We start from the raw sequence: 144,179 nt of genomic DNA, 5'->3' as shown, positions 1-144,179 counted from the left end.
GACTTATTTACAAGATGCCCTTCCTGCAACACACGACTCACAAATCAATATAAGTTTACGAACTATACAGATTGAGAACACATCATCTTGAGATTAAAGGACCACTCGTCCACACAAGGTACGACAGTTCTAAGGCTACAACTACAACGTAGACGAAGTGACTTAAATTACCTGCGGATTGGCATTTTGAACGCCAGACTTGACCTAGTGGCTTCACTGAAACGGTAAGATTAATAACGGTCGACAGGAAAGCATTTGATACCTAGTCCACTGGCTTTATTGTGTTTCTGACAAGTTTACGGGCAAACAGGACGGCGAGGACACAGACGTGCAAATCACATGACTATGTAACACTCGTAAAACAAAATGCTTTCGAGTGTAGGATGGCTGACCTGAAGATGAGTGGCAGGTGTCCAGTTGAAATATCTTGGAGTGAAGATTACGACGACCAGCTGCAATCCCGAAAACTCTTCGAACCTTTAATCCACTGGGAAAATTTTAAATTTCACAAAATGCTCTTCGTATTTTCTGAGGATCATTGTGAAAATCAACATCAGTCCCCAAACATCCGAGACTACTAGCAAGCGGGTGCTTTCACTGTACAGTTGTCGGTAAGGAACGAGCAGGCCGCAACCACCAGGTAGCTCTTAACGACCAAAGTTCGAAACTTAATGAGAGACATCAAACCTATCACCAGCTGACATGGGGTTCTTTCTGGGATCCACATTCTAAGCACAAGTAACGGTTCAATAGCCAAGTCAGACCAAGTTTTCCAGCAGGCGATATTCACTGCTCAAATTGCAATAACCGACCCGTCCGAACAACAGGGACTCGTGTTTGACGCGTGACTGCTTCTCAAGTATCTAGGGGTAGCGACCCCAAACACGCTGCTCTTACTCGCAGCTCACTACATGTCCGGTACTTGCTGAGAGAGCTCTCCCCCGCGACAGCACTTAATTCCAGCGTCACAACATGCGACCTTCCCTCGCCCCTCTGCTGGTGGGTCCTCCGATCGTTTCACTACAACAACCAGCAGCGCTGCCAACCTGACCCACCTAGCGATATCGTGCGACAGAAAAGACAGCCTGAACGACACACAACAAAAAGTTGAAGTAATGGTTGTTTCTTATTGCCCAGAACATACACACACACACACACACACAGGCACAAAACAACGCGAGCGCGCGCGTACGATACGCTGAAATATCTAACTGCCTCAGTTTTTACAACTTCACGCTTAGCAAAAGCAATACAGCACCGTGTTGGAAATATGAGCAATGTGCAGGTGTAAAACTGACTGCGTGTTAACGTTTCAAAAAGTTTCATGTAATATTAAGCTATGTTGGTGGTCAGTTATGAAGATAATTCAGTGCATCAAAATGTTAATGTAAGTCCCTCACAAATTGCCGGGTACTTTAGCATCCAAATCGTGTTAATGACGTACAATGAAACTGTTTGAAAGGGGTGGAAGGACTGAAGTACAAAATCAAAAATCACCTGCTAGAAGCAATAATAGATATGAAACAGAAGGGGTGGACAAAAGTATAGAAACACCAAAAAGGCAACAAATTACAACGCATAATTCGGCGCAGAAAAAATTTTGGAAATCAAAACGGCTTCCAGTCTTTACAGACGAATGGAAAAACTGGTAGAAGCCGACCTCGGGGAAGATCAGTTTGGATTCCATAGAATAGTTGGAACACGTGAGGGAATACTGACTCTATGACTTATCTTAGAAAATAGATTAAGGAATGACAAACCTACGTTTCTAGCATTTGTAGACTTAGAGAAAGCATTTGAAAATGTTGAGTGGAACACTCCATTTCAAATTCTGAAGGTGGCAGGGTAAAATACAAGGAGCGGAAAGCTATTTACAATTTGTTCAAAAACCAAATGGCAGTTATAAGAGTCGAGGGGCATGAAAGGGCAGCAGTGGTTAGGAAGGGAGTGAGACAGGGTTGTAGACTCTCCCCGATGTTATTCAATCTGTATATTGAGCAAGCAGTAAAGGAAACAAAAGAAAAATTCGGAGTAGCTATTAAAATCGATGGAGAAGAAATAAAAATTTTGAAGTTCGCCGATGTCACTGTAATTCTGTCAGAGACAGCAAACGACTTGGAAGAGCAGTTGAACGGAATGGGCAGTGTCTTGAAAGGAGAGTATAAGATGAACACCAACAAAAGCAAAACAAGAATAATGGAATGTAGTCGAATTAAATCGGGTGAAGCTGCCGGAATTATATAAGGAAATGAGAAGCTTAAAGTAGTAAAGGGCTTCTGCTATTTGGGGAGCAAAATAACTGATGATGGTCGAAGTAGAGAGAATATAAAATGTAGACTGGCAATAGCAAGGAAAGCGTTTCTGAAGAAGAGTAATTTGTTAACATCGAGTATATACTTAAATGTTAGGAAGTCGTTTCGGAAAGTATTTGTGTGGAGTGTAGCCACGTATGGAAGTGAAACGTAGACGATAAATAGTTTAGACGAGAGGAGAATAGAAGGTTTCAAAATGTGGCGCTACAGAAGAATGCTGAAGATTAGATGGGTAGATCACATAACTAATGAGGAGGCATTGAATAGAATTGGAGAGAAGCCCGCATCTCATGGTCGTACGGTAGCGTTCTCGCTTCCCACGCCCGGGTTCCCGGGTTCGATTCCCGGCGCGGTCACGGATTTTCTCTGCCTCGTGATGGCTGGGTGTTGTGTGCTGTCCTTAGGTTAGTTAGGTTTAAGTAGTTCTAAGTTCTAGGGGACTGATGACCATAGATGTTAAGTCCTATAGTGCTCAGAGCCATTTGAACCATTTTTAGAGAAGAGAAATTTGTGGCACAACTTGACTAGAAGAAGGGATCGGTTGGTAGGGCATATTCTGAGGCATCAAGGGATCACCAATAGAGTGTTGGAGGGCAGCGTGAAGGGTAAAAATCGTTGAGGGAGACCAAGATATGAATACACTAAACAGATTCAGAAGGATATAGGTTGTAGTAGGTACTGGGAGATGAAGAAGCTGGCACAGGATAGAATAGCATGGAGAGCTGCATCAAATCAGTCTCTGGACTACAGACCACAACAACAACAAATGGTTTCTAAGGTGATATTATACCATTTTTTCTGCAAAATAAATGGCTATGAGCACTATGAGACTTAACTTCTGAGGTCATCAGTCCCCCAGAATTTAGAACTACTTAAACCTAAGTAACCTAAGGACATGACACACATCCATGCCCGAGGCAGGATTCGAACCTGCGACCGTAGTGGTCGCGCGGTCCCAGACTGAAGCGCCTAGAACCGCTCGGCCACTCGGGCCGGCACTGCAAAATAGTGCCGAGTTCAGGTGACAATGCCAAATGCAGATAGCGGTCACGCACGCCTGTCACCAAAGTAGACCACAAAAACTCAATAAAATTGAGATCTGGTGACGGTAATGGTTAGGAGAGATGTGAAAACTTATCATCGTGCCCACAATACCAGTCCTGGACGATGCAAGCTCTGTGAACAAGGGTCCTATTGTCTTGGAACACAGCATTATCATTGGGGAACAAACGCTGTACCATGGGATGGACAAGAGTAGCCGAAATTGTCACATAGCCCTCGGCAATTACCCGGCCTTGCAGAGTACCCACGGAGGACCATTGAATACCCCGACGGAGCCGACGAAATTATCACCAAATCGCCACCACGCATCATTCTTGAGACGTAAGCTCGCCCAGAAGTAGGAAGCAGTGTACAAAAGACTTATCCAAAGAAATGACTTTCTTCCATTCCTCTATAGTCCAGGTTTTACAGCTTCAGCACCACTTTTCTTGTGACGGGCACCCAAATCACTGATATGTGGTTGGGAATTCCAGCTACCCCTAAAGTTTCCTGCTTTTTGGAGCGTCCTTCCTGTTCTTTTGGTGATGACAGAGTGCGCGAATGCGATATTCACTTTAGTCACGAATTTTGCAGCTGTGATTTTCACAGTAATCTTCAACGATCTGTCGCGATCACACACCTCACTCTTTCGTACGCATTCTGGCTAAGCAGTTGATGTTTTTCCGCTTGTCCAAAATAATGTAGAATTCTTCGACACTTTGTCTTACTAAACAACACACACTTCGGCTACCTTTCACGCAATGTACGAGCACCAAAAATTTGCACACGTTCCACTTCACTTTGCTCCAACGTAATGCACTCATAACTTCACAAAACTCTGTTCTGACCACGATTGACAGCTGCATAGAATTGATGACATGGCTGTTCGTAGTCCAATGCAACAGCGCAACCTGTAAGCTTGGCTAGCATCTTCATTTATGTTCAAGCATCCATTTCTCCCTGTATTTCCATGTTTTCGTCCAACGACTGCATATGAGACTACTCCGTTTCATCAGAATATTACGAAAAGGGATTCTGGTTATGACTAGGCAACGTTAAGCAATAGTTATCGATGTTTCATTTATTAATAATAATTAAAACTGGCCTTTTTAAATAAAACTGTTATCAGAATGCAGATCCTTGATCTCGTTCTTTGACTGACATATCAAGTGCTTCAAAACAATTTCTTTTAAAAAAAGTGTCAAAGTTATAATTAGCAGTACTCTGATACCAGGCTTTGCAGGATTAGTTGGTGAACACTATCCGCCACAAAATGCGCTACGTTCCTGGAATAACAAGTGGCTCTGACTTCCAATACATGATACTAAAGAAGAGTACCTTTGCTAAAAGAGAAATCAAATACGAAAACATTACCCGCACGAAGAGATGTCGGGTGTCCCAGAAGAAATAGTCAATATTCAGGGATATTACAGGAATGATCATTCGTACCAAAGATGTCTATTAAACATGGGGCTTAAAACGCATACCTCAAGAACAGTGAGCATTTCTTCATCTTCGATACAATGAAACAAATACCTTTGCTTTCCATATTATGAGAAGTGGTAGTATGGACGACAACCAAGAAAACATATGCAGTAAACATGGGCTCTAGAGTGCATACCTTAAGAGCTATGAGCAGTTGTTCATCTTTGCAACTGTGAAATGAATCTCTTGTGCTTGAACAGGGACACATTTTCTTAAGTTATGCGTTTCAGAGCACAGGTTTAGTAAACACTTTTTTCTTGTTTTGGTCCGTACTACCTCCTCCAAAAATATAGAAAACAAAGGGCTTACAGTAGAACAGATTTATCTCGCAGTAGTGAAGATAAATAAGTGCTCATGGCTCTTAAGGTATGTGTTTTCGAACCCTTTTGGACTAAACGTTTTTGCTTCTAATGATCTTCCCTGCCGTAACTCCGAATATTACCTATTCCTCAAGGTGCGCTCTGTACACGTACCAAGATTGATGTGGAAAGTGACGATAACTTCAAAAAATCTTAGTAGTGACTGAAATTCTCTACAATCTTACATCAGACGAAATACACTACTGGCCATTAAAACTGCTACATCAAGAAGAAATGCAGATGATAAACGGGTATTCAGTGGAAAAACATATTATACTAGAACTGACATGCGATTACATTTTCTCGCAATTTGGGTGCATAGATCCTGAGAAATCAGTTCCCAGAACAAACACCTCTGGCCGTAATAACGGTCTTGATACGCCTGGGCATTAGGTCAAACAGAGCTTGGATGGCGTGTACAGATACAGCTGCCCATGCAGCTTCAACACCATACCACAGTTCATCAAGAGTAGTGACTGGCGTATTGTGACGAGCCAGTTTCTCGGCTATCATTGACCAGACGTTTTCAATTGGGGAGAGATCTGGAGAATGTGCTGGTCAGGGCTGCAGTCGAACAGTTTTGTATCCGGAAAGGCACGTACAGGACCTGCAACATGCCATCGTCCATAATCCTGCTGAAATGTAGGGTTTCGCAGGGATAGAATGAAGGGTAGAGCCACGGGTCGTAACACATCTGAAATGTAACGTCCACTGTTGAAAGTGGCGTCAATGCGAACAAGAGGTGACCGAGACCTTTACCAATGGCACCCCATACCATCACGCCGGGTAATACGCCAGTATGGTGATGACGAATACAAGCTTCCCATGTGCATTCACTAAACACAGATGCGATCATCATTATGCTGTAAATAGAACCTGGATTCATCCGACAAAAAGGCCTTTTTGCCATTCGTGCACCCAGGTTCGTCGTTGAGCACACCATCGCAGGCGCTCCTGTCTGTGATGCAGCGTCAAGGGGAACCGCAGCCATGGTCTCCGAGCTGATAGTCCATGCTGCTGCAAACGTCGTCTAACTGTTCGTGCAGATGGTTGTTGTCTTGCAAACGTCCCCATCTGTTGACTCAGGGATCCAGTCGTGGCTGCACGATCCGTTACAGCCATGCGGATAAGATGCCTGTCATCTCGACTGCCAGTGATACGAGGCCATTGGGATCCACCATGGCGTTCCGTATTACACTCCTGAACCCACCGATTCCATATTCTGCTAACAGTCATTGGATCTCGACCAACGCGAGCAGAAATGTCGCGATACGATACTACGCAATCGCGATAGGCTACAATCCGACCTTTATCAAAATCGGAAACGTGATGGTACGCATTTCTCCTCCTTACACGAGAGATCACAACAACGTTTCACCAGGCAACGCCGGTCAACTGCTGTTTGGATAGTAGAAATCGGTTGGAAACTTTCCTCGTGTCAGCACGTTGTAGGTGTCGCCCTCGGTGCCAACCTTGTGTGAATGCTCTGAAAAGCTAATCATTTGCATATCACAGCATCTTCTTGCGGTCGGTTAAGTTTCGCGTCTGTAGCACGTCATCTTCGTGGTGTAGCAATTTTAATGGCCAGTAGTGTATTATTACTTAAAATTGTAGGTTAAAGTTTACAAAGCGCTTTTTAATGAGGCCATGAGTTTGAAATAGGCTGTGCGGTAGCAGTCAATCTGGGATATATGAAAAAGCAGCGGGTTCGGTAAAAATATATCGCAAAATATTACACTAGAAAGATTCTATATAAATGAACAAATTTGATGGGAATTGAGTGAGCCTGAATGCTGACTGACAGAAGGTAATTTGATGGTACGCCGAATTCATTTTGAACCGTCTGTGTTTTGCTACACATTAGGGCACGTCAAACACGGGGAGGCTGCAGGAGATTGGCGGAATTCTGGACTGCTCTGCTGCATCGCTGACGGAGCGCGCCGACTGAGCAAATAGTATGCCCTCATTCAGTCGTCCGCAAACTCGGCCTCTTTAACCTTTTACGTGCGATTTCAGCCAACCACCGTCCGAGTGCTACAGCATAGGTACGGTAGTCACTACATCACGCGCTGAATAAATGAGTCTGAAAGGTTGCCGTTACGTCATGCCGACAGGCGGGGTATTGGGTGATGGCAGATGGAGAGGAGGAGGTGTTGGCAAAGTTTCTGACAAAATTCCGAAATTCTAAGGAATGCTGAAAATACTTGGATAGGTTTCTGAGTCATCAGTCTTCTGACTGGTTTGATGCGGTGAGCCACGAAATTCTCTCGTGCGCCAACCTCTTCATATCAGTGGCCGAGCGGTTAAAGGCGCTGCAGTCTGGAACCGCACGACCGCTACGGTCGCAGGTTCGAATCCTGCCTCGGGCATGGATGTGTTTGATGTCCTTAGGTTAGTTAGGTTTAAGTAGTTCTAAGTTCTAGGAGACTTATGACCACAGCAGTTGAGTCCCATAGTGCTCAGAGCCATTTGAACCTCTTCATTTCAGAGTATTACTTGCAATCTACGTCCTAAAATATTTGCTGGATATATTCCAATCTCTGTCTTCCGCTACAGTTTTTACCCTGTACAGCTCACTCTAGTACCACTGAGCGTATTCTCTGATGTCTTGAAAGATATCCTATCAACCTGTCCCTTCTCTTTGTCAGTGTTTTCCATATACTCCTTTCCTCTCGAATTATGCTTGGACCCTCCTCATTCCGTAACTTATCAGTCCACCCGATTTTCAACATAAGTCTATGGAATATCTCAAAAGCTTCGATTCTCTTACTTCTCGTTTTCTCAGTTCATGTTTCCCTAGCATACAATGAGGGGCTCCAAACGTACATTTTCAGAAAATTCTGCCTCAAATGAAGGCTTATGTTTGATAGTACTAAATTTCGCTTGGCCAGAAATGCACTTATCTCCAGTACTAGCCCGCTTTTGATATCCTCCTTGCTCAGTCCGTCATGGGTTATTTTTCTGCCTAGGTAAAAGAATTCTTTAACTTCATCTACCTCGTGATCATCAATCCTGAACTTAAGGATCTCGCTATTCTGGTTTCTGCTACTTATTACTTTAGTCTTTCATCGATTTGGTCTCAATCCATATTATGTACTCATTAGACATTTCATTCCATTCAGCAGATCCTGTATTCCTTGTTCACTAACACTGAGATTAGCAGTGTCATCCGCGAATCTTTTCATTGGAATCCTTTCACCTTGAATTTTGATTCTACGCTTGAATCTTTCTTTTATTTCTATCATTACTTCTCAATGTAAAGACTGAACAGAATTAGCGAAAACTACACCCCTTATTTCATACCCTTTTCAATCCGAGTACCTCCTTCTTCGTCTTCCTTTCATATTCTTACCATGTACGTATTTTTCTTGTACGTATCGTATACATGCACCTATTTTTCTCTGAATTTCGAATATATTGCACTGTTAGACGTTGGTGAACATTTTTCGAGGTCAATAAATCACGTGAACGTTTCTTGATTTTTCTCTAGTCTTGCTTCCATTATCACTTGCAAACTCAGAACCGCTTCTCTGGTGCCTTAACCTTTCCTGAAGCCAAACTAATCGTCGTATAACAGATCCTCAATTTTCTTTTCCATTCTTCTAAAATGGTTCAAATGGCTCTGAGCACTATGGGACATAACATCTGAGGTCATCAGTCCCCTAGAACTTAGAACTAGTTAAACCTAACTAACCTAAGGACATCACACACATCCATGCCCGAGCCAGGATTCGAAACAGCGACCGTAACAGCAGCACGGTTCCGGACTGAAGCGGCTAGAACCGCATTGGCCCCACGGCCGGCTCCATTCTTCTGTATAGCATTATTGTGCGGTAGCTCTCGCACTTGCTATCTTCGGAACTGTGTGGACGTTGTTTTTGAGGAATTCTGACAGTATATCGCCTGTCTCATGCATTCTACACACCAGCGCGAATAATCTTTTTGTGGGTACTTCCCCCCAATAATTTTAGAAATTGTGGTGGAAGGTTATCTATTTCTTCTACCTTATTCATGAGTCCAATACTGGACCCCCTATCTCTTCTATATCTACTTCTGTTTCTTCTTCTGTCACGTCATTCTTCCCCCTCAACAAGGGACTTCAGAGCACTCTTTCCACCTATCTGCTCTCTCCTTTGCATTTAAACATGAAATTCCCATTTCATTCTTAGTGTTACCACCCTTGATTTTCATTTCACCGAAGGTTGTTTTAACTTTTTCATAAGCTAAGTGAATTCTTTCGACAGTCATTTCTTTTTCGGTTTACTCACATTTTTCATGCAGCCACTTCGTCTTAGCTTCCCTGCTCTTCCTATTATTTCATTCCAAAGGAAGTTGTATTTCTGTATTCCCGTAACATTTTGGAATGTCACGGAACGTTTTGGTACATCCGTATTCATCGATTAACGAAAGTATTTCTTCTGTTACCGATGGTTTTCCCGAAGTTACCTCCCTTGTACCTACACATTCCTTTACAAATTCCTTTTTTAGAGATGTCCATTCGTCTTTCACTGAACTACCTACTGATTTATTCCTTATCGCAATGTCTATAGCTTCAGAGAGCCTCAAGCGTATCTCTTCATTCCGCAGTAGTTTCGTATCCCTCTTGATTGGGCATAAATTCTTCATGACTAGTGTCTCAAACTTCAGCATACTTTTCATCACTCCCAAACTGTGATGTGATCCTGGGTACGGTTTACAGTACAATATATGTTTCAGAAGCTCTGCTTGACCGTGACGTAATCTGGATCCTCCCTTAGTTCCCGGCCTTTTCCAAATATGCCTCCTCCTCTTGTGATTCTTGAACAGAGAATTTGCTACTACCACTTGAAATTTATTGCAAAACACAATTAGTCTTCCTCCTCTATTCCAAATACCAGACCCATATTCTCCTGTAACCCTTTCTTCCACTCCTTCCTCTACAACTGCATTCCAGTCCGCGATGACTTACATTTTCATCTCACTTCGTGTTCTTAATTACCCGTTCAGTGTCCTCATGTAATTTCTCTATCTCTCCATCTTCTGCTTGCAACGTCGGCTGTATACCTGAACTATCATTGTCGATATTGGTTTGCTTTCGATTCTAATGGAAACAACCCAATCACTTAACTGTTCACAGTGACACAGTCTCTGCCCTACCATCCTGTTCATAAGAAGTTCTACTCCCGTTACACCATTTTCTGCTGCTGTTGATACTACCGTATAGTCATCTGACCAGAAATCTTTGTCTTCTTTCCATTTCGCTTCACTGATGCACACTGTATCTAGTGCGAGCCTTTGTGTTTCTCTTTTCGGAGTTTATTGCTTTTTATCACGTTCAAACTTCTGTCATTCCATATCCCGACTCGTAGAACGCTTTACTTTCGATTATCATTCAGTATTTTTCTCATGGTCACCTCCCCATTGCCAGATTTTAATGGGGGAGGGGGGGGGAGGCAATGGAGAGATCATCACGACGGTTTCCCTTACCTTCTTCATACTCACGTCTTTGATCACTGGTGATTCTTCGGTCTTCAGCGGCAGTTTCCTACCCGGGGCAAGAGAGCGCCCTGAACCCCTGTCCGCTCCTCCGCCATCTTAGACAAGGCCGCTGGCATAATGAAGGTGACTTCTTATTATGCAAGTCTTTTGTCGCCAATGCTGGTAACTTTTATTAAAAATTAAAGTGGTGGCTGAGTTCTAACCCGAAACGCGGACTTTTGTTTAATATTCAAATACGCTAAGCTGAGACAATAGTTGAAATGATTTGTTTGTTAATAGACCAAAGTCATTATGGGATGCACGAGTACATACCAAATTCTAAGTTAATATTCGCAGTTTCCTGGTACGTGATAGACCCTACCACCACTTATAGACACACTTTGAGGCAATGGGAGTCGGACAACGCGTGGTCTGAAACGTAAACTTTGGGCAACACTACGCCATACGGTCGAGCACTCTCGTGTGTAAAATGTACCAGAAGATAATTAGATTTGCAGTGATTCAGATTATATCAAGTTCTGTAAGAATGGTCACAGTTCTAATAATTGACAGAACGTCATCAACTAAAACGTAAGTAATATCTGGCATTCTCCAAGGACAATCTGAGCAGACCTCTTAGATTATTGGCAGATGATGATGTCAATTACCATCGTGTAATGTCATCAGATGACCAATTTGAATTGCAAACTGGCATAGACATGATATCCGTATAGTGAAAAAAGTGGCAGTTGACTATAAATAATGAAAAGTGTGAAATAATCCACATGAACACTAAAAATAATCCACTAAATTTCTGTTTCACGATAAGCCGCAAAAATCTAAAGGCCGTAAACTCAACTAAATATTTAAGGATTACAGTTACGAATAACTTCAATTGGAACAGTCACATTGATAATGTTGCGGCTAAAGCAAACTAAAGACTGCGATTTATTGGAAGAACATTCAGAAAATGTAATAGGTTCACTAAGAGACTGCTTTAATGTTCTGGAATATTGCTGTGGTGTATGGGACCGCATCAGATAAGATTGACGGAGGACATCGAAAAAATTCAAAGAACTGCACCTCGTTTTGCATCATCGCGAAGTAGGGGACAAAGTGCCACAGATATGACACAGGAATTTGTGTGGCAATTATTGAAACAAAGGCGTTTCTCGCTGCGGTAGTACCTTCTCATGAAATTTCAATCACCAATTTACTCCTCAGAGTGAGAAAAAATTTTGTTGGCGCCCCGTACATAGAAATAAATAATGATCATAATAACACAAGAGAAAGCAGAGCTCACACGGGAAGATTTAAGTGCTCGTTTTACCAGCGTGCTTGCAAAAGTGGAATGAAAGAGAAGTAGCTTAAAGGTGGTTCGATGAAACCTCTGCCAGGCTCTTAATTGTGAATTGCAGAGTAATCATGCAGATGTACATGCAGAAGTGGAGTATTTTAATTAATTCACAGGCATAAGTTTATAATTTTGATTGGTTTATTTGAATCGCCAAACAGTTATTTTTACAGCAGTATCCGAAACCAAATTGCACCTGACGAACTGACATCTGAGTTAGTAGCAAACCTCGTAATCTGCCATAGAAAATTTTTGTCCTCAGTTGTTTACAATCAAGTCGTCATTACCAACTGAAAGAAAACAATGTCAATTGCTCAACATTATTTGAATAAATTCATTCAGCTGTTATTGTTAGTTACTCTATTGTCACTTCTACCATCATAAATACGGCCTTGATCACTAACCAGATGTAAACGCTGTAATGCTTCTCTGTCTCTTAAGCTGCCTCAATTGTTCCACCAGCACTTCGCTTGCTGATACCCTCAGTTCACCGCGTGTTTGTATATAAATAATTATTTAATGAATTACCCCTCCCCCCCCCCCCCCCCCGTTTGATAATAATGTTTTTAGACGCTCGCCTCAGTGATGAGCCAAAAAACTTGTATGTTAACTATAATTTTGCGATAACAACTACTGTCTGAAATCATTAAGTACAAATTTACAATAATATGACACTTAGACATCACAAAGAAAAGGCAGAATAACGTTATAATGAATTAATACTGCACGTTGAAGCTCCCCAGTCAACTCTTGCTGTTCTCAATTATGAGAAATTTAGAAAACAATAAAACTACAATTTCGGGAATACGCTTTAAACATTGAAGAGAACAGTATTACAGTATTGTGTTCTAGAACTGCCATAAGATCACCTCATATTGTGATTTATTGGTGTGGTAATGTATAAACAATCTGTTTAACTAGTCGTAAGAAGCAAATTTAATCTTCTGTGTATTTACATATGATAAGTGTTGATCTAAAATGAAAGTATGCCTCAATGTTGTATGTTGTTTGGGCATGACTGCGTGAGCGTCACTCTAAAACTAAAGATAGTCTGTTTATCTAGATTGATTTTTTTTCCTTGGTTATCGCTTTCTAAATATCTGACGTAGCTCTCCACAAGTTTACCTATGCCTTCTGCACACTCAGTTGCTGCCACGTTTTTAAACTAGTCACTAACGTCTTATTTGCGTTAATACTAGTTTCCGCAGTGCTTTCCGCACAAAAGATCCTTGATTTAGGGTTAAAGATGGTAATGACTCGGTGCCAAGGCGGTTGTTCAGAAACTTCCCAGCTGTTGAACCAAATCTTTTGTCAACGCAACAGAATATTGGTGAGTGTTGTCTTGAAGCACAAAGCACCTAGAGAACGGTTCATGCTTTTCGTTTGGAACGGCGCGGCACAGTCGGTAAAGAGTTCGACACTGGGCCGTTGGATATATGGTCTCTCCTCTAGACATAAAGTCCATAACTAAGGCGCCCTTTCGACACCAAAACACTGTGTCCACAACGTTTATGGTGCTCATAACTTGTTTGTCTTGGATCATGTCGGCGTCGTACATTCCGACCTGCTACGTAAAAGGCCAACTCCGCGAAATAACGCCTGCGCGACTCCCATGTTTGCTAAATTCAGCGTTCCTCACGGGTAGATAGGTAAGCGGCAAAAATCCCTGCTCCGCTTGGCATGTCTTATCTTAGTCGAGGCAGGAACTTTGGCTGGCGCGGGCAGATCAGAGGGCTGGCCGCCAAATTCAGTAGTAACGATATGCTCTGAGTGGATGAACTTATACGCTTCCTACTTGTTGCTGCTTCGGTGTAGTTTAGACATTCTGGACGATGACGGTGGTGCTTCGAGGCTTGGGTGATACTGCTGCTTGGTTTAGATGTTTGACGTGCCAATGATTCCTATCAGTTCGTCATTCTCGTGGTTCAAAAGTTTATTTCGAACACTGTTCATTCAAAGTGATTTCTACGTGTTTGGCCATTTGCTACAGGATTTTGTTATGTCTTTGTGAGCTAAAATAGTCCACGTGCACAGGTGGATGGTGATATCCAGTTACAGATTTTTCATACGTGAGTAGAAATGGCTTATGATATCTTTCTCTCTCTCTCTCTCTCTCTCTCTATCTCTGTCTCTCTCTCTCTCTGTCATTGGAGACAAATTTTAGCCTACATTATTGACGTCATCGGTTGATTAAATGATTAGTTATCTTGTTCGTAACTGTATCAGTTTAAAAAAGTATGAAAAATTGGTTTTGGAAATGTCATCGGCCATTAAATATTATTAAAATACCATTAAAACAATCTGGACCGCAAAAAACATTATATTAAAAAAAGGTGACCGTTACCACCAATATCTGATCGTCCTCCGACACATATGATCATCCCCTGACCATTAAATACTATGTAAATGGAGTAACATGAAAGCTATTAGAGGACACAAGAAGATAGAACGTAACAGTAAAAATATTTTTTTTTTAAATGGAAGAGATACCCTTTCTGAATGCTGGAGCTGTCGGCATGGAGCACTAACTGCTGTAGGCTGGTGTGTAGGGCAACTGCTGCATGATATGCAACTGCCGTCGCATAAATAGCGAGAAATCCTTCCACTGACTCTAGCATTATGTCAGTGACGGCCAATGGCGCCAAATTCGAAGAACACCAGTAAAATTTCATTTGCAGTATGAAATATTTGGATCACCGCCATAGTTACGTAATTATAAAAATAGGCTTGCGTATAGTACAATAAAAAACAAGTAAAAGACACGTAATAAAGGAATAAACCACTAACATTCGAATTATACCCAAAATTCCTTCTACGGGGATATGTGCGTAACCTTTGTTGTGCAGAGATTATTTACAAGTACGCCCCTAGTAACCATACTGACGGTATGAACGTCCATATGTTCCGATTTCCAGTCAAAGATACACAAGTGTGATTTACAGTTTTTGACTCGGAAAGTAATCATCATTATCTACCAATGAGGTAATAAGTACATTACATACAATAGTAACAGTGCCAATGACTCTAAAACTGTAAAGAAGTATGAAAAACAATAAAGCAATAATTAAGTTCCGAGTGAAAAATTGTAATCCGCAGTTCTGCCTCGTTGACTAGAAATCGAAACAAATCGAATGTTCATGCTGTTAGTATGGTTACTTGTGGTATCCTTGTAAGTAATCTTTGCCAAACATATTTCACACATAATTCCCCATAGAGGGCAACTGAGGCTAGTTCGATATTAATGGTTTATTTCGTAATTATGCTTCTTTGGCGTCTACTTTTATTAGTGATCAAAATATTTCATATCACTCTTGTATTTGTACTGATTTTATTCGTATTTATTTCTAAAAGCGTTTGATTAAGTGGCGAAAAACGATTATTCACCTTGATGTGTACAATTAATGAGACGGGCGATATAGCGTCAGACTTCTGGAAGAACATCATCCTCACGGTTTCTAAGATTGTAACAGTTGAAATGTGCGAAAATTATAGCACAATCAGATGGACAGCTGATACATCTAATTTTCTGACAAAAATTATGTACAGAAGAATGGAAAAGCAAATTGGGGATGTGTTAGACGGCGACTACTTTGGCCTTAGGAAAGGTAAAGGCACCAGCGAGGCAGCTCTGATGATGGAGTCAGCAAGACTAAAGAAAAATCTAGACGCGTTCACATGATTTGGACCTGCAAAAAGCATTGTAGAATATCAAATGGTGCAAGATGTTTGAAATTCTGAGAAAAGCAGGGTACGCTCTAGGGAAAGACGGGTAATATACAATATGCACAAGAACCAAGAGGTAACAATAAAAGAGCAAGACGAAGAACGAGGTGCTCGGATTAAAAAGGATGTGAAACTGGGATATAGTTTTCGCCAATATTGTTCAGTCTATACATCGAAAAAGCAATGACAGAAATAAAAGAAAGATTCAGGAGTAGAACCAAAATTCAAGGCGAAAGGATATCAATGATAAGATTCGCTGATGGGATCGCCAATCTGAATGAAAGTGAAGAAGTATTACAGAATCTGTTAAATGAAATGAACTGTCTGTTGAGAACATAATATGGATTGGGAGTAAATCGAAGAAAGACGATAATAATGAGAAATAGCAGAGGATCTTAATTAACAGCGAGGATCTTAATTAAGTAGGTCGGATTGCCGCCTGCTTGCTGAGGCTTTGGAAAAGTACAGTATCTGCAATAAATTAATCCTCATTTTATTATGAAGAAGTATTATTGTGACATTAATTAAGCAGGTCGGATAGGAGCCTGCTTGCTAAAGCTTTGGAAAAGTAAAGTATCTGATATAAATTAATCCCCATTTTATTACCAAGAAGTATTATTGTGATATTAATATCAAGACTGGTGATCACGAAGGAGATGAAGTTAACGAATTCTGTGACCTCGGCAGCAAAATAATCAATGACGGACGGCGCAAGGAGACTAGCACTGTCAAACAGAGGACTGCTAGTCGAGAGATGCCTGTTAGTATCAAACATAGGCCTTAATCTGAGGATGAAATTTCTGAGATTGTACGTTTGGAGCACGACGTTGTGCGGTAATGAAAAATGGACTGGGGGAGTGCCGGAAAACAAGAAAATCAAAGCAATTGAGATGTGTTGCTATAGAAGAGCGTTGAAAATTAGGTAGGCTCATAAGGTAAGGAAGAGGAGGTTCTCCGCAGAATCGTCGAGGGAAAGAATACATGGAAAACACTGACAAGAAGAAGGGACCGGATGATAGGACATCTGTTAAGACATCACGGAATAAGTTGATCAGACGTGTTATTTAGACAGTAACCAGTATGCTGTGTATAGCTGGCAACATGAAAACCAGTTTAAGTGTTTTCCCTTTGTCATTCAATCGACACGGATTTCTGGTCTTCATGTAGCAACCTGCAACAATATTGTAGCATCACCCACGACAACTTACTCATCAGGTTTTCAGAGTTCAAGTTACTCAACGTAATGGATAAATTTTGGAGCAATTAGTGCAAGACAATTCGTCAAACAATAAATGGACTTTGTAATGTGGGAATCAAAGAATACACTGATTTATATCTGATGGAAATCCATCACCGAATGAAGAAGCCTGAAGATGATGATCACACATTAATAACCTTCTTGTTAAACTATCATCCACATCTAAAACTGAATAAAGGTATGTGACTGATGTACTACAGTTGTTTTAGTCATAGTAGTTGTAACAGATTCCACATAGAATTGTGGTAAAAAGTTCGATTTATATCGTAGCTAAGATTCAAACATTAATTTCCTCCCATCACACATTCTCGTAACTGCAATACATCCATCACAAAGTTTTATCTCTAAGTTACCTACTCTGTATAGTAAAAATGAGATATATACACTGCTGATAAGTAGTGATTGCAGTTAGTGATGTTCAATTAGTAGTCAACATGAAATACTAGTGTCCACCTAGCAGTCGACATCTTGTAAGCTAGAGATTTTAGAAAGAGACGAATCACTCAGAGACACGTTAGGCCTGTAACATAATCTCCTGAATTATTCTCAAAGGCTACAAAAGAAGAAAAAAGAAGAAGATTGAGTGTGATGTTGGTGATTTCATTAAATATTAATGATAGAATATATGGAGTAAACAAGAAAAAACCATATATGCTGGGTACTTAACAAAGAATGCAATTTAGATAGATTGCAGAGAATTAAATATAACACTTGGTTTCTTTAACCTAATATTCTTCAAAAATAAGAAACCTAGGCAACTATTCACCAAAAGATATAGAAAATTATGGTGGGAGAGATATTATGTATGACGGACCTATATAAGAAAGCCAATGGAGTACAAGCAAATGTCTCAACCGTTAGAAATACAAAAACAATATTATGCCTGTCTTAACAGATATACTTGACAGTGGATTTATCGACATTCAGAACAAGGAAATTAACAGATGTCTCCAATTCATGTATTGTGAATATCCTAATGAAATCTCTGAGTGATTACAGCTGTTCACAGCGTTGGCTGCAGCTGGGAATACCGCACATTTGAAAGAAATCATTCCAGTATTCTCAGAACTTAAAGAAAGATGCATCATCAAACGATGATGGAGACAGTTTTACAGGAGCTCCAAAAAACAGCATGCAGTACATTCCCAAATATACGAATTTTAATTTGAGGTTTTCATGAATAATGGCAGGTGGACCTTTCAGATATAAGGCGATATTCATGGGAGAATAAAGTTTTCAAACACATTTTATTAGTTGGTAAACACTAGAAATTTGCATGTGGCTTGCCTGTGTGCACAAAGACGGAAAACGTAGTTCCACAGGTGGCTGAACTAGTTCTGCAAAAAAGGAACCAACCTAATTCCAGATAATCCTCAATGGGATCACAGTGGTGTTATATAACGGTTATTTTTAGATGGTACTGGAATGGGGTGGAATACGTCACTTCTCTACTATCTCAGATGAAGGCATGTACCGTGGATCATTTGAAATGAAAGATAAACGTGTGAATGTTGATTCATTTTAGACTTCGCCCAACTTATAAATGCGATGATATCCTCCCACAAAACACTGGAATGAAGCGCCAGAGAAACTGGTATATCCATGCGTATTGAAATACAGACATGTAAACAGGAAGAATACGGCGCTGCGGTCGGCAACGCCTATGTAAGACAACAAGTGTCTCGCGCAGTTCTTAGATCGGTTACTGCTGCTACAATGGCAGGTTATCAAGATTTAAGTGAGTTTTTACGTGGCATAGTCGGCTCAAGAGCGATGCCACACAGCTTCTCCGAGATAGCGATGAAGTGAGTATCTTCCCGTACGACCATTCCATAAGTGTACCATGAATATCAGGAATCCGGTAAAACATCAAATCTCCGACGTCGCTGCGGCCTAAAAAAGATCCTGCAAGATCGGCACCTGTAACGACTGAAGAGAATCGTTCAACGTGACAGAAGTGCAACCCTGCATCAAGTTACTGCAGATTTCAGTATTGAGCCATTAGTAAGTGTCAGCGTGCTAATCATTCAACGAAACATCATCTTTATGGGCTTTCGGAGCCAAAGGCCCACTCGTGTACCCTTGATAACTGCACGACACAAAGCTTTACGCCTCGCCTGGGCCAGTAAACGCTGACATTGGACTGTTGATGACTGGAAACATATTGCCTGGTCGGACGTGTCTCGTTTCACATTGTATCGAGTGGTAGGACGTGTACTGGTATGGAGACAGTCTCATGAATTCAAGGTCCCTGCATGTAAGCAGGGGACTGTTCAAGCTAGTGGAGGCTCTGTGATGGTTCAGGGCTTGCGCAAGTAGGGGTTATATAGAACCCTTGGTACGTCTAGATACGTCTCTGCCAGGTGACACGTATGTAAGCATCCTGTCTGATCACCTGCCGCCATTCATGTTCATTATGCATTCCGACTGACTTCAGCAATTCCAGCAGAACAACGCGACACCCCACACGTCCAGAATTGCTACAGAGTGTCTCCAGGAACAGTCTTTTGAATTTAAACACTTCCGCCGGCTACCAAACTCCCCAGACATGAACATTATTGAGCATATCGGGGATACCTTACAATGTGCTGCTCGGAAGAACTCTCCACCCCGTTGTGCTCTTACGGATTTGTGGAGAGCCCTGCAGGATACATGGTGTCCGTTCCCTCCAGCATTACATCAGACATTAGTAGAGTCCATGCCACGTCGTGGTGCGTCGTTCTCAGTGCTTACGGGGCCCTACACCATGTAAGGCAGGTGTACCAGTCGTTTTGGCTCTTCAGTTTATAACACAATAAAAATTAGGTCACCTACTGTACATGGTAATGAGCTTCTAAATACTGTTTACAGTCATGTTAAGATGGCTATTTGATGCAAACAGAAATGCAGTGTCGGTTGGCTTTGTATGTATTTCAAAATAAAGGCTGCATATGGAAAACTTTGCAAAACTGGTCAATGGAAATATTTATAGTTTACATGGTGCAACAAACACACCCTAGAACTTACATAAACAATTGTTGCACTAGTAGCGAAATTGCTGCGCGTATAACAAGGTATGCAAACGTCAAACAGTGCAGTAGCCTAACTTTTATGTTAGGAAGCACTTGAACAGAGTTAGTGCTATTCTCAATAAGTTATCAATAGAACCTTATATCCCAAAGTATAACTCTAACGCAAACAAAAAAAAAAAGAAAAAATAATCCACCATAAAGGAATTATCCAAATCGGACGAAAGTCAGTAGATACGATGTACATGTAAGGGAAAACAAATGATTACAATCTCAGAACAGTTGGACGATTTATTCCAGAGAAATAGCTTCAAAAATTCAGCGTGGTCCACATCTGGCTCTTGTGAAAGCAACTATTCGGCTTGGTGTTGATCGACAGAGTTGTTGAAAGACCTCTTGGTGGGTCAAATGGCTCTGAGCACTATGGGACTCAACTGCTGTGGTCATAAGTCTCCTAGAACTTAGAACTACTTAAACCTAACTAACCTAAGGACATCACACACATCTATGCCCGAAACAGGATTCGAACCTGCGACCGTAGCGGTCGTGCGGTTCCAGACTGTAGCGCCTTTAACCGCTCGGCCACTCCGGCCGGCACCTCTTGGTGGATATCGTCCAAAATTTGGTCCAACTGGCATGTTAGATTGTCCAAACCCTGATGTGGCGTGAGGTCCCTTCCCAAAATACTCCAACCATTCTCAATTGGGAAGAGATCTGACTACGTTTCCGGCCAAGGTAGGGGTGGGAAAAACGTAGGCGAGCAATAGAAACTCTCGCCATGTGTCAGTAGGCATTATGTTTCTGTAATGTATGCCCAGGATGGTTTGCCATGATGGCAAACAAAACGGGGTATAGAATATCGTCGTCTTTCTGCTGTGCTGAAAGGCTGCCTGGATGACAGGCAATGGGGTTCTGCTATGAAAAGAAATGGCGCCCCAGACCAGAATCTTATGGCGGGTGACAACCAGGCTGGTATCCCACCACTCTCTGGGGCATCTCTTGACACATCTTTGCAGGTAATTTGGGCCCACTTCGAAGTGGGACTCCTAGCTGAACACAATTATAGCTCATTCAATGGGATTGCAGACCGAACACGTGTCTGGAAGTAGACTGCAGTGGGATATCAACACGACTCTCACATATGGCCTGACAACCAGAAGTAGTGGTCTGCAGTGCCATTTCTTTCATAGAAAAACCCCTTTGTTTGTCGTCTGCGGCACCATTACGCCCAATCTTGTTGCTCTATCCTGCCAAACATTGCGTTAGCCAGGAGGGTCGACCCAGTTGAGAATGTTTTTATTGTTATGGGCAGGGCCCTCCACCAGCGTGGATTTTGAGGCTCTTACATGCCAGTCGGACAGAATTGGACACAATATCCCTCAGAAGGATAAGCAAGAACTCTATTAATCAAAGTCAAATAATTGTTATCATAGTGGCCAATTCTACCAAAGCATCATTGGCCTGCTAAAATTGTGAAGCACTTTATCCTGAATAAATCACCCACTTTTTCCGAAATTAAAATCATTTGTTTAACCGTATGTGTTCGTCAGATTTACCCATTTCTGTACCATTCAGTTACTTCCTTTGTGGAGCATCTCTTTTATTTCTCATATAGTGTTACCTACTGTGTATCTTGAAACAAGCTTGAGTAACATGGTGACAAATGGATCAATATACACAAAAAATGATGTTCGGTGATGTTTCATTGCAGATCGATACTCGTATTAGCCGATCAAGGTAAGGAAATACGTCCTTGATGGGATATTGCTATTTGCTATCGCTGCACTTTTGATAGTAAAGCAGTGTGCACAAAACTTAAATTGGATGTGAGGTAAATTTCAGCCAAGTTATGAGCGCACCTCTTCGTCCACTGAAGAATAAGCATAAGAAGAAGGGCACGTCAAGGTGTTCAAACAATTGGATTCAGTTATCATTGGTGGCAAGTAAAACAGCCTCGAAAGTAGAACTGTTCAAAACACTTACCACTACCCAGAACATGACGTGGAATCGTCCTACTTCTAATTCCAGCCTTGGGAGTGCTTCGTCCTTTAGAAAGCAGTATGGAAGTTACAGTCCGAACTGTGAAAAATAATGGAAACTCACAGTAGCAGCTTGTTGACTCAAAAAGACCTGACATATCCGTGGAATTTTGTGGCTATTAGAAAAGTACTGTATTTAAAAGAAGACAAGAGAATTTCAGGATTGCTCAGAGAAAACACTATTAGCTATACTGCCTGACACACATGTTATAAAGAACAACCTGCTTAAATTCGTCAAAAAGTTTTCTTGGTTTGTTCACGTGGAAGTCTAATGAATATTTGATTGAAAATTTAGACGTTGCAGGGGAGACCTGGAACCCGCTGAGTGTCGCGCTGCAGTGTGAGGACAAGTGTAATTGTTTACTTGGTGTACTATGTGTTCGATGGATGAAATGTCTGTGCTGGAGAAGGAGGAGTTTAATGGGCTGAGGACTGTGTATATAGTCATCTGCATGATGCTTGGAAACCAATGATATCTTATGATTGTATGAAGAAGATGTATCCGCTGAGTGTCGCTTGTTAGAATAAGAATCCAAAATAGTATTTCATATTTTGACTCATTTGGCACTTTATCTCCGCCTGACGAACTATGTCGCTACTCCACAGATAACCATATATCCTACAGTTTTCAGGAGGAGGAGGAGGGGGAGATTAATATTTAACGTCCCGTTGACAAGGAGGTCATTAGAGACGGAGCCCAAGGTCGAATTATGGAAGTATGTGGAAGAAAATCGGCCGTGTCTTTCAAAGGAAGCATCCCGGAATTTGCCTGAAGCGATTTGGGGAAATCACAGAAAACCTAAATCAGGATGGCCGGAGGAGGGTTTGAACCGTCCTCCTCCCGCATTCGAGTCCAGCGTGCTAACCAGTGCGTACAGTTTTCAATGCGAACAAAAGTTTAATAAATACACTGATCAGCCAGAACATTATGACCACCAACCTATCATTATAAACTCGCCCAAGCGATAACAGTATCACCTCGCGAGGAATGACTGCTAATCAACCCCCCCCCCCTCCCCCCACACACACACATACATACATACACTGTGCCATGTAGTATCAGTGTGCAAGCTGTCGGGTGGAGAATGGAAAGGCGCGCGTTCTATCTGAATGTGATCGAGGGCAGATCATCATGGTCTGGAGGCTCGGCACGAGCATTCGGAAACTGCATGACCTGTCGGGTGTTCGAGGAGTTCTGTGGTGAGTGCCTTCAACTCGTGAAGACACTAAAGTGAAAGCACGCCCAGACGTCGTGGGGTTGGTTGGCCAACACTCGGCTGTCATATGTTGAGCAGACTAGTTAAAAAGGACAGACAGCGAACGGTGGCAGAAGTAACATCAGACTTTAATTCTGGGCAGAGTACAAGTGTGTCCGAACACACGGTGCACCGAACACTCCTAACGATGGGCCTCCACTGCTGACGACCCATGGATGGGTCAATGTTAATACTAGACTTCGGCAACTACGACTGAAATGCGCACGCGACCATCAGCACTGCAAGTTGACGCAGTGGCAGAGCTTTGCACCGTCTGATAAATCCCGATAACTTTTTCATCCTGGGTGCGAATTCGTCGTCTTCCAGGGGAGCAGCTGCTTGACACCTGTACTGCGGGAAGCAGACAAGCTGGCGGCGGCTCCATTGTCCTCTGGTTAACATTCACGTGGGCATCCATGAGTCCAGTGGAACTCGTGCAGGGCGCCATGATGACCAGGAAGTATAGTACACTTGTTGCAGGCCACATACACCCTTCTTGACGGTCATGTTTCCGGATGGCAGCAGAGTTTTTCAACAAGATAATATCCCATTTCACAAGGCCAGGAGAGTGATGGAGTGGTTCAAGCAACCCAGTGGCAAGTTACAATTGATGTGCTGGCCCTCCCAACTCCCCAGATCTGAAACTGATCGTACACATCTAGGATATGACTGAACGTAGTGTCAGAACTCATCTCCTCCTTAACCGGAATTTACGGGAATTAGGTGAATTAAGTGCGCAGAGATGGTGCCAGCTCACGCCAGCGACCTACCAAGGCCTCACTGCTTCCACGCCAAGGCACGTTGCCCCTGTTATCCGTGCCAAAGGTGGGCATACCGGATATTACGTAGGTGGTCATGACACATATGTCTAATATTCATCCTGACAGCTACAGAGAAGAAGAAGAAAAGGAAAAAGAGGAATAATAAGGTATAGAAACCGTATACATGTAGACCAGTTTGTCGTTTGTAGGTTGAGGATCGATGACGTACATTTTGACTTTAATAGTTGATCATCTGTAGGACTCATGAATTTCATCCCACCAATCGAACTAAGCAAGGGGGATTGGAATATTACGCTGATAGAAAAGTACAAAACTATTCCTTATATAAGCATAAAACTGCAACCTACATCTGGGCAGTGGTAAAGCTGTGCAATTACCTCAGATCACATATGATAATTGTGATTTAAACGAACATTTAAAATGGGCAGTACCAGGTTTCGACTTATGTACGAACGTCATCATGATTATCATAGAAATAAGAATAACTGACTAAGAAATACGCATTACAGTGGAAGATCCACTAGCGTCAGTAAAAGCTTACTAAAACAACCAATTTGTGGGCAACGATCTGAAAAATTTTACAATTCAGATAATTCGGTGACTAGACTACTCGTTAGGATAATTCGAGTCGAGTGCAATATTGCGCCGAATTACTTACTCAACTACAAATTAATTCATAAGAATTTTGGATTCTTCCCTACAGTCGGTCCAAGCTATAAAATTGTAGAGATACCAACCATTGTCTTTTACCCCTTAGTGAGTGTTCAAACATCAGATCACATTGAGTTGAGGATTGTAGACTACAGTGATTGTGGCATCTATTAATGCGGTGAGGAAGTCATGATACGTCTTCATTTGAACCAAGATAGTCATACAGTACCAAACCAGGGAAGACAGCCAGCAGCACCTTACAAATGTATACAACATGTTAACACCAAAGAACTAGCAGTTCCTTAAATCTCTAGGCTGGAAACCATGCAAGAACAGTGTCAGCACTCAACTTAACCACACCAGTCGAATTACTATTCATGAATACCTCTCGCACAAACCTGTTGCTTCAGCGATGTTTGAGAACAATGATGAGGTGTTCATAGTCATACAGTATCTAGATGCGTTAAACATTCCAAGCAAGAGTTTGTAACTGCTCCACGTAAGCCGCTACATTTCTTGATACAACAGTCACATGATTAAAACACACCTGGGTGCCCTTCCGACACTCAGGGAATTATAATATATTATCACTCTTAGTGTAGTCTGCAAATATGAATGCGGGTCGTCTGCTGACGTATGCTTGGGCTGTCTGCTGTGGGTTCTGTGAATGTGGAGACGCAGTTTAGCCAACCATTGTATTAAGTAGAGTGCGTCTGCACTGGACCAGAGCATACCCCGTTAGGTTGGCAAATAGCCGCTGTGCAGACTCTCTGAGCCCTTCCAGCCACCATGTGTGTACCCCGGACGAGGGGAGATGGTTAGGCATTCCCTGCTGAGACTCTGAGAAGTATGGACGCTCTGCGTGATGACTCCTACAGTCATCTTAGGACAGATAGTGAGGTAGGATGAAATTGCTATTTCGGTTTTATATTACGGATGAAGGGCCAGTATTCCATAGAATCTTACTATTAAGTAAAGTGAGTGATTAAGAAGTATTTTCATGAATTTTAGGAAATAAATGTTGTTGTCATAGAAAATTTGTAACTTTGTTTCTCACAGCAACACCATATTTCTGTTACTATTCCAGTTAAGTTATTCAAACTTTCAACTTAAATATAGTCAATAAGCAGAAATTTTGTAGTGATATTTTCTCATGAAAACGGTCGTAGGCGTCTTTCACAAAAGATACAGGTGCCATTTTCAAGTTGAGGATGCCTGCCAAAGCTTTGCGGAAAACAAGTATCATACAAGTTTCCTGTACTAGGAGAGTACATTTGGAAAAATGATGGGAGTCCCGTAGTAGCATCCTATCTTACGTGCAATGCATTCGATTTCCTTTTTCAGAAAATAGGATAGGAGCCAAATCGCGTTGAAATTTAATGCACTAGGAATGTATGTATCACATAAACCTTAAAAAATACATTTCCGCATGAAAATCGAGCATCAGGTGCTTAGAAAACGATGTGTTTAATGAAGAAACCATCGTCAGCAACGAGTACAAGTGATTCAGTGCATGAATATCTCTTAAAGCCGGCCGTAGTGGCCGAGCGGTTCTAGACGCTACAGTCTGGAACCGCGCGACCGCTAAGGTCGCAGGTTCGAATCTTGCCTCGGGCATGGATGTGTGTGATGTCCTTAGGTTACTTAGGTTTAAGTAGTTCTAAGTTCAAGGGGACTGATGACCTGAGAAGTTGAGTCCCATAGTGCTCAGAGTCATTTGAACCAACCTCTTAGAATAGTTATCGGTTACTTTGAGGATGTGAGGAGGGTTCTAGTTAATTTAGGCAGGAATTTGTATCAGTAGAAAATGGAATGGACGGCAATGCCATAAATAAGGTAGCACTGAAGAAGAGAACGAGATTGCGTTCCATAAATTAATTTGGAAAGTACCATAAGCCTTTGTAATCGACGATGACCGTTTGAAACTTCTAAAAATGCTTGGATCTGGCATTCAGCTGCATTTCAGTTTCAGACTGTGGGCTCTAAATCGGCAGGCTTTTTATGTACCATGTATCGCCTAAAGTTTAAATTTAATTGCTAACGACGGAGATAATTTAAATGACGGCACTACTGGTCTTTTCAGTATAATACAAGATCTATGCAATAATTTACCTTCGTCTACAAAAACTGGGGTTTATTAAAAAACACACTGATATTGCAGCTTTAAAACTATTATCTGGGACAAGACTGACAAGTAGAACAGACACTATTAGACTGTTGCATAAAAATGTATCAGAGATTTTTGTACGAAATGACCGAAACATCTTTTGACTAAAAAGCAAAACACGACGTGCAGTGTCCAGAAAACGAGATATGTACGATTTATTTAATCTCATTTTACGTATGGCATGATGTACTGACGAAATTAATCTCTGTTAGTAAAATCCTTCAGTCTTTTAATTTGAATATACAGGTCAACTTAGATACTTTAGCAGGTTTAAAAATCTTTTTGATCAGCTATCGAACTGATGAAAAATTTGTAATAGCTGTAAGTAATGCCAAACAAATTGCTGTAAAATTAGAAATAGAAGTTTAATTTGTAACTTACCTATCGACCCCTACGGCGCCGAAAACTCCGAAAAAGTTTGATTGTGAACGTGGAGACATGCTTCATCAAAAATACTCAAAAACCTCTTTCAAGTTTCATATCTGCTTTTACATTTTAGACCAAACGCTAATTCCAGTAAATTAATGACTGGATTTGTCATTTAGTCACAAAAGTGTATTTAGTTTTTTGTGTAAACTAAGTGATGGTCAAGATAAAAGGCAGATATGATTAATTACTCTAATTATTTAAAGGAAAGACTTTTTGTGAAATATTATTTGTCAGGTATACATGCTGAAGGTTTGTGCGAAGAAACTGTCATTTCTGTCCCTCTTTAAAGATTTAACCAATGATGTACCAAAATATCTGGAATTTATGTTTTTAAATGATTTAACAGGCATGTGCTCTATTCTCACAATTCCTTTACGAATTTTAATAACGACGTCGGTCACAGTACCGAGTCCGGAAACATCTCTTTCAAAATTGAAATTTATGAAAAGTTACTCACGCTCAATACTGAGTCAGGAAAGATGGTCCAACTTCGCCATAGTATCGATAGAGGGACACGTTTTAGATAACATAGATTCTCACAAAGTTATTAACTACTTTCTAAATCATTATGAAACTATGGCTAAAAAGCCAATCTAAGCAGCATACAGAAACTAAACTCCTTAATCTCTTATAATTTATATTTAAGATCTATACCAGATGCACAATAAATGTTTGTTATGTAATATGAGTTTCGTTTTTGCCATCTTTTTTTCCAAATGGTAGTAAGCTGCTTCAGTCATTCACAAAATTGAAGGGGCGCTTCCTTGGTTTCACACACAGTTGCTGACCATGGTCTGGGGAGCCACTGGTGATATCACACAGATCCCAGCGACGGCAGAATTCAATCGACAATTGAACTGAATTTCTCCAGACCTCGCATCAAAGAACATAACCTCATCAGATAATACAACTATTTACTTGCGACACAGAACAAAAAATTACGTTTACATATCTCCAAATTTTTCTCACCAGAAAAACTTCACACAGTGTGAATCCCTATAACTTTCCTTGTTCGCTTGTGCACATACACTACAGTGTTCTTAAATACTAGTCAGAACATGTGTCAGAAAAATGTACAGTATTATTTGCATAACACCTGCTCAAGTGGTGTGGTTCCTTTCGTTTTATTTTCTATTTCTGACAACGTTCTTCACAGTTTCAGACATCTTAACATGGAAATTACTGCAATCAAATACACATGGTTTCAAATGTTTGAGTAGGGAGTAAAAGTTGTTGAGTGTTACCAAGGCTTGACTCCAGTAATAGGTGCAAATAGATATAAGTTGTAGTAATTATGGAGAGATTAAGAGATGTTCAAAGACTAGACTAGCATGGAGAGTTGCATCAAAAGACTCTTCAAATTAAAGACCACAACAACAATACGTATTCTTCAGTTTCAACATTTCGGTGACAAGAAGCAGCAACTTTATTTAAATTCCTTAAAGCCTTTATTAATGGTTCTTTCAACAGTTGCATAATTTGAAAGAATATTTCGTAGGATAGCATTTATGTGCATCTGTAATTGCATTAGTATGCCCAGTTAATAAGTTATGGTCATAATGTGTGTGTCTGAATCGTTGAGTGATTATAGGGGCACTATATGATAAAAGTTGTTGGTGAAGCATGCATGACCTGTAAAGCAAAAGTGTTTGGATTTACGTGAAATGCTTGAATATCGACCTTTCACTATTCGTCCTCTACAGTTCACAACTGCACGCACATGAAAACCCAAGCACTTTGAGTATAGGACAAGGCGATTTCAAGGTGATCGCGTATATTGTGATGTAGCAATGATTTGGTTCTATGAGATGCTGTTTCAGTTGGACTACGTAACTGTTTTTTACAGAACTGACGGGCTGAACAAACGATATGTATCGCTTTTATATGTTATGTGTATGTAAACTACATGTGTGTAGACTTTTGAAAGATAACCTCCTGTACGCACAACGCAAAATTTGTAATGGAGGAACAAATGTGTTTTGTTTCATTGTGCTTTATGTTGCATGTGACTGGCTAATAAAGGCGCAGCGATGCCCTCTATTTTAATTCAATGCCTCTGTTGGCCACGGACGAGCACTTGAACATGTAATGCTTGTCTTCTGTTCAGATATGTAACGGGAACACATCAACTTACAATACAACCATCGGACAGAAAACACACCCGATGTCTATAACAAAAATTAAAACTTTTGTTAGATCAGTCTATGTGACACGAAAATATCACAGAACGAGCAGAAGCTAAACTTAAATGCGTATCTGTCACCTATAGATTATTATGATATCGCAACTATTAGGAAAATCATTCTGAACGCTTAATTCCTTGAACTGAATTAACGTAATTAGTGCACTCATGATAAAGATCCTCGAAATATAGCCCATCTGCATATCTGCTCCGCGACTCGAACTCTCTGCCAGAGGCGAAGCTTATGTTGGAAGGTTGAACGGAAAGCATGCACAAGGAGTTATAACTTTTCCTCATTTGCGGCGTGCACAGAAAATAGTGCAGTTGTTGTAATGCGGAACTAAGGCAATTTATCTGGCTTTCAAAAGGGCATGATCATTGGATTTCGCGCCAAAGTTGAAACCATTTCCGAAACGGCTAAGTTTGTAAACCGTACGCCTTGATTAAACTATATATCGCGCATGGCAAAATGGCGCTATCCAAAATCTACGCCGTACTAACTGATGCTACAGATGAAAGAGATGTAGGCCGGCTGCGCAGATGCATACTGGCGAGTAGATGTGCAGCTGTTGAGCAACCGACCGCCTGGATTAACCAAGGGACAACCATTCCTGTCTCCAGTACCACAACTAGACGCTCACTGAGTGACGATAGGTGGACTTCTCAAAAGAATCACGTTTTATGCTCTATCGGACAGATGTCCGCTGGCGTGTACCGTGTGAAACGTCTGAAAGTAAACGTTAGACGGGACTAGGCCGGAGCTTTATGGTCTTGGGAACGTTTTCGTGGGATTCTCTGGATGAACTCGTCATTCTGGCACAGTGGAGCAACACAAGTATGCATCATTCCTTGGGGATCTTGTCGGCCCTACAATCAGTATGTTTTTCCTAGCCACGATGGTATCTGCCAACAGGACAATGCTACGTGTGACACAGCTCGCGGCGTACGTACGTAGTTGGAAGACCACCAGAATGAGTTTATAGTACTGCTCTGCCCACAAAACATTCCGCACTTAAACACAATAGAGAATCTATGAGACCACCTGTTAACGCTAGGGTTCATCAACCGTGAAATCTAATGTAGCTGGCCACGTCACGGGTTCCGGCATAGCTCCACACTTCTGTCTATATCTTCCAGAACCTCATTGATTATCTTCCTGTAACTCTGGCAGTGGTCTCCGCTGCGATAGGTGTCTATTCAGGCTTTTACAGATAGTCACATTAATGTGACTGTAGCGTGTGCATTCGTCTCTCATCTAACTACAGCATCACATGCCCGGAACGTCATCAAGTCTCATTTACTTTTTGATGCAATAATTTACCAAAGGCCGTATGTGTCGCCTGGCCACCAAGAGCTGTTGCAGGACGATTTGATTCACGGATCCAGTTATATGGCTCCTTCCGTGTATAGCGATTTTACGACGATGACGAGTGGGGCCTGAAGATGTCATCAATGTAATGCCGAAACTGGTAGCACATAGAATTTCAAAAAATAAAATAAATTTCTACAATACATACGGCTGTTGATAAATTATTGCATCAATAAGTTCATGCCAGCCGTCGTCACACGATCCATAATGGATCAACGAAGATTAAGTCTCATTAAGTCCCGCGGTAGGCAGAGATCATAATGATTTGGCTTATCAGTATAAAATAGTTCCGAGAAAATAGATGCTTGGATTTTATAAAGGTCATTCATACAATTTAAACTACCATTCTATAGTTAAATGAATTTCATTAGTAACACATACATACATGGCGCATAGGCACATCAAAACAAGAAACAGCTTTTTTAAATAACACGAGTGCTCGCCGGAAAGAGGCGCAGACCGAGAGTCACTGGTTGCACCGTTATATAAAATGTAACTGCGTTCTTTATCTCGTGGCCCACACAAAAGAGGGATAGGCCGATTGCGGTTCGATGACTCTCATAACGAAACAGAGTTGTAACAATTTCCAGGTCATGCAATAATGTCAACAGCGTGGCCCATCGCTTGAGCAGTTGAATCAGGATGGCGAAAGCTATTCTGACGTCACGTCAGATCGCCCCACTCACAGACCAGGTAAAGCGAATCAGAGACAAATATGAGTGGAGGTCACATGAAAACCAAACATCGGCCGCAACGGGACCATGGAATGATTCTATTCAAAAGTAATCACCATACGCTTTAAGACATTTATCCCACCGAGAGACGAGAAAGTCAATCCCTTCTTCGTAGAACGAGGTCGACCGCATACGATTCCACAACCGCACCCCCTCTTGCACTCTGCGACTGGTACCAACATCCACGCATGTTTTTTTTTCAAGTCGCCAAAGATGTGAAAAATCACACGGTGAACTTCCTGGACTGTACGCAGGATGTTGCTATGTTTCCCATCCAAATCGCTGAAGCGATAATTTCGTCCGATTGACAGTGTGGGAGCAGGCGTAATAGTGCAACAACATGATTCCGTCCCCCAGCATTCCTCAGCCTCGTCACCTTATGGGACATCGCAGTTTCTGCGAAGTGTCTTCACAACGCTGCGCATTGCTTGTGGTGCCATTCTCGAGGAACTCGACGTGCAGAGGGACTCTGCAGTCGAAGGAGTAGGTTATCATGACCTTACGTTTAGCCATCATTTCGAGCACGAGGGCAAACTCCAAACCTAAAAGTGGAGACATTCCCAAAGTAATCCAAAGTTATGGACACATGTTCCTCTAAGACATGCATGGACATCGTTTTCAATCGGAGGAGGAAGCGCACGAGGGAGTGCGGTTGTGGATCCGTCAGCAGCCGACCGCGTTCTCCGAAGCAGGAGTTGGTCGTCTCGTCTTTCAGTGGGATAAATATCATAACGCGTGTGATGGTTTCTTTTGAATGGAACCAATCCTGTGGCTGGTGTTCGATTTTCATTTGACCCCCTCACAATACAAAGCAATACTCCCTTGTCCCAGGCTCAATTATGTTCAAAAAACTGATTCTGGAAAAAGCACCGATCAGCCTGTTGCATACGTACATGTGATAATGGCGGTGGAGAAGCGCTGCGTTCATATATACGCTGGTTATCTTCTATTGCAGGGCAAGGCTTAGAAGGATGAAATTTTTTGAATGTACAGTCACCTTTTATCGCTGGTGGCATTTTCTTTTTTGTAACTTCAACATAATATAGACAAATAAGAAATATTTCAGTGACCAATGACTAGTTACTCCAGTTTATTAACATTTTACGTTAACTCAGAAAAAAATCATTTCATTAACTTCGTTGGTACATTAACATAACCACAAAATTTTTTTTTTGCGATCAGTTAGTGCAAATTCGCTTTAAGACCAAACAAACGACGCACCACGAAGGAATTAACCGAATATGACTGGATTCAGTAGATGTGATGTACATGTACAAACAAACAAATGATTACAATTTCAGAAAAATCGGGTGATATTTTCAAGAAAAAGAGCTACACAAATTGAGCAAGTCTACAACGCTTAGGTCCACCTCTGGCCCTTACGCTAGTAATTATTCGGCTTGGTACTGAATGATAGGGTTGTTGAATGTCTCCTTGAGGCAGCTTCTTTTTTAGTCACCAGTCTTCTGAATGACTTGACGCGGCCCACCACTAATTCCTCTCCTTCACCAACCTCTTCATCACTGATTAGCATTTGCAACCTACTTCCTCAATCATTTGCTGGATATATTCCAAAGTATTTCTTCTTTTGCAGTTTATATCGTCTAGAGTTTCCTCTCTGCGGAGAAAGTTATCCCCGACGCCTTACAACTTGTTCTACCATCCTGTTTGTTCTGCTTGTCAGTATTTTCCATAGAATCCTTTCCTCTCCAATTCTACGTAGAACCTTCTCATTCCTTACCTTATCAGTCCACCTAATTTTGAACATACGTCTGTAGCGCCACATCTCAAATGCTTCGATGCTCTTCTGTTCTGGTTTTCCTACAATCTATGTTTCACTACCATGCAATGCTGTACTGAAAACGTACATTCTGAGAAATGTCATCCTCAAATTAAGGCCTACGTTTCACAATAGTGGACTTCTCTTGGCCTACAATAACCTTTCTCTCAGTGCTGCTTTGCTTCTATCGTCTTCCATGCTCAGCCCGTCAGGGGTTAATTTGCTGTCTAGGTAGCACAATTCTTTAATTTCAATTCTGTCGTGACCATCAGTCCCGATGTTAGGCTTCTCGCTGTTCTCATTTCTACTACTTTTTATTTCAGTGTTTCTTCGATTTATTCTCAATTCATATTCTGTACTTATTAGACTGTTCATTCCATCCTGTACTTCTTCGCTTTCACTGAGGAGAGCAATGTCATCAGAAAATCTTATTGTCGATATTCTTTCACCTTGAATTTAATTCCACTCTTGAACCGTTCTATTATTTCCATCACTTCTTCTTCAATGTATAGATTCAACAGTAGGGGCGACAGGCTACATCTGTGTGTTCCACACTTTTTAATCCGAACACTTTGGTCTTCCGCTCTTATTATTCCCTCTTGGCTCTTGTACATGTTGTATATTACCCGTCTTTCCCCACAGCTTACACCTATTTGCCTCGGAATTTCGAACATCTTGCACCATTTTACATTGTCGAACGCTTTTCCCAGGTCGCCAGTCCTATGAAGTGTCTTGATTTTTCTTTAGTCTCGATTCCATTAAGAATCGCAACGTTACAACTGCCTCTCTGACGCCTCTACGTGAAACTGATTGTCATCTAACGCACCCACAATATTCTTTTCCATTCTGCTGCATAATATTCTTGACAGTAATTTGTATGCATGAGCTGTTAAGGTGATTGTACGCGAGTTCTCGCTCTTGTTAGGTCTTACAATCTGCGGAAATGTGTAGATGATATTTTTCCGAAAGCCAAAAGACGCTCGGAGACAAGCAGTAGAAAGTAATATCGCGTGCGGGCGGGCATTGTCTTGCTGAAATGTAAGCAAAAGATGACTTACCACGGAGGGCAACGAACGGAGCGTAGAATATCGTCGACGTACCACTGTGCTGTAAGGGTGCTGCGGGTGGTAGCCAAACGGGTCATTCTATGAAACTATATGGCACCCCAGAGTATCACTCTCGACTGTCGAGCGTTATGGCGGGCGACCATCAGGTTGGCATCCCACCACTGTCTGGGGCGTCTCTTGACACGCCTTCGTGCTCGAATCTCATTGACTAGAGTAGAAATGTCTTCAGTGATGAGTCCAGATTCGAAAGCATCCCCGATGACCAGCAAAGAAGTGTCTGGAAACGCCCCAGACAGCCAAGCCATACCAGCCTAACTGTCTCCCACCATACCGATCGACATCCAAAGGATATGGTCTGGGGTGTCGTTTGATTTCATTGAAGGATCCTTTGGCTGTCGTCCGCGTCACCCGTACAGCACAGTGATACGTCGGCGATATTCTGCGGCCCGTTTTGTTGCCCTTCATGACAAGCCACCTTGGGCTTGTATTTCAGCAAGATAATGCACGTCCACAAGCGACGAGATTTTCTATTGCTTTGCTTCATGCTTCCCAGGCCCTAACTTAGCCAGTAAGGTCGCAGGGTCTCTTCATAATTTAGAACGTTTGGAGCATTATGGGTAAGTATCTCAAACCAACTTTGGATTTTGACGATCTAATGCACCAAACGGACAGACTTTGGCACGATGTCCCTCAGGAGTACACCCAACAGCCGAATAACTGCTTGCATAGTGGCCTGAGGAGGGTCAACGTGTTATTGCCTTGATCAAACTGTGACGCCCTTTCTCATGAACAAATTATACAATAGTTCTAAAATTGTAATCATCTGTTTCTCTGTACATGTACATCGTATCCACTGATTTCAGTCCATTTGGGTAATTCCTATGTGACGCATCGTCTTTTTTTGTCTTGTAGTGTATTATCTCTTCTAGAATAACGTGGAAGGGATTCCTTTTACAACAATGGACTGATAAGGCTAGTTTACCATATTTCATGGATACCTTTGCTTAATCCTCAACACCCACCCAACAGCATATATGAAATGATTCCACAAGTCCCCTTTCACTCCATTAACAATTTTTACCATTGTGTAATTTACTCTTGAAGTGATTTACTAGTGCTCATCTACGGATGTAACAATTTTCCCCTGATGATATGCATTTACTTCAGTGTCTTGCATTTACTTTTTGTACAACACAGTGCAGCTTGTAATAAGGTGTAGTATAAGCTTTAGGTATACCCGGACTGAGTGCTTTTCGAAATACAAGATGACCTTGTTTCTTAAGAAATATTTAGTTTGTGTACCCTGTGACATAAATTTATACACTCCTGGAGGTAAACAGTTTTCGTGTAAGAATAGGACGTTATCAAAATTGTGCTAAATTCTTTATTGAAATTACGAACGCTGTGAAAAGCTTTGCAGTTTTATTTTCGAGTAGGGTTTGGAAATATTCAACTTTTGGCTTAATAACAAGTCCTTCAACTTAAGTTTAGAAGATTTTGTATCCTAAATAGTATGAGAACTTTAACAAGGTGAAATGAATGTCATTAGCTTAGAGGAAATTTATTATTGCGTGTGTAGCACAATGTTGTTCTTTAGATCTATCCATAAAGTACTGTCGATTGTTATTCTAAAATAATTTGATACACCACATGGAAAATTTAGAGCATGAGTTAAATTGAAAGGTTATTTCATTGTTGAAATGAATTCTTATTGGAACAAAGTTTCACGAATTCTATCTTAAAACCAACAGCAACCGCTATATCTTTGCATTTTACTCTTAAATGTGCAAATAGAATTTCGTAATGGTGCAGATGCTCTATACACAGTTTGTAGGATAAAAGCATATATTGCAGATGTTTTTCATTTCTGCTCTGTAAGATTACGATGCTATATGAAATTCCATAGGACTTCAGGGGTTATCACAGCTGGATCCCAGACACCTTGAGAAGGAAGTAAGCGAACGCTTCAACCAGAGCTCGCAATTTAGCGCGAGATGGCTTGCTATTTGCGGCCGAACCTGAGAATGCTCATTTTCGCTCTACTGCGGAGTCGCTACAGCAGAACAGACCAATGTACTCTCACGCCGCCAGCACAGAGAAGCACTCACAGATATACACAGACAATGTGCACGTGAACAAAGACGTTGCGCCACCAGCGCGAGGGTATCCCTTTCTGGGGATCCTCTGTTATTCCGCAAGCACGAAGCCGCAATTTAGGCAACAAGCGACCCCTCTGAATGCGAACTACATGTATGTGCACTGCTGGAGAAACATACAACTCTCATTTGCAATGTATGGGGAGGCGGTCGAATGAAGAAGCAACTAGCCAAAGCACGCGAGGAATCTGAACACCGTAAATTTGAAAAAAGAGAAATTACAGATACAACCGTCACAAAGCACGTAAAAAATGTAGTACAATCAAAAACGCGCCACAGATACCTACGAAGATAAGTTTCTCGAATTTGAAATACAGTGATAAGACATACGACTGTGATCACTGCTTGATTGAAGGGCGCTTGACTATTTCACAGGAACGTAATGCAGGTAAATTATACGGAGTGGTCAGAAACAGTCTGAAAAGCTTGTATGAGTGTTGCAGGGTACATTTTGCTGATAAATAGTTGTTAAGAAAAAATTCGATAAGTTGCACGATTTCCGAGTCAGTTATCATCGATTCAGCCAATCAAATACTCTTCTTTTGAGGGCAATTGCAGCTGAAGTAATCCATGTTTCTGAAATAAATTTCTTTCAGTTGTATCTGAAATTTTGCAGAAACACGACCGGTTTCGTGGTTTCAGATCACATCATCAATTGTGCATACGCCAGTACGTATGAGAAGGGTGAGTCCACCTCCTTCCCCTACCACGGCTTAAATGTTTCACTGGCGTATGTACACCACAAGGTGTGATTTGAAATCACGAAACCAGTCGCAATCCTGTAAAACTTCATCTACATCTGAAAGCGGTTTATTTCAGAAATATGGGTTATCCCATCAGGCCATTACGCGCACGGATTCGAGAGGCTCTCTTGTTTGGTTTGTTAAACCCAAACACGAGAGCGATACAAAATTGAAAAGATAGATCCCGAGACAAAGACTGATGACTCTCGTACATCATAATCTGCACTATGAGAATAACTGATACTGACTGTATCTGCTGACTGCTTGAATTTGTGAGCGCAACGGCCTGATTGGCTAACTTCAGTGCTAATTATCTCACAAACGGTGCTATTTATGGAATTTGTTTCCTAACAGCTCTTTCTCAACACAACCTACCCTGTGCCACTCTTACAATTTTTTCAGACTATTTCTGAGCGTACTTCATAAACAGAGCAGACAAGACTGGAGAATCATTCCAGTGACCATATAGGGTGTAAATGGAAAAAATTTAATGATCTAACTGACTTTGCCAGACGAAAGATTCCTACGGTCCTGCTCCTGCGAACGGGAATTTCGGAAACAGCGAAGCTGGTCTGTGGTTTGCGTGCTACTATGTAAAGTGGATGGCAGGAAAATACGGGAAGATTGAGGTTACGAAATACTTAGGAAGGCATTCCCAAATCAGATACTGGATTAAAAGGCATGCAGAAGAGCAGATGAAGACCCATATCACAATTTGGTAAAGACGAAGAGTAGGCGGAGGTTTAAGACACCAGGCAGGAAATGGGATACTGAAGCACTAAGGTATGAGGAGATACGCTTGATTCTCTGAGGCTATAGATAGTACGATCAGGAACAGCTCAGTAGGCAGAACAGTTGAAGAGGAATGGACATCTCTAAAAGGAGCAATTTGAGAAGTTGTGAAGAAGAACGTAGGTATACAGAAGGTACCTGCGAAGAAACCATGGGCAACAATGGAAGTACTGCAGTAAGTGGAGGAAATAAGGAATTACAAAAATGTTCAGGGATACTCAGGAATACACATATGCAGAGCATTTAGGAATGAGATAAATAAGATATGCAGGAAATCTGAGGCGAAACGGCTGCATGAGAAATGTGAAGGAATCGAAAAAGTAATTACTGTCGGAAAGATTGACTCTGCCAACAGAAAAGTCAAAATACAGTGGTAACGTTAAAAACGCAGTGGTCATTCCACTGTTAAATGCAGATGAGAGAACGGATAGGAGGAAAGAGAACACTGAAGGCCTCTATAACGGGAAGACTTGTCTGACAACGTGATAGAAGTAAAGACAAGAAGCGATACAGAAGAGATAGGGGACCCAGTGTTAGAATCATAATTTAAAAGAGTTTTGGAAGATCAAGTTCGAATAAAGCAGAAGGGATAGATAACATTACATCATAATTTCTAAAATCATTGTGTGAAGTGGCAACAAAAAGGATATAAACGTTGATATGTAGAATGTATGAGTCTAGCGATAAACCATCTGACCTTCGGAAGTACATCATCCACAAAATTCCGGAGAAAGATACATCCTAAAAGTTCGAGAGTTATCGCATAACTAGCTCTACAGCTCATTCTTCAAAGTTGTTCACAAAAATAATGTAAAGAAGAAAGGAAAAGAAAATTCAGAATGTGTTAGATAATGATCACTTTAGCTTTAGGGAAGCAGAGAGGCAATTCTGACGTTTAGATTGATAATGGAAGCAAGATTAAAATGTTCATAGCATTTGTCAACCTGGAATAAGCGACAGACAACGTCTAACGGTGCAAAATGTTCCAAATTCAGAGAAAAATAAAGGTAAGCTACAAAAAAGGACGGGTAATACATAATACGTATAAGAGCCAAAAGGGATCAAGAAGACTAAGAACAAAGTGCTCGAATTAAAAGGGTGTGATACAAGGATGTAGTCTTTCGCCCCTACTGTTCATCCCGCATATCGAAGAAATTATGACGAAAATAGAAGAAAAGTTCAAGAGTGGAACTAAAATTCAAGATGAATGGATACCAATGACAAGATTCGCTGGTGACGTTGCTATTATCAGTGAAAGTGAAGAAGAATTACAGGACCTGGAATGAACGTTCTTATGAGTACATAATATGGGCAGAGTAAATCGAAGAAACACGAAAGTAGTGAGAAGTAGCAGAAATGAGAGCAGAGAGAAACTTAACATCAGAATTGGCGAGCATGAAATAGATGAATTTAAGGAATTTTGCTGCCTCCGCAACGAAATAGCCCAGTAAAGACGAGGCAAGGAGACATAAAAAGCAGTCTAGCTCTGGAGAAAAGGGAATTGCTGGCCATGAGAAGCCTACTAGTATAATACATAGGCCTTAATTTGTGGACGAAAATTCTGAGAATCAGGGCATAATTGACAAATTGTAGCGGAACAGAGAGTCTGGAATACACCCAGCAAATAATCGAGGACATAGGTTTCAAGTGCTGCTCTGAGATGAAGAGATTGGGACAAGAGAGAAATTCTTGGCGGATCCTGTCACACCAATCCGAATCCCGATGATTCAAATGAAAAGTGTCAGAAGAATGGTGAAACTACGAATAGGCGACAAGTTGTTGGACGTCCACGTCTCATCACAGAACGTGGGTTTCGCGAAATTATTCGCTCTGTTAATGCTGGAAAAATGTTCAAATGTGTGTGAGTTCCTAAGGGACCAAACTACTAAGGTCGTCGGTCCCTAGACTTACTCACTACTTAAACTAACTTATTCTAAGAACAACACACACCCATGCCCGAGGGAGGACTCGAACCTCCGGCGGGAGGGGCCGCGCAATCCGTCACATGTTTAATACTGGATATATGGATATTTCTGGCAGATATGACGGCTGAGTACAATGCTGGCACGGGCAACATCTTTCAGAGCATTCAAATGAGCGCACATGATATAACATGGAAACATGTAATCTGGTCGAACGATTCTCGTTTCTTGTTACAACAGGTCAATAGTCGGGCCAGACAGGCCTTCATTCAGCCGAACGGCTTCTCGAGATGTGTTCTGCCTGCTAGTGGGGGCCAATGTTGTCCTGTGGGGGACCATGATTTGAGTTTCAAAGGGACACGTGGCTGCAATTGAAATCGCCATGATAGATGTGGCTCATATGAACATTATTGCGGTCCTCCTGCATCACATCATGCTTAATATCTTTCACGACTGCTGTAGCATCTTCCATCGGAAAACTCTCCGTGTCACAAGGCCATAATCGTGTTACGGTGGTTACAGGAACATGATAGTGTACTAAGGTTGATATCTTGGCCTCCAAATTCCTCATTGGAACACATCTGAGAGGCTATTGGGCGTTGGCTCTGCGCTCACAGACCACTGGCCCGTAATTTATGGGACTGCGAGACCTGAGCGCAAACATATGTTGTCACATAAAAGGGTGTACTCAGTGATAAGTCGACTATTCCCCAGTGTTTCTGCCGGATAATAGCAGTAAAATAAAGGACTGAAGAAAATCCTCGAAGTGCTGGCTTACAAAAGACATTCGCCAAAAACGGAAATACAAGATTTTGCAAGAGAAGCAGCAATGCTGTGATTAAGTGTGTAGAGAAAACAACGTAAAAGAGAAATTCATCAAGATCTGGGCATTATGTAAATTGAAATTTCAAGAGTAATTTCCAAAAGTATTTATATCAGTAGGAATTCTCTCAGAAATAAATGCCTAACAACAGTCATTAGGAAATATTCCCAAGCTATTAAGTACATCATTTCGACTAAAAGGAGTCGTCATGAGGCAGAGTTCTTAAATTTCTGTGGCATTAACAAAGAGATTTACGGGGAATTTATCACTGTTGCAAACAAAGTTTTAATGACAAAATTATATACAATGCAGAGATTAAAAGCAAAGAAGTCCGAGATTTCATTAGACAAGAAAGAGGGCCAGACAAACAGAGGTAAAATAACATACTAACGAGGGAGGGAGTAAACTAGTAAGTGATCTACACCACCTAGCAAACTATGTGAATGGGCATTTTATAATTATTGTAGAAAATTTACAATAAAAATTTCCAAAAGCAAATATAACACCCGAGGGCAATTATGCACTAAATAGAATGGCGGTACTACCAACCACAGAATACGAAATCAATAAAACTGTACAAGACCTATAAAATAAAACGCCAGTAGGGTTTGATGAAGTACCAATTTATGCTGAAGCAATGCATACAGTGTACACGACCTCACTTAACAAAAGTAACAAATGAGGCATTCAAATCAGAGAAATTAGCAGAATACTTGAAACAGGCAATAGATGTGCCTCTGTTAAAGAAAGCTAACACAGAAGACTAGAAAACTACCAGCCAATTTCTCTGCCGTCATCATTCTCGATATAAGTAGAATCAGTCATGAAACATAGATTAATGGATTATTTGAATAAATATAGAGACCTAAGTGAATCACAGTTTCCGTTCTGAAATAGCGTAAATACAGGACCGGTTACAGTAGAACTCACTTGATGTTCTTGACAAGTATTACTCTGTCACAGACATATTGTTGGAGCTTTCTATACATTTTGAGAGTGTCGAATATAAGACTGTACTAAATAAAAAATTAGAAATAAGAGGTGTAACGAATGTTTCCGATAATAACTACCCGATAGATTCCAAAGAGGAAAGAGAACACTAACCCCAAAAAAACTAAGAACCAAGGTAAATGTTTTTGGGTGTTTTCAGCGTAACACTTTAGGATCAATACTGTTCCTGTTGTATATCAATGGCTATCCCAGTAGTGTTAATCACGAAAAAAATATATTTGCTGATGACAGCAATATAATAAGCACTGATGAAACAAGACAACCTCTTGCAGAGATAGCAAATGAAACACTCAAGGGGGTTTACAGTTGGTCTATATACAATAAAGTGACATCGAATGTAAAGGAAACAAATGCCATTAATTTCAGTTTAAGGAGGGAAAAATGACAAATGGCTCTGAGCACTATGCGACTTAACTTCTGAGGTCATCAGTCGCCTAGGACTTAGAACTAATTAAACCTAACTAACCTAAGGACATCACACACATCCATGCCCGAGGCAGGATTCGAACCTGCGACCGTAGTGGTCGCTCGGTTCCAGACTGTAGCGCCTAGAACCTCACGGCCACTCCGGCCGGCGGACAAATGACAGATTTAAAGTAAATGTAGGTGGCAGTTCTACAGAGTTAGTAACAAACTCAAAATCTCTGCGAATTAATTTTGTTTCTCAGCTGAAGTGGAGTAAACACGCAAAGATTCTTGCAAACCGAGTCCTGTGCGATGTTCCTTACTTCTTGAATGTTGAATTTTCGTAGTTGGTTTTCCTTTTTTTTTTCATTTTCATCTGGATAAAATTTACTGAATTTTACTTACGTCACTGTAGATGTTGATTGTGTCTATATACATTTCTTGGTTACATAAATCTTCAAAACCAGACTTCCTTAATACTGGAATGTCACATAACTATACTATTGTCTTCCAATGTGACTTACTGGGAAACATCACCAGCTGGACCTGGTATTTTAAGGAGAAAAAAGCACATGGTCTACATATCAGCCCCAGCAATCGATCCATGTGAAAATGTGGGTCACTACTCTGATAGTACACACTTATGACCATAAACACAACCTCTAAAAACGCGCGGCATCGCCTGTTCGTCACTCGCTCTGAACCACTACGTCCGCTTAATGTCTGGGCGCAATATACTGCACTGCGGAATGACAACCAGTGCCTTCCTATTGAAGAACAGATCAACTCTGCAAATTCACTTTACCAGTGCAACTTTACAATCCAAAGAAAATCAATTTGAATGGTTGGTTTGTGGGAGTTCAAGAGACAAGACTACGAAGGCCATCGGTCCCTAAAGAAAATAAGGCACAACAGCGACGTTAAAAGTTAAATAGCACTACATTACTTATTTAGTGATACAGTCATGCGTTTCAGGGTACATGGTACTTATACATGGTGGAAAAATCGAAATTTTTATGCCTTTATTAAATTCTATAATCATTCCTTAGTGCATTGATACATACATTATAGGGTTTCAAATGAAAAATGACCTATATGTAACAAATTTTAAAGTTACGGTCATGTATGCAGCCAAACCCCCTTTATTTCTGTTACAGGAACTAGTGTAATTTCGAAAAGAACTGTGCAGTTTCTGTTTCCAGCGATTATACGCATGATACATTATGTATGTTGGTCACAGTGCAGGTTTCCAGTCTCTGTAAATGATTGTCTTTCCTAGTATTTACTTGTGTTTCACTGAAGCAGTTTGTTAACATTTTAGTAGATGTTTGTTGCCCAAGTGCTACATATATTTGTGGAAGTACATATCCTGTAGTGTGCAATAAATAATAACTATGCCACGCACGAAGAAATTTAATAAAGGGAAATTCCTTGGTAATCAGTTCACAAACAAAGCAAGCCACACTGTTGAAAGTAACCTATGTATAAGTTCTTCACGAAGTAACTCCCACATAGCATGCCTCCTGGTGATTCAAATTTTTGTGTTAACAATGACACTGTTTATAGCGCATTTGTTGTTCTTGATGTGGGCATCTTATCTTCTTCGATAAAGGAAGTGGCGAAATGTAAACAATATGTTGATGTAGGCTGTCTGGAAATAACTGAACAACAAAGTAGCAGGAAGAGTTTTGTGTCAAAATTAGTTGTTCTGTGTAGATCCTGCATTAAATCTACCTCTGAAATGGCTTTGAACATTGTGCATAATTCATATGATGTGAATTTGAGGTTAGTGTATGCAACGAGTGCAATAAGAAAAGGAAAAAAGTGTGCTCAAATATTTTGTGGTTTCATGGACCTTCCTCCTCCTCCCAGTAGGTTCAGCAAGTACATAAAAATACTTGCAGGTGCCTTGGCGGTTGAGTCTATGGCATCTATGGAACGTACAGTAGAAGAAACTGTAAATATTAGTGGAACCTACGACATTGCTGTGGCACTTGATGGGACATGACAACGTCGAGGACATCGTTCCTTGAATGGTGTTATAAGTGCTACTTCTCTGGAGAATGGAAAAATTGTTGATGTTGAGTGCTGATCTAAGTACTGCCACATCTGCCATTGTGGCACTGAAGAACATAGTGAACATCAATGCTCTAAGAATTATGATAGTTCCAGTGGAGGTAAGGAGTGTCATGGAGCTCTAAAGATATTTCAGAGGTCGGTGCCCATTTATAACGTTAGATATACGAAGTACCTAGGCGATGGGGACTCTTACGACTTCCAATAAAATTAATGAGTTCAATGTTTATGGTGATACCTTGGTAGCAAAACTGGAGTGTTTTGCACACGTGAAAAAGAGGATGGGTGCTAGATTGAGGAAGCTACGAAGAGAAACGAAAGGAAAGCTGCTATCTGATGGAAAATCTCTGTCTGGCCGAGACAGATTGACAGAAACTGAAGTAGACCTTCTTCAGAGTTATTATGGACTAGCCATTGCACGAACTGCACCTCTGAATGATGTTACAGCAATGAGGAAAGCTGTATGGGCCACTTACTTTCATAATTTGTCCACAGATGACCACCCTGTTCATGTACTTTGCACTAAAGGCGCAGATTCTTGGTGTGGTTGCAAAAAAGCAAAAGAAAGTGGTCAAATATAGCATCATAAGCATTCTCTTCCTGAGCCTGTTATGAATGAAATAAAACCAATTTTTAGATACCTGAGTGACCCTGTTTTGCTTAGTAAATGTCTTCACAGGGGCACTCAGAATACGAATGAAAGTTTCAACCACTGCGTATGGGAAAGATTACCCAAGAATGTTTTTGTAGGACTAAATACATTAAAGGTTGGTGTAATAAGTGCAGTGATATATTTCAGTGATGGAGTAATAGGAATGTTGGAAGTCCTCAGAAATTTAGCACAAAATATGGCTCTAATATGGAAGATAAATTGCTCACGTGTAACAGACAATGGGTGTATGAAGCTAAAAGATTCCCTCTACAAGTTACAAAAGAAACAAGAAGTGCTATAATTATGTCAAGAGGAAGCCTGAAGATAAAGAAATGCTGCAGGATGAAGACTATGCTTCAGGAATGTTCTGAGGCACAGTTTAATTGGACTCATATCTTCATTTGCAATTTTCCACAAGTAGTATTTTTCAGAATTCAGGTACAAATATTTCATAAAGTTTATAAAGCATTGCTCTAATTTTTATCTGTAACTTGCAACAGTCCACACTTCTGTAGTAGACCTAAGCTTGTTGCAGAATCAACAAAATTAAAGAAAAATAACATTTTTATTAGAAAAATTATAAAAATTAAAAGGTAAGATGTGATATTTTTTTATTCTTGTAATTTACATTATAGGTGGGATTATAGGTACCTCAGCCATCATATCATGCACATCTGGTAAAAATTTGGTCTCCTTCAAATGTATAACATTGGATTAAATGATATCTCCATTTGAGAGAGAATTTTGAAAAATAAATTGCGTCAATTTCTGTGTACTTTTTTTTAATGACACTAAGCAGGTTCAAAAATACTCAAAATACCTTTAATTTCCTTAGAAAAATGCTGCATTGCTTGATATCAACAAAAAATCTGTAAAACGTATACATTATAAATAGTGCCTGAAAGAAATAGGTATTGGATCTTTACATAATATTGAGCTGGAGAAGTACTCTGTATCCTTAATTTATTTAAATTGCGTTTGTTCATCTCAGCTTAAAAGTCTCTGGCACCAGCTACATGTTAGAAGCCGTGCACTTGACACAATGAGCATAGTACGCTACCCATGGGAAAACAACATTTCACTGATGCCGGTTACTGATGCAGTCGCTTCAATACCAAGCGTACTGAAAGGCTAGTCGAACTACTGGTGCACACAACAGCTTGTAAGGTAGACTCTGCGTTTGAAGGATGTTGTTACGCTGGCCGAAGTTCACATCGACACCAGAAGTCGTGCCTAATTTGTAAAACTACGAACAAACCCATTCAATATGCGCAATCCAAATACGTCCAGCGGTTGACAATATCTTCTTCCGCCTGGATGTATCCTCAATGCGGAAACTGCAGTGCCTTCCTCTTCGTTCATGAACTGACAAACTTTTGTGGCAGCAAAGTGAATCTACGATTAAAGCTGTTCTGATAGCATCTTGTACGATTTTAGACACCTTCTGTCACCTCGTCTCTAAACGTTTATTCGGTTACTTTCCCAGATGATGAGGCGACTGCTAAAATACTGTGCACTTGAAAAAATCATCGTTTGAGTCGCACCACAAACGCCCCGATCAGCCCTTTTAACAATATAACCAGAGGTGACAGCTTGTGTCCATCCCCATATAGCGTTGGCATTACTATGTAGCTCTATGTCGTGTTCCTGGTGAAACACAATGACATCTTTCGTCTTTTTTTGGCAAGAGATCGACGGGCTACGATTTCTAAATTCAAGCCGCTCTGATCCATGTTGTACAAATTCTGTTTATCGATCGTTTCCATAATAGCTCTGGTGTTAGCTACAGTCTCTTCACATGCATTAAACGTGGCTGTATAATTATTGAGCTCTTCTTGAAAGAGCACACCCATCCAGCAGATTCCTTAAACTGTTTTAGTTCTACCTCCATTGCGACTTAAACGCCTCATTGCTTTATATTTACATCGTGGATCGTCATCTTTTTCCTGAATATGTTATTAAATTTATCTGGGTGGACTGTGTTGTTCTTCGCAAACTTTTGTTAATGGGTACCCAGGGTTTCGAGGTATATACTCCAGTTGTACAGATCTCTTTCTTATTTTAATAATTTGAAGCTTCCTGTACGGTTCTGAAAGGTGGTTTCCTTCTTTGCACTTTTCCAGAAGGTGACATCTCCTTTCCTATACTCTTCTGTTATAGACGAGGCAAAGTCGTACCGCATTTGGGTCTTGAGTGCACGTAGCTGGGGGCAGCAAGTGATAAATGAGTGATACTTGCGCGTGTTTAAAGGCTTTACTTTCGGAAGGTCGTAACTGCGTACTATTAGATTAATGTCACAAATTTTTTCTCGGGATCGATTGCAATGACTGGCATCATGCTGTATGCCATTTTCTCCTTAAAATACGAAAGCGAGTTCGTGATGTTTCCTTGTTAGGAAAGTAACTTCAGCTTGGTAGTTCGATATATCACAAGATAATGAATAAATTATAAATTTTTTACTTCGGTTGTTTTTAATACAGACGAATATGGCTTTTGCTCCAAGCCCGATGAGTTACTATGATCTGGGCTGACGATCCATAGACGTGCGCGAAGGCCGCAGCAAATACTTTTTCTCACGAAATAATGTGATCGTTGCCCACCTCGAAATGATTCGCTATATACAAAATACATAACAAAACCTCACAACAGTTCCTTTCGTCGGAGAGGTAGGCGTAGGGTTACACGTCGCTCTTCTGGAATGATATGTAAAACCACACCTGTCATTTGTGTGTAGTTCGCAGGGGACTTTAGTTACAGACTGTTCACGTCTACAGCACAGAATGATATGTAAAGCCACACCTGTCATTTGTGTGTAGTTCGCAGGAGATTTTAGTTACAGACTGTTCACATATGCAGTCAGTTTTTAACTATGGAATTGTCTTCTGGGGAACAAATGCTTATTGTAAAGATCAGTTCAAAATACAAGTAATTTTTACCAAACCGCGTCGGTACCTTTAGCAATCAGCTCTGCACATTAAAAATAACATTACCTCACAAACAGTTCTGTCCATGACCATGAAACATGATGTAGCCTTAACTTCCATTTACCAATAATGAATAAATGTTAAACACATACAGTACTTTCTACCAAGGAATAAAGCTGCACAGTAAACTGCTAAAGGGGATTAAAGAGAGCACTAAAACAAACTGATTGAAAAGGCACTTAGAAAGTTCCTATTAAGCAATCCAATCCACATAGTGAGTGTCTACTCAGACAACAAGTAAAGGTTTGGCAAAAATGTAACACAAGGATGTTACATTAACAACAGTATAACAAAATGTCTATCATTTCACATTCATTGTCGGCCCGCTACCTTATGTTATAAATAAGTGTCTGACACAGGGAATTTCCCCAATGTACTGAAGTTATGTACAGTTGTTCCTGTGTATAAGAATGAAGATCTTGCAGCCTGTCTTTCAGTGAGTAGATAACATTTTGCCTTTCATTTCTCACCACATCGTTTTGTTCCCGCCAGTAGTACAGTAACGTATAAGAATGGAGATGGAAAATGTCCATCTAGTTACCACCCCATATTCCTCACTCCTGTTTTTTCTAAAGTATTAGAAACTGTTCTGTAGAACGAAATGGGTAACTTTCTAGATAATAATTCTATTATTTCCAATGAACAATTTCGTTTTAGGAAAAATTGATCGACCACTCATGCTATTGATTCGCTCGTTAAAAAGGTTCTCCAGGTATTCGAAGATAAGGAGTTTGCTCTGGTCACCTTTTCTGATCTGAGTAAAGCGTTTTATTGTGTGAACGACAAGTTACTTCTGCATAAATTAGAGATTTTAGGTTGCAAAACAGTGGCTTGGATATCCTTAGGTCTTTTTTGGAGCGCTGTAAACAGATTGTTTGTATTGATGAAGATAGATCCAATGTTGCAGATGTCCTGTGTGGTGTGCCTCAGGGCTCGGTGCTTGGCCCACTGCTTTTTCTGGTTATGATAAATGATTTACCATCTAATGTAAGTTCCCATTCAGTCTTATATGCTGACGATACAACCTTTATCAACAATGACCCTGACATTGAATTGTTAAAAAATATAACAGAAAATACCAACAGTGAAGCATGAAAATGGTTCAGAGCAAACGGTTTTTTATTAAATGAAAATAAAACACAGTTCATGTTTTTCTGCTTAAGAGATACCTTATGTCTGACTGTTTCAAATAATGTTAAATTTCTTGCTATATATTTAGATAGTAAACTTATTTGGAATTACCATATTAACTATATATCTGTGGGGTTTCTAGAGTAATCTATTTGTTGAGAAGGTTAAAAGGTTGTGTATCAGATCAGTATATTAGATCAGCATATTTTTCCTTCTTTCAGAGCATTAGTTCTTATGGTTTACTATTATGGGGAAACTGTAGCCATGTACATGATATTCTTTTACTGCAATAAAAGTTGTAAGAATTATCACTGATTCTGGTAGACTAGATTCCTGCAAGCCGTTGTTTGTGAAACTTAAAGTTATGACTGTTGTTAATCTCTATCTATATACTGTTGTTCTACATACCATGAACAATTTACCAAACCAGCAATTAAAAGAAAACATACACTCATATAATACGAGAAACAGGAAATACACTGATGTTCCTTTTGAACGTTTAACTAAGTCTTTAAAAAGCTATCATGTAGTAGCTTCCAAATATTGCAATAAATTTTCTCTTTGTAATTTCGATTGTCCTATTGAAAAGATCAAGCCAAAACTGTATGAGTGGCTGGTCGAGCATCCTTTTTATTCCCTTGATGAATTTCTTGATTGCAGTCAAAAACAACTTTGGCTGCTCCTGTAATACTATATTAATCACCTGTTTGTTAGTAGCCAGTAATAATATTAATTATTTCATTAGCAGTTCTACTTACCTATTTGTTAGTAGCTAGCAATAAGCATTACACTGTGTTTCTCTGCTCAGGTGCAAAAGGGCAGTTATTATAATCTGATGTAATATTTCTTTGTATATAATATGTTTTCCTGTCTTGGTATTCTGTATTCTGACATTTTCCCATATTTTGTACTGGTACATTCTGATTGATTTGGTTGTACTACCTCAATTTATATATTGTATCTCCTGTCTACTGACTATTTATAAAACTACTGTGATATTGCACTTATAACTTCTGCATATACTTTTGTTTATATTTTGTAATTTGACATTGTCTATTGTTTCTGTAAGGTTAACAACAGTAAATTATTATTATTATTATTATTATTATTATTTCTTTTCTTTCTCAGACGTTATGTCTGGTTAGAAATGGAAAGTGACGCGGATCTTGATCAAGCATGACTTCCTTTTAACTGTACGGTATATGTTACTTTGCATTTAGGAACTTTCAGGTAATTGAACAAGTATCAATAATTACAGATTTCTGTAGTTGTATATATAAGTTTGGATGTAGCTGTATTGCGTTGATGTACTGGTGGATATTGTGTGGTATGACTCCTGTAGTTGATAGTATAATCGGTATAATGTCAACTTTATCCTGATACCACATGTCCTTGACTTCCTCAGCCAGTTGGATGTATTTATCAATTTTTTCTCCTGTTTTCTTCTGCATATTTGTTGTATTGGGTATGGATATTTCGATTACTTGTGTTAATTTCTTCTTTTTATTGGTGAGTATGATGTCAGGTTTGTTATGTGGTGTTGTTTTATCTATTATAATGGTTCTGTTCCAGTATAATTTGTATTCATCATTCTCCAATACATTTCGTGGTGCATACTTGTATGTGGGAACGTGTTGTTTTATAAGTTTATGTTGTATGGCAAGTTTTTGATGTATTATTTTTGCTACATTGTCATGTCTTCTGGGGTATTCTGTATTTGCTAGTATTGTACATCCACTTGTGATGTGATCTACTGTTTCTATTTGATGTTTGCAAAGTCTGCATTTATCTGTTGTGGTATTGGGATCTTTAATAATATGCTTGCTGTAATATCTGGTGTTTATCGTTTGATCGTGTATTGCAATCATGAATCCTACTGTCTCACTGTATATATTGCCTTTTCTTAGCCATGTGTTGGATGCGTCTTGATCAATGTGTGGCTGTGTTAGATGATACAGGTGCTTGCCATGTAGTGTTTTCATTTTCCAATTTACTTTCTTCGTATCTGTTGATGTTATGTGATATAAAGGGTTGTAGAGGTGGTTATGGAACTGTAGTGGTGTAGCCGATGTATTTATATGAGTGATTGCCTTGTGTATTTTCCTAGTTTCTGCTCGTTATAGAAAGAATTTTCTTAAATTGTCTACCTGTCCATAATGTCGATAAATCCCCTTCCTGCCTCCTTTCTGCTTAATGTGAATCTTTCTGTTGCTGAATGAATGTGATGTATTCTATATTTATGGCACTGTGATCATGTAAGTGTATTGAATGCTTCTAAGTCTGTGTTACTCCATTTCACTACTCCAAATGAGTAGGCCAATATTGATATAGCACAAGTATTTACAGCTTTTGTCTTGTTTCTTGCTGTCAATTCTGTTTTCAGTATTTTTCTTAGTCTTTGTCTATATTGTTCTTTTAGCTCTTCTTTAATATTTGTATTATCTATTCCTATTTTTTGTCTGTATCCTAGATATTTATAGGCATCTGTTTTTTCCATTGCTTCTATGCAGTCGCTGTAGTTATCCAATATGTAATCTTCTTGTTTAGTGTGTTTTTCCTTGACTATGCTATTTTTCTTACATTTCTCTGTTCCAAAAGCCATATTTATATCATTGCTGAATACTTCTGTTATCTTTAGTAATTGGTTGAGCTGTTGATTTGTTGCTGCGAGTAGTTTTAGATCATCCATGTATAGCAAATGCGTGATTTTGTGTTGGTATGTTCCAGTAATATTGTATCCATAATTTGTATTATTTAGCGTGTTGGATAGTGGGTTCAGAGCAAGGCAGAACCAGAAAGGACTTAATGAGTCTCCTTGGTATATTCCACACTTAATCTGTATTGGCTGTGATGTGATAGTATTTGAATTTGTTTGGATATTAAGTGTGGTTTTCCAATTTTTCATTACTATTTTTAGGAACTGTATCAATTTAGGATCTACTTTGTATATTTCCAATATTTGTAGTAGCCATGAGTGGGGTACACTATCAAAAGCTTCTCGGTAATCAATTTATGCATAGTGTAGCGACCTTTGTTTAGTTTTAGCTTGGTATTTCACCTCTACATCTATTATCAGCTGCTCTTTACATCCTCGTGCTCCTTTGCAACAGCCTTTTTGTTCTTCATTTATAATTTTGTTACGTGTTGTATGTGTCATTAATTTCTGTGTAATGACTGAAGTTAATATTTTGTATATTGTTGGTAGGCATGTTATGGGGCGATATTTAGCTGGGTTTGCTGTGTCTGCTTGATCTTTAGGTTTCAGATAAGTTATTCCATGTGTAAGTGTATCAGGAAATGTGTATGGGTCTGCAGTGTAACAGTTAAATAATTTAGTTAGATGTGAATGTGTTGAGGTGAACTTCTTTATCCAGAAATTTGCTATTTTATCTTTTCCAGGGGCTTTCCAATTGTGAGTAGAATTAATTGCTTGGGTAACTTCATGTTGCAAAATTATCACTTCAGGCATTTGTGGTATCATTTTGTATGTGTCTGTTTCTGCTTGTATCCACTGCACTTGCCTTTTATGTTGTACCGGGTTTGACCATATGTTGCTCCAGAAGTGTTCCATGTCTGTTATGTTTGGAGGATTGTCTATTTTAATGTGTGTGTTATCTATTGTCTGGTAAAATTTCTTTTGGTTTGTGTTGAATGTTTGGTTTTGTTTCCTTCTATTTTCACTTTTTTTGTATCTTCTAAGTCGTTTGGCCAATGCTTGTAGTTTCTGCTTCTTTTCATCTAATTGCTCTATCGCTTCTTGTTGTGAGATTTTACCTAACCTTTTTCGTTTTTGTCATATTTCATTTCTTATAAATTGTGTTAGCTGTCCGATGTCTTTTCTCAGTTTTTCTATTCTGATCTGTACCCTGTGTTGCCATGCTGATTTTGTTGGTTTCTTCTGTGTGTTGGTTGGTTCTGATATATGCCTAGTGTGTATATTTAGTGTAGTGAGTGCTCCTATATAAATTAGTAGTTGTAACTCTTCCATAGTTGTATTTTCATTTATTTTTTTGTGTATGATTGTGTTGATAGTTGTTATTGTTGTTTCGACTTGTGGGTTATTTGGTGGTCTATGCAAGAATGGTCTAATGTCTGTATTTGTGTCTTTGCATTCGATATATGTCAGCTGAAATTTTTCTTCTATATCTAACATTTGTGTCACTTTGTGTTCTATTTGTGCTTGTTTTGGTGGCTGTCTTAAGATTTCGTTTTCCTCTGATTGTTTAATTGATGTGTGTTGTTCTTTGTTTGTTTGCTCTGGGATGTTTGAGTCCTTTACTGTATTTTCTTCTTCTTCTCCTGATTGCACATTATTTTGTTCTAGTATTTGTTGTACTTGTTGTTTGATGTTTTCTAATTCTGACTGGGATATCCTGTTATTTTTGAATATTACACAAATCTGATCAGCTAGTCGTTGTTCTGTTAAAAATTTTAATTCTGGGTATCTGGTAATAAATGTTGTGTATACTTGTGATCTGTATCCAGTTGTGTTTATTCCTAAGTTTGTTGCTTGGTAATAACAGAACATGAGGTGTCGGTTAACTTCATCTGACCATCTCATCCTCTGTCTTTGTTTTCCTTCTACAGTGGTTGCAGGAAGCATATCCTGCAAAACACCTCTATTTGGATTTAAGTCATTTTCCGTGTGGCTAGCAGTGTCGTTACCATTGTGGACAGGCATAGGGTTCAAGTGTCGTCCCTGACCATGGCAGCGCTTGTCCGAGGCCTTATTAGTTCTGTTTTTATTATTATTATTTTTATTATTATTATTATTATTATTAACAAGTACCCTCACTGACTTTAACCTATGTGCCACTTGTAGCTGACTGACAAAACCAAACTGGTTGTGAAAGACAGTTGCAACAGACATAAATGCTAAAAATCTGTGAAGGTACTTGTTGCCCATTGTAAACTTTGCAGTACAGAAGCTGTTCAGTCCTTTCTGACACCATATTGTATGAATTAAAGTTTATAGCAAATATGGTTTGAGAATGGGCGTGTTAGCCCGAAATCGGTAACCACTACAGATGAATTTTTTATCAATTGAACAGAGACAGAGAAAATGAAAAAAATATATCCAGTTTCCTCAGTAATGAATGGCTGCAGACCTACCACCCTGTGGCAAGATGCCTCAAATAAGCATTTTAGTTGTGTAGCCCAGTCACTGATTATGGCTACTCTGCAGTGCTACAGCACAGATTAAATTGCTAGCATCTTTTGATGAATTGAAACACATCAACATGTAGGAGTGATTTGTAGGAGTGTAGTTGCTGCAGAAACGAATAGTATTTCATGTAAATTCATGTGTTGAAAGTCAGCCAAAGTGTGCTAGGCTTTCGACTATTTTTGTGAGAAACACATAACTTTTTCATAGAATCCCGTTACTTTAGCCTTGTTTAGCCCATTCCGAGTTCGGCAAATCGTACCTGTGTGGTATAAATACTCGAACTATGTTATGTACACCCTCCATGCCCAGTAAAACTCATTGGCTATTTCCTCCCCATATCTACATAAGTGAGGTCCACCGAACAGTTACCGTTTTTGGATAACAGGCATCTTGAAGTAGCCAATGGTATTGCATAAGAAGACATGTGTTAGTTCGCCTTCGGAGATTTGCACTTTTATTACTACTGTAGATAATTAATTAATTAATTAATTAATTAATAATTAGTACGGAGATCGAGATAGTCAGTTAAGTCGAACTCTGTAAAGTCTTAGGACTGATGGTAGAATAAAGCTCTCCTCGATTTAACTTCAACATAGATCTTCGGAAGAGAGGGAGGCATGATACGATCACTTTTGACCTCCATGGCTTCAGGAAGTGAAACGTGAAAGACTGTTTACTTCCACTACTTTCCCTGTCTTTGCTTCTATGGTTTCATGTTTTATGCTCGTTCACAAGGAATATTCGCCGACCACAGAAGGGCTATCAGAATGATCTGATGAATCAGTGTTAAATTGTAGGTACAAGTACCTTCCATGATGTAGAACTAATGAAACTAACGCATTTCGAACAAGGAAAATTTCTTCTTAAGGATTGTTGTACGAGAACCTGTAATCCATAAAATGAACGAGTTCGCGACCATAGAGAAAACTGCTGTACAAACATCTCGAAATTATAGTTTTGCCATCCCTGTCCCTACATTTCATTACAGTATTTTTGTTAGAAATATGAACTCATTCAAATGGTTCTGCAGCATGTGCTCATCGAGCTCTAGACAGAAGAACGTTTCGAACTTGGCTGAATTTTCGTTAACCATTGTATTGAAAGATGTGCGTTGCAGTGGAGACTCCAGTTTCAACAGTCTTCCAGAAAAACTCTAAAATGCGGAAAAACAAATCTTTTATGATTAGATTTGAAAGGTATTATGTGTTTCACACCCCTCTCTTTCTGTCCAGATTTCCTTCGCGCTAGGTTACAGCTGTTCACTGTTCTGCGTTACTTGCGTACTTCACTTCATTTTAGGACACTGAGGTACAATAAACCTCCCTAGAATTTCAGGTGGTCAAATATGAGTAAGTAGATTTTGTTTAAAAATGGGAATGTGTCTTAGATCACATTTAACAACTACTTCAAACCATCTAAAATGATGTTTACATAGGAGTATATGAATGGGACAAATATTTAACTAACGGTATTTGGAAAACAGCAATATAAATTGTCTGTATGAGAGAGGGTACAGAAAACGAAATCAGAGATGAAACAACAACTAGGAAGTGTGAGAGTTAGATGCAACAAACGATAATAGGGACCCAGTAGAATACATGCACAAAAAACAAAAAGAAGAAGGCAATCCAAGAATATTATTAGGTGGATGGAAGTAGGTACAATAAAAATTTCAGAAACTAAATGATTGAAAACCGTAGGAATATGATGAAAACAAAACAGAAATTCGTGTTGGGTAGGCACCACAATCACCATTTAAGATGGACAATGGCACAGAGTTGGAATTGGTTAAGCATTCCAAGTTTTCTTTAAATGTTTGTATAATTCAAGAGATGGATCAGTAATGTATGTAGTTAATAACGAAAATCTTGATATTTCTGAAGCAATGTTACAAAGTCATGCGGGGTGTGAAGGAAAGGAAGACTCAGGAGATAATAGCATTTCAGTAGAAATGCTTTTTTAAAAAAAACTGCTTAATTCTCTACTCCTGAAAGGATGACCGGCCGCTTTGGAATACTGTACTTTCCAAACAAATTTCTCAGAGATATCAGATATAAGGGAATGGGGCAGAAGGGAATTTAGAATTCCAACTTTCGCTTAGTAACCAAGGGAATCTCCCAAAAATCACGGTTCGAACCAATAATGTTCCCATTATCAAACTTTGTTAGAATCTCTTACAAAAGTACTATAAAACATGATTTACGGATTATCTGGGAAGGCAATTCTCCTGAACTACACAACGCCGTTCTATTTCGCAAGTAAGGAAACAGACAGGTAAAAAAAAAAATAGACTGTTAGCCATTTATCCGAAATGGACAAACATCCACTAAATCTAAGATCAACCCCTCAAAAATAATACTGAATTTCAAAGAACTGAAGGAGTAATCTGACTAGGAACAGAATGGGACACACGTAGAATTTCAGTTGGGGGTAGGAACATACTGGTTTACCTAGAATTAGCAGATTCTGAGAAACGGTGTGACTCATTTTCAACCATGTATGCACCAATAGTCATCGAGTAACAAGACATTTATTAAATCTCTGATAGTATACTGACGAAAATACGAACCAGCGAACCAGTACCACAGCTTCGATTGGACTTCGTCAGAACAGTGGAAGATTCAGGACAAAGAGAGTTCATACCCCGAAACTATTTTGAATACTGTAGAGGAACGCCTGGTAATGGAGTACACCGGAGATATATTAAAACTGAGTGAAAAGGCGCACTGACTTTTCCGTAACACGGCCATGATATTTCGATGTCACTTATGTTCTGCAAAATTATGTTCATTCACTCACAAACCACCTTTCGGCTCAGGTAGAGTTATCATTACTCGGTGTTCCTTTCTATTATATCGTTCAGAACTTGAGTACGGCCGATGGTATTACTCCATTCTTAAACCAGTATAGCCCTGCACCTAGATAAAATTCAACACTTGACCTGCGCTGTTCTTAGTCAGATTGTTTATTCAGTTGTTTGAAATTCAGTGTTATTTCTAAGAGAGTGATCATAGATTTAGTGCATACTTTTGCATTTCCGATACATGTCTGACAGTATACAACTTTTTGACATGTCTGTCTCGTTCTTTGTGAATTAAAACAGTTAGCGTTGTGTAGTTATGGAGAACTGCTTTTCCAGATATTTCTTGAATCATGCATTACATTACTTTCGTATCACTTCCTCAAAAGCTTTAATAAAATAAAACATTTTTCGTGCTGATACATTCCTTGTATCGAGTTACAAAATTCCGACCTTTTTAATCTGTATAAAACCGATCAAATGTTCCAGATTGCAGTCTATGCACATCAGATGCGTAATACCTTTTTTCATTTTCTTACAATTTTATGTCCTACTTTAAACCTAAAATGACCTGCAGTTCTAAATTCTATTTTGTACTGTTTAAGGCTACATGAACATTTCTCAGACATATGCCATTAATATCCGTTCCTTCTTCTCTTTCTCGGTTCAGGAATATGGACATTTCCTCTACGGTATTACCAGATTCAAAACACGTAGGATACGAGTAGTTAGTATGATGAACTAGAATAGATTCCCCTCTTAGTCTTCCACAATCTCAAATTTTCGTGGACACTTACGAACAAGTCTTCTTACAAAAACAGTCAGTGGATTGCAAAGTTAAATACGGGTTCAAATATGTGGATTATGTGCTGTACTTTTGGGCCGGTGCTAGGCAAATTAGAACAAAATTCAACCTTAAAACGTAAGGAAATTCATTTCCCTGTGCAGCTGGGAGGATCTTCTAAAAATTAAATGGATCTTATAGTAGACATTAGCACAACAGGAGAATCATTTAGCATTTACATGCAAAAAAATATCTGGATGACACAATTAACAAAATATTCCGAGCTATTACGTTGTGGTCGAAGCCATTTCACTCTAAAACCCGACGTTTGGTCCCCACCTGTGGAGGAAATTTTCAACGGGGAAAGTAGCTTTGTCGAATGACCGATTCACATCCTGGCTTGCACGCACTAAATATGGCTATAGCTCTAAGATAAGATACTTCGAAAACAGGAAATGTGCAAAATTACACCACCTCTGTACGCTTCGAGCAGGAATCGGCAGTAGTTACAAAAACTGGTGGATCATTCAATATATTGGTTAAATTTTTGGATAACCTCGTGAAAAGTTGAAATCTCGCAAATACAAGCCTACATTTTATAATACCAACAACATAACAAAATTATTATTCAATAGTAAAGATAAACTGTAAACCCTTGGCAAAGAGCAGTGTCTAAAAATCATCTGTAAGCACTGGGGAGAAGTAGTGCCTGTAACTTTATGAGACAGGCAGAGTTATGGCAGTTAGGTTACCTAGACGTGAGAGAAACAGGATATTAAGATAGATGGAACCTGCTAATCATCTTTGAACAGAAAACCACGTCAAATGATTTAGTATATGAAATTCTGCATTGTATTAAGAAATGCGGACAGATGATTCTACTGGAAATACTGTAAATCAACAAACATATGACACATATTGCAAGGTTAGTATTAAACGACCAGATTCAGTTTCCTTCCTCCCTTGCACTGAATTAACTTATAGTTACAAACACTACGTTAACATTTTGAATTCTGCTTTATTATCATCACGTGTTAACTGCGTCATCTCCACACTTCTGTTTCTGCACAGTGTGTGTACTAATATGCGCAAGCTTTGCTAACAACTTAGTGCACAAAGGGACAAAACATCTGAACTCTCTCCTCAAGCCCAGGGTGTTAAACAGACATTCTAAATAAATATGAACTTGATGCTGTAAGGCAGCTAATATCAGGTGCAAGTCGTAACAAAAATCATTAGAAATGCTGCTGTCACGTAACTAAAATGCGTGAATTAAGAAAAGCTGTTCCCTTTTTTATTCTACATATAATTTATCAACTGTGCTTTCGGGGGTCAAGTGATACACAACAATCATGTTCAATTACTTTTGGTTGTTGTTGTTTGTTGTTGTGGTTTTCAGTCCTGAGACTGGTTTGATGCAGCTCTCCATGCTACCCTATCCTGTGCAAGCTTCATCATCACCCAGTACCTACTGAAACCTACATCCTTCTGAATCTGCTTAGTGTATTCATCTCTTGGTCTCCCTCTACGATTTTTACCCTACACGCTGCCCTCCAATATTAAATTGGTGATCCCTTGATGCCTCAGAACATGTCCTACCAATCGATCCCTTCTTCTGGTCAAGTTGTGCCAAAAACTTCTCTTCTCCCCAATCCTATTCAATACATCCACATTAGTTATGTGATCTAACCATCTAATCTTCAGCATTCTTCTGTAGCACCACATTTCGAAAGCTTCTATTCTCTTCTTGTCCAAACTATTTATCGTCCATGTTTCACTTCCATACATGGCTACACTCCATACAAATACTTTCAGAAATGACTTCCTGACACTTAAATCTATACTCGATGTTAACAAATTTCTCTTCTTCAGAAACGCTTTCCTTGCCATTGCCAGTCAACATTTTATATCCTCTCTACTTCGACCATCATCAGTTATTTTTCTCCCCAAATAGCAAAACTACTTTACTAATTTAAGTGTCTCATTTCCTAATCTAATTCCGGCAGCTTCACCCGATTTAATTCGACTACATTCCATTATCCTTGCTTTGCTTTTGTTGGTGTTCATCTTATACCCTCCTTTCAAGACACTGTCCATTCCGTTCAACTGCTCTTCCGAGTCCTTTGCTGTCTCTGATAGAATTACAATGTCATCGGCGAACCTCAAAGTTTGTATTTCTTCTCCATCGATTTTAATACCTACTACGAATTTTCCTTTAGTGCTTGCTCAATATACAGATTGAATAACATCGGGGAGAGTCTACAAACCTGTCTCACTCCCTTCCTAACCGCTGCTGCCCTTTCATGCCCATCGACTCTTATAACTGCCATCTGGTTTCTGTTCAAATAGTAAATAGCCTTTCGCTCCCTGTATTTTACCCTGCCACCTTTAGAATTTGAAAGAGAGTATTCCAGTCAACATTGTCAAAAACTTTCTCTAAGTCTACCAACGCTAGAAACGTAGGTTTGCCTTTCCTTAATCTTTCTTCGAAGATAAGTCGTAAGGTCAATATTGCCTCACGTGTTCCTCCTCCAGAGGTTGTACAGAGTTTCAGGGAGAGCATAAGGGAACAATTGACAGGAATGGGGGAAAGAAATACAGTAGAAGAAGAATGGGTAGCTCTGAGGGATGAAATAGTGAAGGCAGCAGACGATCAAGTAGGTAAAATAGACGAGGACTAGTAGAAATCCTTGTGAAACAGAAGAAATATTGAATTTAATTGATGAAAGGAGAAAAAATAAAAATGCAGTATATGAAGCAGGCAAAAAGGAATACAAACGTCTCAAAAATGTGATCGAAAGGAAGTGCAAAATGGCTAAGCAGGGATGGCTAGAGGACAAATGTAAGGATGTATCTGACTAAGGGTAAGATAGATACTGCCTACAGGAAATTTAAAGAGACCTTTGGAGTGCAAAATGGCTAAGCAGGGATGACTAGAGGACAAATGTAAGGATGTATCTCACTAAGGCTAAGATAGATACTGCCTACAGGAAATTTAAAGAGACCTTTGGAGATAAGAGAATCACTTGAATGAACATCAAGAGCTCAGATGGAAACCCAGTTCTAAGCAAAGAAGGGAAAGCAGGAAGGTGGAAGGAGTATATAGAGGGTCTATACAAGGGCGATGTACTTGAGGATAATATTATGGAAATGGAAGAGGATGTAGATGAAGATGAAATGGGAGATACGATACTGCGTGAAGAGTTTGACAGAGCACTGAAAGACCTGAGTCGAAACAAGGCCCCCGGAGTAGACAACATTCCATTGGAACTACTGACGGCCTTGGCAGAGCCAGTCCTGACAAAACTCTACCATCTGGTGAGCAAGATGTATGATACAGCCGAAATACCCTCAGACTTCAAGAAGAATATAATAATTCCAATCACAAAGAAAGCAGGTGTTGACAGATCCGAGAATTACCGAACAATTAGTTTAATAAGCCACAGCTGCAAAATACTAACACGAATTCTTTACAGACGAATGGAAAAACTTGTAGAAGCCGACCTCGGGGAAGATGAGTTTGGATTCTGTATAAATACTGGAACACGTGAGGCAATACTGACCTTACGACTTATCTTAGATGAAAGATTAAGGAAAGGCAAACCTAGGTTTCTAGCATTTGTAGACTTAGAGAAAGTTTTTGACAATGTTAACTGGAATACTCACTTTCAAATTCTAAAGGTGGCAGGGGCAAAAACAGGGAGCGAAAGGCTATTTACAATTTGTACAGAAACCAGATAGCAGTTATAAGAGTCGAGGGACATGAAAGGGAAGCAGTGGTTGGGAAGGGAGTAAGACAGGGTTGTAGACTCTCCCCGATGTTATTCAATCTGTATATTGAGCAAGCAGTAAAGGAAACAAAAGAAAAATTCGGAGTAGGTATTATAATCGATGGAGAAGAAATAAAAACTTTGAGGTTCGCCGATGACATTGTAATTCTATCAGAGACAGCAAAGGACTTGGAAGAGCAGTTGAACGGAATGGATGGTGTCTTGAAAGGAGGATATAAGATGAACATTAACAAAAGCAAAACGAGGATAATGGGATGTAGTCGAATTAAGTCGTGTGATGTTGAGGGTATTAGATTAGGAAATGAGACACTTAAAGTAGTAAAGGAGTTTTGCTATTTGGGGAGCAAAATAACTGATGATGGTCGAAGTAGAGAGGATATAAAATGTAGTCTGGCAATGGAAAGGAAAGCGTTTCTGAAGAAGAGAAATTTTTTAACATCGAGTATAGATTTAAGTGTCAGGAAGTCATTTCTGAAAGTATTTGTATGGAGTGTAGCCATGTATGGAAGTGAAACATGGACGGTAAATAGTTTGGACAAAAAGAGAATAGAAGCTTTCGAAATGTGGTGCTACAGAAGAATGCTGAAGATTAGATGGATAGATCACATAACTTATGAGGAGGTACTGAATAGGATTGGGCAGAAGAGGAGTTTGTGGCACAACTTGAACAGAAGAAGAGATCGGCGTGTAGGACATGTTCTGAGGCATCAAGGGATCACCAATTTTATATTGGAGAGCAGCGTGGAGGGCAAAAATCGTGGGCGGAGACAAGAGATGAATACACTAAGCAGATTCAGAAGGATGTAGGTTTCAGTAGTTACTGGGAGATGAAGAAGCTTGCACAGGATAGAGTAGCATGGAGAGCTGCATCAAACCAGTCTCAGGACTGAAGACCACAACGACATGCTGTTTGTAGTAGCTTACCCGCATTCCTATTTTCCTATTCATTATTAAACCTACTCGTGCATTACCCCTATTTGATTTTGTGTTTATAACCCTGTAGGCACCTGACCAGAAGTCTTGTTCCTCCTGCCACCGAACTTCACTTATTCCCACTGTATCTAACTTTAACCTATCCATTTCCCTTTTTAAATTTTCTAACCTACCTGCCCGATTAAGGGATCTGACATTCCATGCTCCGATCTGTAGAACGCCAGTTTTCTTTCTCCTGATAACGACATCCTCTTGAGTAGTCCCTGCCCGGAGATCCGAATGGGGGACTATTTTACCTCCGGAATATTTTACCCAAGAGGACGCTATCATCATTTACTCATACAGTAAAGCTGCATGCCCTCAGGAAAAATTACGGCCGTAGTTTTCCCTTGCTTTCAGCCGTTCGCAGTACCAGCACAGCAAGGCCATTTTGGTTATTGTTACAAGGCCAAATCAGTCAATCATCCAGACTGTTGCCCTTGCAACTACTGAAAAGGCTGCTGCCCCTTTTCAGGAACCACACATTTGTCTAGCCTCTCAACAGATACCCCTCCATTGTGGTTGCACCTACGGTACAGCTATCTGTATTGCTGAGGCACACAAGCCTCCCCACCAACGGCAAGGTCCATGGTTCATTGGTAATAACAAAATATTTGACTGAACATATTGAATTGATGACTTTTGAAAACGTTATCTCTACACAAAACAAATTTTTTCAAAGGAAAAGAAATTGATTAAAAATCTTCATCAACTCATTTACATCTACATTGTTGTAGCTGATCAATGCACTGAGTTGCTGGAGAATGAATTTTGTATTTTGTACGAATGAAAAAACTATCGCTTACTCAATGTGAGGGTATGTTAGTATTCCAGCTTTTGATATTCAATGGCCAAAGTGTACACAAGTTTGAGTGAGCAATTCTAGACTCAACATTTACTGTGGCCTAATGTGTGATGGTACTTTACCAAGCAGCATCTGCAACGGCGTTGTTTCTGTGATGGATGTGAAATGCTAATTCCCTACTCTGGCCTTTACTGAGTTCACTCAGTCTCAACTTTGCTGCATTTAGTAGATCGTTAATCTTTCCATGGACAAAATAATGGCTATTGCACACTCGCTGAGGGTTGGAGCAATGTGCACTATTTCTTTGTCCTCAAAAATTCCAACAGGAATAATTATCTACCTCTTCGCTATCTGTTGCCGCAATATGTGAAGCATGTCGTCCTCACTTGTGCAGAAATCAAATATATACATTGGTAGAGATTGGTTTGTCAGTTTTCAATACATGAGATTAACTGCAGTTGCCTTTTACTGATATAATATAGTTATTATTTCCTGAGGGTCTCATGCTGTATGGTACTGTCTTTACGGATGAAGCTCATGTAAGTTCTGTAAATTCTGGGACCTTACACATGCTGTCCTTTCCAAATTGTTTTTGTGCTGCTGTGATCAATGGATGAGGCATTGCTCATTGCAGTGCAAAGTTGTAAATTCAAATAATTTAATAATGGTCCAGCTACTAGTCTATCTTATGGCAGATGATGTCATTTTAACATTTTTGAAATGTATTGCTTTACATGGTATTATCTATTTAGATGATTATTAAGTGGCTTTACAGTAATTTACTAATCCTACAACATTTTACTCTGTAGTACTTGTGGTTAAATTCTGTTAAAATGGTTCATCCACCCTTTAAATTTTACCTTTACTTTAATTTCATGTACTGCACAATTATCAAACATTCATGATATTGATGATTGTGAAAGATGAGTGATGTTAAGGATGTCTTTGTTTCTCTTATACCTACTCTCAACACCTAAATGCTACATCAATATTACAATTTATTCTCATAAACTGACAAGTATTTACTTAAGCGACATTATATATGTAAGATAGTTAATATTTTTACATATTTTTAAACACATTAACACCAAATTTATATTCATTCACATTATTTATCGTTAAAAACACGTTTCCAAAATAACTACAATACCCAAATTCTTTATAGCATATATTTAGATTTAATGGATATTCACAAATTACACATGAAATACAAAATATAAAACATGGTACAATTATGAATGTATTTTAACAATTTGCAAATCGAATTATAGAATAAAAATGAAATATAATTTACAAATTCTCAGTGGTACAGGTGCGAGTGAATATTTACAGGCATCTCAACTCCTTGCTGAAGTGATTATCTTCTGCACTCTTTCCGCCCGGAATGGAACTGGGGACCTTCTGCGTGTTAGGCAGTCGTGATAACCTCTACACCACGGAAACTGCTACACTCTGAGCTCCACATCTGACACAACTTGTAGGACGATCGCAACTTTGGCGTAAAAATCACTTTGCGGAAACGCACAATGCAGGTATTTCGCATTCGTATGCAACAATCGACAGCACCATTGCCTGTCTGAATGCCATCACGAATAAGAGCCCAAGAAGTCGTCGGAAATGCTCGCGGCCGAGTCCTCAGTAGCAACAGCTAGTCTTTCTTTCCGTACCAGGTACCGTCAATTCGCGCAGTCGCTATTGCAAATGATGTCACCAAAATCAATCACTTCGTTAGCGGCAAGGAGCCTGGGCTCAGCGGCAGCAGGCTCTGCTAACGGTATACTACGCCTACCACATCGCTGGCAACAGGTTCTACACAACGCTGGTGACTACTTTGAAGGACAGTAACAGATGTAAAAATGTAACTATTTTGTATCGGTTGTGAATAAATAGTTGCCACTATTTATGTTTTAACCCTCGTACATTAATGCCCCCCCCTAACCCCCCATGAAACTTGGACCATTCTGTTGGTGGGGAGGCTTGCGTGCCTCAACGATACAGATAGCCGTACCGTAGATGCAACCACAACGGAGGGGTATGTGTTGAGAGGCCAGACTAACGTGTGGTTCCTGAAGAGGGGCAGCAGCCTTTTCAGTAGTTGCAGGGCCAACAGTCTGGATGATTGAGTGATCTGGCCCTGTAACACTAACCAAAATGGCTTTGCTGTTACGGTACTGCGAACGGCTGAAGGCAAGGGGAAACCACAGACGTAATTTTTCCCGAGGGCATGCAGCTTTATTGTATGGTTAAATGATGATGGCGTCCTGCTGGGTAATATATTCTGGAGGTAAAATAGTCCCTCATTCGGATTTCCGGGCGGGGACTACTCAGGAGGACGTCGTTATCAGGAGAAAGAAAACTGGCGTCCTACGGATCGGAGCGTGGAATGTCAGATCCCTTAATCGAGCACGTAGGTTAGAAATTTTAAAAAGGGAAATGGATAGGTTATAGTGGGAATTATTGAAGATGGGTGGCAGGAGGAAGAAGACTTTTGGTCAGGGGAATACAGGGCTATAAATACAAAATCAAATAGAGGTAATGCAGGAGTAGGTTTAATAATGAATAAAAATATAGGAGTGCGAGTAAGCTACTACAAACAGCATAGTGAATGCATTATTATGGACAAGATAGACACGAAGCACACGCCTACTACAGTAATACAAGTTCATATGCCAACTAGCTCTGCAGATGATGAAGAAATTGATGAAACGTATGATGAGATAAAAGAAATTATTCAGGTAGTGAAGGGAGTCGAAAACTTAACAGTCATGGGTGACTGGAATTCGAGAGTAGGAAAAGGAAGAGAAGGAAATGTAGTAGGTGAATATGGATTGGGGCTAAGAAGTGAAAGAGGAAGCTGCCTGGTAGAATTTTGCACAGAGCATAACTTAATCATAGCTAACACCTGGTTCAAGAATAATGAAAGAAGGTTGTGTACATGGAAGAACCCTGGAGATACTAGAAGGTTTCAGATAGATTATATAATGGTGAGACAGAGATTTAGGAACCAGATTTTAAATTGTAAGACATTTCCAGGGGCAGATGTGGACTTTGACCACAATTTATTGGTTATGAACTGTAGATTAAAACTGAAGAAACTGCAAAAATGTGAGAATTTAAGGAGATGGGACCTGGATAAACTGAAAGAACCAGAGGTTGTACAGAGTTTCAGGGCGAGCATAAGGGAACAATTGACTGGAATGGGGGAAAGAAATACAGTAGAAGAAGAGTGGGTAGCTTTGAGGAATGAAATAGTGAAGGCAGCAGAGGATCAAGTAGGTAAAAAGACGAGGGCTAGTAGAAATCCTTGGGTAACAAAAGAGGTACTGAATTTAATTGATGAAAGGAGAAAATACAAATATGCAGTAAATGAAGCAGGCAAAAAGGAATACAAACGTCTCAAAAATGAGATCTACAAGAAGTGCAAAATGTCTAAGCAGGGAAGGCTAGAGGACAAATGTAAGGAGAGGTATATCACTAGGGGCAAGATAGATACTGCCTACAGGAAAATTAGAGAGACCTTTGGAGAAAGGAGAACCACTTGCATGAATATCAAGAGCTGAGATGGAAACCCAGTTCTAAGCAAAGGAGGGAAAGCAGAAAGGTAAATGGAGTATACAGGGGGTCACAAAAAGGTACGGCCGAACTTTCAGGAAACATTCCTCACATACAAAGATAGAAAATATGTAATGTGGACATGTGTCCGGAATTGCTTACTTTCCATGTTAGAGCTCATTTTATTACTTCTCTTCAAATCACATTAATCATGGAATTTGAAACACACAGCAACAGAGCCTACCAGCGTGACTTCAAACACTTTGTGACAGGAAATATTCAAAATGTCCTCCATTAGCGAGATGCATGCCTCCACCCTTCGTCGTATGGAACCTCTGATGCGCTGATGCAGCCCTGGAGAATGGCGTATTATATCACAGCCGTCCACAATACGAGCACGAAAAGTCTCTACACTTGGTACCGGGGTTGAGTAGACAAGAGCTTTCAAATGCCCCCATAAATGAAAGTCAAGACTGTCGAGGTCAAGAGAGCGTGGAGGCCATGGTATTGGTCCGCCTCTACCAATCCATCGGTGACCGAATCTGTTGTTGAGAAGCGTACGAACACTTCAACTGAAATGTGCAGGAGCTCCATCGTGCATGAACCACATGTTGTGTCGTACTTGTAAAGGCACATGTCCTAGCAGCACAGGTAGAGTATCCCGTATGAAATCATGATAACGTGCTCCATTGAGCGTAGGTGGAAGGACATAGGGCCCAATCAAGACATCACCAACTATGCCTGCCCAAAAGTTCACAGAAAATCTGTGTTGATGACGTGACTGCACAATTGCGTGTGGATTCTCGTCAGCCCACACATGTTGATTGTGAAAATTTACAATTTGATCACGTTTGAATGAAGCTTCATCCGTAAAGCGAACATTTGCACTGACATGAGGATTGACACATTGCTGGATGAACCATTCGTAGAAGTGTACCCGTGGAGGCCAATCAGCTACTGATAGTGCCTGGACACGCTGTACATGGTACGGAAACAACTGGTTCTTCCGTAGCACTCTACATACAGTGACGTGGTCAACGTTACCTTGTACAGCAGCAACTTCTCTGACGCTGACATTAGGGTTAGCGTCAACTGCACGAAGTATTGCCTCGTCCATTGCAGGTGTCCTCTTCGTTCTAGGTCTTCCTCAGTCGCGAATCATAGGCTGGAATGTTCCGTGCTTCCTAAGACGCCGATCAATTGCTTCGAACGTCTTCCTGTCGGGACACCTTCGTTCTGGAAATCTGTCTCGATACAAACGTACCGCACCACGGCTATTGCCCCGTGCTAATCCATACATCAAATGGGCATCTGCCAACTCCGCATTTGTAAACATTGCATAGACTGCAAAACCACGTTCGTGATGAACACTAACCTGTTGATGCTATGTGCTGATGTGCTTGATGCTAGTACTGTAGAGCAATGAGTCGCATGTCAACACAAGCACCGAAGTCCACATTACCTTCCTTCAATTGGGCCAACTGGCGGTGAATGGAGGAAGTACAGTACATACTGACGAAACTAAAATGAGCTCTAACACGGAAATTAAGCGTTTCCGGACACATGTCCACATAACATCTTTTCTTTATTTGTGTGTGAGGAATGTTTCCTGAAAGTTTGGCCGTACCTTTATGTAACACCCTGTATAGAGGGCCTATACAGGGGCGATGTTCTTGAAGACAATATCACGGAAATGGAAGAGGAGGTAGATGATGATTAAATGGGAGATATGATACTTCGTAAAGAGTTTGACAGAGCACTGAGAGACCTAAACCGAAACAAGGCCCCAGGAGTAGACATCTTTCCATTAGAACTACTGACAGCCTTGGGAGAGCCAGTCCTGACAAAACTCTGCAGTCTGGTGAGCAAGATTTATGATACAGGCGAAGTTCCATCAGACTTCAAGAATAATAAAATTATTCCAATCCCAAAGAAAGCAGGTCTTGACAGATGTGAAAATTACCGAACTATCAGTTTAATAAGTCACAGCAGCAAAATACTGACACGAATTCTTTACAGACGAATGGAAAAACTGGTAGAAGCCGACTTCGGAAAAGATCAGTTTGCATTCCGTAGATATGTTGGAACACGTGGGGCAATACTGACCTACGACTTACCTTACAAGAAATATTAAGGAAAGGCAAACCTACGTTTCTAGCATTTGTAGACTTAGAGAAAGCTTTTGACAGTGTTGACTGGAATACTCTCTTTCAAATTCTGGAGGTGGCAGGGGTAAAATACAGGGAGCGAAAGACTATTTACAATTTGTACAGAAAGCAGATGGCAGTTATAAGAGTCGAAGGACATGGAAGGGAAGCAGTGGTTGGGAAGGGAGTGAGACATGGTTGTAGCCTCTCCCCGATGCTATTCAATCTGTATATTGAGCAAGCAGTAAAGGAAACTAAAGAAAAGTTCGGAGTAGGTATTAAAATCCATGGAGAAGAAATAAAAACTTTGAGGTTCGCTGATGACATTGTAATTGTGTCAGAGACCGCAAAGGACTTGGAAGAGCAGTTGAAAAAGGAATGGACAGTGTCTTGAAAGGAGAGTACAAGATGAGCATCAACAAAAGCAAAACGAGGATAATGGGATGCAGTCGAATTAAGTCGGGTGATGCTGAGGGAATTAGACTAGGAAATGAGACACTTAAAATAGTAAAGGAGTTTAGCTATTTGGGGAGAAAAATAACGATGATGGTCGAAGTAAAAAGGATATAAAATGTAGACTGGCAATGGCAAGGAAAGAGTTTCTGAAGAAGAGAAATTTGTTAACAACGAGTATAGATTTAAGTGTCAGGAAGTCGTTTCTGAAAGTATTTATATGGAGTGTAGCCATGTACGGAAGTGATACATGGACGATAAATAGTTTAGACAAGAAGAGAATAGAAGCTTTCGAAATGTGGTGCTACAGAAGAATGCTGAAGATTAGATGGGCAGATCACATAACTAATGATGAAGTATTGAGTAGAATTGGGCAGAAGAGGAGTTTGTGGCACAACTTGACGAGAAGAAGGGATCGGTTGGTAGGACATGTTCTGAGGCATCCAGGGATCACTAGTTTAGTACTGGAGGGCAGAGTGGAGGGTAAAAATCGTAGAGGGAGACCAAGAGACGAATACACTAAGCAGGTTCAGAAGGATGTAGGCTGTAGTAGTACTGGGAGATGAAGAAGCTTGCACAGGATAGAATAGCATGGATAGCTGCATCAAACTAGTCTCAGGACCGAAGACCACAACAACATACATTAATGCCTTGACAAAATGAAATGGGACATTACTAGGTAATGCTGTGTGGTCATCCTCATCATCTGTGTCAATCCAACCTATCTCGTCCCAACACTTCAGTTGTGATTTTCTCCCTATTTGTAGAATCTGTGGGAATACCTTTGATGATCTTTCTGTCGATCCTGTTTCCAATTCCGACTCTTGTACGTCACACCTTAACGTATTGTTGCGGACGCCGTATCATCCGTTTCTGCAGAAAGTGTATTATCCGCTTGAACTCCTACAATATCTAACGTCAGTCAATCCTCACGCTTTCCAGTATTTGGTGGTTGTAATTTGGCCTCCATCTGTGGTTCGTTTATCCGGTTATTACCTGAGGTGTTTGCCTGTGGCTGCGTTCTCGCACCACCTCCCCATCTGCTTTCTCTCCATGAACCTGGAGATCGCTGATTAAAATCAGTCTGTCGGTTATCCCTAGTTCTTCAGATTCTATCCTTGTTTACGTCTATATTCCGTCTGTTCCAACCACTGTTAAAACCATATCCATTACAATGTGATCTAGTGTTTTCACTTCTCCCATTTCCGTAATTATTCCCATTTCGTCCAGAATTCAATCCCTGATCGGGCCTACCATCGCCACCATTATCATTATTTTCCTTATTGTTACGTGTTCTTTCAGAATTATTCTCTCTTTGAGCGTCGTTTTCATACATGAATTCTAATTCTCTCAAAACACCTTTCAAAGGTTCTACATTATCGCCCCCACGTTACTGATATTTCATTGGCAGTTCCGTTTTGCATATTTGTATCAATTCTCCGTCGCTGTATAGGATATCTAAGTATTGGTTCCTTTTAGCTATATTCTCAAAGAATCTGACTGCTGTTTTGTCACGCGAATTTTCGAAAGAGACATTTTGTAATATTCCATATTTTATTCTGATCTGAGCCTCAGGTGACCAATATCTTGCTATCATGTCAGTTCTAAGCAAATCATATGAATCTTTAGCTTCTGCTACGTTCTGCATAGTTTCAGCAACACTTCCCTCCATATGTGAGCAAAAGAAATCTAACATATGTTTCAGTGGCCAGTATATCGGTATTCCTACTTTAAATTGGTCAATACGTGTGCGGGGGGGTGCAGTATCTGCATCTACCTTATAGTGCTGGTGTTTCCGCACTATAGGAAAGTGGTTACCATCAAAACCTCTCGTTTCTCTCTGTGATGCATCTTTTTGGTTTTGAAGACTGGAATTCTGTCCTTGGTTTGCGTCAAATCTACGCAAACGTCTGTAACTTGGTTCATTCTGTGACATTTGTGTCGTAGAATGACTTGCAGGTCTCATTGCGCAATATGCTTGCATAACGGAAGCTACCGGCTCTGTATCTTGACGTGTAAGCAAATGTGGCTCGTTAGACGCCGTACTGTAACCCGTCTGTATTCGTCCTACAGGCTGTCGCGTTACATAACGTATCTCTATGGTTTGATCGGCGAATGTCACCCTTTGTGCTTGACGTACTGGCCCTTGCTGCAAACCAAGCTCTTATATTCCCGACTGACCTGTTATTCTTTCTTGAACAAGTGGTCGAAATCCACACAGTTCCATACGGTTACCGGGCTGTTCTGGTATACGCTGGTATGGACTAATTTTCCGTTCACGGTTAGCGGTTTCGAAATGGCATCCACAAGTGCCTTACCGTCTTAGGTCACACGTAATTTCGCGTACGCTTTCTGCAGTATTATCGACAACTGTTGAATTCTTCAGTATTCACAGAAGTATCCATCGACTTCAAAGTGGACTCTGTCGCCGTCTGCGACTCCTCACTAACGCTTTCTACGTCACCACGACTTTCAATCGAACGTAAAACTTCCGATCTCACCCGTGAAACTGGTCTTCGTTTTTCTATTGTATTTATTAAATACAGGCAGCGAATTTCTTTAATGTTGCTTTTGTCGTTCTTTTGTGAGACGTCTTCTCAGCAATAACATATTACGCCTTCGTCGTCGCTTTGATGGCAAAACCTTCGACCTGTTGTTTAATCCTTTTGACCCTTTGATATGTCACTTCACGCAGCGTAATCATATCTGTCTGGACAGTGTAAATGTATGTACTCAATTGGTTGTGCCCTGTAACGAGCGTTTGAAGCTTGATTTTCCCTTCCTTGATCTAACTGACCTTGAATACTAACACGCGCTTTTTGTATTTCCTTGTTAGTTTCTTTCAGCCACCGTGTTAATTCTTTTTGTCCTTGTGCTATGCGCCCTTATATACGCTTTTCTGATTCCTGAGATTGTTGTAATAACCTCTGCAACATTGCAGATATGATGGCGTCTTCATCTACACCACTGTCGCCAGTTGCCATCTGATGTAACCGTTCCCTATCTCGTTTTGTGTGAACTGTTTCCTTTACTTCCGAACATAGTGTAGAAGCACTAACACTCGTTCTTTTATGCTATAGCAAGCCTGACAGATTCAATGTGATTATGTTTGGTTCAACATGCTTTAAACCACCATCTACAGACTCAGCGTCTGATTCATTAGCAACGCCTTTCTCATGTCCATTCTTTGGACCATATTTCTGCGTGTTCTGTCTCGTGTTGTTCACGCTGATCTACCTGTTGCGTGTCCAATTCGATCCTATCAAGATCTTCCATGACTTATCTTTGTCTTAATCGATTATTTTCTGTCTTTTTGAGTGTTCCAGTAAGCGTTGTTGTTCGCGAATTTTCCGAACCTGACTACTCGTTAACATCAGATCAGAAGACTTGATTCTACCCGAAAATAACACCCACGGTCCTATATTCAATATCTGAAACCATTTCCTTGTGTTTTATATATTTTTTTGGTTAATGGAGTTGAGTCAGAACTCAACACAACCCAGTTCAACGATTTGGTGAACCAGTAAAAAATAATACATGAATACAATTCTATCTACACTTACTACACAGTTGGGCCACATTTACATCTACATTTCTTGTCTTCAATTTGCATCCAATTATTGTTTGGGAGGATTGTGTGCTTTGTGCCTATCAGAAGCAAACCCTCAATCTATCAGAATGCTCTAATTTCACCTCCTGGCAGTGTCGTCATTTTGTCATCGTCCGCGCTTCTGTTTCTGTACAGTGTGTGTACTAATGTGTGAAAACCTAGGTTACCATTTTGGGCGCAAATGGACAAAACATCTGAATTCTCTTCTCAACCCCAGGGTGTTAAACAGACATTCTAAATAAATATGAACTTGGTCCTGTAAGGCAGCTAATATCAGATGTGGATCGTAACAAACACCATTAGAAATGCTGCTAGCATGTAACTAGAATGCATGAATTAAGAAAAGTGGAAGTTTGGGATCTATTCTAGAAAGACAACACAGATATTCCTTTCTTTATTCTACATATAATTTATCAACTGTGACTTCAGGGTCAAGTGATACACAACAATCATGTTCAATTACTTTAGCCATTAAATAACGAAATATTTAACTCTTCGACATATTGAATTGACGGTTATTAACATTGTTGTCTCTACACACAATTTTTTTTTATCAGAGGGTAGAATGTTTAAAAACCTTCATCAACTCGTTTGTATCTACGTTGTTGTAGCTGGTCAATGCACTGAGTTGGTGGAGAATAAATTTACTTTTTGTAATAATGGGAAAACTCTCATGTACTCAATGAGAGGGTAGGTTAGTATCCTATCTTTTGATTTTCAACGGCCAAAGTGTACACAAGTTGGAGTGAGCAGTTCGACTCAACACTTACTGTGGCCTAATGTGTAATGGTACTTTACCAAGCGGCATCTGCAAAGACGTTGTCTCTGTGCTAGATCTAAAATGCTGATTCCCTACTCTGGTCTTGACTGAATTCACTCAGTCTCAACCTTCCTGCATTCCATAGAACGTTAATCTTTCCCTAGTCGAAATAATGGCTATTGCTTACTCATTAAGAGATGTAGCAATGTGCACAGTTTCCTTGCCCGCAAAAATTCCCACAGAAATAATTATCTACATCTTTGCTATCTGTCGCCACGATATGTGAAGTCTATCATCCCCACTTCCCAAAAATTAAAGCTCTTAACGCTCTCGCTATTTCCCACACATTTGCGTGGTCTATTGAGAGACGATCTCCCCACTGTGTCACGTCTGCGTCGCCCAGTATGGCTTCAGCCAAGCACTGTCTCACTAGAGATGAATTTTATTTTTCTTGCTGGGTCACAGCCTAGCCCTGTTAATGCCGTGCAGCCAATTACTTTTGGTCTCAGTCATATTTACTTTAAAAGGTATAATGTATTGTTCTGGCCTTATCCCTTTCTGCGCTGAATCTTGGCATTCTCTTGCAAAATGGTGTTTTACTATGTCATTAACCACCTGCTAGGATCGTATCCAAAATGCATTTCACTTTAACCTGTTTATTCATCCCCCTGTCCATATATTGGTAGATATTGTTTTGTTAGTTTTTGGTACGTTAGATTAACTGCAATTGCCTTTTGCTGATATAATACAGTTATTATTTTCTGAGGGTCTCATACTGTTGAGCTGTGACCAGCTCATGCTCCGGCTTTTTGTTCTTTGGTATTTTGTCAAAATCAAGTGGCATTTTATTTCCCCCTGAGTTACTACCATAACGAGTTGCTTTTGCCTCTATCAGTGGCAGCAGCATCGCCTATCGTTACTTGTAGTGCTGTACCATCTTTGGTGTGACTGCTATATTTCTATGTCATGGTGCGTGCGGCAGTCGGTCTGTTGGGACAGAGCAGCAACGAAGTCTCCATGGCATGAGGTCAGGCCAGGACCACTGGCGGCGGGCATGCGTGGTCGGATTGTGAGGCGATAGCTGCGAGAGCTACAAAATTTCGTTGCCAACCGAACCTGGACACTGAAGTTGACTGATCAGTTAATCTGTTACGAAAAACCTCAACTGCTGTGACATCTTTCTGTTCATTGCCTGTTGGTGCTTCCCAGGCTCTTCTGGCTAGCGGCAACATATAGTGTGTTGGAGTCGGCAAAATTTTTCAGTCATTTTCCTGTACAGTCCTTAACTACTAAACTGGTTGTTACTTATCAGTGAAGTACATCAGCGGAATTTTCTGCCTTGTGGCTGTTAACGGCCCAGTTACCTGCCTGGTCATTAGTGTCGTTTTCCGGCAGTGTGTTTTCCTCGCCGTGTTGATGCTGTCTGGCACAGCATGTAGTTCAACAGACTTTTAGTTGTTTGTTCATTTCTTTTTGCTTAAGAGTGGTTATTGTCACTTGGCTGTTTTTAGACGTCAATTTTGATAATGTAGTGTGGCTAGTATCTTTGTCCTCAGTTGACATTTTCCATTGTCGTACCATTGTTTGGGCAGAAGGGAATTGATTAGGTTGTTGGTTGGTCCTTCAGCCATCCCTGGATTTGGTTGCATCCAATTATTTAAACTTACCCTTGGCTGCCTGTCTCACCTCACCTCAAATTAGAGGTACCTTTTCAGGCTGACCCTTGGAACACTTCTGAGAATCACTGTTCTGTTGGTCTTACATTGTGATTTTCATTTTAGTCTCGTGTACTGTGTGAGGCCTTCAGCTATCTAGTAATTTAGTTTGTTTTAATTTTAGGATAAGGCCTTAAGCGGACTGAAAGTTGAAGACTGATTTGTTGAATAACTAAAATTTTGAAAGTTTCTTCTGTCTTAAATTCTTGTTATCCAGGCCCTAAGTTCTGAGTTGTTCACTGTCCAGTGTGTGCCCTTCAGCCAAGCTTTTATGTGATATACTTTTAGGATGAGATTTTCAGCTGCCTTAATCTAAAATTTTGAAAATTGATTTGTTTAAAACTATTTAAAAAATTGTTCTATCTGAAATTCTTGACATCCTGGCCCTAATCCCTGAGTTGTTCAATTTCTTGGGTGTGGCCTTCAGCCGAGTATTCACGTGATTTTTTTTTAATTTTTTATTTATTTTAAGTAAGGCTTTTAGCCACATGTATTCTTTAAAGTAATTTTTATAACTTGTGTTCAGGCCTTCAGCCATTCTTGTTTTTGATGTGGTTTTGGGCGTTCGGCCCAGGAGGCATTGCAAGTTTTCTTAACTAGGCCTTCAGCCATATTGTTTTCATTTGATCCTTTTAAGTGAATGTGTAATTAAGTGGTTCTTAGGAAAATAAAGTTTGTGTGTTTTATGCAGCTAACAGTCCCTAAGTACAGCCCCCTCCACAACCATAACCTGATCTGCTCTATCCTGCAAAACTAGATTTCACCTGGTAGCAGAGTGTGGTTACGATTGTGATATTGCCATTCCAGTTACTGTTAGTTTGAATTTGTTGTTTCTGTTAGTGTTGCATCATATTGTTTTGGTTGTTGATTGTTTCAGATGACTTATTTTAATGGCTGTCAGGCAGTGCCTGGAGATCAGCCTGTTGAGGAAGGATCACCTTGTTTTTGAGTTGTCGATAAGGCGCCAGCATATTGAGGGCAGTGTTCCGGACTTAGTGGCCCGCTTGTGTGCTACCGTTCTTCACCCAGTTGATGTCACGCTGGAGGTGGTGGGTGAGACAGAAACAGCCTTTGAGTTTTTGTTTAAGGCTGTTAGGGGCCTTGAGGACACCATTTGTGTTTTGGAAAACACTCAACCTAGTGACAGCCATTTGGACAGGGTGCGGGCACAGTCAGTGTATTTAACCAATCGGATAGCTGTTTTAGACATGTTAGGTTTGGAGGTTCATCATAAAAAATTAACCTTCGAATTGGGGTCTTTGGTGAATGCATTGCAGTTTAGCTTACATGTTTAGAATTGGATGGGAAGAGGACTGAAGAGCGGCACTTGCTATATCGAAGGGAGCCAGCCCAGGGGTGGTGTTGTTGTATCCGCTGTGAAGTTTGCAGCTGTGAAGTTTGCAAATTGCCTAAGCCTTTTGCGTATTTCTTTCGAGATATTACTGAATTAGCTTTTGATCGACTTGAGCGGGTCGAAAACTTACTATGGTTGTTGTTTCATCTTGAACAACATGCTGCTGCCTTTCGCGTTCTGCATGTAATATTAGTATCAGTTTCGATAGCTTAAATAAACCAACAATCTAACCATGCAGGCTCATAAGAGCCATACAATTTGTGTAAAAATTTCTTAGATCGTCGCTGAGCAGCGACCACCTCATATTTCAAAGAATGCTTTACGCACCACGGCGCAGAACACGAATTGTTCATAAATTGTTTCGACAGAGATATCTTGTGTTTCTTATTTTTTGACAGCTGAATAATTGTAACCGTCTTCTGTTACCACAGTCGTGATCTTTTTAAAGACGGCGGACGCGTATATGGCGTGGTCCGCAGTCACTAATTAGTTATTATACAATATTACTATTGTGCAGTGCTGTGTAAGAATTTAAGTGTGCAGCTAAGATGAAATGTCGAAAAGGCTAAAGGAGTTTATTTACAGAAACAGCCAGCAAGATATAAAATTCAAATGTACGGAACCTATTGTTAGCAATACTGACTAAGGTAATTAAATTGGTTATTATGCTCTCAAATGCTGTAGTACTTGCTTATTACTTATAGTATTCCTATGCTATCCATCTCCTATTAATAGCAACAGAAATAGCGGTGTTTTTATAGTTTTCATACAGCTACCAGGAACCGACTGCATGTCGGCAAACTCCGTATTTAAGGCAGAAGGCGCATTGCCATTTACCTTGTTTGTAATTTAAATCCAATTTCTTTTAATGTATGGTGTAGCATAGCAAAGAAAATTTCCAGCTATGCCTGGTCCCTTAGGTTTCTCTGTTCGTAGTTGCTATGTCTCATATCCGGTCGTGATCGAAAATGATCACGACACAAAAAAATTAAGTGGCAATGCGAACTCTGTTCTTAATCTTGAGAACGCTACGCTTTCTGCAAAAGATTTCAGGTGAAATATAAACTATCACTTACAGTACTTAAGTTTTTTGAAAAGTCTTTGCTCTTCCCGCCAAGAAGTGGTGCAAAACTCACAACAGATTTCTGAATCTTCACAAGAGAATAATAATTTGATCAAAATATAAATATATTTCTGAATAAAGAAATACACCACATGCACCAAGTAGTTTTGTCACTATTGTACCCGTTAGCAAGAGGTGAGTTGCGTAACAACCTATCTTGTGCCGTGGCAGAAGAGTTTTCCTTACAGCAATTGAGGGAGCTTGTCATTAACCAGAGATTGACCACCGGAGTTTGGAAACAGCTTGAGTGTCATTACAATTGAGAGATCCAGAGCAAGATAAAGAGGAGTTACATCAGTATGTCGACAGAGTTAAGACGGCCTGCTTGGCCTTGTTGATCGATTTGCCAGAATGGGAGTTGGTGTCCTATTGTTCTTAGGGTAATGCGAGCGGCGGATATGTCGTACTTGGTTTTCTGTGATCGTTCTTCAACCTGGGAAGAGCTCCGTGCCGCTGTTGTAGCGATATCTGCATTGCCACTTGCGAACGATGTATGTCGTGAAGTTAAGGGTCAGGCCACGGGCGTTGTCAAGAGTAATATCAAATTTCCTACATCAGCTAAGGCTGTTACGTAAACGGGAACCCTGGCGTTGCTTCAGGTGCAGAAGCACGGCCATTTGGTGCGCTCTTGCGTTCAACCTCACGTGGCCAGCCCAATAAATGAAGCCTGGCTGGGTAGCAACTCTTGGCTACCTGTATCACCTCACCTTAAGTTAGAGGTACCACCTCAGGCCAATCCTTGGAACACTTCTGAACACCACTGTTCTGTCGGTTTTAGATTGTGATTTTCATTTTAGTCTGATGTACTGTGTGAAACCTTCATCCGTCTACTAATTTAGTTTGTTTTAATTTTAGGATAAGGCCTTCAGCTGACTTAAATTAAAGTTTAAGATTTATTTGTTGAACACTAAAATTCTGAAAGTCTGTTCTATCTTAAATCCTTGCTATCCAGGCTCTAAGTCCTGAGTTGTTCGATGTCCAGTGAGAGGCTTTCAGCCGAGCTTTTACTTGAAATAATTTTAAGATAAGGTCTTCAGCCATCTTAAATTAAACTTTTGAAAACTGATTTGCTTAAAACTATTTTTTTTTTTTAATTGAGTTGTTCAATGTCTTGTGTGTGCCCTTCAGCTGCGTGTTTGCGTGAAATATTTTTTTAAGTAAGTCCCTCAGCCGTGTGTATTCTTTAAAGCAGTTTTTTATAACTTGTGTTCAGGCCTTCAGCCGTTCTTGTTTTTGGTGTGGTTTTGGGCCTTCAGCCATAGTGTTATAATTTAATCCTTTTTAGGGAATTTGTAATTAAGCGATTCTTAGGAAAATAAAGTTTGTGTGTTTTGTGCAAGTAACAGTAACTGATTACGACCCTCTCCACAACCATAGCCTGATCCGCTCTATCCAACTAGATATCAACTGTATAGTACTGTCGCTATGGTTCAAGCTCATGTAAAGTCTATGAAATGCAGATGCCTTACAACTGTATCTCCAAACGTTTTCTGTTAGTTAATTTGAGTAATACCACGTGATATAAAAAAGTGTGGTATTTCTTTGTATTAATTTCGAACTGGAGGTCAATTAAAGTTTAAATTAAGGCAAAACATTGTAAATAATGGAAAAAAGTTTTATGCGTATGTTGTGTGCAGATTAAAACGTGGAACATTTGATCGTTCTTATACAGACCAAACTGATCAGAATCTTGTAAGTAGATACATTGAACATATCAGCCCAAACAACAAGACTGAATTTGCTCATCATTCGCAAAGTACTAAAACTATATATGATGGTATTGACATTGCTATGAAAATTGTGCACGTGGCACTAAAGGAATGCGAAATATAAAACATTAAATTAAGAATCCGCACAAATTGACTGAAACGCCTGGTTAAATCCGCAGGACAGAAAAGGTATTTGGGATTGTGGAAATGGACCCAAAATGAGCGGCTGTCAGTTAGACTCGGACACATATAACTTTATTTAGTTGTCCAAACATTACAGTGCAAATTTCCGAGCTTAACTATTGACTGAGTATGTCACACAATCTTATGGCTTAAGGCCACAACCTCTTTAATTTTGAAAACGGCTGAAGGCCCCTGATTTAAAAACACCACTACAATAAATTACAAAAAGGCAGAAAGTGCAAGGTTTTATCCTTAAATAATATTTTAAAGAGGCTGATGGCCCAAACAGTCTAAGATTTGACAAGTAAGGAATATTAATTTTAAAACGACTGAAGGTCCATAATTTAGAGACACAACTACAATAAATTTTCAAAAGACAGAAGGCCCAAAGATTCATCCTTAAATAATTTTTAAAAGGGAGGCTGAAGGCTCAAACACTCTAAGACTTAACAATAAGGAACTTTACTTTTCAAACGGCTGAAGGCCCATGATTCAAAACACTACTACAATAACTTTTTACAAGGTGGAAAGCCAAAGGCTTTATCCTTAAATTTTTTAATGAGGCTGAAGGCCCAAACAATGCAAGACTTGACAAGTAAGGAGCTTTCAATTTTAAAACAGCTGAAGGCTCATTATTTAAAACCCAACAAAAAGCATACAAATTAAAATATCGGCTATGAGCCATTAATATACACAATCAAATACCAATAAGAAAAGCCAGTACAGCAAGCGGCTCTCAGAAGTTTCCGGGGGTCAGTCTGCATTTGAAATATTATCGTTCGCTTAGGGGAGACAGGTAGTCGGCGCAGCTATATCAGATCCGCCGGCAACCCAAACAAGAGACAGTCAACGGACCCACCGACAAGACGACTTGCTTTCCGCCTGACCAGTACGCAAGGAACTCCAATGCCAAAACGTAAAAGGCGTAGCCGCCCACAACCAAGTATGCTGTCAAAACTACACACACGTTTTGGACAGTGACAGCACGGTGAGGAAAGGACACTGCCTGAATTTTACGTCAGCGGCCAGGGCAGGTAACTGGAAGGCTATCGGCCACAAGGCAGACAATTCCGATGGTGCACGTTGACTTCAAATAACCAAAATGCAGTTAAACTCCACTGGATGGTGGCCAAACTTTCGCCAACTCGGACACTCGCTGTTGCTCACGGGATACCCCCAACAGCCAACCACGAAAACCAACGGCACAGTGTGAACAGACTGGCTTCGGTAATTAGCTCACCATTCAACTCTGATGTCCTGGGTCGCTGAACCACGAATCTTGTAGCAATCGGAACAGCGTCCACACCTTCCGACACTGCGTAGAGACCGCCAGTGGGCCCGGCCCACTGCGACGGTATGGAGATTTCCTGGCCGATCCACAGCAACCAACCGACGGCCGCACACTGGCTCGCCAGAAACTATAAGCACCAGACCAAAGATAGTACAAGGTTTACTGGCTCTGAGCACTATGGGACTTAACATCTTAGGTCATCAGTCCCCTAGAACTTAGAACTACTTAAACCTAACTAACCTAAGGACATCACACAACACCCAGCCATCACGAGGCAGAGAAAATCCCTGACCCCGCCGGGAATAGTACAAGGTGCGGACATCGATACATACCGTTGCTGCCACACGTAGAAAGAGGAAGAACCACGGCATAACCTCAACAACCGCGGGAAACCAAATGCAGAGTAACAGTCAAGGTTTAATCCAACACATAAGCCGGGGCCAGCACGGCTCATTGATGAACGAAGAGTCTGAATTTAAATACAATAACTTGTTTGTAGTTTTCAAGAGATTCAGTAAAGCAGTTACCTTATGCTATATCTGTAATTTATCAAAGAGTTCAATAATGTCTGAAACCTTTACCAATAGACCATCTGTGTACTTAGTTGCAACAGCAAGATGTCTGAGAGACTGAGCATATCGACACATAGTAAACAACTTAAGGCGTATGCATAATTTTATGTTGATGCAACTGAAGGTGCCTACCGAATTTTAAATGTATGAACACAACCGTAATAGAGTCAAGTAATATTTATTATTTGGATCTAATGTAAAAGCAAATGTATTATGTACCGTGAAATATTACAAATCCTGTATTATTTCTGTGACACTCTCTCCCATATTTCGCGATAATACAAAACGTGCTGCCTTTCTTTGAACTTTTTCGATGTACTCCGTCAGTCCTATCTGGTATGGATCCCACACCGCACAGCAGTATTCTAAAAGAGGTCGGACAACCGTAGTGTAGGCAGTCTCCTTAGTAGGTCTGTCTTTGTTCTGATCTTCTGGTGACGTTATTAGTCGATAATTGATAATACTGGTTATGAATCTTACTCTGACGAAGTGGCTTTGATTCGCCCACGGAACGTGAAAAACGAAAAAGCAAAATGAAAATGAACACGAATTCGACAGCACAGTATCTAGATTGTTACTGGCAGAGCTTGCTTTCGTGTGTTGCCGTATGCTTCAAAGAGATTATGCTCGTAAAGGACGCCCGCATAGCGAATTCGCTGTCCTGTCGGACGTGTCACGTCGCCCGATGCGCGGAATCAGCTTCATTATCTCAAGAGCAGGTGCCATATCGACAAGCTGCTTCCAGTCAGCACGACAGACCTCTATGAGCGTACTGGCGTTAACGCTGTGGCGTAGGTACCCACCCTTACTTTGACGTAATGCCATTAACGGTTACGTCACGGTCGCCCTCGTTACAAGCACGATCATTTGCAGTAACAAAACTACTATTTCCTGACACAAGCGATGCGACTGTTGTATATGTACCTACCACAAACCAAACACTTTCCAGATGAAGAACGATCGGAAGGTGAAACATCATTGGCAAGCTCTTCAAGCATCTCATCATGTTTTCTCACCGCAAATTATTTAAGAAGCGGCCTGTTTGTTCAGTAGCAGCTGTTTTGTTTCTATATGATTTCAGTGGCTTCTTCGTAATTGTTCGAGACCAGTTTCTTACGCATTTCCTTCCGCAACAACCACGTTTGTTCTAAGTGGAACGTAATGGGTTACGTATGTTGCTTATGATTAATTTGGATGTAAAAAATAAAATTAGCCTGCCTTTTATCTGTAGTTACATGAGCACGATTCAGAAATAGCGTGTTTACTAATATTAACATTAAAGAAATGTATATATCCCGTAAACTGACTCTTTCCGCACCATTTCGACAAATTATTCCCTCAAATAATATATGGAACACGTGTCTAACAAACTATCTATTCTTACGTTTTATTGGCGTTTTCACGATGAATGAAAAATTTTACACGACGTTAATGTGAGGTTAAGTGTTCGTTTTCGTCTGAGATAATTGGAGTTTATTTTTATATGAAGAAACATGTGCCGCTGCTAGTACTGAATACTGACTGCAGTCTTGCATTTATTTTGGTGCAAGACATTGATGTTATCCAGGACAAGCCTACGACATAAAATTGTTGTTTTGTGAAAGGCACAGTGGTGAAGAGTGTAAATATAAAGACGACTCACGACAGAAACGTGGATCACGGAATAACGATAGCATAAAGGTTGAGTTTGTGTAGTCAATTGCTGCAGAGACATACCGCTGCAGAATAAATGGAATGCCATAAGTAGTTGTAAACAGAATAAAAGTCGTAGAAAGGCGAAAACAATTCCTCTCATTAAAATTTTCTGAGCTATTGGTCAAGAAATTTCAATAGATTTGAGTATTTTAATAATTCTGACCTTTCCTCCAGTGGAAGTTTACATTTTACAACTAAAACAATTATTTCAAGTAAAACTGTTTCTCCTAGCCATCATCAGCTTAAGATGTCAGAAAAATTAACCTTTTTGAGGACAAATGTGTAATAACAAGGTTAGAATGGAGTGGTACAAAACACAATCTGTGTAACACACCATGGTAACAATAGATGGTCTAAATAACTACCTGCTGGTTCCTGGACAAATGTTGTGAAAGCGTATTGTAAATTTGTGTTTATATCTCACAGGGTTAGCATTGTTTGCCTGATGAGAATCGTTCTGTAGAGGCTACAAGAGTAAGTTGGTTATATGTTCTACACATCATCTGAACGATTCTTCTACCGAATTGATGTGGAACGAGTCAGTTGCAGGATATGTATACATGATTAGAGTCAACATTAATGAACATATTATCATTATATTCCGCTCTTGCAGCTATACTAAAAACAAAGTTTTGTTATTTTTTTTACTCTTACTGGCTGCAAGATCTGAAGAAGAAATTCATCAATAGAATAGAAAGAGCTGTACAGGAGAGATGATTTTGAATAAGATTTAAAACTTGGTTAGCTATCTGTCTGACGTTTTATATTATTGCGTGAAAGATAAAAAATTTTTAATCTTGCATATTGAACTCCTCTCTGAACCACTAACAGCTTTAGCAATGAATAATAGAGCTCATTTTTCTCTCTAGTGTTGTAGGTATGTACTTAACTGTTCTTGTCAAATTGTGGTAGAATATTTACGACGAATTTCATTAGTGAACATATCTATTGTGATAGTGCAGTTAAAATGCCAACTCCTTGAAGAGGTAGCTACATGACGTCCATGGATCAACAGCACTTATTATGATTACTGCTCGCTTTCGTGCAATCAATACTTCATTAGTGGTACAAGACACAAAGTGAATGATAACTGTAAAAGTACTATATTTTCTATTAACACTCCTAAGCATACATCATTGGGAAATTATTTAAAGCACTGTGATGGATCCAAGACCATACGTCACGATTATATGTCAAGCAGAAGTTAACACTAATTTGTAAACACACCACTGCTTTTCACTTAATGTAGGTTATAAATTACAGAAGACACGAATCGAATGAAAACACGACAAAGTACGAGTATTTATAGCAACACTATCTACATAAACGCAATCCAGCAATTATAGTGAGCACTTTTACTGTATTCAAAATACTCGTAACGCTATGTCATTTTCTGTTGTTTACCGTCGAGCACTTCAGTGCGCCCTTCTGCAAAGGCTGCCAACTGCCAAGTTGAGACCTGTTCGTCTCCAGTTAATATGCCCACTCAATGAGCTACGTTTACAAGAAAACAGTCAGTTACCAGACAAACAAGACAGACTGCAAAACATATATAGCGCTCCGAAGAAGTTTATAGGCAGAACTGGGGGAAAATAACTGCCTAGTATATTTCCGTACTGCAAGCGTTGTTCTAGAAATGAATTTGTACTGTATTACCGAATTTGCACTCATGTTTGCACAGTATGAGAAGAGGTACTGGCGGAAGCAGAGCAGTGAGGTCCAGTTGTGAGTTGTGTTTAGACACCTCAGTTAGCAGGGCATTTGCCCTCGAAAGGCAATGGCTCCTGGTTCGAGCCCCAGCCCGGTGGTTTTAACCTGCCAGAAAATTTCATGTGAGAACTACTGTTTGCATCACTATAGTAAAAAGTGTTTGAATGTGTCCAGCAGGAGCAAAGTTTCCACGACGGACACAAATGTAACGTCGAATACGGAAGCAAGTGGTAGAGTCAGTTAGAATTGCAGGGTCATCAATAAAAACTGGTGTTTCACTCTCAAAGCACGTAAGTACATTGAACCATCAAGTAAATAGAAATAGCCCATAAAGTAGTCCTAGAAACTTTCAAAATTAGCGAATGTTAAAATAGTTCCAACACATGGGTATCGAAATGATTTTTCGCACATCGCCAGCTAGCGGTTAGAACACCACACCACGACAGATGATGTATAGCATGTGACAATATTACTTTACTCAACAGTAAAAGGTTTATTAGAATCGAAGAAAATTGTAAATGTAATTAATAAAGTTCCCTGGGTGGTGTTTTAAAAATCTTCCATGAAGTATGAGATATCACAGATTGAAATATCTGTTATATACTTCTTTATTCTTGCACTCGACTGCATATTGAGTATTTCCCACACTGAAATAACGCAAATACACGCCGTCTCTTAGGCTGTAGGCATACGGTGAGTGCAGACCTTTAGGGTCAAAATAATGGATGGTTGAGAAAACTGATAATTTTGAGATTGGGAATAAATGACAAGGAATGGATGTTTCAGATCTTATGAGGTGTTGAATGACCAATACATGTGGACCACCTGTTTGGAAACTCCTTAACTGTCTCAAAAGACAACTTCGTGCCACAATGACGTTGGCTGTGCCACCTTGAACAACAATACAGAGCTGTCTGCTGTTTGTCTGTGCACGACAGTTTACGGTATCACTGCGTTCCTAAAAGCCGCGCGCAAAACTACCATTCTCAGGCGGTCATGTCTCGGATTCTGTTGATCTCTGTTTAATCCTGCCTAGTCGTCGAATATGGGGGCTCTAGGAAATCTGCTTTCTCGGATCGCTACACAACAATCCAAACAAGTCGTACTAATAAGTCTTATTACGAAAAAGTAAATGACAATATTTAATTTTGTGAATTACATGGATATGTCACAAGCAAAGGGCGACATGCAAAATAATCAATGTACTTCAGTACAAACAGTCCTAATAAAAGTGAAGTAGAACGGCTGACGCTTCTATTCAGGTCGCTACTCTTGAGCCTGCTGTTCGACTCACCGCGACCTTTGGGGGCGGCGCTTACAACCTCTTTCCATAGAGGCCGCTGCTGTCGCGTTGTCGTCCTAGAGAGGGGTCGGTCAGCGTGCAGTTGACTAACGTCTTCTTCGCAGCCCTCTCTGCTCCCTCGTTCCCGACAGGGGTGCCGGCGCTTAACTTTACGCTGTAACAATCACAGACGTGAAGGGTCAAATGTTTTGGATAGCCTTTGGCCCAGCCACCGCAAGTATACCTATTGGAATCTGCATCTATGATTATCTGCAATTCACATTTAAGTGCTCGGCAGAGGATTCATCGAACAACAATCATACTATCTCTCTACCATTCCACCCCCGAACAGCGCGCGGGAAAAACGAACACCTAAACTTTTCTGTTCGAGCTCTGATTTCTCTTATTGAATTTTGATGATCATTCCTACCTAAGTAAGTTGGGCTCAACAAAATATTTTCGCATTCGCAAGAGAAAGTTGGGACTGAAATTTCGTAAATAGATCTCGCCGCGACGAAAAACGTCTTTGCTTTAATGACTTCCATCCCAACTCGCGTATCATATCTGCCACACTCTCCCCTATTGCATGATAATACAAAACGAGCTGCCCTTTTTTGCACCCTTTCGATGTCCTCCGTCAATCCCACATGGTAAGGATCCCACACCGCGCAGCAATATTCTAACAGAGGACGAACGAGTGTAGTGTAAGCTGTCTCTTTAGTGGACTTGTTGCATCTTCTAAGTGTCCTGCCAATGAAACGCAACCTTTGGCTCGCCTTCCCCACAACATTATCTATGTGGCCTTTCGAACTGAAGTTGTTCGTAATTTTAACACCCAGGTACTTAGTTGAGTTGACAACCTTGAGAATTGTACTATTTATCGAGTAATCGAATTCCAGCGGATTTCTTTTGGAACTCATGTGGATCACCTCACACTTTTCGTTATTTAGCGTCAACTGCCACCTGCCACACCATACAGCAATGTTTTCTGAATCGCTTTGCAACTGATACTGGACTTCGGATGACCTTACTAGACGGCAAATTACAGCATCATCTGCAAACAACCTAAGAAAACTGTTCAGATTGTCACCCAGGTCATTTATATAGATCAGGAACAGCAGAGGTCCCAGGACGCTTCCCTGGGGAATGTCGGGCAAACTGTAACTATCCTTCAGTACAGTGTCATAATCTAACCATGACACACATCCTCCAGCCCAGGCAACTTGAGCAAATCGGTTGTTCCTTTTCCATTAGGTGTGGTCTACAGTGGCCCTTACACGACTTATGAAAAACACCATTTGTTCAGTGGCGGTTCCTGAGAAAACTCCTAGATACGAGATTTCTTCAGTGCCAAAAGTACCAATTGTGGAGATGGCCACTTCTATCATTTCTGTTTGTGGCAAATCGTCGAAATTTTTACCATATGTTTTAAGATGATATTTTCGGGGAATCTTGAAACTTTTTCCTATGTCATTATCTGTTACAGAGATCCAGAGGTTCAAAGTTACTATATCGATGCACGCAAATATGCATGTAAAATCCAGCCTGAGGCGTAAGTATAGATTTAATTGACATAGTGAACACATGGATAGGAGTTTGGGGACATCACAAGAGTTCTAAAGTCGCCAAACTACGTTTCAATCACCATTTTGTCACCTTTGAAACTTCATGACGCTCTGTTTCTGTGTAACGGACTCTTCATACTTATACAGCCTGTCTTGACCTGTGAATTAAGCGATGGTGCCACATGGCACATTACAAAATATTATTGTGCCATACGAAATTCTTTGTACTTGTCAAAGAAACACATCATTTTTTGGTATTCTGTAGGTGTAGCCTGAAAAAGTTGTGCATTTTTATGCAAAGTTGTGCAAAGTGAACTTGCTTTGATTTGGAGGAGATTTTGTGTAAACCTTATTTTAGGTGTGCTTGTTGGTCGTTTCTACGTGCCATCGTATGTAAATACGTCAAAGTTTATACATAAACTGTCAAAACTTTACCGACCCATAGAACGCATTTCGTAGAAGTAGCACACCCTACTGTAACAGGGAGAAGAAGGGAACCAGCTCAAAAATGCTCCTATTGGAGCACGAAAAGAGAGGCGAATATGTTCCTCTTTAAAAGACTCTGACAGAAAAGTAGGGAACCAGATGCCTCAATCCTAATTCCGCCTTTCTCACCAACAGCGTACACATTCTTCACATCTCGTTACACAGCTGGTGACTGCAAGATACATGAAATAATTCAGTGGAAACTACCGGCACAGTTCTTCGTATCCCATCCGAATTTCCTTGGACAAGACGGCGTCTGGGAAAGCTTGCCAGCTCAGCGATACATTGTGCTTACGTCTGTGAAGGCTGTGTCAGCTTTAAATAGCGCCCCAAGCGCAGCTGGCTTTAAGGAATGATGCTGCCGTTATTGTACGATAAAAGCGTCCCAGGAAACGTCCACACATTCGTACTGACGTATCACGATATTTGTCATACATGTCTCCCACAAATAACCTGTAAAACCAGGCTACTTGACATTTCTATAAATCCAGTTGCTGTCGGTATAAACCAGAATCAAAAAAGTGGAAAATATTGAAAAACATCGGAAAGATTATTGAAATATCAAATGTGCGTCTGATCATACTGTTGGTAGAGAGATAGTAGTTTACAATTTCTTCTCACAAAATATCTTTTGAGGCTAGCATGTAGTAGCATTACTGCTTCTCGTCAAAATGCTGTAGTATGTGAATGCTGTTTGTGCTATTTTCAATCTAAAACGAAGTTGGGTGCTGATCTGTTCGTGATTCTAACCAGTCAAGAGTGTCATGCCCAAAGCAGAGAACGGTACTTAATATTACATAAGCTACAATTTGTCGTACATGCAGGTATCGAATGCTTGCTACAAACGGGTCTCAGTGACGAAATTTATGTTGCAGAGACCATATAGTATTTCATTCTGCATTCTGCAGTGAGACATGTTCATAGTGTCTGCTGTACCGACGTGTTGAGTACGTGGACTGGTTTAGCAGATGGCTGTATATGACTGCTGAGAGCATAAATGGCTACTGTCTGTGAAACAAGCAGATGAATATTAGCGGCGATGAGAAAGATGTTATTCGAACACCAGAAATTTGTCACACATTGGAGGGACGCTTTGGGCAAACAGACTGGAAACAAAGGGATCCTTCTCATTTTAAGGGCAGCTATCGAGAATCTGCCCATACTAGCTGCAGTTTAATTTATGGATCTAACTTTACAGTGCCAGTAATGTTCATTAAGCCGTCGAATGATGGTGTTCATTAACTAATCACGATCCTCTTTGTCCAAGTGGAGCAATCTGAGCATAATAAAACATGGAAAATGAACTGAGGCATGTTTCTATGATTGTGAGTAACATGACAAAGTATAAAACGTTTACTAAGACGATCACTGTGGCACATTACCACAACACAAACTTTCTGTTTATAAATTTCACAACTTTATGGCATGTTTTTTTTTAGATAAGTGTATCTCATATTCAAAACGGATGAGCTGAATACAATGAAGTATTTCCTCGACACTGAACAGTTCAGTCGATTAAAAGGAAAGGCGCATGTCCGTATGACTATGTAACTGACGAATCTGTTTTATTGGATGAGCAGCTGCCTTCAATTGAAATGCGAGACATTAGGATATTATTTTCACTTGTATTTTAAAACTGGTGTCATGCTATTGATCAATGTCTTTGGAAAGTTTCGCACAGTCTGCCTCGAAACGAATCAGTTGGTTGTAGCCCATTACGTAAACAAACCTAGTTTTCCGTAGGATTCTTTGTTGTTAAATGCCAATAAAATTACTACTAATTATAGACATAACCTCTTTAAGGTATTTGATCGTTGCATCAGGTAATATTTGTCCGCTGTTCGAATAGATATGCTGATTATAACGAAAAGAACAATAAATCTTAGATTATATAATTCGATATTAATACTCTCTACAGCTGGCAATGATGCAAAGCTTACAACCATCTGCTGTTGCGTGACTGTCTGAACATATCTGATGCAATGAGTGTACTAGATGATTTAGATACAGCTTAAATTTTAAGTAGATCTTGAGTATCCAGGAAGTATCTATCCATTAGCTTCAATCTATTAAAATACCCAGAGCAAATGAGAATCCCACATTATACGATAAAAAATTGTGTGATTCAATAAGGAAATTTAAAGCAGTGCCTGAATAATAATCTTGTTATAAGCAAAATTCAGCAGACATCATAATTGAAACCAAACACCGATATTAACTCTGAGAAACGTGTGAATGCAAAGGATTCGAATAGAATTTTTAAAGACTTATGGAAATCAGTACCTTTGACAAAACTACGTAGAATGCGCAAAATATGATTGGCCTGTAGCTAGTAGCTAGTTGGCAAAGGTGGATATAGTGTTGCGGAGCTGTTGCTCTGCAAGACCTGATCTCAAGGGCAGTGTTATAGTTAAGAAGAATATCATTGCTATTGCACTGAATAAATTTAACAATGTGTTAGATAAACCTTTAGCAGCAACGGATATTTCAGGTATTTCTAAGAAGCTACTTGTAGACTTCCAAAAGATTAAAAGAATTTGAGGCAAAAAATGTTAAAATGTTTTACACAGACATGTTTATTTATGATGATACTAAAACTGATGTGTATAGGTTCTTTGACACTTCGGTTTGCTCTTATAGAAACATTTATAACGTTCCATGCATCAATGAAACGAAATAGGTACAATGAAAGATAAATTATTGGGTGTCATTGCTACAGAACTCTTGGAACTGAGAGCCAGTGTGTATCCTCTCGAAACTGAAACACAGTGCGTAATGCATAGAGGTAAAGGTTTGAGACGCTCATCAGCTAAGGAATTAAGAATTGATGATTACCAAGAATGTGTACAAAATTAAATTGACAGATTGACTGTTGAGTGGATAATTCGATGCAACCTACATACTGTTTCCGCTACAAAGTAATGTAAATTGTCATTATCGGCAAGAGATGACAGACACTACATACACAATGATAAAGTGAGCGCATTTACGTGAGGTCGTTTTCGAGAAGGCAGGAGTAATCAGCAGCTGTATGCGCATCAGGAGTAGATTTAAGTCAATTTAACAGCAAATTCCTGGTTATGTAAGGAAATGAAATTTTAACCTACTGGTTGTGAACGAATGTTAGAAATCGGAACCTACATCTCATACATTAGTATTTAGAAAAGAAATAAGCTAAAATTGTTATCTATCCGTGATGTTAATAAAATATAGTGAAGTTGTAACTTATGTGCTGAAGATGTAGAAAAGATTTAATGGTAGCAGTAACTGAAATTCGAAACTTAATGTTACTGATGTATTGTGGCAATGGTAACGTAACAGATTGGCTGTAAATATATTACAAAAATGTGATAAGCCGGTTATAGGTGTTGAACATATGAAATAGGAATGTATGAAAATGTAGTAAAAAATTCCTGTATGAGCTACATACCTCAATGTTTTCTTGTGATCTTTACCAATCATGTCTATTCCAGCCTTCATGGGAGGTAAGCAAGCGAAGTATGTGCCAGTTTCAACCAGCAGTTCCAACCAACTGACATCACTGCATGACGTGACCTATGTCATCTCACGTTGCCTATTTTCGCCATAGGTGTCTTTCTTATTGGCCTACTGTCAGAGAAGTGGTGTGACTTAAGGAGAAGTTGAAAAATATGATTGGACTATAAAATACTGAGATGCTATTGGGAGAGCCCAACATCTGTGAAGCTCTAGAAGTTTTCTGATTGGGCTATATTCAGGCTACTAGGAGGGCCCAGCAAGCGAGAAGCCTTAAAAGTTTTCTGACTGGGCTATATCCACGTTGGGGGATAGTCTAAAAAGAAGTTGAGAAATGTGATTGGGCAGTTATTGGAGGAGCTAGTAAAAAGTGTTGGCCTAGGTACTATGTGACTGGCCTACTTCCAAGGAAGGAATTTGGCTTAGGATGCTTGACAAGGGGTAGGGGACAGTAGTGGCTTACGTGTGGTGGTGGGGATCAGGGAAGGATGGGGTAGATGACAGATTGGAAAGGGAACAGGGAAAGACAGGAGGAGAGTGGGATGTCATATACAATCCGACGATTAGTTTGTTTTAGTACTCAAGATCTATCGGACAATCACTTCAACAATTCATGCATAAAATTTACGGACAAGAATGATATACAGAAGATTATAAAAAGTGTTGGGTATATGTTATATGGCGAAGGTTTGGCCTTAGAAAAGGTAAAGGCACCATATTCTTACTTTGATGTTGACAGCTGAGAGAATACTCAAGAAAAATGAAGATAATTTCGTAGGGTTAGTTAACCTAGAAAAAGGATTGGACGAAAGCGCAATACCTACTAAATTCACAGGAAAAAATGTATAGCCTGTAGTGAAAGACAGGTTCTATGCAATATACACAAGATCTAAAAGGGAGCAATAGGGACAGAAGACTAAGCCACAACAACTCGGATCGGAAAGAGTGTAAGGCAAAGACGTACTTTTTCATATCAACTGTTGAACCTAGGCGAAACAACGTCTAAGATAAAAGAAAGGTTCAGAACTGGAATTAAAATTCATTGTGAGAAAATATCACTTATGGGATTGCTATCATCAGTGAAAGTGCGGATGAACTGAAGGTGCAACATCTGTTTTCGACCTATTTTGTCTCTGTAGCGATATTTATATGTCAATTTGTAGCGTTGCTTATGCAGAGTGTTGTATCTGTCATGGAAATTCTTTGACTATGTATCCATATTTCAGTTACTGGAGCTTTTTGAACACTATTGTTTAACTGTGCTTGTGGATTTAAATAACTACTGGAATGATTGTAACATAATGTAACTTAACTGACGTGGTCTATAGTTAGGGAACGTAGGGTTGAATGTAAAAGATGTGGGGAAGCCCCGCTGCTACGGAAGTAGCCTGGCCGAGTGGAAAAGGTGTGGTTGGCGCACAGGTGGATACTCGTCCTTTGTGATGGGCAAGAAGTCTTGGGTGAGCAGTGCTGTGGTTAACATCTCGCTGACAGTAACAGATCATTGTGGCTCATATTCTTGGAGTCTTGAGCCCAGAGGAGCTTAACAGCAGTATTTATGGGCCTCAGATGTTGCATTTGGTGATAGTGTTATTACGGCACTGTTTTTGGACCTGTAAAAATATAATCCCGACGCCAAGAAGATATGTAACTGGGCGAGGCTAACAGTACTGCCATGAATACATTGCCGCCATGTTAACAGTCACTGCATATTACGCCATTATAATTAATAACAATTATTCAGCAGCTGTAAAAATAGTTATGATTGGTTTCTAACGTGTGGAGCTATAGTGTTTAAAGCTCAGTTTTATAGTTTGAGAAATACTCCACTTCCAATGAATTTTTAAATCCATCTGCAGTCATTTTCTCACAAATTTACCTTACTTAAGAAGCTGCTTGAAAATAGTACAGCTGTTAGTTAAACGAACAGTAATGACGATCTGAAGTGAAGAGATTTTTAATTGTTGCACTTATGCACATTGATTAGAATTACAAAGTTTTATCAGTGTTCATTTCCTGAGAAAATGTTTGAATTTAATGTTGTGTTAGCATTTGCACAGCCAACTATATTTTGAGTAGGTTAAAAGACTTCTTATCGAAGCATTTTTTTTTATTTAAAGAGCTATATTTGTTGTGCTTTACGTAATTAACAATTATTGATGAGAATACTTCCTATTTCTCATACATACTTGGATTAGCTTAGTTCTTCAAGCCATCACGGTTTAAGGGCCCACATGTGCTAGGCTAGTTAGTTAATGAAGCAAAGCAAAGGCTCCTTCAAGGACAGTGTACTTAGATTTGAATTCTGATTAATTGCTTAAAACTGAGCTTAAGGAAGAAATATTTACTATGTTAGCTATTATATTGCAAGTTGGTTAATGCACTGGCTTAGAGACCCTGTTCTAAGGAATGATGTCATAGGCAATGATCATTAATAGAACCCCTGATATAAGTCAGAAGAATTTCATGCTCTTCCCTGTTTAATATTGCTGTTAGTTTCATGCATGTTCACGATTGCTTCCATGAACTGCTACATCTAGTTCAATTAAGCTGCATGTTGTTGAAGGCATATGTTACTATTTACTATCTTATTGGCCACTTATTTGTCTGACTTCCAAGTTAGTAGCACATTTATCTGCAAGATTAGGTTAGCCACATCACTGCCTTCTGCTTTACTATATTTCCTGACACAAGAACGCCTAATTAGGCTGGTGAGTAATATTAATACGTAATATTACAACTTGCCACTGGGCTGGGAGAATGTCGGTTCCTGAGTCACTTGTTTACTGTTGGTTATACTCTGCTGAAGTGTTTCGAAAAAGAATTCCAGTCTGACTCTTCTGTTCCCATTACGTTATCTCACAGTCACAACTTTCTCAAAAATTCCTCACAGACGTTTAACGTTGCACTTAAAAGATTAGTGATAAACCTAATATCAAAATTAGGGACTACACACTACACGAAGTGATGGAATTGTACTACCTTCGTAGCAAAATAATGGAAAATGGACAAAGCACAGTCAAACACAGCAATTCTGCCTTCAAGAAGCTACTAGTATCGAAAAAAGGCCTTACTTCGAAGGAGAAATTTCTATATACATTCGGCATAAAGTATAGTACGTAAGTGAATCTTGGACCGGGAAAACAGGGGAAGGAAAGAATCGAAGCGTCTGGAATGTGGCGTTGCGGGAGGATTAAGTCAGCAGATAAGGTATAATCGGGGAGGGCAAGAATATAATTATGTAACTCACTGAATAGAAGAACTGATAAGATGGTAGGACACGTGTTAAGAGATCATGGAATAGCTTACACAGTACTAAAAGGAGCCGTGGACGGCAAAAACTGGGGAGAGTAGAATATAGCAAACAATTAATTGCAATTACTCTAATAGGAAGAAATTAGCACAAGAGAGGTAGTCATGTCGTGACACATCAGACCGTGTCTGCTCCGCCACGGAAAAGACACACTTTTAATGATGGGAACATCACTGTGCTATGACACGGCTTCTTCTGGTAATTATGTGACAGACGCTCGTAATAGTGCTCGATCAGAAATGAAAATATACTCGAACAACCGATGCATCCTCATTGTTTTCTATAAATGAAGTTCACTGTTTTGCCACACCCTCAGTCACAGGACGCACCCGTGGAAACAAGAATCGGCCACGGAACTTATGTGAAATATTACGCTGCGGACTTCTGAAAGAGAAACGAGAACTTACTGTGTACTTTACAAACACTGGGAGCGTGCCAGGGCATATATTCTCGTACGGGAAACGTGTAATACTTTTCAGAGATTTAAATCAGGTATTACGGAAAGAGTAATGGAATTTAAGCGATATTTTGTCTCCGTCAGCTCGCGGATGTGAATCCCTGTTGCATGCGGGAAATTAAGACCTCCCAAGTCTTTTTAAGCTGCGTTCCCTTATTTATACCCGCTGCGTAGTGCGAAGTTTTACCATTTCAGAATAATAAACGACTGATGACAGGCCAATAAAGATCTACATTAATTGCGATATAAAAGCAAACCGTATTTCGAATCCGTAACTTTCAACGCAGAGATGTGTGTTCATAACTGTTACTTACCATCACCCCTTATTATTATGAATAACTGATAAAATACCTGACCGTCTAACCGCAATTTGAGAAACATTTTGTGACAACAATCAATGTGAAATAGTTGGCTACAAGTACAGTTTTAGTCCGTTCTACCGTCTTCAGAAGTCCCCGACCTATGAGGCGTGGACGTCGGCCACCTTGTCGCCTACTCGTGGTTTAACCGTACTCCAACCACTCTCCATACGTGCTCATTTGTTACTTTACGAATTTAAGGATAGAGATAAACTGCACTATGTGATCAAAAGTATCCGAACACCCTCAAAAACATAAATTTCTCATATTAGGTGCATTGTGCTGCCACCTATTGCGAGCGCCCTCAGTAGTTATTAGACAACGTGCGAGACCAGAATGGGGCGCTCCGCGGATTCAAGGACTTCGAACGTGGACACGTGATTGGGTGTCAAGTGTCATACCTCTGTACGCGAGATTTCCACACTCCTAAACATTCCTAAGTCCACTGTTTCCGGTGTTATAGTGAAGTGGAAACGTGAAGGGACACGTACAGCACAAAAGCGTACAGGCCGACCTCGTATGTTGACTAACAGAGACCACCGCCAGTTAAGAGGGTCGTGATGTGTAAAAGGCAGACATCTATCAAGACCATCACACAGGAATTCCTAATTGCATCACGATCCACTGCAACTACTATGACTCACAGTTAGGCAGAAGGGAAGACAACTTGGATTTCACTGTCGAGCAGCTGCTCATAAGCCACACATCACTCCGGTAAATGCCAAACGACGCCTCGCTTGATGTAAAGAGTGTAAACATTGGACGGTTGAACAGGGGGAAAACGTTGTGTGGAGTGACGAATCGCGATACACAATGTGGCTATCTGATGGCAGAGTGTGGGTATGGCGAATGCCCAGTGAAAGTCATCTGCCAGCGTGCGTAGTAAAATTTGGAGGCGGTGGTGCATGGTGTGGTCGTGATTTTCATGGAGGATGCTTGCACTCCATGTCGTTTTGAGTGCCACTATCACAGCACAAGCTTACATTGATGTTTTAAGTACCTTCTTGCTTCCCACTGTTGAGTGTTGAGCAATTTGAGGATAGCGATTGCATCTTTCTACACAATCAAGCACCTGTTCATGATGCACGGCCTATGGCGGAGTGATTACACGACAATAACATCCCTGTAATGGACTGGCCTGCTCGGAGTCCTGATCTGAATCCTATAGAACACATTTGGGATGTTTTGGAATGCTGACTTTGTGCCAGGCCTCACCGACCGACATTCAAACCTCTCCTCAGTGCAGCACTACGTCGAAAATTGCCTGCCATTCCGCCAGAAACCTTCCAGCATCTGAATGAACGTATTCCTGCGAGAGTGGAAGCTATCATCAAGGCTAAGGGTGGGCCGACACCATATTGAATTCGAGCATTACCGATGGAGGGCGCCACGAATTGAAGTCATTTTCAGCCAGGTGTCCGTATTTATATGATCAGATAACGAATATTTTGGATTTTTAATAATTACATATGTATTTTTCTGACGTATGAAGATATTTAAGAATTGGGAACGTTTGATCTCAAAATACTTGTTCTTATGAAAGTACAAAAACCGATCCTTTTCTTCTTGATGAACAAATTGAAATTATGCTTCTGGCAGATAACTGATGGACAGTTTGGCATCTTTCATCTACCTCTCTTCTCAGACTCAATGGCCAATGTCCAACATTGTCCAGACGAACAACTTTTTGGGAAACTGACTTTGATGCATGCTCTGTTTTCTTCTTCTTTGCGTATTCAGTATGTACACTTGAAGACAGTCTTCACCTCCTTCTACCACTTACCTCATTGTTCACTTTGCACAGGGCATCAGCTATTTCAGATTTGAACGGAAAGAGTGGTCTCGCCTTATTTTCTCGGTACACAAAGAGAGTCAAGTCCCTCCTGTGCAGCACCCACCCGTTTGCTACCATCAAGCCAAGGAAGTGGAAAAATAGCCGATGGCAACACTTCTTTGGTATGATGTTGATTGTGTGTAATGCAGTTAGTGAATGTACAAGAGCCATTCCCGCCATAACCTCGTTGTAGAGAAGAATATTTGATGAACAGTCTACTGCTAACCCTTTCTGGTCCATCTTATCCAGTCGGTTTACTTTACTTCGTGGTATCACTCAAGAAGGCACTCATGCTACGAGCCTGAATGTCAACAGTACTCCTTTCAGTAATATACTGTAGGATTCATTAACTAGGAAAAAATAACTGTTGCTTACGAATGCCTCTCAGATTTGCACCGCTTAATAAATAGGCTCACTAATTCTGGGAATGACGTCTCCTAATAATAACTTTTTATCCAGATATACCTCAAAATTACTCCCATAACGTAAAAAATTTGTTCAAAGTAGATAACTACGTTTGTCAAGTAGTGACGGGGAGCTCGTGAATGAGTCGTTCAAATGAACGCTTCAGTCCATTGAAGTGTGAACTAACCACTCCATTTCAATGAATTGGTACTTCAAACTCTTCACAGACAGCAAACTCCACACTTTTTTCTAGTTCACTCACTCTCTTCCCCTCTCCCTCTCCCACTACATCGGCGCTACGTCACTCACTCTCCCTTCAGTCCTGCCTCTACTGCCTGTCGACGAATCGAGCGGTGTTTGTGGGGAACGATAGGTTTAGGAGGGGTTGCGGTGGTGAGGGGCGAGGGGCGAGGGGAAGGCAGTGTCAGCTGCTTCCTGCAGTGCTGACATCATTAACCGTGGCTATTTGTGCAGTTATACTTCGCGTCTACGGGTAGCCTACCGTTGGCAGCGCTAGCAGACAAATGAATATTAAAGACACAAACGAAGAGGCTGGCTGTGTGAGCACGCACAGCCAACATGACAATAAAATGCTTACCTTGTGAGTCTGGAACTGAAGCATGCGTGGAATCAACGCTTGAAAGATAATCGTTCATGTAGGAATGTTTATCTCGTACACATTATTGAAATAATTACACTAAATGTCAGTTTGAGGAATGTCCTAATGAAATTAAAAAATACATACGTATTTACCAATAAACATCAACGGATTTGGCGAATGTTCAGAATTTCCGTTTAAATACATGATTTGTTCCACTTTTTTTCCTGTCAGGCTATTTCTTCTGTCAGTTGTAAGGTGTCTTGCCTTCGAGAACACTCTTTCACACGGCGTGCAGGTTGCAACAATGCACAGTTGTATTTTTGTAAGTACAATGAGCGAGGAGTATACTGACAGCCGTTCAGAGCACCACTGAAGTGGACTGCTTTGCCTCTGTAGCAGGGGCTCCTGTAAATATTTGTCCACTTCCACTATTGCAGCAGCTCTCGGGTGTGGATTCCTCTGCGGCCTGGAAAACACTTCATCAAATTCGAGCCAGAGACTGGAAGTAGATTCAGTGGTTGGAACAGAGATTGGTGCTGTAGCATGAATGTGTTCGTCACAGTGCCTCATCAGGGTTAATTTCACCTTCTGAGCAGAATTTTTATGAGAAAAACCATGTAATTTGAACCGAGGATCCAATGAAGTTGCTTCTGCGATAATGGAATTTTTCTCTATATTTCAAAATCGTCGTTTTAGGTCTTCAGCTAACGTTTCGACCATCTGTTGTACGTCTACATGAATTTCAGTGTTATTTACAAACTTGCAACACCACTTTTTCAACGAGCGACTAAGGAGTATAACTTTAGAAGGAGTGACAACATTTTTACTTGACATTTCCTTAGTGCAGTCTTTGAAAACTTTTTGTGGTGTCACCGCCAGACACCACACTTGCTAGGCGGTAGCTTTAAATCGGCCCCGGTCCATTAGTACATGTCGGACCCGCGTGTCGCCACTGTCATGGATCGCAGACCGAGCGCCACCACAAGACAGGTCTCGAGAGACTGACTAGCACTCGCCCCAGTTGTACGGACGACTTTGCTAGCGACTACATGGACGAAGCATTGCTCATTAGCCGAGCCAATAGTTAGAATAGCCTTCAGCTAAGTCAATGGCTATGACCTAGCAAGGCGCCATAGTAACTGATAGTTATCGTATGAATTGTCTCATCAAGAACGCTGTATACAAATGATGGATTAAAGTTAAGTATTCCAGAAGCTACGTACTTTTCTTTATAGCATTCATTACGTATCCTGTTACAGACCTATCTCTTGCCTGCGTGAACTAAACGCGTGCCTTTTGGCTACTTCCGTGGCGTGGCTGTCTTGCTACGCCACAACAGTTGGCGACGAGTCAAAAAAAAAGGGTCTTGTTCTTTCTAATTGTCCTAATTTACTTGTGTCATGGCTTCGCCACAATCTCCAGATGTACTGTCCGAATATTATCGCTTGCAGAATCAGCAGACGCAGGCGTTATTGGATGCCCTTGGACAGCTCGTCCAGGGTCAACGTGCAATGCAAACCGATGCGGCGGCCGCCGCTTCACCGCTACCGCAGCCACAACAAGCTGTTGCACCTCCATTCCGGCCGTATAATGAGGCCCTCGAAACGCGGACGGAGTGGTCACGCCAATTTGGATTCCATCTCGCCGCCTACAGAATTCAAGGTAATGAGCGGCAGCCTCACTTATTATCCTGTGTCGGTGTGTCCACCTACCGTGTGATAGTGAAATTGTTTCCCCGACGCGATGCAGCAACTCTATCCTACGAAGAAATTTTGTCAGCATTGGACACCTATTTCAAAGAAACAGTCAATGTCGTTGCAAAAAGGTATACGTTCTTTCGTACAAAACGTATGGCTGGTCAGACTAATAGGGAGTGGGTTGCAACATTCCAAGGCCTTACTAGGGATTGTGCTTTTGAGTGTGAATGTGGACTCCCTTATTCAGATACTATGGTACGTGATGCAATAGCACAGAACGTTTCTGATGTTCGCATACGGGAACAGGTTTTGAAACTAGTCAATCCCTCCCTTCAACAAGTGATAGACAATTGGATAGACAAGACACACTTGACTTTGCACAGGAATCATTTGAAACTTTGCCAGCCGTGTGTCACATTAACCGGCCCGCAGGGCGCGCTGCACAGACCGACAAACAGCCCTCACGCTCGTCTGCGCAGCTGCCGCCTAGCTCTCCACGTGTGCCGCGTAAGCATACAAATGCAGTGAAATCATGCCCGCGGTGTGCTACTAGACATTCGCGTGAAAATTGCCCGTCACGCCAAGCTATTTGCTTTTTCTGTAATAAGAAAGGACATGTTCAAAGTGTTTGCCAGAAAAAGCTCAGATCAGACAATCACAACCATTCCAGGCCCTTTGCTTCGCGCCGGAATCGAACCAAGAATACTCAGGCTCGTGAACCTTCGCCCATGGACATTCATGTAGTTAATTCCACTTCGTCCAGTGCCACTGTCTCTAACGGTGACTGTGTTGGTCCCACAAATACTGTGCATCGACGTCGCCGGAAATCGTGTCAGGTCGCAAGAACATTAAACGATTTAGAATCACGAGGAGTAATTGAACGTGTGCAGGCTTCTCTCTGGGCCTCAACCTTGGTAATTTTGCCAAAACCTTCCGGAAAACTGAGACTTTGTGTGGACTTCAAGGCAACAGTGAATCCACAACTAGTGATTGCAACTTTTCCCTTACCCCGCCCAGAAGATCTTTTTGATAAACTGTGCCCGGGTAAATACTTTTCGAAGTTGGACCTAGCAGATGCGTACTTGTAAATCCCAGTGGACGCCAAATCCCAGCGCGTCTTGGTGGTTAACACGCATCTTGGTTTGTACCGATTCAAAAGACTGCCATTTGGGGGTGCGTCCGCCCCTGCATTGTTTCAGCAATATTTACAAACTGTTTGTGCTTCAGTCCCTACTGCAGCGAACTATCTGGACGATATTGTGATTTCCGGAAAGACAGCAGATGAGCATTTAGCACACCTACGATCATTATTACAAGTGTTGCGACAAAATGGTCTTCGCTTGCGGAAGGACAAATGTGTGTTTTTTGCTCGTGACTTACCATACCTGGGACATGTAATCAATGCCCAAGGCATACATCCGAGTCCAGAGCACCTCCGTGCCATACAAGACTTGCCTTCGCCGCAGAATTTGAAGCAGCTATGGAGTGTGCTGGGAAAAATTAATTACTACCACAGGTATATCCCGCGTGCCTCTTCCATTTCAGCTCCGCTTCATAGCTTACACCGTAAGGGTGTTCCGTTCGTCTGGACGACGGAATGCGAACGCGCCTTTCGCCAGTTGAAATCGGCGTTGCTTTCAAATACTTGCCTTACGCCATTCGATCCCCAGAAACCCCTTTTGTTGATGGTAGATGCATCGGATTTCGGGATCGGTGCTGTGCTTGCGCACAGAGAAGAGTCACATTCTCGGGAGGATGCGTTGTTGCTCTTTTTGTCATCGTATCGCTCTCAGCCCCGACATGGTCGCTCGCCGGCTGAGTTGCTCCACGGTCGTCCTCATCGAACCTTGATGTCTTTGCTGCACCCGCCGCATCAGGTTCCTGTGCAGCGGCAGACTCCTGCTTTTGCTCCAGGCGAAGTTGTATTCTATCGCAACTATCGAGGTTCACGGCGTTGGCTCGCAGGGCGCATTCTTCGCTGCCTCGGCCGCGTGCTGTATTTGGTTTTGGGGGCCTCTGGTGAGGTGCGTCGGCATCTCAATCAGCTGCGCCTCTGTCGTCGCACGGGTTCTGCCGCTCCCCGTCTGCTTTCAGCGACGGTGCCGTCCGGTCAGCGCCCTGGGGACCCATCTACTGGCTCGCCTCATCCCCAGGTGTTACCGACGATGCCTTCCATTTTGCCCCATGGCGACGCGCCGCCGCAGCCGCCGCCGCCGCTTGTTCTCCCGCCGGCGCCGCCCGCATTCGACGCTTCGCTGCAGCCGCCAAGCGCCTCCCTGGGTCACGCGCCACCGATCGCTTCCCGTGACCAGCCGTCCTCCGCCATGGAACGCTTGCCCGCTCCGGACCACCTGACGTCATCGCGCGTCGGTTATCCCGACGCAATGGAGGTCGACCCTTCGGCCCCTCCTGTCTCTTTACGGGCGCATACACCGCATGTTGACGTGCACCCTGGACTAGGTTTTCAGGCGTTTCCTTGATCCCCTCGGACCGAATGGCCGGGTGCGGGTGGCACAGCCTCGCCTGTTGTTCGGCTCCCCACCTCATCGCATACGTCAACATGCGGTCCTCCCCACGGCGGGCGGAAGCCTTATAACACGACCGTTCGCCGACTTGCGGGGAGGAATGTGGTGTCACCGCCAGACACCACACTTGCTAGGTGGTAGCTTTAAATCGGCCGCGGTCCATTAGTACATGTCGGACCCGCGTGTCGCCACTGTCAGGGATCGCAGACCGAGCGCCACCACAAGGCAGGTCTCGAGAGACTGACTAGCACTCGCCCCAGTTGTACGGACGACTTTGCTAGCGACTACATGGACGAAGCATTGCTCATTAGCCGAGCCGATAGTTAGAATAGCCTTCAGCTAAGTCAATGGCTACGACCTAGCAAGGCGCCATAGTAATTGATAGTTATCGTATGAATTGTCTCATCAAGAACGCTGTATACAAATGATGGATTAAAGTTAAGTATTCCAGAATCTACGTACTTTTCTTTATAGCATTCATTATGTATCCTGTTACAGACCTATCTCTTGCCTGCGTGAACTAAACGCGTGCCTTTCGGCTACTTCCGTGGCGTGGCTGTCTTGCTACGCCACAACACTTTCAACAGGTCACAGGTTTGTGTTACACTTGCAATGTCCTCTGCAGTCAGATTTGGAAGATCCGGATAATTCAGAGTGATAACTGTCGTTAGGGAATTCTTAACCTCGATTATTCTTCGCAGCATATCATAGGCTGAATTCCATCTTGTAACAGTGTCCTGTTTTAGTGTCAGAACTGGCTCTTTTAACTGTTCCTTAATCTTTTTCCGTTTCGTTCAGGCCTGCGAACTTCTTTTAAAAATTCAACAATTTTGTTTTACTTTATTCAGAATGGGTTGACTGTGCGGAAGCCCATTCTGAACAATTAAATTGAGAGTGTGTGTGCAAAGCAGGGGATGTGTTTCCAGGCTGTGAGTCTTATAGCTGCCACAATACTAGCAGCATTGTCGCTAACAACACACACGACTTTTTCTTGAATGCCCCAGTCCCTTGTGACACGTCGCATTTGTTCGGAGAGTTTTTCTGACGTGTGCCTTTCGTCGTATTTAAAGCACTCTAGGAGGGAAGACTCCAGCTCCAGGTAATTAACGTAGTGTACTGCCACCGACAAATAACTCTCATTTGTATTTGAGGTCCACCCATCCATTGTCAGCACAACCGCTTCCGCAGAATTAATTTTGACTCTCACAATTTCTTTCATCGTGGCGTACTGTTGTTGTAGTAGTGTATTGGAAATGGTCTTCCAAGCTGGCATTCTGTAAGCACCATTCAGTTTGCCTACAAATCTTCGAAAATGTTTGCTTTCCACTATGTTGAAGGGCAGATAATCCTTTGCAACAGTCTCCAGAAGTGCGAAATCTATCTCCTGATTTCTTTTGTACGAAAGAGGTTTCGGAAAATACATAGGTAATGTTCGGTGATATTGATATCAGACGTCTGATAATGAAGTGATACTGTTATTTTCTGGCACCGACTTCTGTTCGCTTGTAGCCATTGTTGATGTTGGTTCCGGATTGTCCGGGTTATTTGTCCAAGAAATATCGGAAGATGCAGGAGCAGGGGGCGCTAAGCGCCTGACTGACAATGACAATGTTGGATGCAGCACTCGAACATGATGCGCTAGATTAAATGTGTTTCCTCCTTTATATGAAATACACTTAGAACAACAGTTGCACTTTGCTTTCTCATCGCCTAACCGGCGAAGGAACCCCAAATTTCACTGATTTTACGCGATCGCGAGTTGCTAGCCATTGTATGAGAATGAACAGACTCAAAAACCGCTTTCCGAATAAAATAAAGAGGAAGTTTACCTGAAATCGTACCAATGACTACAGGTGGCAGTTTACGTTTTAAATTTGGAGGGTTGTTATTCTCAATAAAAATAAAATCTACAGGAGAACTTCTGAATAATTACTTAACGTAGGTATATAGACTTTCTGACAGTGCTAAACATACTCATTCTATTTTGGATTAAATTTTAAAGGGAACTTAAAATTGGACAGCATTTCGTTGGTTTCAGTCCATGAATACAACAAATAAGGTATCACTTAGGAGATGAAAACATTTTTGGTCGCTTCATGAGAAAATGTCGAGCAAGGTTAAATGTAATACCTTCTTTATATGCGACAGGCTTCTCTGTTTAACTTTCCTTTGTCCCCTTCGACCATGCTCTATTTAAGTTAATTCAGACGCTGTAAGAGCGTAAAACGTTGCGTGCATGCTACTGCATAGTTCGGCCATATGTTGGTAAAATTATGAAGTATTACGAAGCTTTATTGTACGAGCGAGGTGAAGCGAGCGTAGCCGCCGCTGAGCGGCGAACTGGGCAACTTCGCCAGGCTTGCGTACTTCATGAATAAACTACTTCATTTGAACGCTTCACGGCAAAGAGTGAAATGAATGAAGTACTTCACGTGAATGAACGAGTTCGACCCATCTCTGTTGTCAAGATCAGTAATATCAACATCTGAAATGCAAGAGAGTCCACGCTACCCAGAACTCCAAACAGTCCAGTGCAGCTTCCAATACTTTTAGTCTGATACGCACGGCGACTGCGAGAAAATGCTTCTCGCTACGCAGATACAGCAATGCACTGTAGGCGTTACAAATTTGTCGAGCTCCTCCGTAGAGGGTTAACAGAAAAATTAAATAAGAATTCTCGTATACATGTGTAAATATTCACCATGTGATCTATCTTCACTTACCCCCACATTTCACACGTAAAGAAAAACACATAAGTTATGAAATGATGGATGTGCTCACATCTTTTCAGAGATACGCTCCTTTATATATGTCACATGGCCCCTTACCTTCGCCACTACGACGCTGCGCGAGAAGCGACTCGTCACCTCCCCCTCCCCCCCCCCCCCCCTCTGGATTCCTGTAGCCAACGTAGAGCCGTGCTTATGACTGGTTCGCGTGCTGCCCGTTTGTCGAGGCACGAGGTAGATTCACGGCCGTAATGTACCGGAAACGCGTTGCTCCGCTGCGCCACAAAGGGGGCCTCGCACGGAGCAGACGGGGAAGCTTTCCTTCCACGGCTTTTGGTTACACACAGTCTCGGACTGCCAAACAGCTCACAGACGAACATGTTGCTCTAACGTCGTGCATCTCGGCAGTTTTATTACTGTTGAAATCGAGAAGTGAAATGAGAAGGTTGAATAGCCACTCTTCATTGTTACGGTTTATATATAGACCTAGTCATTTTGCTTTTATGCAGTACAGTGTGCCTGATAATACCGGGCAGGTGACTGGCAGCAAGGGAAACTTATGTCATAATCGGGAATAACAGTAACATATCTTTTGGTATATTTCATGAAGCTGTAATGAGATTGATTATGTGTTAATATTTATTGAAACATACAGAAACATAATGTGGAGCCTTTTCATCATAAAACCGAGCAAAAGCTTAAAAACGTTTCAAACACTCTTTCCCTTTGCTTAAACATCAGATAAGTCACCTAAAAACAAAGAACAAGTCAACATAGGATATTTACTGCTGAGATATCAATTAAGCTTCAATGTTGTAATTATGACAAGTGCACACGTATTTGTTTGATCATGGGTGAAACTTTCACAACGCGCCATGCACTATGCAAGCAGAAACATAAGTTCATTTATATGCTACTGGTACTATCTTTAGTTAGTATCGATACAGAAATCTTACTTTAACATAATAAAAAGAAAGAAAAAGGAATTCTTTGAAAAGAAAAATCTACTCCAAAGTGTAGAAAAACAAAGTTAATGTGTGTGTACTGATTTAGTACTTGAACCCACGAAATAGAATTATAAAGTGTGACTTTTTCCGATTGCTGTTAATCAATAATCAATAATTATTCATCTTTCATATTAATGAATGAGCTATAGGAAATCGTACACGCCGACACAATTAAGTTCACCGAGACACCTTTTGTTCACATATTAACGACATAATCACAGTACCTTTTCATGTGAAACTGGTTGCTTGAGAGTGAGTGGGTTTTTATATACGTGTGTGACTTAATTTTTCATTCATTGTTCTAAAATCTTGGAAGTTTAAAAGGGTATCACACGGACCGTAAATTCCTATCCAGGTAGTGTCTTTAGATTTCCTCTCGCACAGCAAAGAACATAAAAATCGCGCTAAGTATGCCCTCGCTACTTGATCCATTATACTTTAGAACGCTGTAAACGAATACAAAACCGAGAGAGAAATGGTTAATTTTTCGTAAAAAAAATTCTACTTTTATGAGATAGTATTGTGGTTGGATAAGATTCCGCAATAGTCCAAACGCTTTCCTATCATTCAGATATTTCAGTACAAACACTTCGCATATTCCATGAGGTTTCGGGACTGCAGCCAGTTTGACGTCGACATCTCGCTACGATAGTTCGGCTTACAATCATTCAGCAATCTTCACCTGAGTGTTACACAATTTCTTTTCCTCTTTGAGTCTGTAGTGCATTGGTGATCCTTGTTGTTTGAATGTGGGTCCAAATGAACATGTTTGTTGTGACATAAAACTTGCTGTATCAAGAACTATGTTTGCTTGTTTCATCAGCAGAGGCACTGACATTACACTTCAGACCTTCTATGTGCTACCATGTAACAAAATGATTTGGTACAAACAAGTACTTTGCATCTGCAGCTAGCATCAAGTCTCAGCTATGTGTTTATTATGAAAAACAGGATATTTGCGTAATATTTCACAATATTTATTATTTATATAACCTGTCTCCGGTCGTTAAGCCACTATTGGGTACTACACCAAATATGTGTGACTGTGAATTTTGTGAGAACAAAGATTTTAAACTAGATGCACCCAAGAACTATCTCAAACGGATATCAAAGTTGAGAATTACAAACAGAAGATGGGCAGTCCGTTAGTATTTAGAATTAACGTTCGATATAAGATTAAAACAAGAATAATGATTTTGATAAAATGTGAAGTAATGACTGTTTAGCTTAGATGAACTACATGACTAATTACAACAACTTCAGAGTGGAAATGGAAAAAAGCTCAAGCCTTTCTTTAAAAAACAAAGTATGCATGTTCAGTGATATTGCGTTATTTGTTCTCTTTTATATATCCCTAGGCTTGAAACAAGTGCCAAACCACGGGGTATGTCTTTCAAACATACGTCAGGAGATTGTGCATCGTCTTTGGAACAAGCTGTACTGCCCTCTGGAACATTAAAATTTGTAAGATATTAGAAGTGGGTTTTGATGACTATAATTCTACTAGGTAAAACCTAAAGCTGTATGTCTGTAATTTTATTATCACAAATAACATGCAGTACCTATCTGTTAATGGCACATTTAACATAAACCTTCCTCTTATTTTCTCGAAAAGTGACACTTTTGACCCAGTAGCTATGTACCAAATATAAAATGGTAGTCGCAAAGCAGTAAAATAGCAACCGTCCGCCTGTAACTGCTATATAGTCACACAAATAGCGCCGCTGCCGCATTCGAACCGACAGGTTCATCTCCAGACGGCAGTCCACGTTTATATTGCTTTAGCTGTTTTTTACGCTAGTTGTTGAAGGAAGAAATTGCCAACAACTAATGTAAACAACAACAAAAGTAGTATAAACACGAACAGCGCTCTGAAAATGAGCCTCTCGGTCGAAAGCGGTAACGGCGGTATTTGCATGAATTTAAAGAAATAATAAGTGGCTTGTTGTTGTTTCCCTTCTTTGCAAGAATCAACTTGTAAAATATTTATTATTGGCACCTAGTACCGGTCAGTTTTCTCGTGTGGCACTTGGAACGCTCTTAATAAAGTACTTATTTCACAATTTGTCTCATTATTTTTTGGAATGATACCGTGAGCAGCATAATTCTGTGTTAACATAATACCTTCCCAATTTTTATGGTATAGTACCTCAATATATACCCTTATAGTATAATTTTTAAACTGAGACATTACCCAATGTAAGTACGCGATTTTCGTAAGGGTAATGTTTGTACAAAATTTATTACATCATCGATCGTTTGGATATATAAAATACTAGCTTTCCGGCCAAGCTTCACACAGGGTAGTATTAAGTATTTACTTATGGACGTTGTTTGCGGACGTGATTTGTTCGCGGACAGCTGCAAAGAGTTATGAATAAAATTCAGAGGGTAAATAACTGTACATCATCACCTTCATACTACTTAGGTAATGTAAACAGTACAGGCCAGGAACGTTGGCTGGAAGCGTGAATGTTATGTGTTCCATACTGAATTGTAGCTTAAAGTGACATCTCGTGCTAACAGCGGGAGGACATGGTAAATTAAGTTATATGTTTGCAACTAATGTAAATACTGTGTCCCACTCATGGATTGTAAATGTGTGTGTGTGTGTGTGTGTGTGTGTGTGTATGTGTGTGCGTGTGCGTGAGAGAGAGAGAGAGAAAGAGAGAGAGATAGAGAAAGACTCGTATGATTTACATGTATAGCTCGTGTTAACAGCACTCCTCTTCTGAAGCTGAGTAGGCACTGTGATGCATTGTTGAGACTCATTGCCGTAATTCTTTGTCGTGGACTTTTTATGGCAGACTTCTTCGCCGTGCCACACAAAGAACATCGCCCACATACAGGTTTGATTCAGTCATCTGCTGTGCTGTTGAAAGACCGTACTGTATGTAAACGATGCCAGGTTTGTTAGGTTGCTGAAGTAGTATTTTGTAAACAGGTTTTACTGATAGCAAAAAAATAAAACACCACGTAAATTAGATTTGCGGGTTTTATTCGCTATACAATTGTTTTCAAACTATTGTAGGGAAACTATCAGCTATAAATACTTGATTCAGTCAAACTGTAAGCCTCTCATCACAACCAGATGATAACGTTTGAACTGGTCATATTTATTACGACACTTCAAAGCTTAGTAACTCACTGCCTATTGTTGGCAGTCAATAAAGAATGGAATTGTGATCGTTAATATAAGTAAAGCAGAAACTAGTAGTGTGGAATTGTCATCACTCACCGAAATCTATATTCATCTGTAAGATATTTCTTAATCTTATTCAACATAATCATACGCATGTGTTTATTATCTTTAAAACGCGGTTGTCACCAGCACTAAACAACTAAGGGTGGGAGGGTGGGGGTGATGAGTGACGGAGGAAGGTATTGATCACAAGCGGGTCTTAGTGGGAGACCCCTTAAAAAAAGCGGTAGAAATGACGATCTAACACTACTTTTGAAGGAATCTATATGCCTCAGATCGTATATTTCTTTGGCATAAAAACTCCGGAAGCGGGCCAATTTAAGCATGGATTAAAACCTATTTTATTTTTACCGAGTATAAAAAAGTTTTATAACATTAAAATCTAAATTGACCTATAGTGTGTGTTTGATTATTATGTCATTAACGCGACGGCAATAATCACATGTTCTTTACTTGTATCAAAGATTCGTCCATGCAACATTTCGGCCCAGTCGGATGACTGAGGAGGAGATTAGCGTTTAAAGTCCTGTCGTCAACGACGCCATTAGAAAAGTAGCACAAGCTTGGATTATGGAAGGGTAGAGAAGGAAAACGGTCTTGCCCTTTTGAAGGGACAATCCCGGCATTTGCTTTAAGAGATTCAGGGAAATCGCGGAAAACCTAAATCAGGATGGCTGGATGCAGGTTTGAACAGTCGTCCTCAATGTGAGTCCAGTTTGCTAACCACTGCGCTACGTCGCTCAGCCTCGGATGAGTGAAACAGTAACAAACTAAAATTTGTACATTTATAAATACTCTATTAGTTTGGTTACTAAAATCAGTTTAAGAAAGCGAAAGCAATACGCGAGAAATACAATGTACATCGTAGTTTAAAATACAGACTCATGCTTTAGTTTACAAGAATATCCTCCAAAAATTCACGCCGTGTGATTTTCTTTTACTGAGTAATGTATGTGAAGCCGCGGCAAGTAAACTGAAGTTTATTATATAACGTTATTATAGGGAAGAAACAAGGAAAAAATCGTACGTGTAGAACATAATAGACTAAATGCTGCGTTTAGATTAGTTCAGAAACATTTAATAAATACTTATAAACTAGGTAAAAAATTGAGTAAATCTACTTATCACTATCATTATCTTTTTTACAAAAAGACAATATTGATGTACTGCTTTGAATTCTCTTCGTAGCAGTTCTTCTTGACACATACACTGACTATAACTTTATTATATACCAAGCGGGACTGTAAGTGATTGCTACACGGCGTTTGATTGTCAGACGTGTACTGCCTGTGTACCAGTTTTTCACGTATTATTAAATATCAGTTTACATACACACGTCTTCCTCGCAATCAGTCTACCTATTAACAAAATTCGTATCGAATCCTCTAAAGTAGTTCCTGAGCTTAGCCCGAATATAAAGAAAGAAGTAAACAGTAGAGTTCAACTTATATATAACAAGAAAAATACTTGTTCCATATCATGTCCGAAGGCCGCAAAAAAATAAAAACACGCTTTATACGTGCTGGAACTCCTGTTGTAAAGTTTAGTATGGTCAGATTCATTGTTGAGCCTCATTGCCGCAATTTTTTGTTGTGGACTATTTGCAGCAAATTTTTTCTCCCTGCAACGCAAAGAATCTTGTTCGCATCTATGTTTGATTCGAGGAAAGCAGAAAGCTGAAAGATGAGTCATCTGATGCGCTTTATATAAACGAAACAAAGCATTCCATGCTGAATAAGGTATTCGGAAAAGTTTCACTTTATGCTTAAAAAATTGAAAACCACAGGTTTTGTATCCGCAATTTTTTTTCTCTGTGCAGTTATTCTGCAGCGATTGCAATTAAATAGAAGTCACTTAGGCGAATTACATGCTCCTAATCAATTATGCAATTGGGGAAAGTGTAACGTGGATTCTGAATCACGTTTAATTATTGACGAATGCCTACATCATTGAGAGGTGACTGCTAGGCGAAAAGGCAGATTGAAGAAATGTTGCCCAGCCAGGATTCGATTCCATAACTTCGTAGTTTCCAAACACACTTTACTATTACACCCCCACACCATATGCGAATATTTTTACGTGTGCTGCTCTCTCAAGACACTGTTGCTCTCTCCAGATGGGGTTGATAGAAGAGATACAGAAGATCCAACGGAGAGCAGCGTGCTTCGTTACAGTATCATTTAGTATTCGCGAAAGCTTTACGGATATGATGGATAAGCTCCAGTGGAAGACTCTGCAGGAGACACGCTCAGTAGCCTGGTACGGGCCTTTGTTGAAGTTTCGAGAACATACCTTCACCAAGCAGTACACTGCTCCCTCCTACGAATATCTCGCGAAGAGACCATGAGGATAAAATCAGAGAGATTAGAGCCCACACAATCTTTCTTTCCACGAACAATACGAGACTGGAATAGAAGGGAGAACCGATACAGGTACACAAAGTACGCTCCGCTACACACCGTCAGGTGGCTTGCGGAGATGTAGAATTATGGCAGTTGTTCGCTATGCGGCAACGGTATGTTTTCACAGTCGCGAAGAAGTGTAATTCTTCATAATGCATACAATTCTACGAAGTATTTATGCATCAGATACACAAATATTCCTCGTGAACCTATTTACCTATCAGTTAAAATCCCTGTACTCGTTTCTGAGATTAGTCTGTATGTACAAATGGAAGCGAAAAGGTGATTTCAATTTATGTATATAGAGACCGAAATTATTGGTTTCGGCAAATAGTTCGCATTTTCAGATGTGCTTACTCCACTGAAAACTTTGTATATAGAAATATAGTCACTTACATTGAACATCATAAAATTATTTAAAATTTCAATGAATGCACATCATATCGTCACATTATAAAAGTTTTAAGACAAAATTTACTCATTCTTCAATGGTTCAGCATGTTTTTACAATCTTAAATCATAATCTAACCTTTCACTTAGTAACTTTGTTCAATACTACATGCATTAATTGCCAGCATTATATTTCATGTTGCTTTTTTTCTTGTCTTAATAAAGGAAAACCGTATTGTTTCCAGTACTCCAGCGCAGAATTATCTTTAAGGTATCTTTACGGTCTTCCTATTTCTGCGCAACTTTTACTGAAAATAGGCCTACTTTCCAAGTTTGACACAGTTTTAATCTCCAAGACAGTTTTGAAACAGCCCACACTGCGCTTCAATGTGACCGATTCAGTCTGGAATTTAGGTGAGCTGTTGCTTCATCTTCTGTACGGAAGCAACTTCATACAGAGCTTTTAATCTACATTTAATGCTCTTTCAGTGCGTCGAGATGGCTGTGCACAAATATGTTTTTAACAAAGACCAGCTATGCTATATAGACAGGAAATTTTCGTTGAAAGGTATTAGAGTCGCCAAGAACTTTTATTTCTTAACAATTTATGGACGTTATACAGCTCCAGAGATACGAAATTTTCACATCTGTGGCAGTATCTTAGGATTCTCGGGATCCGAAGCTTCGAATTTGTTCCAGATGTGTTGCACTGCTGTACTGTCGATAGAAATCTTTAGCTGCCAAAAGGCATCGTTTCAGTTAACGGTAGTTAAGAAAATACTTTTAAACACGAATTGTTTCTTCGACTTAGACGATGTAAAATTTTAAACTTTTATACGTATTCAGTATCAGGTTGCGTTTAATATTTCAGAATTCTGCATCAATAGAAATTAAAAAAATAAAGTCCGGTCCTGAGGAAACCTGGCAGTGTCTCGAATTGTACATCGTTGTGAAAGATAAGGCTACTGACACTGATACTTGCGCTACCAACATCCAGACATTTTCATCTTACCGCTCATTAGTCATCCCTAACACACCACATGATCCCTCCCTTCGTGTGCATCAAAAATCATATATTTTCTGCACGTAAGGCACACTGCAGTTGAAATTCCGATAAAGAGTGCCGCGGGCGCACAGCAAACGAGTATATAATCCAGATGAAATTAGGAAACAGACACAGCGGATATCTCAACATTTGCATGATTAATAAAAATATAGCGCCGTATTATTCTAGTTAATCCAGTTGATCCCCACGTAGACCAAGAACAGTCAGGTCGCATAAAGGAGAAATACTCTTTCGAAGAACTGTGCAACGTGCAGTACGAAATGCCGCGGGTAAAACAGAATGAAAAATGGTGAGTGGACACTATTAAGGATTAGCGATATTTCAATTTCTAAAACTTGGTGTATCATAGTATAGAGAAAATAATGATGTATTCGAATTTCCAGCAGAGAATAATGATGTATTTCGCAGCTGGAATTTTCTTCGCCTTCCACCTGTGGCCGGCCAGTGTGGCCGAGCGGTTCTAGGCGCTTCAGTCTGGAACCGTGCGACCGCTACGGTCGCAGGTTCGAATCCTGCCTCTTGCATGGATGTGTGTGATGTCCTTAGGTTAGGTTTAAGTAGATCTAAGTTCTAGGGGACTGATGACCTCAGAAGTTAAGTCCCATAGTGCTCAGAGCCATTTGAACCATTTTTTCTTCCACCTGTGATAAGGATCTTACTCGTATTTCTACATCTACATCTACACTAAGAAAACCATTGTGAAATGCATGGCAGAGGGTATGTCCCACTGTACTGGTTATTAGGGTCTCTTCCTGTCCGAGTCACGTATCGATCGCAGGAAGAATGATTGTTTGAATGCCTCTGTGTGTGCAGTAATTATTCTAATCTTATTCTCATACTTCCTGTATGAGCGATACATTGGGGGTTGTAGTATACCCATAGAGTAATCATTTAAAGCTGGTTCATGAAACTTTGTTAATAGACTTTCTGGGGATAGTTTACGTTTGTCTTCAAGAGTCTGCCCATGCAGTTCATTCAGTATCTCTGCGACACTCTCCCATAGATTTAACAAACCTCTGACCAATCGTGCTGCCCTTCAGTGTATATGTTCAATACCCCGTGTTAGTCCTATCTGCTATGGGTGTCACACACTTGGTAAATATTCTAGGATGGGTCACACAAGTGATTTGTAAGCAATCTCTTTTCAAGACTGATTGCACTTTCCCATTATTCTGTCAATACGTCGAACTCTACCACCTGCTTTACCCACGACAGAACCTATGTGTTCATTCCATTTCATATCCTTACAAAGTATTACACCCAAGTATGTGTATGAGTTGGCAGATTCCAACAGTGACTCACTGATATAGTCATAGGATACTATGCTTTTTCGTTTTACAAAGTGCAAAATTTTGTATTTCCCAACGTTTAGAGCAAGTTGCGAATCTCTGCACCATGTCGAAATCTTACCAAGACCTGACTGAATATTTATGCAGCTTCTCTCAGATCGTACTTCATTATAGAAAACTGTATCATGTGTAAAAAGACTGATTTTACTATTAATGTTTTCTGCAAGATCGTTAATATATAACATGAACAGCGACGATCGCAGCTCACTTACTTGTATATCTGACGATGACTCTCCATCCAAGATAACATGCTGTGTCATCCCTATCATAAAGCCCTCAGTCCAGTCACAAATTTCACTTGATGTGATCGCACTTTTGGCTATAAGCGTAGGCGCGGTACTGAATCAAATGCTTTTCTGAAATCAAGAAATACTGCATACCTGGTTGCCTTGATCCAAAGCTTTCAGAATGTCGTGTGAGAAAAGTGCGAGTTGGATTTCACAGCCGGCCGAAGTGGCCGTGCGGTTAAAGGCGCTGCAGTCTGGAACCGCAAGACCGCTACGGTCGCAGGTTCGAATCCTGCCTCGGGCATGGATGTTTGTGATGTCCTTAGGTTAGTTAGGTTTAACTAGTTCTAATTTCTAGGGGACTAATGACCTCAGCAGTTGAGTCCCATAGTGCTCAGAGCCATTTGAACCATTTTGGATTTCACACAATCAACGTTTTCCAAATCCATGCTGGTTGGCAATGAGAAGCCATTCTGTTCAAAATACTTCATTATGTTTGAGCTCTGAATACGTTCTAAGATTGTAGAACAAATCGATGTCAACGATATTGGGTGGTAGTTTTGGGGATCACTTCTACTATCCTTTTTGTAACTGGGTGTGACCTTTGCCTTTTTCCAGGAAGTGGGCACGGTTTTTTGTTCGATAAATCTACGAGTATTTCAACAATCACACTACTTCTCTTTGTTTGGTGTTGCGAGGACTGCCTACGCAGTTGCTCAGAAAAGTACAGCTGCTGCAAGCACATCGAGCGAAAGGTATGGCGAAAAGCTAAATTTTTATAACCACTGCCAATCACGTGATTCAGTGCTACATGGAGGCGTTGCGAACAAGGGACGTTTTAAGAGACGAACAGAAGTCGAGCAGACCATAGACGAATGGAGAACCACTCTAATAACGATATGCGCCGCAGATTCGAAAATCCACTGACATCAGCGACTTTTTAATAAATATCCTGCGAATTAATATCTCGGAAACGGCGAAGCTACTCGGCTGTTTGCGTGCTACTATCGTGAACATCTCTGCAAATTGGTTGAAGGACATTGACACTATCAGCAAGCGAAAAGGTGTTGGGCGTCCAAGCCTCACCACAGAACGTGCAGGTCGGACGATTTCCTGCTCTGTTTGCTAAGTACATAAAGCGACCTATGGCAGATTGAGGACTGAGAACAATGCTAATGTAGGCGGAAATGTTTCAGATCACACAGTTCAGGGGACACTGGTGAACAAGTGGCCCCGTAGCATGTGTTTCCATGCTGACTATATGATATCGTCAATTACAATTGCAGTTGGCACCGAATCATTGGGATGGAACGGTGTTTCAGTGTAAGTGTGTATCCCGGTAAGATGTTTCACGTTTCTTGTTACACTAGGTCGATGGTTGTTTCCGGATGCACTGTTGTTCAGGTGAACGACTGCTCCAAACACGCACTTCCCCACAGATGGAGGACTATGGGGCAGTATTGTTCAATGGTCGATGTTCTCTTAGACATCCACAGTGCCTGTGGTAGTAATCAAGGGTATCATGAAAGCTGTGGACTAGGTGAACATTATTATTGACCACATAGATCTTTTCATGCTTCACGTTTTCCCCAGTGGCGGTGGCATCTTCCAGCAGGATACTTACCAGTGTCACAAAAGCAGGATCGTGCTATACTGCTTTAAAGAACATGGCAGCTCATGTTGATGTCTTGGCCACCAAACTGTCCTTATCTGAACCAGATCGAATACATCTGGGACGCTTTCTGGCGACAGCTCATCTTAATTTAAAAGAAATCCGTGACCTTCGAGTAGACATCTGATGGCATATATCTGTGGAAAGAAATACTTGTCAAATCCTTGCCACACAGAATCCCAGCTGTATTCCGTTCCGAAGGTTGACCCACCCTGCTGTTAACAGTCCCGTCGAAATTTTTTACTCGTCAGTGTTTCCCTGATGCGATAACTGACGCCGTTGACAGTTCGTCGGCAGTTCTTGACTTCTTTGCTTCAATATTCCGTTTAGCTATGTGAACAGAAAACTCTACATCAGATTTTTATTTAACTGTGATTATCCGTTTCAGATGAATTTGTACACCCTAAGATCGAAACCACAGGATTATGTTTGCTGCCACCGGCGTCAGCTAATGCGCTTCATTATCAATTCCAACGATGCGAATCAGCCGACGCCAGTCATAGCATCTGTATTTCTGTGATTTAGATCTGAATACCGAGCGTGGCAGAGTAGTGCTTAGCGGCCGCGGTGGCCGAGCGGTTCTAGGCGCATCAGCCTGGAACCGCGCGACTGCTATGATCGCAGGTTCGAATCCTGCCTCGGGCATGAATGTGTGTGATGTCCTTAGGTTAGTTAGGTTTAAGTAGTTCTAAGTTCTATGGGATTGATGACCTCCGATGTTAAGTCCCCTAGTGCTCACAGCCATTTGAACCAAAATGTGTGTGAAATCTTATGGGACTTAACTGCTAAGGTCATCAGTCCCTAAGCTTACACACTACTTAACCTAAATTATCCTAAGGACAAACACACACACCCATGCCCGAGGGAGGACATGAACCTCCGCCGGGACCAGCCACAGTACATGACTGCAGTGCCTCAGACCGCTCGGCTAATCGTATGTGGCCATTTGAACCAATTGAGCAGTTGTTAGCAAACTGGACTCGCATTCTGGAGGATGAAGATTGAAACCCTTGTCCAGCCATCCTGATTTAGGATTTTCATGATTTCCCTAAATTGTTTAAGGTAAGTGCCGGGATGGTTCCTTTGAGTGGTTACGGCTGTTTTCCTTCCCAGTCCTCCCCTAATCCGAGACTGTGCTCTATCTCTGCTGACCTCATTGTCAACAGGACGTTAAACACTAATCTCCTCCTCCTTCTAGGTCTGAGGAGGGCTTAAAGAGGCTGAAACCAGTTTTCACCTTTGCCAGTCTGCTAGCTTCTCTTCTTCGGCCATCCTATGTCACGTTGCAGCCTCAGTACGAAAATTCATCCAGTACTTCCAATACTGCACCGCTCTCAGTTTTCATGTTTAATGGGTCATTCTGCTCCCGTGTGTTGCTCTTCTTAAGCCGTGGTATATACTAAGTCGACCGTACATTCCTTTCAGCATGTATTGTAAATCTTCATTACATCTCGCCAGGAGGGTTATATCATATTGGAACCATAGCACTGATATCTGCTCGCTTTGAACCATTTCTCCTCTCCTGAAATCCCTTGATTTCCTTCAGTGTTCTATTGACGTAAAATTTGAACATGGATGGTGACAAACTGCAACGCTCCTTTTACAGCATTTTTAACACTGTAATCACTTAAATGAACACTGGTACGTAACCCAACGAATGCCACATGCACTACCTGACCAAAATTATCCGTACACTCAAATATACTATGGAATTGATCGATAGATTCCATGGTCATTGTCTCTGCCCATAAAATTCTTCAGAGTATATGACCAAAATGTCAGTATGCAAAATTCCTCTGATATTTTGGTCACTTTTGCAGAAGGCCTTCCTCATGGCGTTTCGCTTTCTCAGGGTGCTCTAATGAGTAAGGGAAACACCATGATAAATGCCATTTGCAACAGTTGCTGAAATATTGGAGGAATTTTAGATATTGAAAACGCAGTGACATACTCTGAAGAATTTTGTAGACAATCATCACTAGATGTTTCGAGACACATCAGATGAATTTTCAATTGCGGATAATAACTACCATCAGCTGTAGAATGGGATGTCGACACTGAAAATTTGTGCTGGACCAGGACTCGAACCCAGATTTCCCGCTCATCGCCTTACAATTTGGCTATCCGTGAATGACTCACAGCCAGACCCAAACTTCGATACGTCGTAGATGCATGGTTGATGACATATGGAAGTTTGGTCCTGGCTGTGAGTCGTGCACAGATAGCCAAATGGTAAGGCTACCTCTTGCAAAAAGTGGGAAATCCGGGTTCAAGTCCCAGTCCCGCACAAATTTTCAATATCGTCATTCCATTCTACAGCTGATGGTAGTTATTATTCAGAATTGCAAATTCACCTGACGTATTTTGTAATGGCTGTGGTCGCCGCTTTAGTGGGATCTTATGCCACTAAATGTAACAGGATGACCAATTGTAGCGGGAAGAGATAGAAGGCACCGTATTAAGACTCATCTGAGCTTTCCAAGTGATTTATTGTTTCCAACTACAGTGCTGTGTTCTCCTCAGTCTGTGTCACTGGGCCCCACAATGCTGAGGACACCACTTCGCTACCAGTGAAACGGGTTGGAGCGGAATGGCTGCCTCAGCACCCAGTGCATGCAATGTGTGTTCGCCTTGTACACCAGCAGAGTTGTGGGAATGTCAGGACGCTGTCACTTCACTCGGCAGTCTGCATTCCTGCCGACTCAGCCCTGCTCGGTGTGAGCTGCGTCCTTCTCGATGGCATGGCTGAGATCACGGCGACTACGACCGCCCACAGTCGGGCGTTCGAATCTGCAGCCCTTGCCTCGGGATGCCCCTGTCATGTGTTGGAAGCCAGGAAACCTGCTCGCGGTAGCGAGCCGTGGGGTGGCCCACTGTGGCTGGCTACAGACCTTGCATTGGTCTCAGAGGGTCGAACCAGCGACCTGCTGTGGACTGGAATGCTGGCGCCCCATCTGCTGCTGTGTGTAGCTGGTGATGTGACATGCCCCACCGTCCAGGAGAGCTTCCACACTTGAAACAATCTCGTTAAAAAAACGCCTCTATTTATACATGGCTGTGTGCATCTGTTTTGACATACGCGCCGCTTCATGTCATGCACTCATAACATGCTAGGCTGTCCAGTTGGCCCCTACTGCCTGTGATTTGCGACATTCAAAACCGCTACGTCTACTCTTTCAGCAATTTGAAGGCCCTGTGGCCTCTACTTCATAACTGTTGGTATGCATAACTCACTGCAATCCAGCCTGCACCTGGCTGTAACTTGTGCTCAGAATATTGCAACAAACTAACTTTCCCTATCCTAATCGCTGGTGCCGCTGCACTGCAGTGCACTGGCATTGGAATAACACAGGCACTGCGATATCGTAGATGTTACGAGGAATGAACCTGTCAGCTAAAATGTGTCAGTAGACAAGCAGTAGCAGCTGAAGGGTCGTTCAGCAGTGCTCAGTGACTTTAACGTGGACTGGTAACTGGGTGTCACATAAGTAACAGAACTATATTTTTGTTTTTATTTTCGATGACGCCTGCCACAAATTTATCTCTTGTCTCAATTTCTTCATCTCAGAGTAGCATTTGCAGCTTGCATATTCTATTACTTCATGGATGTATTCCCTCAGATTAAGACTTATGTTTGATTCTAGCTGGCTTCTGTTATCCACGAATGGCCTCACTGCATGTGCTAATCTCGTTTTTATATCCTCCTTGCTACGTCCTTCAAGTGTTATTTTCCTTCCAAGATAGCAGCATTCCTTTAATTCGTGGTGACCAGTTTTGATGAGAAACTTTTTCGCTAATCTCATTTCTGATACTCATCACTATTTTCGTCTCTCTTCTACTTACTCTCAATCCATATTCTATACTGTGAACCTCCACAAAGGGACCACCTTCGCCGATTCCCAGCGCCAGCAGCCCAAGAGAAAGCCGGAATCCGAGTGCCCAAGATGCAGACATTGGAGCCATTCTGCAAACACGCCGTCTGTAGCTGGGCGGACGTCCTCGCCTCGCTTAAGAAGAATCATTTCGCAAAAAGCCTGACAGACAATAAGATGCGTGCTGCAGACTGATAGACCCTTCCAAGCCACTGGAACAGAGTGTCAAGAACGAACATGTGAATGCATGTGAATTCTTCTGGCTGAGAACAGTCTTTCTTATCTGCCTTAAAAGCGAGAGCGACTTGAGGATTCAAATACCGCACAGGCTCTGGGAGAGACCATGCACACGCAGCGCTAAGAATTCGTACAGAAAGGCGCGAGAGTAAAGAAGTACGCAAGAAGTGCTGAAAAAGATATTTTCTGGCTGGAAGTACATTGCTTATTAATCACGAACGTCAGCAGGTTCTTAGACGTAGCACAAACATGAGACTGTCCAGGCCTGATGGAGAGATAGCCGTTACAATGAAGTATGGTGTGTCTGCTTTCACAAACATAGGAATGCAGGAGATAATGGAGACAATGTGCGACGAACTCTGGCAACAGCCTTGACAGTGAAATCGTGAGAAAGACACCAATCCTAAAGCGAGAATTTCCACCGTCCATTGGGAGGTATGGTGATGAAACGGCGATTAGTCAATGGGCGACATCGGAAATTTAGTCTGTTAATGGCAATTTCGAGAGGAGGAAAATTTTGAGAAGTCGTTCAGCTGACACCAAAACATGCAGGTGTCAGACACTCACATCGGTACCAAACGCTGTTTGTAGATACGATACCAACCAAAATACCGCTTTAGTTCGAGCTATGTGCTGTCGTCTAGTAGAACATGCGTAAACGGTAACTAAAAGTAACACCATATCTATGAAGCACAGGAAAAGTGAAAGGTCTATGTGTGAATGATAGTACTGTACATCTCGCGTCTGTGGGTTGGTAATCCTTGGAGTACTGAAGGAACTTAAATCACTTAATAAAAACAAGTCTTCTGGTCCAAAATATATGTCAATTAGGTTCCTTTCAGAGTAAGCTGATGCAATAGCTCCATTCTTAACAATTATATACACCGCTCGCTCGACGAAAGATCGGTACCCAAAGACTGGAAAGTTGCACAGATCACACCAATATTCAGCACCAAAGGTAGTAGGAGTAATCCACTAAATTATAGACCCATAACATTAACGTTATGGGTTATGTTTCCCATAACGTCCAGAGGCAGATGTGGATTCTGACCACAATCTATTGGTTATGAACTGCAGATTGAAACTGAAGAATCTGCAAAAATGTGGGAATTTAAGGAGATGGGACCTGGATAAACTGAAAGAACCAGAGGTTGTACAGAGTTTCAGGGAGAACATAAGGGAACAATTGACAGGAATGGGGGAAAGAAATACAGTAGAAGAAGAATGGGCAGCTCTGAGGGATGAAGTAGTGAAGGCAGCAGACGATCAATTAGGTAAAAAGACGAGGGCTAATAGAAATCCTTGGGTAACAGAAGAAATATTAAATTTAATTGATGAAAGAAGAAAATATAAAAATGCAGTAAATGAGGCAGGGAAAAAGGAATACAAACGTCTCAAAAATGATATCGACAGGCAGTGCAAAATGGCTAAGCAGGGATGGCTAGAGGACAAATGTAAGGATGTAGAGGCTTGTCTCACTAGGGGTAAGATAGATACTGCCTACAGGAAAATTAGAGAGACCTTTGGAGAAAAGAGAACCACCTGTATGAATATCAAGAGCTCAGATGGCAACCAAGTTCTAAGCAAAGAAGGGAAGGCAGAAAGGTGGAAGGAGTATATAGAGGGTTTATACAAGGGCGATGTACTTGAGGACAATATTATGGAAATGGAACAGGATGTAGATGAAGACGAAATGGGAGATAAGATACTGCGTGAAGAGTTTGACAGAGCACTGAAAGACCTGAGTTCAAACAAGGCCCCGGGAGTAGACAACATTCCATTAGAACTACTGATGGCCTTGGGAGAGCCATTCATGACAAAACTCTACCATCTGGTGAGGAAGATGTATGATACAGGCGAAATACCCTCAGACTTCAAGAAGAATATAATAATTCCAATCCCAAAGAAAGCAGGTGTTGACATATGTGAAAATTACCGAACTATCAGTTTGATAAGTCACAGCTGCAAAATACTAACGCGAATTCTTTACAGACGAATGGAAAAACTGGTAGAAGCGGACCTCGGGGAAGATCAGTTTGGATTCCGTAGAAATGTTGGAACACGTGAGGCAATACTAACCTTAAGACTTATCTTAGAAGAAAGATTAAGGAAAGGCAAACCTACGTTTCTAGCATTTGTAGACTTAGAGAAAGCTTTTGACAATGTTAACTGGAATACTCTCTTTCAAATTCTGAAGGTGGCAGGGGTAAAATACAGGGAACGAAAGGCTATTTACAATTTGTACAGAAACCAGATGGCAGTTATAAGAGTCGAGGTGCATGAAAGGGAAGCAGTGGTTGGGAAAGGAGTGAGACAGGGTTGTAGCCTCTCCCCGATGCTATTCAATCTATATATTGAGCAAGCAGTAAAGGAAACAAAAGAAAAATTCGGAGTAGGTATTAAAATTCATGGGGAAGAAGTAAAAACTTTGAGGTTCGCCGATGACATTGTAATTCTGTCAGAGACAGCAAAGGACTTGGAAGAGCAGTTGAATGGAATGGACAGTGTCTTGAAAGGAGGATATAAGATGAACATCTACAAAAGCAAAACGAGGATAATGGAATGTAGTCAAACTAAATGAGGTGATGCTGAGGGAATTAGATTAGGAAATGAGACACTTAAAGTAGTAAAGGTGTTTTGCTATTTAGGGAGCAAAATAACTGATGATGGTCGAAGTAGAGAGCATATAAAATGTAGACTGGCAGTGGGAAGGAAAGTGTTTCTGAAGAAGAGAAATTTGTTAACATCGAGTATAGATTTAAGCGTCAGGAAGTCGGTTCTGAAAGTATTTGTATGGAGTGTAGCCATGTATGGAAGTGAAACATGGACGATAACTAGTTTGGACAAGAAGAGAATAGAAGCTTTCGAAATGTGGTGCTACAGAAGAATGCTGAACATAGGGTGGGTAGATCACGTAACTAATGAGGATGTATTGAATAGAATTGGGGAGAAGAGAAGTTTGGGGCACAACTTGGCTAGAAGAAGGGATCGGTTGGTAGGACATGTTTTGAGGCATCAAGGGATCACAAATTTAGCATTGGAGGGCACCGTGGAGGGTAAAAATCGTAGAGGGAGACCAAGAGATGAATACACTAAGCAGATTCAGAATGATGTAGGTTGCAGTAGGTACTGGGAGATGAAGGAGCTTGCACAGGATAGAGTAGCATGGAGAGCTGCATCAAACCAGTCTCAGCACTGAAGACCACAACAACAACAAACATTAACGTCGATATGCAACAGTGTTCTGGAACACATATTGTGTTCGAAGAATATGAATTACCTCGAAGAGCACGGTCTATTGACACACGGTCAACTCGGATTTAGAAAACATAGTTCCTATGAAACACAACTACACTCATGCTCATAAATTAAGGATAATTGCAGAATGTGGTGCCAGACAACATGGCACTACACGAACTGGCTCTAATAGCATAGGCACATATGGAACACACGCGACACAGATCTGTAAGTCGACGGTATTGGTGATAAGTTGAAAAAACAGTCACGAAACACATGTGCCACAAAACGCCTCCGTTTACTGCGCGTGTACCCCGACATCAAGATGGAATAAGATCACCATGCACGCGTACACAGGCCGCAAAACGGTTTGGCATACTCTGGATCAGGTGGCCGAGCAGTTTCTGGGGTATAACCTCCCATTCTTGCAGCAGTGCCTGTCGGAGCTCCTGAAGTGTCCTAGGGGTTTGAAGATGTGCAGGATTCGTCGACCAAGTGCATCCAAGACGTGCTCTATGGGGTTTAGGTCTGGAGAACAGGCAGGCCACTCCATTCACCTGATATCTACTGTTTAAAGGTACTCCTCCACGATGGCAGCTCGGTGGGTCTGTGCGTTATCATCCATCAGGAGGAAGGTGGGACCCACTGGACCCCTGAAAAGCCGGACATGCAGGTGTAAAATGACGTCCCGATACACCTGACCTGTTACAGTTCCTCTGTCAAAGACATGTATGGGTGGACGTGCACCAATCATAATCCCACTCCACACCATCAAACCACGACCTCCATACAGGTCCCTTTCAAGGACATTAAGGGGTTTGTTTCTGGTTCCTGGTTCACACCAGATGAAAACCCAGCACGAATCACTTTTCAGACCCTTCCGTGAATATGACATGGGATCAGTGTTCCAATGACCATGTACTGTGTTCTTGACTCCAGGCTTTACAGACCCTCCTGTGACCAGGGTTCAGGGGAATGCACCTTGCAGGTCTACTGGGGAATAAACCATGTCTGTTCAGTCATCTGTAGACTATGTATCTGGAGACAACTGTTCCAGTGGCCCATGCTACGAACTGCTGTGTTTGACAAGCCTCCAGTCGCCCTAGTATTCTACCCCTCATAACATCATCAATATGTCTTATTTGAGCCATTTTCAAAACACAGTCACCATTAGTATGTCTGAAAACGTCTCCACACTTACTCGCTTCACCGTACTCTGACATGCACCAACACACCTCTGCGTATGTGGACTGCTGCCAGCGCCGCCGTGCGACGACCGCAGGTCAACTTCACCGCATGGTCATACCCCGAGGTGATTTAAACCAGCAAACCGCCCACCAGAGCGTTGTTTCAGCATGTATCATCATTATCCTTAGTTTATGAGCTTGAGTGTAGCTCTTTACACACGAAATATTGAGTGCTATTGACAAGGGAGTCAAAGTAGATTCCATATTTCTAGATCTCCAGAATTCTTTTGATAATGTACCACACAAGAGGCTTGTGGAATGCCGTCTCAGTTATGTGACTGGATTCGTGAATTTCTGTCAGAGAGATCATAGTAAGTAATAACTGACGGAAAGTTATCGAGTGAAACAGAAGTGATTTCAACCATTCCCCAAGGTAGTGTAATATTACCTCTGCTATCCCTTATCTATATAAACCACTTACGAGACGATCTGAGCAGCCGTCTTAGGTTGTTTGCAGATGATGCTGTCGTTTATTGCCTAGTACACTCATCAGAAGATCAAAACAAACTGAAAAATTATTTAGAAAAGATATCTGAATGGTGCGAAAATTAGCAATTGACCCTAAATAATGAAAAATGCTAAAAGGTGTGCTACAACGAATGTGATAAACTTTGTTTACACGATAAATCAGTCAAATATAACGGCCGTACATTCAAGTAAATACCTAGGAAATAAACTTACAATCAATTTAAAATGAAAAAAAAATAACACATAGAAAACGTTGCGGGAAAGGCAAACCAAAGACTGCGTTCTAAAGGAGGAAAACTTAGAAAATGCAACAGATCTACTAAAGAGACTGGCTAAACAACGCATGTCCATCTTCTTTTGGAGTACTGCTGCGCGGTCTGGGATCCTCACCAGACAGGATCCATGGAGAAAGCTCAACCAAGAGCAGCGCGTTTTGCAGTAGCGAAATAGGGGAGAGAGTGTGACGGACATGATACAGGATTTGGTATGTACACCATTAAAACAAAGGCGTATATCGTTGCCGCGGAATCTTCTCAAGAAATTTCAGTCACCAACTTTCTCCACCGAATACGAAAATATTTTGTTGACGCCAGTCTACAGAAGGAGAAACGATTATCATAATAAAATAAGGGAAATCAGAGCTCGCAAGGAAAGATATAGACGTTCATTTCTTTCGGGCGCTTTTCGAGAGTGTGTGGCGTCGCAACTAGTGCGTGGTCGCCCATTTATCTATTAAAAGCTTTACTTCGGAATGTATGTGGGCTGCAATGTAATCTGGTAGAGTATTATACGGTCAGTAACGGACGAGTTGTGTACTGCAGACTGACGTCATGAACATCTGTTGCAGCTGCGCGTGCGAAAGCAGTGGAGTAGCGCTGGCGGGCCACTTACATTATACGAAACCAAAAATATTAGTAACTAATAAAGGAATAACCTGAGGAACGTCATATGTGATGTACATCCTTCTGTTGTGAAAACAAACAATATGTCAAAGTCTGAGATCAAAAATAGTTGTATTTTGGAAGTTGGTGAAAAAAAGTAATTTTCCGACAGTCAGAATTTAAATAAATACAGTGATGTAAAAGTTCACCTTCAGTGACTATGTACGATGATCTGATAACACTTTCAGTGTTCATATATAAATTTGGAAAGTTTTTAGTTTCAGAAAACCTCTGTAACTTTTCTATAACAATAATTTCAAGAATTCTAAGTAAATATGTGTATTGTGTGTTAGGGTGCATGTGAGTCAGAATGCGTGCGTGAGAGTATGTGGGACGTTTGGCATTATTAAAAATCATTCATGTAATTCTCTACAGGAACTGGCAAGTGTTCCAACTCTGTAACGTGGGAACGAATACACTAGTGGTTCCCCTACTAGTGAATGTCGGATGTCCAAGTATGTATGCTTATGTATAAGACAGCCAGAACATTCGCGACTACATAATAAATTTCCAGATGTAGAGTAAAGCTTATAGTTCATTTTGTTATGTTTATTTAATTAGAGAGTTTTGTGTTACTTAATTTGATGACGTCAATGAGCCTAGAGAAGTGGTTGGTGCTTGCTAGATTTTGGCGCGAGCCGCGCCATAGAAGTGAGTTCTCATTGGTCGTAAGTGCTGACAGCCAATGAGAAGCGAGACGGTTGGCCGCCTAGCAAGGAGTTATAGTTTTGAGTGTGGGAAAGTGAGAGGAGAGTCGCGAGCTAGCTTTGATTGGAGGCGGTTATGCTGGATGTAACTTTCCGCATTATGTGTAAAATGAAGTCTTGGGATGACTTCCGCGTTATGGTCCAATGTTAATGGTACCTGGTAGTGACCAGAAAGTGTTTATGAAAACTTTAGAGTGTTGTGATAATTCGTTCCGACGAAAATCGCGAGTGAACTTTGAATTATATAGCGTGGCGGTACTGAGTATCTTCATACTGAGTATTTTATGTCGAGCGTAAACTTTTACTAAAGACAACTACTGAATATCGTGTGCAGAAGTAATTGGCCGATCATTGACTGTGTTACAAGTAAATGGTTTCGGAATTTGGGAAGGTAAAAGTTCTGGCTGTTTTAGGTATGGTGATAACTGTGAGCAGAAACTTTAGTGGTTTTCGTAAATGTGGGCTGATGATCTTGCTTAACGGCAATAAACATTTATTGAAGGTTTAAATTTGAACTTCATGTTTAAAGTACGACTGACATCCCCTTTCCGAATCATTTCTTTAAAGTACATAGACAATTTTCAGCAAATTTTACTTATAGCGGCCTCCGGTGTGTAGCTATGAGATTACTGTTTCCTCAACACTGGTTTTCTGTGATCTCGTAAGTAGCTGCAGTCAGGAGTTTACGTGCGAAGATCTACCGCTGTAAAGAGGTGGGTGAACAAAAATTATAAAAGAAATTGTATTGCAGCAGCAACGTATAATCCGTCGCAATTGGTGCATCGCACGCACGCACGTAAAAAAAACCCGTCGCAAGTGGAATAATAGAAGATTATCGTGAAGGTAGTTCGATGAACCCTCTGTCAGGCACGTAAGTATGATTTGCAGAGTATCCATGTAGATATTGATGTAGAAGTAGAGCGTGAGGTCGTAATACTAAAGGTCTTGCGCTTAAGCCCCACAGATGGAAATTTGTTTTGATTGTTTACGCGTGAAACTGTTATCTGTGAAAACATTATCCTGACATGTAAAAGGACTTTTCGGAGTTTTCACCAATGCTCTTTTCGCAATGTGCTTTCGCTTTGTTAGTTGAAAGTAGCAAACGTATAGAGTACATTTGTATAGATAAGTGTGGTGGTCTGTCCGACATGTGCGACAGAACAGACATCACCCACGATGAAGCAGTTGCCGCATTTGTAGAGTCAGAGAATAAACATGCAAACTCGTCACAGTAGAGGAAAGAAACCATTGCATCACACGTGTTAAAAGGATTTTCGTTATTGGGATATGAAGGGCTTATTTCAATAGTGGTCCAAGTCCAAATTTGTTCATTCTGAGATACAGAGCCCTAAAGTATATATACTAGAATATTTCAGGTATCTAAATTGCAGATTTTTCAGCGCTCCTTTAACTTTAGGACTCTGTATCTCAGAATGAACAAAAATGGACTTTTACCATTATTGAAATAAGTCCTTCATATGAATCCAGGATTCCCGGTACGACAACAGTCTAACACTCTACAACCTCCTCACGGAAGCTACAAGAATTACTCGCAGTTACGGTTTGCCTGTGCTCCGTAGCTCTGGTGTTACTTTTAATTAATGTTTACGCCCAATCTGGTGGACGATAGCACATAATATGGAGCTTTGTTTAATACTATGTCGACATACAACGTTTGGTATCGATCTGAGTGTCTGACAGCTGGAAATTTAGGTGTGAGAGATGAGGGTAGGAGTCGGTGAGACAGCGTGGAAGCAACAGGACGTGGGAGCTCTTCTAGCCATCGCTAACATCCACCTTCCGACGTGCCGATAACGCTGCTTCGGTTGAGGGAACACACGGTGACATTGCGGAGATTGTACCTGGGCCTCGCCTTAAAGCCGAGGGTCGCCGACGAGAGCTGTCAACTCGCTCCACACAGCTCCGAGGCGATGCCCGGTACCTACGCAGCATCTGGGGCCGACAGCATTAATCGACGCTTGATTAAGATTAATGGTGAGACGTTGAATTCCCCCCTCTTTCCCTTTAAGAACTGAGTCGTTACACGCGCAGTTAAATCAGTCCTGACATTTCTAATTTTGTTTTGTTTTGCGTGTAAAAGTTACTGAAACAAATGCAGTTATTTAATGTTTCTTCATCTAAACAGTCTACTCCACTCGATTATCGGTCCACTAATCTCATAACCTTTGACGTTTGATTTCATTTAATTATTGATGTCACATAATTGTATTTGTTCACAAAATGGGGCAATATAATAAACAAACTGGATGTCAATTTATGCATGAGATCAAAGAATTCTCAATTCACTTCGGTACTCAATAGCCTACGAGGCTATTTATTCGATTCATTATTTTCTGTAATTCTTCTTCACATTCATTGAGGATAGCTATGTCATCAGCGAATCTTATCATTGATATTCTTTCACTATGAATTTTAATACCATTCTTGAAACTTTCTTTTATTTTCGCCAGTGCTTCTTCAATGTATAGATTGAATAGTAGAGGCGAAAGACATCCCTGTCTTACGTCCTTTTTGAACCAAGCACTTCGTTTTTGGTGTTCACGTCTGATGGTCCCCGCTTGGTTCTCATATGTTGTATATTACCAGTCGTTCGCTACAGCTCACGCCAATTTTGAAAATTCGATCATCTTGCATCATTTTACATTACCTAACACTTTTTCCAGATCGTTAAATCCTGTGTTTGCGTCTTGATTTCCCTTCAGGCTTGCTTCCGTTATCATTCCCAAAGTCAGAACTTCCTCTCTGCTGTCCTTACATTACCGAAAGCGAAACTGATAGTTATCTAACAGATTCGCAATTTTGTTTTTCATTCCTGTTTATACGAGTAGTATTCATGGTTCAAATGGTTCAAATGGCTCTGAGCACTATGGGACTTAACATCGGAGGTTATTAGTCCCCTAGAACTTAGAACTACTTAAACCTAACGAACCTAAGGACAACACACACATCCACGCCCGAGGCAGGATTCGAACCTGCGACCGCAGCAGTCGCGCGGTTCCGGACTGAAGCGCCTAGAACCGCTCGGCCACCGCGGCCGGCTAGTATTCTTGTCGGCAGTTTGGACGCGTGTGACGTTGACCTGGACTTGAGATAGTTCTCACACTGATTTGACCCGCAGTTTTTGAGGTTGAGTAGAATATATTTTTCGGAACGTCTGATGGGATATAACAAGACTCATAGGTTCTACACACTAACTTAAACTGTCACTTGTTTGCCACTTCCCGCAATGAATTTAGAAATTCCGAAGGAATGTTATCTCTTCTCTCTTTATGATCGTAAGTGTTCCAAAACTCTGATTCTAATTCCTCCATAACGTCACAGTTCTTCCTTAATCGCTTTATCAGATAAGTCTTCCCCCCTCGTGTAGGACTTCAATGTACTCTTTCCATATGTCGAGCCTCTCAACAGTGCTTAACGGCTGAATGCTCTTTGCACTCTTATTGTCACCAAACACTGTTTTGACTTTTCTACATGGCGAATCAGTCATTCCAACAACCGCCGCTTTCTTCATTTCTTCACATTTTCCTTGGCTTCCCAACGCTTCCTATTATTTCATTTCTGAGACATACTTCTGTATTCCTGAACTGCCCTGGACATTATTGTAATTCCATATTTCCTTGTTAGCTAACGATTCTTCACAGCTTCCTTCCTTGTAACTATATTTGTCCAAGTTACGTGATTACCCTTCTTAGAGATGGTCATTCCTCTTCAGTTGAACAGCCCAGTGTGGTGTCCATTTCGCGATATCTACAACGTTAGAGAACATAAAACGCATCTCGTCATTCCTCAGGACTTCAGTCTCCGGCTTCTTTGGAAGCTAATTCTTCCTGGCGAGTCTTTTAAATTGCAGGCATGTCTTCATTACTGCTATTCGCTACTCCACAATAAGCAACGACGAGAGAACTCGGCACTCAGAGGAACAAAATAATGCTTACCAACTAATACAGCTATTGCACCTTTAATTAACTTGCCCCAATAGAATCAACAGTGTTAGAATAAGAGGTCACGAGCGAATATATAATTTAGCAACACAGTAATACCTGATTTCTACAAATCAGACCATCTGAGTTCATTCGGGCCACAACGTAAGGCCATGAATTAAGGTACACCAATCACAACGCACAGTGACAGAAAACGAGACACTTCGTATAGATCTTCCCCCAAACCAAATTCCAAAACACCCAACGAAATTCGGCACCCCATTTTAATAGCAAACACACAACAAATTTTACAGTGGAAGTAACTATCCACACAATCTGCTGCACACTTCTAGCTAGTATATTCAGTTGAATACGTTAGCCCCAACAGAAGCCTTCTCATATTTCACACCATAATCAATAGGCAATTCAAGCAGTCCAGCACCCCCGCCCCCGCCCCCTCCCCCCCCACCGCCCCAGACTCCAGACTCGTGAATGACTCGTATGCACTACAGCCAGCACTTACCACAGCAAACGGATACTCCATTGTTATGACAGAAAGATCCTATAGCGACCAGGTCCTCACACCCGTGTGCCCCGTATTCCTTGGATTCGCGAAGCCCAGCACAGTCCGCTATTCCAGCCGAAATGGTGCCCCGTGTTGACGTCATCCTCAGCGGTCCGTCCACCAGGCCTGGCTACCTCGCTATTCCGCCACGCGTTTCCCGCATCGTCTCTTCCAGGAGGCGGTCCGCAAACTCCCCTCCCCCTCCCCGCCTCCCCCTCGAACGCCGTCACCAAGGAAATAGACACGATTTTATCAAGGAGGACGTCCAAATTCTTAAAGAGAACTTTAGAAAACACATGTTCATCATTTATTTTTAAAATTTCCATAAAGTAAGGTAAACACTTTTACTCGCCAGTGATCTCGGAATTTTCGAAGAGGAGATACGACCTCCGTACTCAGAACTGTTGTATGCCGTTAAACCGTTAAAAAGCAGTCCAATCTCACTTCACACTCCAAGGTCAATTTACATTCTTCTTCTTTCAGCTTGGGTCTGAACTGACGAAGTGATCAGGAACCGACGATCGCTAACACCGTGATTATTAGGACTTCTGGAAGAAAGGGATATCTGTTCTATAAAGAAGCTAGAACAATTTTTTTTGTGGCGAAAATGCGAATAATCCGGAATTATTCAACCTAACACTGTTCTGGCGTAACCTCAAGCGCTGGAAGGAAGAGGAAGGACGAAAGACCAGAGAAGGCGGTGAGGCGACGTCGAGAATGCTACGAGAACAGGTATTAGTAATCCATATCCATTGCTTGTTTGGACTTTGTCTACAGCTACGAACATTACTTGTTTCCATGTCGCCCATCGCTAGGAACCCTATATGACATGAGCGGGCAGGACCCCACATTTGGTGACGAGGGCTCAACAGACACTTTCCCAAATTTCCTCATTTATATATGCATCTCTCACTTCTTGTAATGTAAAGGAGATCATTTTCCGTATTAAGGCGCTTCAGTCTGGAGCCGCGCGACCGCTACGGTCGCATGTTCGAATCCTGCCTCGGGCATGGATGTGTGTGATGTCATTAGGTTAGTTAGCTTTAAGTACTTCTAAGTTCTAGGGGGCTGATGACCTCAGAAGTTAAGTCCCATAGTACTCAGAGCCATTTGAACCAGCCTTATTAAGGAATGTCCTAGCAGACAAATGCACGAGCCTAAATGAGGAGATTTTCGACTAGTCTGTATTTATTACGTGGATTTATTGCTGGGCGTCTCCAAATAGGTGTTCGCATCGCCTTCGATGCAGCTCTTTTCATTTAAGCAGACGAGCTGCATCTGTAAGGGAATATGAATCTTTCAGGCAACAAAGTTATTTGGAAGGAATTGGCTATGGCCTACAGGAAGGGGCGAACCCTGGCAATTGCCTAAACAGGAAATGGGAAACAACAGAAAATTATTTTCAAGGTTACTGGGCGATGGATTCAAACCATATGACCTCTCCCTCCAGGAATTCCTAGATCTGCAGCCCATCACACAAAGCTATCTCAATATTTCAAAAAGCTTATTGTTGTACACTAAAATAAAATAAAATGCATCACAACAACAGATGGGATTCTCACATTGCACGTTTTTCCTTTAATTGTGCACATTTAGTTATTTGATACTGCATGAAATCATGCATGTTATAAGATTAAATTGCACATAGAATTACTGGGTTAAATTACTACAGTATTACAAGAGTGTAAATAGATTTTTGACAAAAAGGGGAGGGAGGGATGCAGAGTGCAGTCGGCTCTGACGAATACATGCAGCCCGCCGTAAAAATCTTTTATAAACGAACGTATAATACAAAGTGCTTTCTTCCCGTACTACTCCTACTCTCCATGAACCCGTCCCCATCGTTCCTTATCGGAACTGATTTTCAAAACAGAGTACTACCCATGTAGCCAGACTAGGCGATATTTTCCTATTTGGGCTGCTAATGATAGAATATAGAGCAAATTTTTTTAAGGAAATGCAATCGTCGGCGTTTGTGTGATATTTTTGTTGATCAACGCGTTTTTTGGGCGACACAGACAAATCCAAATCTATTTTTACGCACCGATTTTAATTTAATGTTATTTGCAATGATACAGCTCCGCTGTCTTGTGAATTGCTGAAATGTTGCAACCCCAAAGTTCCACCAGTCTCCAAATAAAGAATGCAGTGCTAACATTAAACTGCTGCAGGTGTTTAGTTAGGCTATTATAGCAGTGCGTACGTATTTTTAATTTAACATAACTCTAGAAGATGAACCAAAATCGATTTTCCTCTTCTTTCTTGTTAAGACCTTGTAATATACCTAATATACAAAGGCTTAATGAAAACTTCGATTCCCTTACATCGTGTAGTACAATACCTCACTTTAAAGTGATTGGTATTGTGGTGATTCATGAATTTCATAAAAATGACACTAAATTGGAGACTAACTAGCAGACACTATTACAAAATAAAACAAACGACGATATATTTTAACAAACTGTGGCATTCATTGTACTAATGGGAAACACTTGAGTTAGTGAAAATGGTAGGAATAAAATATATGGTATTGATCACCAACCGTAATTATTCAAATAATTGGACTTTTACGAATGTAGTTTACTCATTCAAGAAATTACTCTGTCGCTTGCAAATGAAGCCACATATTGTAAAACGTAAATTTTGAATGAAAGCTGTAAAGAACATTCCGTCTTAATGATTTTATTAATTAAACTTGTGTTGTCGTAACCAGATATACGCCTAATTATAAAATTCTAGGCATCTCTTTAGTTTTACCCTCTCAGCTTCAATTATTGTTAGGAATGTGAGTCATTGTGTAATTAGCGTGTGAAGTTCATTATTATACTCATATTTAGATGGAATTTTCACATTTTAAAACATTTTTACATTATAAATTTTGCATGTTATTCAATTCTGTAATTCTAGACGTATTATTCTGTATAATCAGAACATCTTAGCTTTGGAACTTTTAATTGGAAATACGATTAAAAATATGTTGTCATTATTAAGTAATAATGGTCCATGTGAAAACCCATTATTTAGAAAATGTTACTAGGGAAGCAGCGTGGCTGCTGGGACGGGTAGTTTGAGATGATATCTCGAAGTGTAACCTGTGTTAGTTACTTGAATATTATTCCACTAAGATATAAAGTTGTTAAAAAGTATGTTTCTTGATTTGTGAACCAGTCAGTTGTTTTACGAAGACATACTGTACAACTCGGCCTCTTTGCAATGTGTCGTTATGGATTTGATCAGCTGTTACGAACGGAAGAATAAATGTTTAAAAACTGGAACCGATCGCTTTCACTGTAAACCACACACTTCATGAAGATCCAGGCAATCTATGAATATTTCAGTGATGTGGAGAAAACTTTCGTTTTAACCTTCTACTTATGACTCTAGATAACATCAAACGACATGCACTTATGATAAGTCAGTTCATCTGTCTTTAAAGTTTTGAGGATTACCTTACCGACGAGTAGATAATAACTAAGCAGAAGTGTTAAAACCTTACCACAATTAAATACCACACGGAAAAAATGGTATCACTTACATTAAATTCAACTACAAGTAAGAACTGAATCGATTAACAAAAGAACAACTGAGCTCAAACAAAACCAACAATTTGTATTGCGTAAAATAGGGATGGGAAACAGCCGATAGTACTAGGGATGTACAGATATTTACAACTATCGTTGGCCTGCTGCCTATCGACCGTGTTTATTAGTTTTTCGTCATGTGACTGAAAATCGAAATAGCTTCCCAATTCACTACACGGCAGTTAGGTCGTGTGTAATTTCATTTAGGTGATAGGGGGGTCCAGGTACCCTGGAAGCCAAACTGGCTGCAGCCTTACCCACTCACCCCTCCTGCGCCCGAAACTGCTAATAGTACTCCCTCTGCTTTATGGATGATGGTTATAGTTGAAACTAGCGATTTTCGATTATAGTGATTTTTTTCATCTCCAGTTTAATCTGGCTGTTAAAATCGCTCAAAATAACCGGTTTCTGAAGTAAATAATTTTTGGTTGTTTTATTGTACTACTTCCGGCAATAAACGTAGACCTCGAAGAAAGATTTCAGAATTCTAAGGAAGATGAAGGAGTAAGAGATCTCGATCGATATGAGGTCGATGCTGTGGTGGAAATCGGGCCCAGTGTCTCCAATAAGGATGGCGAAGATGATGAAGATGGGTGCGGTGGTGGCAAGCGAAAAATACCAAAACTGGTACATTTCCTGCATTGTCACTTCTGGGCAGTATCAATCTTTAAAGAGGAAGCAACCACAAAATTAATGTTTAGTTACTATACCAAGTTCACAGTACTTCAGTAGAGTTATAGGTATATGGATGAAATTTACCTTCCCTTGCTGGGGATGTTGTGAATGTATTCTCCTTGCAAGGCGTCCCAAGTTATTGTACCCCTTTCCGTTTTTAATCTTTTGGAGCAAATAAAGTAAAGTGCTTGATTGCTACTGCACTTGGTGAGATGCTTCCAACCAACGGATGGAGCCACTGTGCAATGCAGCAAAATCCCGAGGACTACAGTGAGATGCTACATCATAGACCAGGTGGAGGCAGGACTTGTTCACTTCACGTACATATGTAACATCTGACAGGCCATGCCACGAGGCAACAGGTTCGTAACTGCCTCAGAAATGATGTACCAAATATTTTGTCAAGTTTTTTGGTTGTTTCTACCTATCGGCATTGTTATTAAAGTAGAATAGATTGCTTTTCCCATTTTCCATAAAAAGCACAGTATTTCAGGGCAATCGAAATTTTACAAATAAACATTATTTGTTAGCAAAAAAATTTCTGTAGAAATGTTGAAACACGTGAGGCAATACAGACTTTACGACTTATCTTAGAAGAAAGATTAAGGAAAGGCAAACCTACGTTTCTAGCATTTTTAGACTTAGAGAAAGCTTTTGACAATGTTGACTGGAATACTCTCTTTCAAATTCTGAAGGTGGCAGGGGTAAAATACAGGGAGCGAAAGGCTATTTACAACTTGTATAGAAACCAGATGGCAGTTATAAGAGTCGAGGGACATGAAAGGGAAGCAGTGGTTGTGAAGGGAGTGAGACAGTGTTGTAGCCTCTCCCCGATGTTATTCAATCTGTATATCGAGCAAGCAGTAAAGGAAACAAAAGAAAAGTTCGGAGTAGGTATTAAAATCCATGGAGAAGAAATAAATACTTTGAGGTTCGCCGATGACATTGTAATTCTGTCAGAGACAGCAAAGGACTTGGAAGAGCAGTTGAATCGAATGGATAGTGTCTTGAAAGGAGGGTATAAGATGAACATCAACAAATGCAAAACGAGGATAATGGAATGTAATCGAATTAAGTGGGGTGATGCTGAGGGAATGAGATTAGGAAATGAGACACTTAAAGTAGTAAAGGAGTTTCGCTATTTGAGGAGCAAAATAACTGATGATGGTCGAAGTAGAGAGGATATAAAATGTAGACTGGCAATCGCAAGGAAAGCGTTTCTGAAGAGGAGAACTTTGTTAAAATCGAGTATAGATATAAGTGTCAGGAAGTCGTTTCTGAAAGTATTTGTATGGAGTGTAGCCGTATATGGAAGTGAAACATGGACGATAAATAGTTTGGACAAGAAGAGAATAGAAGCTTTCGAAATGTGGTGGTACAGAAGAATCCTGCAGATTAGATGGGTAGATCACATAACTAATGAGGAGGTATTGAATAGAATTCTGGCACATCTTGACAAGAAGAAGGGAGTGGTTGGTAGGACATGCTCTGAGGCATCAAGGGATCACAAATTTAGCATTGGGGGGCAGCGTGGAGGGTTAAAATCGTAGAAGGAGACCATGAGATGAATACACTAAGCAGATTCACAAGGATGTAGGTTGCAGTAAGTACTGGGAGATGAAGAAGCTTGCGCAGGATAGAGTAGCATGGAGAGCTACATCAAACCAGTCTCAGGACTAAAGACCACAAAAACAACAACAAAATTTGATTTAAAGACCAAAAATTTTAGCACCACTGCTATGGAAAATTAATATGCCGTTTTTTTATCTAGTTATTAGTAAGAAGCTGTTATAACCTAGACCAAACAAGCTCCGAAAAATTCATCTACATCTACATACATACTCCGCAATCCACCATCGGTGCGTGGCGGAGGGTACCTCGTACCACAACTAGCATCTTCTCTCCCTGTTCCATTCCCAAACAGAACGAGGGAAAAATGACTGCCTATATGCCTCTGTACGAGCCCTAATCTCTCTTATCTTATCTTTGTGGTCTTTACGGTTGTTCAGAACTGAAATACCGGTATCGGTCGGTTTTTCTCAAGCGACTTCGCTCCACCGTGTGGCTGCCTGCCGCCCACCAGCACCAGTTTGAACAGGCAACGCACGGCTGCGGGAAAGCCGAATGTATCACAGTTAACGGAACGGTACTGCGCGCAGTAGAGGAACGGTTTGGAAACGATGATCTTATGTATTACCACGACAATGCACGCTACCATAAAGAAGCATCTGTGGAATGAATTGGAATTTAGATTTCTTTCCAGATCCCTGCATCCAACACAGTACCTTCTCTGGTTCCGACTCTTGAGGAAGAATGGGCTACCATTCCTCTACTGACATTCAAACATCTCATTGATAGTGTGTCCAAGCCGTCATAAAGGTGATCGGTGGACCCACTCTATATAAATGTCATTAGAATGTGTCCTGATACTTTTGCTCGTATGTGTACTTTCTCTAGTGAAATCTGATGACGCTATAGCACTTACCGCTAACAGACGGTACGTATTAAAACTCTCCGTCACAGTTCCCGTGAAATATATTATGCAGTACGGCAAAAGATGTCGGTATATACTTATTTCATAGCTTAAAATTTGGTTTTTGTGAGAATCCACAGCCTCCAAATGCTTAATAAAAGAAAACTTGGTCCGTAGTAGGCTGTCATGTAGATAATTTAAATCGTGCTATTAGTTACATTTGGCGATTTGTCATTTTCAACTACCTATAAAACCAACATGCGAGAATATTACATTGTCTGTGTATATCTCCATACTTCACCGTGTATAAATGGCTCCAAGCACTATGGGGCTGAGGTCATCAGTTCCCTAGACTTAGAACTACTTAAACCTAACTAACCTAAGGACATGACACACATCCATGCCCGGGGCAGGATTCGAACCTGCGACCGTAGTAGCACGGTGGTTCCAGACTGAAGCGCCTAGAACCTCTCGGCCATAGCGGCCGGCGTGTATCAGTAACACATTAGACACCTCACGTTAACATACCACCTTAACGTACAAAATTCCTATTTACAGGTGTAATATAACATATTACTATCGTAATTATCAAATTATTAATCACTACGAGTAAAAAAGACGTTATTTCCGATCCTTACGTTGTGAATGGATTCACATTAACGTGACAGCTTTAAACATCATATTGCGATCTTTGCTCTACGTGTTACTGCTTGACAACTAACAGGAGCCTATTGTTTGTTGTCAAAGGTACATGCACATCCTAATACTGCAAGACTACCGATAGAAGACGTCAGAGGCACTTTACATATAGCGTATTGCTGGCATAACGTACTTACTTGATGTATAAACTATCAGACAATAAGCGACCAAAGACTACTTATTGACATACAAACACGCACAATAAAATACTTTGTACTGTAAATTAACAGTATTATATGAAACAAGTATAAATTTCACAAAGTACTGAAAAACGAACAATCCATTAATTGCTGGCGAGCTAGAGTTAATGAATGCCATATATTGCAGATCATCCGTGTCTGAATACTATGTGTAGGCACACAGAAACCAAATTATTCACATGTTGTGCAAAAAAGTAATAATAGAAATACAATTTTCATGTTTTCTTATTACTGTTGGGGCAGCAGAATCCCCAGTTTATACAAATAAAGAAATGTCAGTATGTTTGCTTTGTATTTCGTTCAGATTGGTAAGTAGTGATAGTGGTTAACAAAAAGACAGAAGATTGCGAGTATAAACAGTACTCATCTCCAAGCACAGCTTATTGGACACCTGAAGTTGCCAAAAAGATCCTCTCAAAAACATGTGTATCATCTTACTTTAAGCATATACATAGTAACTATCGCATCATTAGAGTAGTGAAATGTATAGGGCCAAGTAACTAAGTTGAAAAAACCCATGTAAAAATTATTCAATGATGTACATCGGGTAAAGAATTTGAGCTGTTACAGATTTTTTAATGAGAAAAGTTAGGGGTTAAAGTGGCAGTCACTAACATTTTTCAGAAAATACATAGGAGGTACCCGCGAAAGGCAAAGGTCCCTAGTTCGAGTCTCGGTCGGGCACACAGTTTTAATCTGCCAGAAAGTTTCATAAGAAATGTGTTTAACATCTGTCGATCAATATGATGTGTTGGTAAATGTGCCAACACCTTGTAGATAGAGGAGGCCGAAATGGAAGCTATCTAACGCAGACGGGCGTGAATTCTGGAACAGGATAAGTATTGAATGCTAATAAGAAAAGTATGCAGCTCCTCGAATACTTAACTTTTATTTATCCTTGTTGTGAATACAGCATTCCGGATGAGACATTTCATACTATAACTTTCAAACTATCACTTGCTATGTAAGGCTAATGGCGCCTTGCTAGGTCGTAGCCATGGACTTAGCTGAAGGCTATTCTAACTGTCTCTCGGCAAATGAGAGAAAGGCTTCGTGAGTGTAGTCGCTAGCAATGTCGTCGTACAACTGGGGCGAGTGCTAGTCCGTATCTCTAGACCTGCCTTGTGGTGGCGCTCGGTCTGCGATCACACAGTGGCGACACGCGGGTCCGACATGTACTAAATGGACCGCGGCCGATTTAAGCTACCACCTAGCAAGTGTGGTGTCTGGCGGTGACACCACACAATATACAATGCGAGGCAAGACAGCAACCAAATGGCACCTGTGTTAGAAGTGTTGGAACCAATAATGGATACATCAAGTACACTACTGGACATTAAATTTGCTACAACACGAAGATGACGTGCTACAGACGCGAAATTTAACGGACAGGTAGAAGATGCTGTGATATGCAAATGATTAGCTTTTCAGAGCATTCACACAAGGTCGGCGCCGATGGCGACACCTACATGACGAAATTTTCCAACAGATTTCTCATACACAAACAGCAGTTGACCGGCGTTGCCTGGTGAAATGTTGTTGTGATGCCTCGTTTAAGGAGTCGAAATGCGTACCATCACGTTTCCGACTTTGATAATGGTCGGATTGTAGACTATCGCGTTTGCGGTTTATCGTATCGCGACATTGCTGCTCGCGTTGGTCGAGATCCAATGACTGTTAGCATAATATGGAATCGCTGGGTTCAGGAGGGTAATACGGATCGCCGTGCTGGATTCCAACGGCCTCATATCACTAGCAGTCGAGGTGACAGGCACCTTATCCGCATGGCTGTAACGGATCGTGCAGCCACGTCTTGATGGGGACGTTTGCAAGACAACAACCATCGGCACGAACAGTTCGACGACGTTTGCAGCAGCATGGACTATCAGCTCGGAGACCATGGCTGCGGTTACCCTTGACGCTGCATCACAGACAGGAGCGCCTGCGATGGTGTACTCAACGACGAACCGGGGTGCACGAATGCCAAAACGTCATTTTTTCGGATGAATCCTGGTTCGGTTTACAGCATCATGATGGTTGCATCTGTATTTGGCGACATCGCGGTGAACGCACATCGGAAGCGTGTATTCGTCATCTCTATACTGGCGTATCACCCGGCGTGATGGTACGGGGTGCCATTGGTTACACGTCTCGGTCAACTCTTGTTGGCATTGATGGCACTTTGAACAGTGGACGTTAAATTTAAAGGTGTTACGACCCGGGGCTCCACCCTTCATTCGATCCCTGCGAAACCCTACATTTCAGCAGGATGATGCTCGACCGCATGTTGCAGGTTCTGTACGGACCTTTCTGGATACAGAAAATGTTCCACTGCTGCCCTGGTCAGCACATTCTCCAGATCTCTCACGACTGATCAATCGTGGCCGAGCAGCTGGCTCGTCACAAAACGCCAGTCACCAATCTTGATGAACTGTGGTATCCTGTTAAAGCTGCATCGGCAGCTGTACCTGTAAACGTCATCCAAGCTCTGTTTGACTCAATGCTCAGGCGTATCAAGGCCGTTATTACGGCCAGAGTTGGTTGTTCTGTGTACTGATTTCTCAGGATCTACGCACGCATATTGAGTGAAAATGTAATCAAATGTCGGTTCTAGTATAATATATTTGTCCATTGAATACCCGTTTATGAATTGCATTTTTCTTGGTGTAGCAATTTTAATGGCCAGTAGTATAATTCATGGCTTACAATATATGGTACTCTCATAATGTAAAACAAACTAAAATACCTTAGTGGTATATAGCTGTTGTCAAGCAGTGCAGTAGAAAACATAGCAGAACTCCACTCTGTAAATACAGCGGTTGTGGCCCAGTGACTCATTCATAGCTGTGCTAACGTGACATCCTCTTCTGATAATCGATAAGAGGGATGCGGCTGAAGCGGAGATGATGAACTGTGTCCATTTGCGACTGTCATACGCTTTTACCCCTGCTACTCCGTAACGCACGAGCGATTAACCGGCCTTTAGAAATGGAAACATTAAAACAGTCGAGCCAGCGCAGCAATCGCGCACTCCGCCCCATTCTCCTGAACGCCCGGCCGCGACGCTCATCATCACGGTCTGTGGGATGTGTGTGTGTGTTCCCCTGCTCTGCCTGCTCTGGGTGAATGGAGCTCTGTGGAAAGAGCGGGTCCCAGGCGAACTCTGGCGGCCAGGCACAATGGGAGTCGTTGGTAAAACGTGCCCTGCCGGAGGAAGCTTTCACTTCATGCAAATTTTGTCAAACGATTATTACTCGCTTTGTGTTCCGAGACCCTTACTCATTAACTGTAGCCTCTCATACACTGCCTGTGTTTCTTCAGAGTGCTTTACATCGCTCATCGAAAACAAGCATCTCCATCGGTATTATTCTCCCTGTGTGTCCAATTTCTCAGCTACCATCCGTTCCTTTAGATCATCTCTTTTCTTGCGACTGTTTCTACGAGAGTGAGTACAAGACGGCCCATAGACATCAATTTTACTAGAAACTGAATGTCAGTTAAAAATGACAGGTGAACGAATAGATTTTGCTTTTGTTCAGAGTACAGTCGACTCTTGCTAATACTTGTCTCGATAAATCGAATTTCGCGACAGATGGAACTAGTTCAAGATCCTCTGAAAATATCTCGTTAAAGCGAAGAAATCCTATGTGGTTTGGTACATCCGATAAATCGAAACGATTGTCATGATCGAACTCTTACAAACACGCCATTAAAGTCGTCGTTTTTTTTGTTTACTTTCAGTCCATATTCTGTGCTCACCCTGTTCATACCATTAAAGAGGTTCTCCTATCCTCACTCTGATTGTAATTTACTGAAGATAGCAAAGACATATCTTAATGACTTATGTCCTTACATCTAGAATTTTGATTCCAGTCTGAACCATACTTTAGTTTCCTTCATTCTTCTTCGATATACATGTCGATCGGCAAAGA

This window comes from Schistocerca americana, chromosome 6, assembly GCF_021461395.2.
Source record: "Schistocerca americana isolate TAMUIC-IGC-003095 chromosome 6, iqSchAmer2.1, whole genome shotgun sequence".
NCBI lineage: Eukaryota > Metazoa > Arthropoda > Insecta > Orthoptera > Acrididae > Schistocerca > Schistocerca americana.
The sequence above is the reverse complement of the archived record's forward strand: the minus strand, read 5'-3'. Positions refer to the sequence as shown.